The sequence below is a fragment of the Limanda limanda genome, chromosome 6, assembly GCF_963576545.1.
Source record: "Limanda limanda chromosome 6, fLimLim1.1, whole genome shotgun sequence".
Taxonomy (NCBI): Eukaryota; Metazoa; Chordata; class Actinopteri; order Pleuronectiformes; family Pleuronectidae; genus Limanda; species Limanda limanda.
In genome coordinates, this window is record NC_083641.1 from 7,521,047 (window position 1) to 7,652,451 (window position 131,405).

At 42.3% G+C, this 131,405-nt stretch overlaps 1 protein-coding gene across 1 annotated transcript; it reads left to right on the forward strand.

Moving 5' to 3' along the window:
* The first annotated feature begins 26,416 nt into the window (after positions 1-26,416).
* On the forward strand, positions 26,417-94,295 carry clmpb (CXADR like membrane protein b). Its single transcript, XM_061073796.1, has 7 exons — positions 26,417-26,479; positions 77,957-78,108; positions 85,068-85,272; positions 88,691-88,858; positions 90,817-90,939; positions 91,430-91,571; positions 93,956-94,295. The coding sequence occupies exons 1-7, from the start codon at positions 26,425-26,427 to the stop codon at positions 94,293-94,295; spliced, it is 1,185 nt and encodes a 394-aa protein (XP_060929779.1). The 5' UTR covers positions 26,417-26,424.
* The last annotated feature ends 37,110 nt before the right edge of the window (positions 94,296-131,405 follow it).

The window sequence follows — 131,405 nt, forward strand, 5'->3', positions numbered from 1 at the left end:
CGTGGTTCAACAGGACATAACTGCATGTGTCTAAGCATATAATGTAAATGAAATAGTGTATTCATAAAGACATGCCTCATCTCTAATGATGATGTCCCATGTTCTATACTCATCCATTAACAGGTCAGAGATCATTCCCTAGAGGAGAGAACTAACTAAAAATACAAGGAGGAATTACCGAGAATCTAAAGATGAGGGCTGCATGCTTAAACATGTGATTCTGGTTCATACTCAGGTTACAGGGATTTATATAGCTGAATTTACCACATGTCTTTTGACCTGCTGTGTTCACACGGATGGGTCAAAAGCTGAGGACACATTTCTGTGTCTGTGCATGTGTGTGGGACCAATAAAAGAATCTTGAATCATTTCCATTAAGGTACATTCTTCAGGGCAATGGACCCCCCTTCATTTGTCCTTTTAAAATCAAGGGGGTATAAAGAAAAAAATCAATGCTGCTTTACTGTGATGCCTTGAAGAAGGGTAGCATCCAGAGGAGGGGCCAGTGAGGATCTCAAGGGGAAATCAATAGATAGTAAGTAACAATACAAATAAAAAAGTCAGTAAAAGAAGTATAAAAGAAGATGATTTCTACTGCAATCTTTTGTTGAAAGCAGGTCCTATTGGTTTATCGAGAAGGAAAATGTTGAGCCGCCAAAAGAAAAGACGACTCTCTACAAGATGAAAACGATGAAGGTAATCACTTCTAGAGTGAAGAGAGGAGACGTGAAGTGGTTTGCTCCACACACTCAACCTCAAGGCCCTGTAAGATGGAGCAGTCCCAGTCAAAGCTCCATGGTGAAGTAAAATCAGCCTTATCCTTCCTCCCATCCTTTCCTCTGGAGGAGAATATTGTATGTTTCTATGGGTGGGAATTCAATGTCAGCTGTACAGAAAACGTTTATAGCAAATAGCTTTTCAATAATTGATGTATTTCTCTGCAGCAGGGTCTCCTGATCGAAGATGTGCTCACTCACTGGAACCTATCTGAATACTATATTTCAAAGTTAGTGCTGACATGACATTGGTCTCTGCATACTAGTGGCTTGAAACTGGAGCTTGAATGAATTGGGTTAGTCACTCATCAAGAGGTACAGCGCTGGGCAGTTACCTACTTTCCATCCACAACACTTACATTTTCCAGTGCCCAAGGACATCAGCTGCTCGCTTACAATCTCCATCTGTCCAGTCCCATCTGTTCAGAAACGTGGAATTGCTGTCTTCTTGCTCACAGGTGAACTTGACCAGTGATCAAGGTGAGCAACCACCTGCACCAGCATGTGTGACAGTTGGGCTGAGTAGATTTTCAAAGAAGAATCTGTGCTTCTCCTGAATGAGAATGGATTTAGAGAACCTCTGAAACTATATTGTTTCCTTCACCGAGGAGGTTATGTTTTCACCTCAGCCTCTTTGTTTGGTGGGTAGTTGATTTGTTTTTTTGATTACACAAAAACTACAGAACGGATTTCAATGAAACATGGTCAAGTAGGGAACACGGACAAAGAAATAACCCGTTTTTGCGCAGATCAGGATAAAAGAATGGATCAAGATTTGTTATTTTTGCACTTTCTTTAACCTTGATTTACTCTACCCATATGCTACGTACTATCTTTGTGGCTATGAGTTGCATGTTGATAATTTGGTAATTAGAATAAGCTAAGTAAAATAAAGAAGGAATCATATCCCATGACCTTCGCAGTCACTATCTCAAGAGAGAAACAAGATACAAGAATATCTCTGGGGTCAGATTTAAGGTTTATATTAATATTTTCTGTACTTTAGTTTTAATTTTGTGTTGATTTGTTCTTAAGTTTAGAAGACAAGTATTCAAACACATAAAAAATAACACGAACATCTTGTGTGCACGTAGTTCAGAAACAACATGAAACGTAACGTGGCAGGAACTGCCAGGACATCAGGATTAAAGTGACTGGAATGATCCGGATAAATAGCATAATATATATATATATATATATAGTATATTATTATTGTAATTTCTACGTGAAATATAATTAAATTGGACATAATGATGGTCATTACTCTGTAGTAAAAATGTCCTGAGAAGACAAAGTGCTGTTGGGCTTCTTTTTTGGTCTAATGTCAGCAACGTGTCTGGGTACAGTTCATCAAATATTCCTCCTAAAGTCATAGTTCCACTGAGTAAGCGTTATGACCTTTTATATTTGAGCTGACTAATCCAGCCGTGCCGCTTTGTTGTTCAGTATTTTTTCAATCCAGTGGGCACGGCTGAAACACGACAAGGCTGTGCAGGAAGAAACCATCTGGCCTTTGACTTAGTGCAATGATAAATTATTGAAAACATCCCAAACACAGCATTGTCTTAGTCCTAAGTTCCTGCCTCATGTCCCGTTAAACTGACACACAGCTGCAAAGCAGTCAGACCCTTTCAAACTTTATTTCTTCATCCATGTTCGTCCAATAACGATCAGCTAAGGGCTTAATTTGTGCAGGGAATCATGACATTTCTGTCAGTCTAAATGTCTTCTGTTGCCCAAAGTGCTTTGGATCCCGAGATCAAAGAATATGCATTCCTGTCCATGTGCATTACTTTATAAATTCTGAGCAAAAAATATCCCTGTTTGCTCCCTATTCTGTTTTTAGCTTTTAAGCTCTCAAGTGTGGATAGATCTCTGCTCCTTTGTTGTCACTTCCATTCCACTCTGAGCTGTAATTGTGCCTGTTAGACAGAGAAAGTCTTAAGAAGTTCAACACAGTTGCTGTCATGGGGTAAAAATGAGTGACTCATTTACAGTACATGTGCTGTGGATTAAAGAAGGGAACATGGCCCGCAGAGTTTTCACTCAAGAGCAATAATCATATTTATCTCATGAACTTCATTCGACAAGAGGTAACAAAGACTGCCCCTGAAACAGTTGCAGTAGCAGACAGTCAAATTCATGTGTTCAATGGAACAGAAAATATAAAATTGCCACATCAGAAAGTGGCACATGATCTAACATGCATTACATTCACAGCAGCAGATCAGAGATGCTCATGGGGCAGATTAAGAAACGTTTATAAATTCGGTTGTAAGTGAGTAGCCTACTGCTAACAGAGGCCAACTCCCAATGGTGATAATCCTGATATATGAGGGCAGCCTCATAAGATAAGACATTTTCAAATTCCAAAATTTACAGAGAACCCCTGTGTTATTGATTTTTTTAGATTACTTGTGATGTGCAAAGCTCACAGAGCATCATGTTGGTGGGTCTTCAGCTGATCAGGGGGAGGTTGTTTCAGCTGCAGCTCGCTCTCTGGAGGAATCATGCTTGGACTCATTGATGTATGGTTTTGGACTGGGTGCAGCCATCTTTGCGATGCATCGTTGTCATGATCAATGTCATCACTTATGTCCAAGAGTCCCAGCCCCCACTGCCAAAGGGAGCTGTCCACTTGCAGCATCTGCTGCACTTCCTTACGCCCCCGGAAACACACCTGTCAAGTCTGAAAGGAGAAGAACATTTTTTGAGATAGGCAAATTACCTACTTACATTCAGAGAGACAGAGATTCCTTACATTGAAGCAAGATGTACCATACTATATATATAATAGTCTTACAGTTAAGAACTTTATTTGTCTTCACGAGAGCCTTAAGTGATAATTAAACTCTATACTCATGATTGTACTATAATAAGATTAATGCAGTGCTTCAAAGATATATGTAGGTCCACACTCGAACAATGATCAGACAAGCAGGTTTGCCTCTGACTCTTGAAAGCGGGATGTGTTTGTCAGGAAGTGAAGTTTTAAGCCCCGCAGAGGACCAGACTGGAGCCTCTTGGCAGCTCTGCAAAAGGGAGCTTTATTTTTAGCAGTTGAACAACAGGAAGGAGAAAAGGAGGCCAATTCTACCTGGCAAGATATGTAGGAATGATGACATCGGCTCAGTGGAGTGTAAACGGAGCAGGGTGAGGTTGGTACAGTTTGATAGGTTGAACACCGTTGGAGGGGAGAGGGGACGAAAAGTGAGGCAAAGGGAGAAAATAGACAGCGGAGCAGGGACGGGGGTTCCACAGCTTTGGAGACAGGGTCAAAAAGGTTCTGCCATGATCAGCCACAGAAAGGACTCGTAGGATTAACAAACAAAGAAAGGAGCGATCAAGAAGTGCAGTTATAGTTCATGCAAACACTGGCTTAGTCACAGCCATATAAAGCTATTTATAGATATTTAAATAGCAAACACAATTGTCTCTGTAAACACTTGGGATATAAGCTATGACAAATATTACCGAGGACCAAAGAGTAAACAGCAAGATGTTTCGGTGCTGGATAATAATATGAGCATATTTTCAGTTTCTTATCATCCTTGATTTTATCATCAGAATATGACCTTTACTGCCCTTTACTTGGCATTCACAGAGCATTTCACAGAGTACAATTACATCTGGATATTCATTTACAGGAAGAAAACAATACAGTATAGTCAGTAGGCGACTTCTAGGGGGATGCTATCCCCTCAAAACCAAAGTGACCAATTCGGCCAACATCCTAGAGCAGAGGTCATCAACAGGGGGTCCGCTACCCCTAGGGGGTCCGCTGAGGTACTGCAGGGGGGTCCTAAAATCTTTGGTTGATTAGACAATTTTTAAAATTTTTTATTTATTTTCGAACCAATTTTTTCCCACAAATTGAAATGTCTTTAAATACACATTAACATGAGCTGAGCATCTGTTACAGTCAGATTGACCATCAGCTGCACCTCTGCAGGCAAGATTCACCCCCACCTCCGACTGATCAATTCCAAAAGTTAATCATCTGGAGAAACCCTTCCAAATAATACTCATACATTCATAATCGGTGCTCATCCCCCTTGGTAGAAATTAAAAAAATCACCTCTTTAATGCAGTAGTGTACAGTTTGTCATCATCAAATCCTTCAACATCACAAATCAGGAAAGCCTTACACCTTCTCATCATGTAGGACACATTTTCAACAAACTGAAAACCCAGATCTGTTTGCATTATGTTGCTACTGAACTATGACAATATAGGAACTTGCTGATCTTTAACATTTCAGATACTCAAGGCACCTGAATGTTTCACCAGCAATTATCGCTAACGTTTTAGTAAATGTAAAATTGAATAAATGAATATCAACTTAAATATTTTTTGTTCTAGTTATGCAACATCAACGTCTGTCTTTCGGTGTAAGATCTCTGTACACACATGAGTGTACTGTGCTGACAGCTCTCAGTGTAGGCACATGACCCGTATGCTGAAATCTCAAACTTGGCACAGTATGCGTCTGTTGATACTCCATCTTAGAGATACTGCACTTCTCAGAGTCTGCTGCTTTCACTGATTCATTCAGGTAACAGAAACCAGTGAATTCACTGCTCATATCTCATGACATGCTGCAGATGCATGTGCCTGCAGGCTTTTGTAGCTTTGTTGTTATAGTTTTGTTGTTTTGACCATCGGTGTATTGGTGCATGAGTAGACTTGAACTGCCAGCCACTGCGTCATATTCAGTTGCATGGAAAATACAGTGAACGCTACCAGGAAACTGTTTACACGTGGCTTTTCATCTGCCATCCAAGCTATCACAACAGTGTGGTTGGAGCAGAGGGCATCCAGGCTTTCAATTGGGTTGAGGTTTGTCAGATTGAGAGTGGAAAAATTTGGTTTGACATTCAGCAGCCCTCAATGAGAAGTTAAAAACACAGTTCACCATGCATGCCCGCGACCCTAAATGATCCCAGGAGACAAATGATCTCAGAAGACAAGTATCATCTTAGCCTACATGTCAACTTGTTGTGCTCCATGTAGACCACCCGTCCCCTGAACAAGACTCAGCCAGAACCACCACCACCCGCCCACCTCCTTGAAGTACTGCCAGCACTTTAAATGCAAATAACAGGACAAACTATCCAGCTGCCTGTTTAGGAGGCATTTTTCTTAGATGGAGATTAGTGAATAATTTAAGGGCAAATCCAATCTGCTAGTCACAGGGGTGTCATGCGTGTGTGTTAACTTGGTCTGCAAGGCAGTGCTGCAGGGGAAGGCCTTCTCTGCTTTTCATTACAGAGGGCAGATTGGGAAATGGATCAGGCTCTGCATTCATTAGTGAGCACACAGAGGCGTGATTACGGCACACAGACCTCCAATTCCTCACCTGTCAGGATTCTCTCACACCAAAGTATTTATCAAGGGGAAAATGAATGTTCCCCTCATAAACACCTTTTGATGTCAGCTTTCTCTGCGTATGACAACCATTAGCAGGTAAAAGGTATTAGGTGCAATTAAAAGAAATGATGGATAGGTAATCACTTGGTGCATGCCATCACCTCTATACTTGTGTCTAGAATATGCATAGAGAGAAGAAGAAGACGTTGGCACAGGACCAGGTTCCACCTCTAATTAAGGACAAACGCCCCCAATAATTCCCATGTCACGGAAACAGCTTGATGGTAAAACCTCAGGGGATGAAAGGTCAAGCCAACAAATCAAGATACTGTACTGACATGTCGGCTGAAACTATTACAAAAGACCCTGTAGCAGACTTTTCAGACTTTCCAATTACAATTCTTTGTGCGCCTTTAAAAGTTTTAAGAATTCCTTTCATCTTTTATGGAGATCCCTTGAATAATAGCCTGATGAATCGGAGCGCACAATGAGCTAATTAACACACATCTGATATCCCGCAATTCATCAGCCCCCTTGTGTGTTTTTCTTTTTTCCAAATGTTATCAATAAATAATGCTGGCATCGTGCAAGAGAGTGTGACTGAAATGTAAATGAGATTGGCTTTCTGACTCACATTGTTCCGCTGTTGGTGTCTGGTCTTTCAGGGAGTTACTTCTGAGCTTAATTTGGGTCACGACTGGCAAGGTGTTATTTTTAAACATCAGCCCCTTTAGCCAGTGTCTGAGCCACAATAACTTCAAGCATGCGTGATTTGCATTTTTAAAAGGACAGCTTGGAGATCTGGTCTACTTTGTTGATTCTGTTCCTTCACTGCAGGGGTGGGGGACCTTTTTCCTAGCAAGGGGCCTTATTCATTTTAAGAACATCCATCACAGACCATACTGAATTATTGAACACACATAATATACTTTGGTGCTTGATTTGGTGTCTTGGCTATTGTGTCTCATTTTTTTTTATTGTCATTTTAACTAGTGTTTGTGAATTTAACCTTCACCATTGTAAAAGTGTATTTTTTATTGATGCAAATCCTTTCATATATGCGAAATGTGCCATACAAACACACTTTACTTACTTACTCTTTTGAGAGGTTTGTGTGAACAATGGCTGGCAATGCACCAGATGGTAGAAATAGCCTTACATGCTGTGCAAAGACATTTCTCCTATGAATCAAACTCAGCATTGATTCCACGCACAAAAACCATAAGTGTTAGTTGTTTTGTCTGGTGTTTCATTACAGGCCAGAGGGAAAAACTGGAAAAATTCAGCCATTGTCCTTGAGTTGTTTATTTTATTATCTTGCGCCTGATCAATAAATATCACAAATTCAGCTTGTTAGCTATAAGCTCACTCTCCACAAAACTTGCCTGCATTAGATTGTCTCTGGCAGGAAGTGGTCTAGTGAAAGCACCCAAACTTAATCTGGGAACATTTGTCTTTATAACTCATCCAGTTAAGGTAAATTGTGTAATGATGCTCGAGATTGGACTTTTTCATTACTGCAAGTGTGTCTCAGTAATAAGGCAAACTGATAGGGCTAGATTCCACCATTTGTCTATTTTGTAAACTTTAAATAAAGATGGACGACATGACTGCTCCCCTAAAGTGAAGCCAAATCAAATCCATCCTCCTCCATGTTAACAATACAGAATCTTGAAGTCTCAAAGATGGTTTCTCTCATTTTGATTGAGATTGGGTCTGAACATCCTAACTCAGCATATTGAAATGAAAGTGGGATGCTCGCATGGCACTGGGTCTCACAGACGGGCGGTAATTAGACAATTCTCAGTGTCTATATTTGGACGTTGAAAGGCTTACTTCTCATATTTGTTCCAGGGTTTAACTCCGCCATTAAAGTTTGGCTCTGGTGACTGACCACATTTTGGCATGGGGGTAAATGATATGTGAAAAATGACTTCCCTGGCCACAGTAGGCGTGTGTCATTGATGGCTTTTCCACTTGACCCCTTTTCCATTACAGAATTTGACAGAGTTGGTATTTAATATTCTGCTACTATTCTGGGCCTTTCGCAGATCCAATTAGGCTCCTGAATTTACTGGATTATGACAAGACCATTCGGGATTTAAAAGGCTTCGGTTCTGTCTTTGTAGAGGAATTATCACAGATATTTTAGGGGGAGAAAAATTTAATTGGTTCTCTATTTGTGTGTGGAAACATGTGAACTTGTAATAAATACATAAATCTGCCCTCTGACGTGAACACAAATACAGACATTGTGTTTTTAACTCCAAATTTGCATTTTGTAAAAGTTAATTTATTGTAAATAAAAAATGAAAATAGAACTTAAATAAAGACTGTATTTACACTAGTTGCACTACTATATTGTAATTATTGGGGTTTTGAAGTATCCCATTTTTGTGTTTAAGCTTCAAAATGTCATATCCTGATATCAGAATCCTGGATAAACCCTATTTTACTAGCAGGATTACTCTGAAAGCAACCGGCAGACTACCAGACAACTGCTGACTACCTGCACAGGTGGGCTTCAGCCAATCAGTGTAGCATGAACACAACAATGGTGGCAAACTTCTGGAGGGAAATCTTACTGCTGTTTCCTACTGTCTCAGGAACCTTTCAACTGTGACACACAGCCTGTAAAACAATGCTTTACTTATTCAGATACATATTGTCTCCATTAGGTGTTACTGAACTCTATGATGACGACCGACCCCTGCGCCCCTGGTTAGGTTCGGTGGCCAATTCTGTCTATTATGCTGCTGCTAATGGTAATTCACACACAATAATATCATTCAGGTCTGTTTTCCATCTTGCTTCGAAGACTGCTATCAGACTTTTTATTTATTTATGGAAGCACTAGTAGCGTGACCCACATGTTGTTAACAGCAGCCGCTCTTACACTCTACATCCAATTTACACATTCGGATGCTTTATTTTGAAACATTATCACTTTTACATCTATTTTATGAGCAGCAAATTAGAAATCATATTGCAGACATCTGGCTGTATTTGTTTTCCGTTGCCTTGTGAGTTTCATCTGCCATGCTTGAATGATGGCCCCCGCCTCCGAGTGGCGCCGGAGCCCACACCATTTGTCTGGGCTCCTCTATTTTTTATATGCACAGGAGGTCTTGTCAGGTCTTTCTTCTTTTTTTTTCTGTCACATTTTGAGTAATTTGTTTGCTGAATCACACAAAAGCTACTCTCAGTTCACGAGCAGCCCCCAGGTTCGACCAGGAAGGGGAAAAAATGTGCTTCTTTAAGCACAGCTCTCATGTCCACGCGATGTCCTGATATCCTCCTCGGTTGTTTGGCGTGCCATGGGAAAACACACATTGTGTATTCACCAATCACAAACAGCAAGTGACAGAGGATATTCCGCCACACTGGCCAGATATGTAAAATTACTGGGAATGAGTTTCATGCTGCGCTGTGCCAGAGTGATCTGCAAGTCTAATAGTTTTGGCCTGCATGGGCTTATCCAAAGTGAGGGAAGTATTTAATGAATTTAAAATACCTATTTAGTACAACACCATTGTGGAGGGAAGCATCCATCATTTGTTGGACTATTCCCCTCACAGCCTTGTCTACCTGACCATGACATTGCCTCTGTAGCTGTAACGTGAAATTGATATAATGAGAGTCTTTGTGCTGCATGTTCACACAACTGAGTGAGCCAAGCATCTGAGGCTTTCTACCTAAATGTTGTCTTCTGAGACTACAGCCACACTGCTACGTTTTTAATTGAAAACTATGGATACGCCTGGTGATATGGAAGTTTTCTGGAAACTGGTGACAGGAGAAGTACTCAGGCAGCAGCTGATGTCTCATGCAGGAGGTTTTAATGTAGACTTGATGCATCAAGGAGACCAGAAGGTGAAACAAAATACGATATATATATATAAGATGTCTCCCCCATATATCTTCCTCTACGTGCGTCACCCATTCTAACGGCACATCCATGACTAGTTAGAATTGATGTTACATTTAGGTGTTCACATCCTATTGGATAGTTAAGTCTAAAGCATGCATAACTAAATCACATGTGTCATTACGTCTTGCCACTGGTGAAATACTCAATAGAGTTAAAGTCGGTGAGAGTCTGTCTGGAGCATCTGAGTTAGATATGAAAGTCCCTCAACCTAGACACTACAATGTACTGTTGGTTGGCCCTTCATCTAAAACCTGACCTTGGGTACTGCTTGGAGAGAGAAGGGAGTATATGTGGAATTTAGACAGGCACTGTTCTCCTGTACAAATATAACGTTATATACAATAAACATAGTATTTAGTGGCATATACAGTAATGTGTGAAGCTGGTCAAGAATTCCTCAACAGCTGCATTTTGATTAAAAACTCTGGCACTGCGTTTTAGTCTGGAATTGGCAGAAACAGAGATGTTTGGAAACTATAACATAGAAGCAACGGCATGCTGATTGGGGATTTTTCCAGCATGATGTAGCCTTCACTGATTTGTCAGACCTATTGTATTACATGACCCCCTTCTGGAAAACAACTAGTGTATTACACAACATGGATAATCAATTACAAGCGTGGCTGACACTTTTGTCGTTGCTAACAGCTGTTGTAAAGTTAAACTCTGCATTTTACAACGATACGACTGCTTACATGCGTTTAGGGCACAAGCTGTTATTCAGGAAATTCATGTTCGCACCAGCATGCGCATGTCGAGTGTACGTGAGTGGTCACATGATAGGTGTTTACATTAGTATGGATGGGATTTTAAACTGAGAAGGAGCCAAAGCACATAGACAGAGATCGTTCAAACCAAAGCATCGTAGTATGCAGTCTAGGTGTGATCTTCCTCAGCCTGGCTCAAGGTGAATTATCATGTGTGTGTGTGTGAGTGTGTTTAAAGGAATGTCTGGAAACAATTCTGGTTTTCTGTGGATACGCGAGCAATACACCACCATACCAACTTAGCTTTCCGCTCCCATTCCGTGTACTTCCTATCTGCCTGTTGGAGCTCATTAAACAGGGCTAAGGGACTGGGTGAAGTGAGCAGCATGTCCTGAGGAGGAAGCTTGTCTTCCAAAAGCATTACCATAACCTAGTGTATCTATCCTCCGGGCGTGCTGGTCTGCCATTCCCCACTCTGTTTGCAGTGGCCCGGAGCTATGTGTGTATATCTGCTATTATTAGGTGCAGAACTGCTGGAAGGTATGGAAAACTGCCAGGGAGGGCAGCTATTTTTAGCAGCTGGTGCTCGGCCCTGATCCTTCTCTTTCCCTACCTCTGTTTTTCCTTCATATTTGAACATGCCATGCTCTCTCTTGCACCGCTGCTCCACGTGCTGACTGGGCACTGGTGCATTGCCCCCTCTTTCAACTCCCAGTCCACCTCCATGCCCATGTGCTGATAGATCCAAAAAGCCCCTGCCGCCTCCTTTTATCTCCAAAACTGCACCGGATGAGAAGATGCGCAGAAGTTTTGCTTTAGAGGAAAAAGAAAATAGTAAGAAGTGCATTGTAGGGCTCGTATAGGGTCTATTTTTAGAAAGCTTATCTCACATCTTTTAATTTGACTCAGCCAGTAGTCAATTAATGAACTTCATGGCTGGGGCTTTTGAATCATTTCTTGCAGTAGCTATGCAGAAAATCCATTCATATAGTCAGTGATATACACTAGTCCTCACTGACATTGCGGTGCTAATGCAGGCAAGAGAACCCCCCCCCCACACACCACCACCACCACCAGCACCACCTCCACCTCCCTCCACTCTGCAAGCACCACAAGCTGAGAGCGGCCACAGACGCAGCTCTCCCCCTCTCTCCCCCTCTCTTCCTCTCTCTCTCCGTCTTCCTCTCTCACACGTGTGCTCGCTCACTCCCTCCTCAAACATTTGTCTTCTCGATTTTGTTTGACTATCATTTCCGTCTCTCACTCCTGAAACTACAAAACACTCTTTCCATTCAGTCAGTTTTTTTTCTTTCTTTCTTTGACCCTCAACTCTTTTTGTCCTGCCAGAGATAAAAACCTCCTCCCCCCCTCAAGCTGCATATCGACCACTTTAAAAAATCGTCAGATCTCAGATCTCTCATCTTGATTGCCTTGATCATATTGTTTCTGGGACACTTTTGAAAGGAGACAAAAGACATGAGAAGGATATGACCGTGTGATTATATCATCCTCCAAAAATATCTAATTTGTCAGCTGTCGTTCCAGAGCCAGAGAATGGCAGCATATTCAAACTGCTCCTCTATTCTACCTATGCATCGTTGAAAGAAAAAACAAACATAGTTCAGCTGTTCTCCATCCAGAGAGTTATTTCTGGTGTGGAACATGATGGCTATAATCATGAGAGCCATATGGCATTATCGTATCTGTGTTTTGACGGCAGCGCAGAGGTCGCTCAGCCGCCCATGTTCGACGCAGAAGTTAACAGTGTTGTCAAGGCTACCGCATGCATAATGTTAGCCTGACACATTATTTTCCTCCTCCATATTTAAAGCCACAACCACAGTCTATGTTCCATGCTTTAAAAGGATCTGTAGAAACAAATTGGTCAACTGGAATGGCACTGAGAGCATATTCCTCTGCCCAAGGCCCAGCAGTCCTTAAATCCAATCAAGCTCCACCAAATATCATACACTAGTAGCTATCGGTTCTCTAAATTTGCCTGATTTTTTATTTTTCTTCAAGATCCAGGAATTATTCCCCGGGGAGAATGCTTGGATCCACCGCCTGACCCGTACCAAAATTGTAGGGGATCTTCCCTGACCTATACTGCATCCTTCCACCAATGTTATCTTGATTACAACCAAACGTACAAACCAACCGAACAGAACAAATGGAGAGGGCTGAAAACCTAACCTCTTTGGATTTTCTATCATGGCTGCAGGCCTGTAGAATAAACATCAGCTATCAGACATGTTGTCACAGACAGAAGAAGAGCCGAGAAAGGATCATGAACAATAAAGCTTATGAAAGACTGTATAGGCAGAATGAGACAGGAAGTGACAGAATGAGAAGACCAAGAGGCTGGACGGCTGGCCCAGTGTGTTCATTTTGTGGGGCCACAAATCAATCAGTGTTTTGTGAGTCAGAATGGACAATTTGTGTTTGCAATGAAACAGCGGCAAGCGCGCACAGTGTTGGAGCTCGATCAAGATGGATTGCGAGTGAGCGCAGCCACCAGTGCGGACCTGGAACATATTTTGCTTTCTTAATTCACTCAAGTTCCTTGTGTAGCTTATTCAATGAAAACATGCATTAGAAGCATTAAACACAGCCTTTCTGTATCCACCTACAGCAAGCGGCTGACCCAACGTGCTGCAGACCAGTGCAGTCAAGAGTGTACATTCAGTAAAACTGACTTTCACCATTTTAGTATAGAAGAGAGGAGCATTATGCCTGACACTTCCTATACCAGGGTAATATATTGTTTGTGAACATCGTGAAGTGTATGTAAACACTATACATCCACTGCTACCAAATCCAAACAAACACATCCTTACATGCAAGCTGAATGTACTCCAGGATTTATCCTTCCATCGTGTGTAATACCTCTGGAATAGATTTCTTTTTCATGTGCAGCAGCCATAGCGCTCGGTACAGTAATGAGCTAGGTGATATTTAGTGGGTGGCCCCCTGACAAAAGCGAAGTGACAGCTGCATGCTAGGTTGTAATTTGTTTCTCATAAAACCCGAGTTCTGTGTCCAAGCTTGTTACATGTGAAAATGTGTCACACAAGCTGCATTTCACTGGTAAGCAAACAGCAGTTTCAAGCAGCACACAAAACCCCCTCATCTCAAGGGCTGACGCAAGATACCATCATATCTCTGCTTAGCCATGTTGTGTTTAATACGTCTGACACGGCTGCCATTTCCAGTGCAATGTGGTTTATTGTGTAAGAAATATTGCATTGGTTGTTGGCTCACAAGGAATTCAACAGAGGATTTTTTCATCCAGATTTATGTATCAGTCCGGACGATCCATTCGAAACTCCTTTCTTAGAGAAATATTTAGACAAACACCACTTGAGAACATGGAGCCTCTGTCCGGGGACACTTAATTCAGAGTGGATGAACTTGCACCAGTCTTTCATGAAGCTTGAAATCAGAGTTGTGAAATCGCTGAAATGTAAAAATCTGGGTCTGCTCCTCAGACACTCACGCTAGAATGTGCTATTGCTGAAATTATACAGGAATAACAGGAATAAACACAATTAGAACCCAGTTTGGGTGCATGCCAGTCGGCGCACATCTTAATCCAAAAATAAGAGACTCGAGAGATTTTCTGTTTGCTCATTTGGATAATGATGACTCTTTGGTGAGAAGAACTGTGATTGTGAGGTTTGGAAAGACTCCATTGGTTGTGCTTTAGATTTTTGCCGCTGAGCCCATGCTTAGTTCTTATTTTGGACCATCCTGTCCATCAATTAATTATGCCTCAAAACAAACAGACTGTATCTTATGAATTAATTAAGATATATTCTCCTATGATTAAGGGACAAGGGCATCTATCAGAAACAGATAAACAACGTGGGACATTTTTTTAAATACTCTCCAGTTAGGGGACATGAGGAGGACTGACATTCCCCTTGTTAGCAAAATGAGCCAGTGCCTTCAATAAGCACGAGCTGCCAACCAAGCAGCTCAATATGTCTGTTTAATTCCAGCCACCTACATTATTGATTTATAATTAACAAGTTGCAATTCCCTGTGTGTGTATATTCCACAACCACTAGCCTCCACTTCAAAACGTGCACTGATGATAGACAAACATGCCTCTGTCTGTATCAGTTACATCCCCATAGGCTCTATATCGCTGCGTACAGAAATGCACTGAACACATTTCCCTGCAATTTTTTCCAGAGGGACCACATGTGAGAACGCCTGTGAAAGAAAACACACAACCTCAGCAGCAGGATGGAAACTCCATGCTCTACCCAGGCGCCAGCCCTCACCTGAATGTTCAGGATATTTTCTTGATCTTGTGACCTTGTCTGACCCGGACACTCTCCTGCTGCATTCTTCAAATGTGAAAGGAAAACTTCCAGACCTGATATTTTGGGATTAGAGAAGACCAGCAGGGATAGTCTTCTTCAGTGTTTGACACACACTAGGAAATAACAGATTTTGAAAGACATTTAGAATTGCATTAATAGCCCAGATTGGACACATCCTCATTCGATGGACAAATATGGAAAACACCAATGTCAGAAAATGGACGATTGTGCAGTTTTTGATTGGCTTAATGAATGAACAGATTAATTAACTATCTTGAATAACCTTGCTTTTTTTTAAAAAAACAGAGGAATCTCTAAGACACATTGCAAACAGACATTAAAATGGGTAATGTTGTAAAAGTAACAATGTCATATGAGGAAAATGTGTTTATACCTTAGCTTCTCATGTAATTTTATTTCTATACCTGTGACCAAATGTGTTTTTAAAATCTAATCTGCTGTGAGCTTTTGGTGAATTGGTTTTTAGCTTATCTTTTGGAGGAAGCTCGCCTTTAGTTATTTATTTCATTTCTAATTGTTGAATCTTCTTTCAAATATCCCTTCACCTTTGTGTTACTCCCCTCTCATCCCATGAATTCTATTTTGGAAACCTAATTGTTCATGATCTAGGATATCATAGATTTGATCCATGTTTAGATTTTTGATCATCCTGTACACCAGTGGTCTCGTGTGTCTGGGCCCTGTCTTCTGTCCAGTCTCTGGCTGCTAGAGGTCACCAAACTGTGGGTCCTGTGGAAATTAGCCCCCTTGAACTATTACGAGAACTTTCTTTAGAAAAGTTCATTCATGTCAAATTCAACCGTTTCAGTTTTAGGCCTCTTTCAGCGATTTAATAAATGAAACTAGAACACTGTTAGACTATTTTCGTTGCGAGAGGTTGAGGCAATCTCTATTATAGAGTTGGCTGTGAGGCATCCCAGTGGACCCAGGACTTGTAGCTGCGTGTGATTGTGTTTCTTCTGTCCCTGTCTCTGGAGCGTTTGCATCTACTCGAGCGCAATAGTTTCCACAGAGAGTGCCACTTTACCTGACTCCAACATGATTGACGTAAGAGGCAGACTGAACCCCCATTATAATATTCATTACCTGTGCTATTGGGAGCCACATGTGCAGGGCTGAGCTTGCCACATCACACGCAGACGAGCCCTCCCTGGAGACAGGAGGTTGCTGGTGCTGCTTTTTGCTGGCTTTGTGTTAGTCTCATGTTGAGCTCCTCTCGTCATGACTCGTCCCATCCCAGCTGTGACTGGGGGTGCACATGTCGAGATCCCATCAAGACAAATGAGGCAGACCATGAATATACTTGTCTGTGAGGAAGGAGGCAGAAAATTGAGACAGACATTGGTGTAGCACCTCCGAGCATTAAACTGAAGTTATTAGATTTGGACGATATGGCTGGCCTGGATAAAACCAGAACGCTGGCGCGAACTGTTGTGCTTTCATCTGAAAAGAAGAAGGAGCGATCTACAGAGATTCTTTTTTTTTCTGACTTTGGTGATAAATGAAACCTGTACCCAGCCTGAAAGGTCACGACAGAGATGGAGGCTTGTGCTCTCAGCCGGAGTGGTGATAAATCGAAATGGTGATAACCAGAAATGAACTTTTTATCCGCATAGTCGGCTGCTTTGTTTTTCGATAATCTGCTGCTCTTACATCCCATCCATCAACGAAAACAGCTGTGATGTGAGTTGGTAGATGGTGTTAATCAGTCAAGCTGTTTGCTGACAGCGTCGTGAAAATGAAACCTGAAAAGCAAACTCATTTTCACCTGATGTCTCCGCCTTTTCTTTTCCCTATTTTCCCACTTTTCTGTGATCATGACTCACACAATCTGTTTTTATGAGTGCATGTGAAAAATGTCCATATTCAATGTAAGAATTACATCAAATCTGTGGAAACAGTTATAAGCTACCATGTTCAGGTCTGTGGACACCAATGTTCACTTTTGGGGACAGCGCTTCACCGCTTTACATTTTGCTTTCGTCGTTTCTACATGTATTTGCTGGCATTAATTTATTCAGAAGGTTGTTATCGCATATTTGTTGTTTAAATTGTGTAGGGGCTCAATTGATGTACAAAACTGACGGCAAGATTTAGAATAGACGCAGGTGCTCTCAAAAGATATTATTTTTATCAAATCAAAACACACATAACGCTCAGTTACACATGTGTGTGCTTTTTCAAATGTGTGTTTTAGGTCACAGGTCTATAAGTCAACAGTTTTGACACCTGATGAATGGACAGATCGATCGATTGATTCATTCAAGTGTGTAAATCCTGGTCGCCTGCAGATGGTCCTAAAATCTCCTCAGCATGATTAGTAGCTTCCTACTGAGAATGCTAAGTAACGAAAACATCACACAGAGCTCGGGCAGAGGGGGTCGAGTGTGTGTTTGTGTGTGTGTGTGTGTGTGTGTGTGTGTGTGTGTGTGTGTGTTGGGGTATGGCTTTGGTCTGCTAGCCCCCTTTGGCATTTCTCTAAGAGCCAATTCTTTTAAATGTTTTTATCAATGTGATGAGATGATGTCACTGCAGAGAGCAATGTGTTTCTCCTTTAACCTCTGAGAAGGAAAGATATTTATGGACTACTATATAGTACTATAGGATACTACTATATATACTGTACAGGAATACTGATATTTCATCAGACCAACCCAGACAGGGTGAGGCATAGTGAAGCCTCCTGATCGTCTGTATCAAAAAAAATCCCTGCGCTGTCAGGTGAGTGTGTGTGTGTTTGTTTGGTGTGTGTGTGCATCACATGGTCTGCGCTGCCCAATGAGGGTGTTGTTGCTTTGTGCTGAACTTTTCGTTTCTTGTCATTCTTCCTTGGTCGGGCCTGTCAAAAAAATGAATTTGCTTCACTGGTCACTGCATCAGTCACGCCTCAGCCCAGAGTTGCTCTAGAAAATTGCCTGGGCTTTAGAATAGTCCTTCGCTCAGAGCATGGGATTGTCCGTTACCAATATCAGGGTTTTTTTTCTTCTTCTTTATTTTCAATTCTGGGTGTATTCAGGCAGCCCCCAAAGCACGCACAACGTAATCCTACGTCATTTTTGTATGTCTGGTTGGAAAAAAAAAAAAAAATCCTACAGCTCATCTTTTATCCCTTGGCTCTTTGTGTCCTTTCTTTATTTAACTAACTTTTTCCAATTTCTCTCTCTGTGTTTTTTTTAACACGAGGCTGTCTTTGGCCATGTATGACTGGAGATCCCTTATCATTGTATTGTAGATATAAGTAGCCATAAGCACAAAGTCATGTACATGCACCAGTGCAATGTAGTTGCACTAGTGAGCTATTCATCCCCCAACAAAGGTAAACACTTAATGCTTCAATAATATAAGTATGACACAAATTAAACTTTATATTTATTGACAAATATATGATTATTAAGGAATTAAAAATGACCAAGAGTGGCTGTTTATGTGGACTGACATACAGACATCCAAATACAGGACTAGTATGAAATACACTTGTTTCCTTTGTGGAAACACACTGATTTCTCATTGTCATGATTCTGCCGCTGTGTCGGGCTAATTAGCTGCAACCAACATTTTGCAGATTTTACGAGTTGTCATTCTTACTTGAGTTTGCCTTCTCGTGAATATTCACAGTCTGTACCCAATTTTTCAGCTTATTCCGACACTACATAAACGCACAATTTGTCTTAATATCTGCTGTCTACACTAGAAGCCCCAAAGTAGAGGCTAGCTCATCATCAGACAATAGTTGCTGCTTTCCAATATTGCTGTACAGGATATATACAGTCAAGTTGCACAATATATGAGCACTATAAAGCAGAGGTGATCTGCAGGTTGTTGAAATAATTGTAATTGTCTCTTGCCTCGCTACTATCAATACGAAATATGCAGGAACAAGAAATTCATATTTCTACTTCTCTACTATTTACTTCTAGAAATTAGTATAATGAATAATAATTAACGAGTTTGATTACCTTCACCAGAGCATAACCATCCTTGTTCCCGTCTTTCTTTTTGTTCAAGACTTGACTCCATATCAGATGACTTCACATCCACAGATGGAAATAAAGTCCTTTTGGCCCAAGCCAAGTGATATATCGTTTGGTACAAATAACCCTTTCAAAAACGCAATCACACATTTGACCTTGCAGGCTCTGCCAGCTGAGAGAGCATGAGGGGATGGAGAGAGGCAACCCTCAGTCATTTAACAGACAAATGGAACAGGTTTGTTCAAAAGCCCCTTGACATCACTTAAGGGATCTTCACCTCTGAACACACACACACACACACACACACACACACACACACACACACACACAGGCAGTTAACACAGTTGCCCTTCACTATTGGATTTAGAAGCTGTTTTGTTTTTTTAGTGCTGAATTGTGCCGCAGTATTAATTGGGTGCAGATTTAGTTTCCACTCCTCAAGTAAATGGTTCTCCAGTGTATGAAACTGAGGGCGATTCTTAAAAATACCCGTCGGTGTTATACTTCCAAAGTGTTTACCAACAGCTCGGTTATTTCCTTGAGTGATGAATAGAGACATGTTGAAGATGGATGCCCCCCCAGCTACACCCACACCTGACATACAGTATGATGCAAAGCGTCTGCTGATTTACGCCGCCTCCTCGCCACCATATGGCTCCCATCACTCACTCCCCAGTGACCAGGATGGAGACCACTTCATCAAGGGAAGGGCAGCAGTTGTAGGGGTAGTCATGGTTATCGGAATTTCCAAATCAGCCAAATCAAACAAAAGCCTCAGGGCCCCACCTGCATCCCTCATCTCCCCCTCCTCGTACTCCTCAATCAGGCCGGACTTGTTTGTTTGCTAAACAATAACAGGCGCTGGCGCTCTCCATCCCGTGTCAATAAAAGCGATCAATGAGAAAGAAGGCATTCAATTTACGCTTAAATCCAAGGCTAATCAGCTAATTTGCTTGGTTCAATGTTGTATCTAATCTCCACACAAAAGGCTCCTCAAATGAGCACAAGGATTGTTTTTTTCTCATTTTACATAAGTCAGGCAATTGTAGTCAGAGGGATTGTGTTATACAATTGCCACTCTGTCTCGTGTATATGAGCTTATTTGTCAGAAACGTCATGCTTCCATGAAATAATAGCTATAAAAGAACAGAAATGTGCTTTCGGGAGCAAAGCCAGTCACAGCAGATTGAATATATAATCAGTTTTTATTCTTGTTGTATGTAATGATGCACTAATTAGTTTACAACCAGATAGTTTTACTAAAATAGGCTTTTTTGTCAGGACGAGGTTCAGGGAAGTGGTGTGAAGAAGGTCATAAATGTGATTAAGGTGCCGTTTTAAATTGGTACAAATGAAATGGACTCAAATGAAATGCCAGGATTCCAGCTCTCAGGTTACATCTCAACGGTGATGGTGTCATCTTTTATACCTTCTCGCTAATGGAAAATCATGTCTTGATAGACCCAACAACCTCCTCTAATTAAACATTTATGAGATTTTTTCTTTTCCTATGGTTTCTAGTGACAGGCAGGATGCAGCGATTTCCTGTCTCCGCCAGTGTGGAAAATGCCAGCGTTGAGGAAAACAAATTCTAATGCAGCGTGCAGTACGATGGAAATTATATGCAGATGTGATTGATCTGTTTATCCCGGATTGGAGCAGGCTACAATTTAGCATTATTACCATTTCCCAAAGTCAGTCATACGGTTTAAAATAAACAACCATCACTCTTTCGATTCATTTGTTTATTTATTATTTTCCATTTTTCCAAATGACACCCTCATGTGTGCTGTATAACTCTCACTCCGCTTGAGGAATTAATTCATTCACTCGTTCAGTCAATCATTCCCATTCAGCCCATTCCTTTTCCTCTGCACACTTACGGATGTGGAATAAAACTGTCTCTTTGCCCGTTGGGTTCCCGGATGCGATTTAGTCGTCTGCCTCGCCTTTAATTAGAGCATGATAACATGTTTTTAAGCTCCATCCTCCTCTGCTTCGCGTTCCACCAAGAAAGGCTTCATAAATAAATTGAGGAGGAACATCCACTTTTGAACTCACTGGGCTTTACAGTACAAGGAGACGAGTGTGCTCAGGAGTGCGGAAGTGGAAGTGGTGTGAAATGGGGAATGACGAGGACACACATTTTTTATTTTTAACTAGATCTTATCATACAAATACATCATGATTAAAGTGACGTGTGGAATATAACGATTAAGAAATAATCATATAAATTGGTTGCTGCTAATTTGTCTGTTGAATTATTAACTTGCATCTCAGTGAAAGTCATATTAAGCAAATAAAATTGAAAAATAAAACATTATAGGTTGTAAAGGCTCTTTATATCCATGCTTGTGGTATCTACACTGTACACCACTGTACTAGCCATCAGTATCTGCCCTATGTTTAAAGAGTGACTCAAATAATCAACATGAGTACATTTATTTTATTGGCGTAGGAAGAAGCTGATGATTTAAATGCTCCTGAGGTGGGGTCGGTCGGTGGCAGAGGGAAAGAGCTTTACTGGGGCATAAACAAACGTCCGATTTGGATCAATAATCCGAATGGCCAATGCCGCCTTAAGACGCGCACCATAAATCTCAGAGGGCCACCCCTCTCCCTCATTAAATTATAAAGGATCTGTGAGCCGTGAAACACTAACAGTGAAGTATCACATAGGTCGCTAAAAATAGAGCGGCCTAAACAAAGGAGTTTTTTTCCCCCTTCTTCTCCACATCCATATTGTTACTCAAGAAACCTTTTAACTACCCACTTCTCTCTTTCCCTGAGGGTCAAGAAGGAGAGGTGGCCAAAGCCCGGCATCCCGGCGCTCACATGTGTGTTTGCAGGGGTTTGTCGTCCATGCTTCCAACAAAACACAAACACATCCCTGTGATGTCATTATGTGGGGGATACAGCTGTTCCGGCGGATGGGAACACTCCCGCAGAAGTGCTCCGTCTCTGCCAGCAGGTCCGAGGTGCATCTAGTTGCTCCAATTTAAATTGCAAATCCACTTAAAGTACATAAGTCAAGAGTGCTCCCAGCTAAAATGCAAGCCGTGTTGAGTCTGGAAGATTTTTTAAAAAATCATGGACCTTGCACTTAGGAGAATTACATTTTCATGTGAGAAAAATGAAACGAGCGGAAAGGGGGAGGGGTCCCAACTCATCATCATCATCATCATCATTGTCACCTCAAAAAGGAGACCACCTATAATCTGAACATTTTCCTATTGTCTTTTTTGTTTTCCAGTGCAGTGAGAGATGGCCGTTAGGAGAGCGCTGTGCTCTGCTGATGTGAAACGTATCAGTGAGAAAGAGCAGTTTCCACACAAGTGACTTTTCAAGGCCCCACGGTATAAATATCAACCATCTGTGAGGCCATCTGCATTGTGGTGCTATATCATGCACCGAGGCCAAGCCACCACCAGGCGCAGACCGGTCGCCTCCTGTGGCATCCGTCACTGCAACATGAGACAAAGTGAGCTATCTCAAAAATCCCACCATCAACAATGCATGTGCCCTCGTTTCTCAAGTGGTGTTGCCATGCGTTTACCCATAAGTGAGGTCATCTTTTAAAGGAGCAGTCATGATAACCTCACTGTTGTGTAGTGTGTGGTGCCACCAGATCGCATCTTTCCTTCAAAGAGGAACATTTTGACACAGATGTAATATATGTTGACTATCAGGAGCATGTTTTTTTTGTATCTGGACTGTTGTGATTTCAGAGGCGGACATGACTGTTATTAGCAGCCATCCATCATCTTCTGTCAGCGGGTAATTCAACAGTTTAGAGCAGTTGTTGCATTTTGTGCTTTCTGTGTTGTAGCCGACTTCTGTGAATACCAGCTTACCAAACCACTTACATTACTCGTTACATGATTTTGTAGTCAAGTTTAACTTTTCACAGCGCATTATGCCATCTGACGGATTTTAACAGGTAGCGATTGCAACGCATCACTGCCTGGCTACAGCATAGACCTTTGAAAAATGAATAAATAATAATAACATTGGAAAATAGTTTTAAGAAGAAATAAACACGGTCTAATGACTTACATCCATCCTTTTAAACGTCAGGCTTCCCGACGCTGGCGGCAACCTAATTATTTGACAATTTAGTTTTAACCTAGCCTACGCTACTGAACGTAAAACTATGAGCGAAGTTGACTGGTCATCGGACTGGACACAAATACACAAGAATAATAGCAAAACATGGCTTAATGCCAAATAAGATCATTGTTTTAAACTGACAGTCATGGCAACTTATTAGCGAGATGTAAGCTATAGCTACCTTACAGGCTAGCCTATTGTAGGCTCTGATAAATGTTCCATTATCTGAATGATAAATTAATATACATATATACAATAAATAAATGTGTTTATTTTTCAGTTAAGGAACCCTGGTCTGTGAGTTTTCGGGAAGGGATGGGGCTGTCAGAGTGAATACAAATTTTTCTTTAGATGTACACATCACTGACCTGAACTTATAGTCCGTTAAGATATCTGACGGGGATTTAGCACACGTTACACTCATCTGCTGAAGGAAGTCGTGCTCGCGCAAGATACCGGAAGATGTTGTTCTCATAATGCGCCTGGCTAGAACGATTATTCATTAGGCTTGGATTTTTATTCGAATAAATTCTTAATGACGAATATTGGAATGTTCAAATATTTATTACCAACCCTAATGCCACCTGCTATTGTGTATAGAAGCCCGACCCCACCAGCTGAAAGACACCACTTCATCTGCCTCTCTCAACATCTGGATTCATCTGTCTCACCCACTGGTCACACTGAACATGTATGTGTTTGTGCGTCTGTGTTTGTGTTGGTGAAAGATGAAGAGAGACACAGGGAATGGATGTTTGCGCACACGCCTACTTCGGCACAAGAGACATTGTTTCGGGGCGATCTAGTTATTGGAACGGAATGGAATGGACCAGGGCTGGTGCTGAAGAGCAGGCCACTTGAGGGGGGAAAGAGAGAGAGCGGAGGGGCCAGGGGCGAGGGAGAACCCTTTTGTTATTTCTGTAGATTGTTGAGACACAGAGGAAAGGGGGTGTAGTAATGAAAGCCGCCATCCGCACAACAGCACTCCCCCCTGTTTGTTTACATAACTCATCATAAAATATCCTATAAGCAAAGCAAGTGATGGGTGGGGCAGTTATAAAAGATTGATAGAATATTCCATATTGAGAAGCAGAAGAACAGATGTTAAACTGTCTCTCAATCCAAGCATCATCAGAGCCTAGGAAATAAAAATAGCCCAGAAAATGTCTCCTGCTTTTTAAAATCAAAATCTTGTGAATTCATATCCAGTTCACATAACCTTCCAAATTCTGAAGACATAATAAAACACTTAATTATAAATAAATAAATGTAAATGTCTTCAGGGCTGTAAAAAAACAAGTGGAATCATCATTGATTAATCTGACTGCTCTTGATCTGTGCTCATCAGGAAATAGTGAAGAATTAGTACTTTACACTTATTGTGAGTGAAGCCCAAGGGGATGTCATCATGTTGCTTGTGTTGGTGCTACAATCCATATTCCAAAGATAGTCAGGTTTGATATAATACACAGAAAAGGATCAAATATTTGCATGTGGAATAAGAAAGGTTAATTTCCTGATCATTAATCTACTTATCAATTAATTTACTAAGTGACTAATTGTTGTAACCTTGACAAATATAGTTTATTGACATGATCCAAAAGGGATGCTTCAACCCTAACACAAAAATATTAATATTAGAATTAGATTTGAGTTTTAAAAATGCAATATTTCAGTTAAACGTATCGTCACGTCACAAAAATGTACTCACTGTGAACCCTATATAAAATGTTGTGATTTCTTCTGAACGTAATTTCCCCTCAAAGTTCTATTCCCATGTATATCAAAGAGATATTTGAAATTATAGAAAAAAAATGAAACCTAAAACATGGTCTTATGGTGTTTTTTAAAAGCTAATTTTCCTTTAAGACGTATTTAATTCCATTCGTACCTAGGGATGGGGGAAAAAATCGATTCAGTTACAAATCGCGATTCTTGTGAATGACGATTTTAAATCGATATGCTGCCTCACAAATCGATTTTTTAAAAATTAAAAAATTATAATTATTATTATTTTTTTTTTAAAACATATTTATTGGTTTATACGGGGGGATATATTGGGGGAGCAACATCACCTCAGAGCATGTTGACCAGCTCTTGTTTTTGCACAAGAATCTAAACATACCCAAGCACTAGCTTTGTATCCCCTACATGCAAACAACAAAAGTCTTCTTTTGTTTATTTCAAAGTTTATATTTTAAGTAAACTTTTATTCATTCTATTTAATTTACCTTTTATTTATTGTTTAAAAGTAGCCTAGGTGGCATACATTTCGTAATCTGTCAGTTTGTGTGCAGTTGACAGGGGCTATACAATAATAGGGCACATTTTTATTTATTTTCTCTATTGGCTGCCCGGCAGTCATTAAGTTAATGCTAATATTTGAAATAAAACTTGTAAATCTCTAAGTGAATTTGACTGTGTTGTATTTGAAGGTATGATTCAACATTTTTCCATGGTCCAGTACCTAAAAAAAAAAAATAACCAAAAGAAATCCCAGGAAATCGTAATATCAAATCGCAATACTTACAAAATCGCAATACACACAGAATCGCAATACACTTAAGTATCGTGATAGTATCGTATCGGGAGGTCCCTGCCGATTCCCGTCCCTATTCGTACCAAGGAGATAATCTTCCACCTCTCATGATGAGCCACACCAGCTCTTTAAACAGGATGCTGTGTCTGTGCAAGAGAAACTTCAGACTCTAGAGGTCTCCATCCTTCAGCATCCCCTCACCATCCACCTATCCCCACTCCTCCTCCTCCTCCTCCTCCTCCTCCTCCTCCTCCTCCTCCTCCCTCCTCCCTCCTCCTCCTCCTCCTCCTCCTCCTCCTCCTCCTCCTCCTCCTCCTCCTCCTCCTCCTCCTCCTCCTCCTCCTCCTCCCTGGCATTTTGTGCAGCGGAGGAGGAAAGGAGGAGAGAGGCTGCAGAGTGCAGGAGACGGAGGGACCCGGAGACAACACGTCCCACGCCGGAGCCAGACAGCCGGGGAACTTTGATTTGACGCCAAGTGGCAAAGCACCGCGACCCCCACGCCGGAGAGGGAGAGCCGGCCGCTTCGCACCGGGGGGCTTGGGACCATGTCGGGCTTGTGCAACACATATGATGCCCTTGGACTCGTGCGCTCAACGAAGAAGATTGATTTGTGCGTGATTTCGCGAATGCGTCTGAAGGCAGTCTGAGCGCATTGTTTCCACCTTCCGATGCGTATGGGATTTCCAGCCGCGATGTCTGCAATATTCGGCTCTTTGTTTCTGGGTAAGTCACTTCCCATTCGCTTCAAAGGGTTCGTTCATGGATGATTCTTTCTTTTTAAAAAGCAGTGGAGCGCATTTGTGTGTGTCATTTGTGTCTGAGGACGTGGACACTGCTGCGGTTGTTCTATTAGTATTCCTTATTTTCTTTCGGAGTCGTTTCATTGTCCTCCACAGCACATCTGGCTGATGTTTCCAGCCCAGATTCTAGATGATGTCAGACTATATTTATTTTTCCTTTATTTAACTCGGCATTTTACAACAAAAAAAGAATTGCTATATACATATATTTGAGAAATGGAAAGGGCTCAAGTTGACGCTGCTGTCCAACCCATAGGTTGCTCTACTTGCTCTCAACAAAGGTGGAGAAAAAAAGGAAAGAGGATAAAAGTTCATCTGACCCCTCCCTTATATTCTGCTCTTCACATGTATCCACCACCTATACATACATGTGCATGGAATGACAGCAGTTCTGCATAGGCAGGTCTGCTGCAGATAAATAAAATGCTGTTTGCAATTGTCTGGCACAGGCAAATCATTGGGAGGAGAGCATGTATATATATAACTATCCTGCAGGGTCAGATGTTTTCCATTCGCCTTATTGTTTGGCCAAGTTTAAAGGGCTCTGAATATAATGTTCAGATTTTCTGTGTGTTTTCAGTTTCAAATTGAGCTGTGAAATGTGATCATGAAGAAAAAAAAATAGATAACAAGCTTATTTTATTTATTTATTTTTTTTTACTTCATATACAGCAATAATAGTACTAACACAAACACTACTGTGACTAGTGAAGCCTGGAGGTTCCAGGTACAAAGTTAAATGGAGGCTTGTTTAATTCCTCTGTGGCTACACTGACTGGAAGTTGCTGTACTGCGAGACAGTGTGTAAAAAACGACTTCCAGTAAGAGGTTTCACACTCCCACCGTCCTCATCTGCAGTGAAAAAAAATCTCAAATTCCTCTAGTTGGGTGTAACTGGTTAAAAGGGAGTTTTTTTCAAAAAGGGAGTGTACACTCCGAAGTGTCTGTGGACGGGTCTGCTTAGTATGAAGAGTTGGACATAGGAGGGATAGTGCAACAAAGACCTGGCAGCTCGTCCCCACTGGATCGAGTCCAGAAGTCGTGCTCTAATCCGCTGGCTGTCCGTATCGCAGTGCAGAGGAGAATTCCAGACACAGGCAGTTCAGTTGTGTTTAATTTTCCATTTGATTAGTTTCGACACACAACTGATGTTACCCGCTCATGCTCCATGCGGCTTGTGAAGTAGACATGTGAACGTCTCCTCCACTCCCCATTATTCAGTTCCGTCCATATAGCGGTGACCTTTCCCCTGGCCCAGTGCTTTCTGCGAGAGGCTCCAGTCCCCTGTGACCCCTGAATAAGATAAGCAGTATAGAGGATGGAAAAATTGACCCATGCTGTGGACCTGCATACATTATGGTAGGGGTCACATTGGTCTGCCGGTGGATCCTGAGTACGTGCTTAGTCGTGACGGTCAATCATCCTCGGTTTAACTAAAGGGCTGAATCGGCACTGGACACTGCAATTTTTTTTTTTAGATTAGTTCATCAGTCTTCTTCAAGCTTAAGGGGCCGATTACTTAGACATCTGTGGATTACTGATAATGTTGAGGAAATTACAAGGAAAACAGTCAATTCCTATCTTTGTTGTGAAAATGGCACAATAGCAATTTATTCACTAAAATAAAGTATAATGATATTTTTCTTAAAATAACCATCGGCCTGTGCCAAGAGCATTGAATTACTTGTTGTTGCCATGGTGAGGCAGTTTCTTCTTCCCCCTTCATGTCACAAGATATGAATGTATAAAACGATTCATGCAGCTGCAAAATGATATCAAGCTGAGCGTCCAGTACAGCTGCAGCCTGGGTCATGCATCCCTCATGCGGGGAACCAAGTATCCGCCAGTCAGCTGAAAGAGAGCAAGGAAATATATGTAGCTTTTCAGGCTAGGCTGCTCTGCTGTGCCAGACTGGAGGACATTTTCCTAAAGTTATAGCCCGTATTAATTCAGGATCAACACCGAGGCCAAGTAAAGAGAGGAAGTGGCTATTTTATTACAAAAGAATCAATAGTCATTAATAGGGTCTCATTTCCTTTTTTTTCATTTGGCTTTGGCCTCTCAAGTCATGAGATATCCTTAATTTAATATCTACTGGAGATGTAATATCCACTGTTCATATTACAGATAAGTAGCACAATTAATTGCTACGGAGATTTTCACAGCCCCCATCGGTAACCCTGTCGATACAAAATAAGAAACGGAACAAGGTCGAATAAAAGCAACAGGGTAGCAGCGCAGTGCAGCGGGAGATTGGGCCAGGTGAAGGAGACCAGTGATGGATGGCCTATCTGTCCTTGTGCCAGGATTAAATGATTCTGAATGAGAGAATTTGAAAATGACTGCCCAAGAAGTAATAACATAGTGTAAGTCACTTGACAGGAATGTAATTGGAAAGAATGAGTGGCTCCTCTATGCGAGAGCTGCACCCTGCATTTGGTGGAGTCCTTTATGTGCGCTTGAGCATCATTGTGCAAGACAATGCCATGCGAGTGATCATGGGAATACAGTGGGCACGGGTCTGTGCATGTGTGTCTCCATGCTTTATGTGAGGAGATGGCAGTGCCCATGCATGATGCACACATGCTAGTGTTGGACGGAGATGAAGCGAGCAATGGCTCCAAACAGAAATTCTGTCCCCATTCTATATTTAGCATGTCTGCCGGGGAAGGCAGAGGATCTCTGAAATGTGAAGATGACAGGAGCCTCCTGAGCCAGAGGTTATGAAGTGACATCTTGATGCGTTTGCGCCTGAATCACACTCCCACACACACTCAGGACCAGACTTCTGACATTCCCCACAAACCCAGAGACATTCCGATATTTGACGTCTAGTTACCATATATTAAGGCTTTGTTTTGATCTCCTTTTGACTGGCATTATTCGTCAGCGTCATCACAGGGCGTCCCCCCCAATGCACATCCTGAAAATTTAGTATGTGATGAATTTGGCAGATTTCACTTCTGTGGGACCTGAATTTGCTGGATGTTTGAAGCATTTGTCACTTAGGTGCAGAGCACTGTGCACTGAAGTCAACCGTCATCTCAGATTTGAGAAGCATGAATTTTGAAATGACTTTCAATCTTACCTCAGTTGGCAAGTACGATTCATTTAACTTTATTTGATGAAAGTGATGCAGACTTCTCGGCACATTCTCACCCACAGACTGAGCAAAGGGGCGATGAAAAGCATCACAACACATATACAGGATGTTCTCAGGAACCAATATCAACTAGATACTGCATTCGAGCGGCAGGACACAGTACAGTATAGCTGCAGCTGAAGAGGGACTAGAGCAAGTGTATTGCTCCAGATAGTGAAGCGACTTCCCTTCCACCTGCAGTGTCAGCTTTTTGACATGAGGAACAAAGTGTAAACAGATTCCCATCAAGAGAGGATTCTATTACTCAAAGCAAGAGTGGCAAATCTGAAAGGATCAGCAAGGAGACGATGCTCTGGAATACAAAACCTCCAGCCAGGGTGACCGAGGAGGGGTACAGAGGAGCACAGAGGTCCAGCCGTCCTCAAAAACAATTGATCCATATCATTAACAAACACTGATTTGCCTTCCAAGCACTTTCCCTCACCCTATGGCCTTTGAATGACAGCATGCTTCCCAGAATAACAAGCCGTCCATCTTCGATACCTGAGGGGTTCTTCATGTTTCATTGATTGTGGTGCTTTTAGTCGAAGGGTCTTTCTCTTGTGTCGCAGCAGGCTGGATGCCATGTTTGAAATGAGAGTGTTTGTAGGTGAAAGTGTGCCTGCTTTGTGAAGTAAGTGCTTTCCTTCCTGATAGTATAGAGGGTGGAGGTCGGCTATGTTTTTATAGCTGCACAAGAGCTGCGAGGTAAGAATAAAGGTCAGAGTGTTGCAATGGATGTGGCCTTTCCCGGAATTCATCTCTTATTTCATCAAAATGTCTTTGTACGTCATTTTGTTTCATGATTTCCGACCTATCCACACATTATTATATGTGGGCCCTTTTGTCGCTTGCATCTTGTAAAACACAAGACACATGCCTAGACAGAGCTGGGTTTGTGTAGTGTTTCTGACCTATAAACCCTCCCCCTTTTTCATCCTTCACCAGGGAAATTACTGCCAGATTATTTTGGAACGTATGAACGGGAACTGCCTCTTTCACTTTACTGCTAATCTTTGACAGATGTTCCCGGAGAGTCTCACATTCACTTTAACTGGAGCCACATGCGCAGTCTACACATGACAGGAGAGCACACCAGTGGGTTTCATTTCTCTGTACAAACAGTTACAAACACGAACATTTTCAACAGATAAAGTATGGTTTATATTTGTGAGTTTCGCAACGGTGAAAGCAACAGCTGTTAGAGAGCTGTTCCAAATACCTCCAAGTTTCATTATATCCCAGACATAGGCCTCTCAATGCAATTGGATACACTTACAGCCAATCAGAGCAAGGAAACTTGTGACGTAGGTTATCAACAACACTGAGCCATTGTTTTTCTTATTTTGGAGAAAATACACTGCACTGTTTGTTTCATACTGTTGCAAGAGCGGATTTAACAGACCTCTCCAAATCAGAGGCAGCCATCTTGGTTGTTAATGAAAACACTTCAGGCCTACTCTGTAATTATATGAACCCCGCCTCCCTTTAGATAAATTGTTGTGATTTGCTAAACTTCAAATCAGTCTCAATGGGAGAAGGGACAGAGCCGGTCTGGAAGAGTAAATAAATATGAGCTTGCTGATTGGCCTTGTTTCCAGGCTAACTATTGATGCTGACTTCTGATTGATTAATAAGCTGTATGCCTCGCTGTGTGGAGGAGACTGGGTTAAGTAAGACCAATGTAACAAATAAATACATGTATGAATTTTCTCGAAAGTTATTACCTCCACCAAGTTTATGTTTTCAACAGCCTTTGTTTGTTTGTTAGCAGCACTACACAAAACCAAAGGACAGATTTCCAGAAAACATGTTGAAGGGATGTTTAGGGAACACTAAATGTTGGTGTGGATCTGGATCACAGTACTGATCCGGGAATTGTGTTCACATTCTTTTACATGGCGAGATTGGGCTGCTTTTCTTTGTTTTATTGTTTGACACTTTCACTGATGTCTCAGGGACCAAGTCAAAGATGTTGGTGAGAGAAATCAAGCACATTTAGAGGACTGATGTATGAGTGTGTGCAGCTTGATCTAATTGAATCAGACGGTTGGGCCTTGGTAGAGGTATTAATTATTCAAATTATTAAAGTGCACCAGCTGATACTACTCCTGCCGCCCTTCAGCCCAGCAGATATAACATATGACCATAGACCTTGTAGGCGAAGCAAGTTTTTCTTCTTCTTGTAACTGTCTTGGGACTGCATGATATTAGCTTGTTTTCTCCTGTTTCTATACTTATCATTTAAGAGTATGTCTGACTGTATGTGTTTTGTTACGTGAAATGCATCATAATACAAGGTATTGCAGGAAATAACCAAGACAGCAGATTAAGCATATTAAAATCACCTACCCTTAATCTACAAATCCTTTAACACCTTGGGTAGCGACTCTAAAAGGTTCCATTAGCTTAAATCCCCCTGGAATCGACACAGCCATGGCCATGTCCTCCAAAAGGGAGGAATAGTCGTGAAAGTCAATGAAGCAAGCACAATCCCAGCCATTTTCCTAGAAAATGTGAGGTGATGTGCTCCTTCTGAGCAAAAACATTGTAATGAAGGGATTTGATTGTTTTATGTCAGCAGCAAGGAGATCAAACAGTGAACAAAACGGTGAGATAAACGCTGATGCTGCTGGTGAGGTGGAGCATAGAATTGATTTCCCCTACTGAAGGTCTGTCCCAATATTAATCCTATGCACTTATTGACATTTGCAGTAAATGGGATTCCATCTATCACCAACACCAGCGCCGTTGCTACAGAAGCACAGGGGATCAACATTCTAGCATCTTGCAAAAATACCCTTTAAGATTATTTGTTTATCGGTGGTGATGGTGGTGGTGGTAGGGGGATAAGATACTATCATCTCTCGTCTCCCAGCACCGGTTATGGCGCTCTCAAGTGCTTTCTTCTTTACTGAAAACTGGTAGTGCAGAATAAAGCTGGCATGCTTGTCTTCTCTTAGCAGAACATGCTTTTGATCTATGTTCCCTGTCTCTGAAAGCAGGTATGTCCCTGTTTGCTGTGCAGCTGCTCGTCGCGGCTCTGCGGGAAAAATAAACAGCTCAAAAAGCTCAAATCCCTCTCTGCTGAGGTGTCTTTCACTTCCAAGCAGCTTAGCATAGTGCTTACATCAGTGACACAAAGGAGGAAAACGCAAACTATTGATGAAACATTTACACCCTGGGAGCAGCACGGTAGTGACATTGGCTGTGTTACAGTTGAGGTCAAGCCTTCACAGAGTCGCCTTGTCACCTGGAGTCCTGTTAACATGACTGTGAGCTCACTGATTGTCAAAGTCAAGATAATTTGAAATCGTTTGCTTTACTCTGCCGAGTGGGCCTCACTCGGGTGGTCAGGCGATTTCACTGCGGGCAAGTTACATTTTCGGTGAGTGTCCAAACCCTAGTAAACCATCTGCCAATAATTGATCATCTCTTACCAGTCGCTTAGCGCTTTAATTGGTCATGGGGTGCACCTGTCAGACTCCAACCTTAGCGCCGCTTCATCTCCCGCTGTGATTATTGATTAGCATGTCCAAATATGGACTTGGACACTCAAACAGCATCTTACTGCTGAAATGAGCATCAGCAAGAGAATGCAGCTCGCAGCCAGACCGTGACCACAGGGAGTCCTGCACATAACTCTTAAAACCAAAGGATGCTTCCTGCAGCCTGAAAGAATTTTTGAAATGTACATGCATTTGATTCATTCCAGTCTGGTGCGGATGCAGAAAAATATTGACTTTTCATCCATCATCTTTTCTTTCATTGTACATGGCATTCAGCTGTAAAGCAATTCCCTGAATTGATTGCAGATGAGTAAGAGAAACCAATTAATGGAGACCCAGGCAAGTTCCTTTTTCTTCCCCTTCAGGTTTTCCAATTGAGAGCCGACTGAATGAGCAGGAGGAAATGTTCCACGTCGCTCTATTTAGACGCCTGCTGTTCCTTTCAATTGGAAGCAGTCTATTAGCCCAGCAAGCAGGACACTCCATTAGAACCCGTGTGCTACATTGTCTCACTCCATTTCCTCTTTTGTTTGCCAGTCTTCCCCAAAGCGTTAGTGGCTTTAATCAGTAGAGGGCCCTCTGCCCTTCAGACATTTATCTTCAGCGGCTTTTGGTCGTCACCGGCCAGCCTGGAAAGACCTAAAGATGGATGGTGTTTGGAAGGGAGGGGATTTGGTGGCCATTGATTAGAGTGGTGGAAGACAAAGTGGTTACCTGCACAAGACCTGAACACCATCTGGCAGGTCCCCCCTCCACTGTCAGTGCCTGACAGCTGAAGTCAAGACCCAGCCATCTGACAAATATAGATCTATACTGAGTGATGGATAAAAGGGATCTTCTTGGTCTTGGTTGGAGACGAAAATAAGCTCAGATAATTGTGTAACTTTCAATTCTAGGCTTCATCTGTTTATTGGCTGCAATAAAACTTTGGCCTTTAAAGCTGTGCAAGATATGCAGTTCCACTAATTAATTCTTTATAGCGATGGCATCCTTGGTCATCAGAAACTCGCCTCGAGTCAGTAGGAACTGTAAAAAGCAATAACTTAGGGCCAACCTTGGGTTGCCAGTGCTGCTCTCTTCCAGTGGATGTTGTGTGATGGATGGTTTAATTATCCAACCACAATACCAGTCATTTGCTCTGTCATAGCACAGTGAGAACACTGTAAACCTAATAGCATTGATCAGTTGCTGAATCATCCACAAATTAAATAGGTAATGTCACTGATTGAACCACAGCTCTCCATCACGATTTCAGATTAAATAGCTTACAAGTCCAGAGAGGTTGAGAGGTTTGTTTTTCACAGGAGATAAATCATCATTGTGGAGCTCAGACTGTATGTGTGTATCACCAGAGCTGAAAAGAGCCTTTCCCCCTCATGTCCTCCCACTTTTCCCCTTTTCCAGCAAAGAGCTTCAGAACAGATGGCACCACCACCTTTGTTTTTTCCAACTCGTTAGACTTGACTTGTTGATGAAATGGAGCCTTTACGCTATGCTGCCGAGCAGATGTGAACTTGAGCATTTGTTAATGTAGCCCTGCAGTAAGCTAGGCTTCACCCACAGCCTGAAGAGCCTGAAACTTGGATGTTACATGTTTATGTGAAACCTTTTTTTACATCAGAATTAGCGGGTACAAGGAGGTTTTTGCATAAATCGCTAAAAAGATGTGATCGACTTCTTTCCCATTGTCATTGCGTGTTTTCCCCCCCCAGTGAATCATGTTCAATGTCACAAACGTGTCAGAAACTGAGAAGCTCCCCCACCTCATTGTCTTGCCAGTGTTGCATTTTGCCCCATATGAAGAAAATACATTCCTGTTGCATGTTGTTCCCACGATGTAAAATAACAGCAACTAAACATTCATGGCTATTTACACTTCAATGCCAGACAATTAAATGCTTATCATGACGAAAAAGTGTTGCGTCAGCATCTTGTCTGCCAAAGTTAAAATGAAGAGGAAATTAGCGCGTTTTTCCGGGCAGAGCTGGAGCCGATAAAAACCTCCGTCTACTGCAGAGTCATTTTGCCTGGGAGTGAATGCTGATTCTATCATTGCAGACAAAAGCCAGATGCAAAGTGAGTGTGAGTGAGTTTGACCAGTGGAAAGGGTTTGACAACAATCTATATAGTCCCTTTTTACATAGTCGTACTTTTTCTCTTCATGGTCAGTAAGGCTGCACTTGTTGTGCAGGGACATGATCGCAGTGTGTTAGTGCTTGTTACCGCCTGACAAACACACAACTCACTGCAGCTGGGCCTAGTGGTGCTCATGTGATTGTGTAAACTCACTGCAGTAATGTAGTGCACCTCAGAGAGTCACCAATTGATGCCAACAACTCTGCAATCATAACTCGCAGCTCAGCGGGGGAAAACAGCATGTTTCCTCCATTTATTTGTGACATTCTCTCTCCATTCTTGTTTAGTGCATGCTTGTGCAGCTCGGCCCATAACGCGGCTTGTCAGTCCCAACTCATAGAGCCCGACAATTCCTGTCGAGAAACAGACAGGGCCTTAGGACTGCGCTCAAGATGCCTGTCATGGTTTGGCATTCTTGTCCAAACTGTCACACGTACAACTGTCTTATTACTGGTTGAGGATAATGGTGTTCTCCATTTTTTGTGTAAACAATGCTGCAGTGTGTGAAAACTGTCCTGCACTTTTGGCGTTTGACGTCTCTCAAAATTATGAAACGTGAGGCTCACATTTTCTCTGAGCAGCAGACATCATTTCTACTTTGTGTGTCTATCTTCAAAAGGGAAATCAAGAGTGTTAGCATTTGGCTTGATTTTCTGTCTGGGGTCCAAAGATGCCGTGCAGGAGGAAATAGCAGAGTTTGCAAATTCAAGCTCTTAAAATAATTAAAGTTGGCATGATGACTCTGCTTTCTAGATGGGTCCAAGCCTAAAAAAGACAGCTTTGGGAGCTACCCCACAGCAACAGCAAGCTGTGTTTCACTCTGAAAGTAGAAATAATGTATGATATGTGCAGATATGAAAAATGAAATCAAATGCATAATTCTGTCACTGTGGAGGGAAATGAAGCTTTTGGCCCCCAACCCATCATAATGGAACGCAAACATGTTTTCCATTTAGGAGAGGGAGATGATGTTTACTCTATTAACCTTTCCTCTCGGTTGCACTCTTGACATTGAACAATGTGGAAGAGGCCGACTCCTTGCTGGCCCTTTTGCTAATGAGGCAATTAAGTCTATCCTGCCTTGGTTGAGCAAAGGGGCAGAGAGAGAGGAAGGCAAGTCATCTGCTGTCTCAGCAAACACCAAGTGTCTTTGCCGAGCCGCAGTCAGACTACATAACAAGCCCTGCTTTGTTGTAGTGGTTGCCCAGTCGCAGGTCTCCCTTGTCAGCGCGACCCTTAGCACAGCTGGAGATCACAGGCAGCATCAGGCCACATTTATCCGTGTGCACTGAATCACATCAAATGAAGGAAAAACACTGGAGAAAAATTATGTTTGCACTCTGTTCGTGAGGCCATGGTGGGAGGCATTTGGTGTAGCTTAGCAATTATTCGACATTATTTTTGTTAACACCAACAGCAGCTAGAGTAGTGTTTAGAAATCAAATAGTGGTGTTTCTTTTACTCACTGGATAACATCCCAGTTCAGAATAAATACATGCCTGATATTTCCCTCTCCCATTCTCCGCCGCCTAGGTATGTTTTCATCAATGTTTGTTATTTAGCAGGATTACACAAAAGCTACTGGACAGATTACCATTGGAAGAATGTAGTAGAGGTCAGGGAAGAATCTATTAAATTAGCTATAGATCCAGATCCGAGAGTTTCAATCAATCAAAATAGATTGTTTTGGTTGATTTCTCCATATAATCAATTGATTTAGAGCAAAGTAATTATGCATATTATCTATAATGTCATAACATCTATGAGTGTGTGCATTTGGTGAATATCCAAATAAAAATCTGGATCTTTTTACTTTAAAAGCGGTTCCAACTCAAAGAATATGTCTGAAATCATACTTTAGTAAAGAATTATAGTTATTGTATTCTTAATTCTACTTCAACCGTGAATGTACAGTATGCCAGTGCTGCCTACATTTACTACTATTGCTCAGCCTCTGTGGGTCCAGTTGACTTGAGTATTTACCTTGTTTCTTTTACGTTGTGAGTTATTCATGCAGCTAAAAGAGCTCTTGCTTGTAGACAGACTGAGAGGATGTTTGGCGACTGAAGGCCAGTGTCGGGAGGAGCAGTGCACACACACTCCATGGCTGGAGATTTAAGGGGGGGCAGAGTGAGGATGCCACTCTCATTGTATAGTCTCACAAGTTCTGTTTGGCTTTTTCACCCATGTACTGATGACTACAGGACCGGCGTTCTCTGTGTGGCATAAAGAAAGAGACAAATAGGAATATACAACTGTGTGAGTGCATAGGAGATTGAGTCTCTGTCAGTGAGTGTGTTCATGCCTGTTTTTATCATCAGATTCCTCTGACACATGTCGGAGGGATGGCGTAGAATTGCAATTGCCTCGAGTGCTCGCCGGGATCACGTTGATTGCTGTAAAATGTGCTAATACTCAGCATCCATTAAAGAAACACCCTTGTTACCCAATTAAATGACTTTGACAGCAATTAGCATGTCTTTTCCTTCTCAGCCCAGTGACTGGCTGCAATGAGGAGCTGCTGTGTCATACAAAAGGGAACTTGCATTAGGGCCCCGAGTTAATGTGTTTAAGGGATGCACAATTCGAACGTGTGATAAGGGAAGGCTTACGGCTGCTCAGAATGGATTAGGGGACATAGCTGTCTGTCTTAAAGCTCAGGCTTAACCATCACACTCCTTTTTTCTCCCCCCCCCCCCCCTCCCCCCCCTCCCCCCCCTCCATCTCTCTTCACTGGTAATGAATCACCGGTGTTTCCTGACACGAGGCACAAAGAAGAACGTCTCACTCGGCAGGGAAAGAAGATGACTGCTCATTAGCCGCGGAAAGGTGTACCGAACCAAAAAAGACAAGATGTCCAGACAGATTTGTTTGAAATCAGCCACTGTCTCCTGAAGCTTCCCTACTGCAGTTTTGCGGCTGCCACAACTTACCAGACAGGATTCGTAGGAGCTTATGTCGGCAGGCAAAAGGATGCTTAAGCCACACGGACAAATGTGGAAGAAGAAGGAGAGAGCGAGTACTCTGGCTCCTGCTGGTGTCACATTTTTAGCCCACTTGTGCAGGTTTCACTGTGCACTTTAACATATTTGCCTTTGCCGCGTGAGCCGATCAATAGTGAGAGAGTACCTCAGCTCGGTGTGAGACACGGATGCCACTGAAGTGGCAGCATCCGAGAGGACAGAACAGAGCTGTGGTTTTCAGTTACAGGACACAAGAGATGCACAGTGGCAAGGGCGCCAGTAAAAGTGCTTAGTGAGCAAAGGGCTGCAGCGGCGACGGGCCATGTGTATTTTTTGCAGCTGGCTATAATTACTGACACGGGCCAGGACATGTCACACGTCAGTACTGCAAAACATACAGAAAGCACCATGACTGCTCATATGCACATGCTTCATTATCCTCATTCCAGACATAATCCTGTCACATATACATGGCACAAAGCTTTCATGACGACGTTTCACCGAGAAATGATTTATTCCTTCTACATTCGGCTCACAGAACTGAGAAGCACAAGACAATGGAACGGCTCTGTCATTCTTTTGTCATTTTGTCTGTGCACCCATGAGTCACAGTCTGTTGCTACAGAACTAGGACTAGGGATGTCACGAGAACCGATACTTACGATACCTTTCGATACTAAGATAACAAAACACCGACGATGCCCATTTTTTTGAAGCGCCGTTGGCACCGTGAGCTTCGATGCCTGCAGCTTTTAGCAACTTAGCATTAGCATCGGTGCACATTAAACTACCGTATATGACATTAACAACATCCAAAGAATGCAATTTTGGAATCTTAAAAAAACCCTTTTTTTTTACCTTGGTATCAAAATTGGCATAGAGAATCGTGGTATTTTACTGGTATTGGCACCGAATACTGAATTTTTGGTATTGTGACATTCCTACCTAAGACAGATGATACGACTGCCCTTGGTCTTTGTGCATGTACCAATGTTCTCCTTTAGCTCGAGCTAACAGCCCTCTTGTTAGGATAAACAGACGTCAGCATCGTCACTCACCCGTGCCCCTGTGAAGTGCACTGGGAGACCCTCTCACTGACATGTAAGTTAGTACCATTTTGTCATCTGGTAACTGTACCACGTGAGGTCTGCAGGGAAATCATAATGAAACGGCGCCAGCACATTTTTTATATCATGAATAAAAGTTATTACGTTGATGCACGGCGCTCTCCTCTCCTCGCAGCCTCCAGAGCGACGCCCACCCTGGTGTCTCCTTTGTTTTCCACACTTGACTCTGTTGTCTTCTTCTATAACCAGACCAACTGCAAAGATGATCTGGTCGAAGAGAGAGAAGAGAGAGAGGTTGTTATAGGTGCAGAGAAGTGGAAAGTTGATGTATTGCCCAGATTACCATCTGAATACATTAGTATGGCCAGCAGAACATAGGCTGTGAAAGCCCTCATTGTTTTACATATCGATTTTTAACTTCACTTCACCTGTAGCTGAGCTCAAGTAATCCCGCTTATTGTTTATCTGTCACTGTGTAAAGTCATTTCGATTTGGAAAATATAACAACAAATAGATTTTTTTTCTATTTATTTAGAGCACAAATATTCCCCTGTATTGCTGTTGTTTGCCTGCATGGCGCAATAGAAGTATGAGTGATGCTTCCCGGGACTGACCAGTGCAGTCATTAATCCTAATATTTAGACTGGAGCCGCCATCCACTCCTGGCCGCCGCTTGACTACAAGTAATCATAGCCATACACCCGTGTGTATTGTGCTGCAGGAAAAACACTACAAGCACAGCGGCTTAGTCCATCAATCTAACAAGCCAGACATTTTTTTCTCCAACCCTTTGTTGAAGCATTTTACATGGCCATCTTGAGGGAGTATGTTTATGAGCCCTTCCTCTTCCTGCCCTGTCTCTTCTCATCCCTCTCTCCGTCCTATGAGAGGAGGGGTCTTGAGTGGACGGAGTGTGCCTGGCTCCCTGCCGCAGGGTCATGATAGATAACCACTCAGTTTATACGCAGCTCGCTCACCAGAGGCCGGCCATATTTCTCCTTCACTGCCCCGCTTATAGACCTGCATCTCACATGAGGACTGTCAGGCATGTTGGCTTTCTGTGAGCTCAGCAGGGGCCGAGGAGGAGTATTTGATTAGATGTAATGGAATAACTGTAAATATGCGGTAATCTGATCACAGATTCTTGTGATGCTTCAGAGTTATTGCATAGCTCAGTGTAAGTGTAGCATCTACACTGTGGAATTTGTTTCTTCTTTTTTTTGTAGAATTCTAGATCACATTGAGTCCTATCTAACTGAAGGCTATTAGACATAAATTTACATTTCCAGCAGCATCACTGCTCACAATTTCCTGCAGGTAATCAGCACTTTAAGTAATTACCTTTGGGTGTAATCCTCCTAACCCTCATAACTGGTGTTGCAGTGAATGGTGGGCTGGTTGCGATATGTTAGGGGGGGTTGGATGGATATGTTGAGATAGAATATTAGCAAAGAGATGACCCCAGGGCCTTATTGGAGGCTACTGCTCGGTCATAGAAGGAATAAACGCTGCAGGGCGCTCTGCATGGCAACGCGCTGCTGCTTTTGGGTCAGAGAAATGAGCGGCGAGAGGATCTGTCATTGATCCTGTGGCATTAGCCTGGGCTGCAGTCATAATGAAGGCAGTGCTGTGTGCTCTCTGTGTGTGTGTGTGTGTGTGTGTGTGTGTGTGTGTGTGTGTGTGTGTGTGTGTGTGTGTGTGTGCGTGTGTACTGTAACTCACAAGTATTCCAGTGATTAATTATAACTTGTGTGGACACAAATATATCACTCAAAGCGTGTGTTTGTGCACGTGTGTAACCCCAGATGGCCCTGAGTGAGATTATTTTTACGACTGTGTGTGTTCATTCTGTTTGTGCAGGTGTGTGTGTGTGTATTTCCACATGCTTTTGCGCGAACAAATTGCTGGGTATGCATTGTCATAGTGTGAGTGCACTATGTGTATGTACTCCCTTGACTCTTGAGTGCATGAGCTCGTGCACAGCGATGAAGCAGGAGCGGCTGCTTGGCGACTCATCCATCATTTCCCCCCCTGGCCCGCAGTGCCCTCAGAGGAGCGTTGCACTGTCACAGTGACATTGGGCTCGTTTTGGACAAGAAAAATGGTGCATCCGCCCCCAGTGTCGCCACCGCACGATGCCCCCCCCCCTCCAGCCAACCCGCCAACTTAGCCGCCGCAGAAACAATCCCTCTTACGGTCTCAGACTCATCCCCTCACCGTACACCGAATCGCCAGGGCTCTATTGAAGGACCCTCATTTGTCCACGGCCATTTAGTGTAGCTGCCTAAGTTGGGCCGTCACCTTCTCTGACCCTATCTGTCCCCAACCTCCTGCTGGATAACCTTGGAAAGGCTGGATGATGGGGGAGCAGATGGGGGAGAGAACAACGGGAGAGACCAGCCCAGTGTGTTATGAGTGTCCCGCGGTCTCTCTCTCTGCCCCCGTCCCTGCATCTCTCCCTCGCTGGTAATGTACAGGGTGAGTCAGCATGAGCAACTGCAGTGTAGCAGTCCAATCACTCTGTGTACGCTTGTCTCTGAAGAGACAATGCCAACGCAACCCGGCTAGGCCACTGCTGCTGCTGCTGTTTCATGATGGAGAGTGTGGTTATTCATGTGTGTGTGTGTGTGTGTGTGTGTGTGTGTGTGTGTGTGTGTGTGTGTGTGTGTGTGTGTGTGTGTGGACGTGACCTCCAACTGCTCACGGACAAGCAGTAGCACACGCAGGACCAACTTTCACTGCTGAGAGTGACGGTTTCACGGTCAGGGAAGTGGGGCAGATAGTGAGAAAATCGTCTGGCGTTAGGATGCAACACGGAGTCCCTGCTTCTCTCCCATCAAGCAGCAGAAAGTGTGTGTGTGTGTGCGTGCACGTGTTTGTGGTGCATGAATGTATGAATGTGCCTGCATGTGTGTTTTGTGTGTCACAACGAGTGCATGGGTTGTATTGCAGGTAGGTCTTCTCTGGGCAGGTGATTCTCTAAGAATAACCTACACATAAACAGTCGTCTAAAATTAGAAATTAGTTCATGCTCTTATAGCGCACACACACACACACATAACACACACAGACTGTCAGCGCAGACCCAGATAACCATGCAAACCCATGCAGACACAGCTCAACCACCAGCTCCACTTATGTAACTGCAGTCACCACATTTTAATATCATTCCTCCTAAAACGGCACCTTGTTGTCAGGGGTGGGCGGAGGGCTGGAATAGCTGAGGCAGACAGCGATGAAAAATGAACAGAGACAGACGAGAAGGGAAAGAGCAGAGGGACACAGGGAGAGAGAGACAGACGTGCCGGGCCGTTATCGTAGCAAATGTAAGGGGAGGGTTGTGTTACTGCACCTCAGTCCGTGTGTGTGTGTGTCTGTGTGTTACCAGTTTTGTTAATGTGTAGACAAACCTGTGAATGACTGCATAGATGTAAATGACATGTCATCAGTTACAGTCATCAGCTCCCTGCATAACTTCTGTTTCTCGCTCTTGGATCAAAGCACTTTAATATCTATAGAGACATTTACAGATTTTTCCACACACTTGCAGATTCCTTTACAAATCTGATCAGCAAACCACAGTTACTTATCTCTGCAACACATGGCCCCATATACAGTGAGAGGAATGTGAGCACTAGAGGAGGAGTTGCAGTATGTTTGCCTCACTGTCTCCTGTGTCTGCAGCTAGAGTTGCTTATCAGTCCTGCCACAGAGAAAAGCATGCATTCACTGTAAACGCATAGATCTCCTGACACACCGGCCGATGAATTCACACACATACACACACACACACACACACACACACACAGATTTCCCCTCAATAAGCCTCATGGATAGCCGCTCTGCAGCTGACAATAGCAACAATAGCATTAATCCTGATCCTAGCAACAACAGCAGCGATGGGCAGCTACGTCCTTTGCTGAAGTCACGTTGGGCATGGTCCGACTTTCATGTTTTTATTTGAAAAAGGAGAAGTTTTCCAGATAGTTAAGCCTCCTATCAGGAAAATGTCGGGTCCGGTGGCCGATCGATCAGCTCGTGGCGTCACTCAAGATCAATAGCCATCCTTCCTCCTCTATCGCAGATCTTGTTTCCTCCGTTTGCCTGCAGCAGCTTGCCCCGTGACCTCATACTCCCACCTGACTCCACCTCTCCCATAAGTCAGGCCAGAGGTCAACGTCCGATATTAATTTGCATGACCTTGTTGACTGTAATGTCCTATTGAGCGGAAGCGCCTGTATTGTCTTTCTTACATCCCTGAGAATAACTTCCTTCCTGTGCACGGATCAATACCGTAGTGCGAATGTAAGAAATAGTACGCCATTCCCCCGCTATAATGACAGGAATCATGGAAAATCATATGCAATAGGCAGCCTGGAATCAATAGCTCTAATGTAAATGTAAAAATCTTTGCTTTCTATTCCAGAGGCAGTCTTGTGGTTTGTTTATGTACATTTCTATACAGTAAAATCTGATTTCTATCTGAGAGAACGACACTGAAGGCATTTTTACTGTGCAGGATTACAAATATCACTCAGTTCTCTTTGGAGTATCACAGACAAGCATTATGATGCAGTGCTCCACGGCCTCTTATCGCAGCCTCTCACCATGAAGGAATGGTGTATAGCACATTTCAATCATTCTGTCATGAGAGAGCTATAATCTTTTTCGTCTGCGTGGCATATGTCCTTCCACTTCTAACTAATCCTTATTATGCCTCGGAAGCGAAGGTCATTGTCAAAGCCGAGGGGTGATTAAGTTAATCCACTTGTTTTCTGAATCCGATTTACCTCATTCTCCAAACTAGGGAACAATGTTCCGCTACAAAGACATCAAGATGATAACGTAGCACGCACTGAGGAGGAGGGCCCCATACACTGGAGAGGCTTCTATTATCTGTCTTAAACATCTGCATCCCATTCTGCTCCCCGGCTCTATCAGCGGATTTCTAATGACTCCACTCAAAGCTATCTCTGCCGTACGAAGAGTGAGAGCGAAAGTGAGAGGAGCGCACCCAAGTTTAAAAGCCGATGATCCCTCGGCTCTCTCTTATTCATGAAGCGATCTATGTGGCTGCAGCACGAGCAGAGCAGGGCACAGCGGAGAGAGAGGCACGGCGCCCTGTTGAGCAGGAACCCCGTGCTGCGGCCCGGCCAGCCTCAGTGAGTTACGCAGTGCAGTGGCATACAGTTGACTTCATTAGCAGGGCCCTCCCTCCCAGGGATGGGTTATTTACTACTGCACCAGGCACAGACAGATGCTCCACAGATATTATACTATAGAGGTTTGTGCAACTACAAAAAAGGCGTGTGTAAGCGGGTGAATGTGTGTGTGTGTGTGTGTTTCAGGGGCAAATGAAAATGATGCAAATGAAGCGATAAAAAAGAATGCACGTGTCAGTTTGTGAATATGTTTTCTGTTTTAACTGCAACTCTGCATGTACGCTCACGTTATGTCCGTGAGACATGCAATTCTGCATCTATGAATATTTGTTTATAGATTTATTAGCCCGCGTGCCTTCCAGTGCATTAGCGTAACCATTAGCTTCTCGCTGTCCGACCCAATCACTCTCCTCTGCCTCGTCATCCCGTGGCATGTGAGCTGCTGTTAGTCGCAGGGAGGAAGAGAAGCAGAGTCAGACGAGTGGAGCTGGCCACACAGCACACTCACATTTTCCAAATTATAGATACAGGTTGGCACTTAGACGTCAGTTTGATTCTGCAGAGGGCAGTCAGCACAGAGGAGCATGTAGAGTGTGTGTGAGGTGTCCCGATCAGCCCTGTGGTATGAGCTGATCTGCAGCTTAAATCAGAATGCAATGAGAGAGAGGAAGACTCAGTGTTGTGAGAGCTTATGTTTTCATGGGTTCATGGGCTTTAGTGGCATTACAGCAGACTGTGAGTTCCATCATTACCTCAGATTTGAATGTGCTCTACTGTGCAATTATGGAGAATCCGTGAATGATGGCTGTGAAGAATGTGATATTCAACACTTTTAAACTTCTCATGTAAAACAATAGAATCCTGGATAGGCCAGAAAATGAAGTCTTCTTTCTTCTTATTTTATTTGTATTTTTCTTCTTAATCTAGTTTTTATTCCACAATCTTTTACCACTCTTACCTTTATTTTAGCCATTTTATTATGTGGTGCTTATTTTTACTTTTCTATTTATTACGGGGTTTTTTAACTCCACTTTACTGGTCTCACGTTGTTTTTGATAGTTTTTATTGTTTTTTTTAAATAATCTCAACCTGCATGAAAGGTGTTGTATAATTAAAGTTTGATTGATTGATTGACTGACCAACAAAAATGTTTTAATCATCACTCACTTTGTAGTTTGGTAGTTTCTCTCTTTTTTGTTCATACAAAAGCTACAAGGAGACACTGGTTCCCTGTCCATCTTGTCTGTTTTGAATAATATATCATGATGCCTCATGGAATTTGTTAACCAATAGGGAAGTTCCCATTGTCTGTCAAACAATCCAAAAAACCCAGGCATATTGAATGTTTCATGAAACGTGTCTAGAGCTTTCAGGTAGTTGTGCATCTAGTAACCCTGGAGAGAACAGAGGGGAGGAACCGAGTGAATTCTGCTCCTGGTGAATCCAGCTCAAACAGCAGTCAAGGTTTACACTATAAGCATCTGGCCTGAGACAACATGATGAATAGTCTGGGTTTACTCAGCAGGAGGATATTGCTTCATATTCTGCTGCGGTTTCATCAGAAATTCTAATAAAAGTGAAGTAATCAATGCACGATTGACTCAGACCTGCAGAGTTTTATTCCAAGAAAATCTAATGGAGGGAGACAAATTAAATTTGACTGTATGCTGTATTTACTGCTGCACTGTCTCATTTAGATTCTAATCTCATACCTTCTATAGCCTGACTAACTTGCAGTTAGAGAGAGAGAAAAGTGAAAAACAGAAATATAATTTAACACAATGCAAGAGCAGTAAATATCTCCTCATAATTCCTATTTATTAAGTGTGTTTTTGTAAAAAAGTGGATCCATTCAGACATATGGTGTTTTCTGTGGCTGCAGTTACTTCTATGTTGTAGTCATGTTTCTGATACAGTTTTTCTTTAGAAGCTGAGGCAACAAACCCATCACATAATCTGCAGCTGAGCTGAAAATGACAGGATTCCTGTAAAGTGTGATGTGGGCCCCACCCTGCCCTTGACTTGCAGTGTGTGCACATTGAAACAAGCCCGACTCATGACTCTCTGGATCCGTCGAGCCTGTTGGGAGCTCGGGCTGGGCTGCACATTTCTATCGTATCGTGTATCACACAGGCATGATGCAAGAGAGGAGACAAAAAGGCAGAGGAGAAAGCGGCAGAGAGGGAGAAGCAGTGGCAGAGAGAGCGAGAGAAGGAACGCGAGTAAATGTGAGGCGGAAGAAAAACGAGGCTGGAGTGGAGAGTGAGTGCAGATGTTTAAGAGTGTTTAGCACATCCTGTTGTGAAGCCTTCAGTCACTCATAATAAACAGGACTAATGCACAATTAAAAGCACCTGGAGCCCCTCCATCACTTATTAAGTCAAGCCTATAATCATGAGGAGGTGGTCGCGGGGTGTGCTCCATTGTGTGTGTGTGTTAGTCCTTCATTCTCTGCCTGTCACTACCACAGAGTTTGCAAATGAAGGTGTGACGGAGCCATAACAGCCATTTGTGAACAAAGCCCCTGTTATTCTTCACTGGGACGTGGGTGTGCTGCATGGTTCCTCATGATCGTTCCTTCAGAAACACCCACAAGTTCCTGTCTCTTTATGTAAATGTTTTACTTTACACTCAACATCAATGGTTTTATAACGTTTAAAAAAAAAGGCTTGATTGTTTAGGTGAGGAAAAGCATTTGTATGAAGTAAATTTGGAGCAGATCACGGTCACCCGAGAAAAGATATTTTTCACTTTGGACTATTTTCAAGGATTTACCTTGAGAAGTTTCCAAAAGTCAACATCAGAGGCCGCTTGTATAATCCACTGGTGATATGATTTGTCTCTTTCAAAGCCATGAAACAATGAAAGATGCTTTGTTATGTCTTGAAATGGACGTCCAAGTTTGAAAATAAGATCTGAGCTGCTATAAGATGGGGATTTTAGTGGCTTTAAAGTGTACCCCTCAGAGTTGGCTGACGTGTTTTGGAGCACCGGTACAGCAGGTTACATGAGGTGTGTTTAAGTTGGACTCTTGCTAGAATGGCTCACAAAATAAAAAAGTGTTTTTTATCAGTTGTTCTCCAGCTCATATTCAGGACCAGAGAACCACATCTGTGCTTGCTTTTCACTTTCTGCTTGTTTACGTAGCTGCAGCCTCTGGAGCTAGTACAAACCACTGTCAGCAGAACTTTCAAGTATTCAGCTTTTTTCCGTGTTGCTGGATTTCTTTCTCCTTGGCGGCCCACCACCAAGGGTTTCTATGTGTCCGCTTCATTTGCCAAAGCGAGTCGGCCGTAACAAACCCTTTGATCTGGATGAGGCTCATTAAGACAAGGTAGAAGAGGGAATAACCAATCCTAACATGTGGGAGTCGCTCCAATGAAAATATTGTATCACCTTGGATTTAGGAAGACGAGAAGAGGGAACTTTGGCTGAACTCAAGTTACTGGAAAGTCCCATGACTCCATTCATCGTGATTGAAACTTAAATCAGTTACTAGGGAGTGTTTCATGAGAGGAAAGAAATAGGTAAATGCTAGGGGCGGCTTAATCGTAGCCCATTTCCTTGCTTTATTGTTTTCTGAATGAACGTTTGTGATGATGAGGCCAAGCTGGTAGTGGCCAGTGTGGGATCCGAGCCTTATCACCCGTGTTCTCATGGCTTGTGCCAGATGGAGCTCTTGGTGGCAGTTTCTGAGCCGCGGCACAGTCAAATACGAAGCGTTAAATCTTGTCTCCCCACTCGTCCTTATGGGCTATTGAAGTTAATGTTAATTATCTTGTTTAACAGCCCAGCTGACCTCTTTTGGTCTCTCCTCCATGCTCACTTTGAATCTCTCTGCCTCGAAATGATCACAGGTACTTTAATCAGAGATGAGTTTGATTTTTTTTTTTTTTTTTTAAGAACGCCTGTCATTAATAAACTAGACCCCTAGGATTTCTCTTCCTTGTTTGGTGGTTTTACAAAGGCTTTTGTTAACCCCTTTCCCTTCAAGTAAGTTCAAGTGCATCTGCTCAGGACCCTGGCTATCCAACTGAATCAGTGTCTGTTTTGAGACTCCGCCTGTCCCTACAAATTATCTCTTGGCTCAGATAGGGAAGCTGGAGCGCAATGATCCATTTGAGCAAGAGAGAACAATCCCCGATTACTCTCCGATTGAGATTGACACCTCACACCGGTCATAGCCAGGTCAGGGTTGGAACTCATTAGTGTTGTTTACCTTGAAGGAGTGTTAAAGCGCATTAATGGAATAATCGGGTACATTTCAGCAGCAGCACCTGCATCCTAATCAGAAAAGAAACATTTACAAGTACTTATTTCAGGAAGCCACTGCAAGCATGTCTTAGAAAATTAGCCAGGCAAATAGAGAGCGACGACAAAGCCCAAGACTGTGACATGACTTATTGTAAGATGGTTTAGTGAGTGGCAAGGGGTTCTGATGCACCAAGAGCCCCATTGAAGACAGGCCACAGAGGGTATCTGAGTGTGGTTAATGCTGTTTCATCCGTGCCTCTGATTAAGAGGAGGAACATGAGGAGTCTGCACAGCTAAAGGTGCTGCTGCTTACTAACGGTCCAGGGAAAGACCAGAACCAGAAACACGATTTCTTACTATAGCTGCTTTCAAACATGCACTGAACTCCTGATATTCCTCCTGAAATTTCCCAGAGGGCCTTTATGTGAGAACGCAAATGTCAGAGTCAGTTCTTTTGGACATTTTCCCGAGTCTTTCCTGTCAGACCCCAAGGAAAAACTTCAGATAATGTCAGAGTACGCCTATGTTAGATTACAGCTGGGTATTTCCTGGAGGTTTTACCTCAAGTGAGTGGGCAGGTTTCTAAAAACTCCAAAAGAATGTACATTTTTCAGGACGGGAAAAGGATGATGAACACATTGAAGATGCCAAAAAAACAAAAACACATGACTTTGCAGCAGAATGTATCCATCATGTCCACCTGAAGATATTTCCATGTCGTTGAGAACGAACAATCTCATTCTGCGCTCTTCATATACCAACAACTTATAACTCCTAACACCTCACTTTATTTCCTCTCTCTGTCTCTGTCTATTGTTCTTCAACCTGCATCTTTCACACTGTGCCAAACTATATATGAGCTTGTCAAATGTGATTTCTGCCGAGGCCCTGGAGGTGCAACAGATCAAGCTTTGCATATTTGACACACTTTCTAATTTCCTCCTCTGGTGGCTGCTGATTCTGGCACCTCGGCTCCTCTTCAGCTGCGTAGCTGCTAATTTACTAATCACAATAAAGCTGCTAACAATCCAGGAGAAAATGAGAATCTCTTGATAGCAGGTGTAAATCCTCTGGCATGCAATCAACATGTCTTTATTTGTACTTTTTTTAACTAAAGCTGCTTCCCCATCAGTGTTAATCACTTCCTCTTGGTAGAACTGTACTTCTGCTTTGCTTGAGTTATGTGTCGAATTAGCAATTCAGATGAAGTGAAACTTCTTTTAGAGCGTTCTAATTCTGCTCTGTGTTTTAAGTTGCAAATTAAAACAATGAAATGACTAGCAATTCTTTATGTAGTTCATTCCAGAGTTAAAGTCCTTTATAGTATGTTTTGCGCACAGTCCATTTTGTTAGAGAAGAAAGGTTTCAGTCGTTGCTTTGCTGGTACGTCAACATGGAAGAAGAAGAAGATGGGGAAGAAGTAGAAGAAACAAATGAGTGTGTAAATTCACAGAAGCCTGTGAAAGCCTGGTTGGACTCACTAAATGAGGGGCCAGGGGGAAGAAGGAATCTGCTTCTTTCCGTCAGTGACGAGCTGGGATACGTTGGATGGGTTTGGAGCCAGATGTTTGTGGACATGTGAGGAATATGGTGAGGCCCCGGCAGCGTGCTGCAAACTGTGAAAAAGCTTGGCACAGCTAAGGCAGCTCACTCCTTGGCACAGTAGGCTTGTGTGCAAACTAGTCTCAGCCTCAGCCCTTCATTTTCCCCGGCTTCAGCCCCAAACTGTTCACTTCTTTTTTTTCTTGCTATTTCTGCCCAACTCTCTGCTTTCTTTTCTCCTTTTCTAATGATGTGATTTATTCGAGAACGTCAAAGACATCTTTTTTATTTTTTCTAAAAAGTAACCAAAGCCACATGTATAGCTCCCCTTGAGGTATGCTATTATTTCATTACAATGGTATCACATTGTTCTGACATACTCTTAGTAGATAAACAACCTTATCTGGATTAAGGAAATGAGAGAGGGAAGCTAATCAAGAAAATTAGCCACCACTGTCTTGACTGCACTGTCTCACCTTGGCTGTATTGGCATCCGCTGCATCTTTTGCAATCATCTCAGCAGAGCTTCCTACATAATGCTGATTGGCTGCTCTGTCTCAATGTGGAGAATTAACCATATCAGGGGTTTAACCAAGAGCAGCTTAACTGCCAGCACATGATCAATTGAAGAAAATGGATAGAATGGAGGTACTGTACTGCACTGCCCACATCCCTCTTGCCACCTATGTCTGGTCTCAAGGCTGCAAGTTCTCTTGGCCTGTGGTTATTTCATCTTGGTTTATGGTGACGTATCTTTGCAACCTTATCACTACTGTGCCCAAGGGGTCAATCGGAGGGCTTGATCGGTGACCTTGCAAGCCTGTAAAACTGTGCTTCATCCACCCCTGCAGCGACCGCTCCGATGAGGGATGGCCTGTTAGCGTCACAGGGAGTGCCCATGCGTCCCTGAAGCTGATTAAAACACAGGTTGATGGGCGTTATTTACTGCACGGCCCCTGAGTGTTTGTGTGTGTGTGTGTGTGGGTTCTGTTTACGTGTGCATGTGTCTCAAGGACTCTGGCCCCTGCAGGCTCCATGCCTCATAACCCCACCTCCAGCCATGCAAGGGGGAGGCCAAGATGGCTGTCATTCCCTTCTACTGGATGTGACACCTCTTTAGCCTTGGTGAATCGCTTGTTGAAGGTTGAAGGCTGCTGACATACGCTCAGACCATGACATGCCAGAAAGTGCCGTGTTTGTGTGTGTGTGCGTCTGGCCATTCGTTTCATGTGGCTTATTAGCACCTACTCCATGCGTTTGTGCGTGTGCGTGTGCATGTGCGCACCTCAGACGACATTGCAGCTGATGGCTTGTCACTGACGGTGGCCTCACCATGAAATGAAGGTCACGGCACTCCCTGGGTTTCATCTGGCCCTCTCATAGGAGTGCCGCTGTAGCTGTCAGCTAATGAGACAGTGGAGGGGAGCGAGGGAAACAGAGGCTAGATAAAAGCCCTGAGAGAGAGAGAGAAAGAGAGATGGTGTGTTAATGAGAGGGTAGAGAGGAGTGGAAGAGATGGGTAGAAGAGAGCAGAGAGGGAAGCAGGGGGGAAATCTAGGGAGGCAAAAATACAGAGTCAGTAGGTGGACAAAGCAAAAAAAAAAGAAAAGGTGGGGGAAACTGGAATGAGCACAAAGAAAAGAAAAACAAGGAAGCAAGAAATGAACTGAAACAGCAGAAAAGGCGCACATCAGATAGACACTGTGTTGTGCTCATGGGAAAACAGCAGTGAGGGCAAGTGGGGTAACAAAAGCAAAGAAAGGTCGAAGGAAATAGAAAACAAAATTCTGCTTCAACTCCAGCAAGCCATGAAATGCAATACCACAGAGAGCCTATGGGAGTGGCCCCCCCGCCGTCTACCGAGAACCGCACCTTCCTACTGAGACCTTCCCGTCCTGTTCTCCCTTACATCCTCTCTGACTTCTTGTCTTTCTGTCTCTAACCCTCTGTCTTTCTTTTTCGCTCCCCTTTTGACTTCTCCTCTTTTCATTCCCCCTCATTCCTTTAGAGAGAGCTCCCAGACTGTGCCCCGAGGCCACCGTACTCGGGGATGATGGATCGGGGTGGAGGGTGCTTGGAAGCGGAGGGGGGTTGTGGAGCACTGCGGTGTAGCATGACTGATGGGAACATGTATTATTTTCCAGGCGGGCTCAGCCAGCGAGGGCCAGAATGTATTGCCGGCGAATGCTAATAGGACCCGCGTTTTAAAGAAAGGACCAATTTTTTGAACGGTCATTTTCCAACCCTGAATCAGGACCTGCTATTGCTATCATTGCGCATCAGCTCGCGGGGACAGAGGAGGATATTTTCAGATGTTAAATATTTGCTCTTTGATGGTCTACTAACCTAGCCTGGGTGCCAGACGAACTTAGCCCCGCCCACAACATTTTCGGTCGGGAAGTTCGGTCTGGAGTCGCTCCGTTGGGGAGAAATTATCTCCGAACAGAAGCTGTTCAGACCAATCACATTGTCAGGGCGGGCTTTATACGATGATGGACAGATGATCAACAGTTACATAACCAACTACGTCATCAAAGAGCGCTTGGGTTCACTTTGTTTTCGCGATCAAGGCATTTGTAGATCAAAAATATGTTTTTGCCGTCCTTCCTATGGGATTCGGAATTCGGATTTAACATACGTCACATACTACGTTGCTCTGATTGGTTGTCGGTTTATCCAATTGAGCGAAGAGGCATTTTTTTTCCTGGTTCGGTTGGAACACGCCCCATAATCACTGCCCAATGGAGCGGTCTCAGACTCATATTCTGACTAGAATTATGAGTATGACAGCATCAGGCTACTACTAACCAACCCTGGTTCTCCTCCACAGACCTCAGAGCAGTTAGTGTGTCCTTAAACAAGGCTGCTAGGCTTAGACACTATCCAGTGACTCACCTCCACCGCTGGACATCATCCCACACCCACTTGCCTCATTGTCATACATCATACATGAGTATTATTTCGACCACCACCTCCCTCAGACTCTCCCCATTTTGTTTTCCTCCTCCAGGGTGAGCTCACAAGGTGGAGTCACATGCAAAATGTCCATTAACATCAACCCAGCTGCTCCCGCAAAGCTTTTAAGTCATTCCATAATGTTTTAACTTAAAATCAATATTCTGGTCTGTGAATTCCCTGCAACTTGGTAAAAAAACATTTGTAAATGCCCCGTCCATTACACTGTGCCTGTCGTGCTGTGCATATGTACTGTAGCCTCGGCTCGCCTCATTCATTTATAATGACTCGGTTATGACTCCCCTGAGTCATGCTGGAGACTAAAGTCTTCTACTGTTCAGTCAACCAGAACCTCCTGTTGGAGCGGGAAAGGCAGAACTGTGCCACCGTACTGCGTCGGCAACGCAGGAGTGGAGAAACGCTGCTGTGTTATTAGCATCTTGTGAATATGGAAGATACAAATTACAGATCTATTTAGCACACAGTGTTTGGTTAGAATCTGAAATGTGTCATCACGGAGCAGAAAGTCATAAAAAAACAAAACTCCAGCTGTGGTGTTTTTCAAGTGTCTATTTGAAGGGAAGCTCAATATGACCCATTTGAGGAAATTTCATGAAGCCTGGATCTGAAAAACTTCCAAAAGAAAATAAAAATGAAAAAAGCCGAGGTTGTCAAAGTGGGACTTTGCTTTTTTTATATCAAAGACACGATATTCAAAAATGAACTGTGCATGTGCGCGGTCGTCACTTATTTTCTTTCAACACACACATTAATGACACCATTTCCTTAATCCACTTGCCTATAGATAATAGATGTACACATCAAACCTCCTTTCCCTCCGTGCAGTTTAATATCTTCTTAGTTTTATGTCCAAGTCATTATAGTATAAATTCATAATAAGTACGAGCCACTAAAGGAAGCTCACAGCTCTCTTGTCCTGCTCAACCACAGAAAAGGAGCAGAATTTCGTTATGATCATTGGATCTAATACATGACTTGAATTGTACTGTTGAATTTATGCTGCTTGATTCATGTAACATGCAGAGCTGTCAGTTATAATGACCTCTGTGCTTCCTCACATTTTTCCTTCAGTCACATACTTATGGTTGTACTGCAGCGAACTACCAGAGGTCTTTGGCTTCACCTTTGGGAGTCGTCACATGGAAGTCGTCACATTCTTTAAATAAGTCCATGGTGTACGCTAGAAAGGAGCAGATATGCTCCATTGCAACTCATGATCCAACACTTTCCTTCTATTGCACAATACAATGTTACTCCTCTCTGTCTTAAGAATATTTCACAAAAGAGGGCTGAGCTAAAATATCATAATTTAGCTTTTTGGTTAGTATTTATAACAATATTTATTTGAGGAAATTTCTATCTGATTTGCATTTCTTTGGTGGGCCATTTCAAATCTAACTTTACGAATTTAAAAAAATTAAAATAAACTCTGTTCCATAGAAGACCTCAACATAAAAAATGATTGTTCCCATAAAAGTGTTGTCACTCAGCAGATGTTATACATTTGAATTTTTGTTATGGTATCAGCAGAGAGATCAGTGCAAAAATATCCATGTATTATTTATCTATATCCATGTAGTAATATGTATCAATACACATCAAGGTTTATTTGGTTTTAGCTGCACTGAGAGCCCAGTTTATATGCCCTGGTGACCATACATCCATTCACCCATCCGCCCATCACATGCTTGTGAACATTATATCTCCAGAACGCCTTGGGGATGTCTTTAAAGCTGGTATAAACGTTCAGTTAGACTCACAGATGAACTGATTCTATTTTGGTGGTCAAAGTTAAAAGTCACAGTTGCCTCACAAAACATGTTTTGGGCCAATCGAGCACGATATCTATCTAAAGGAATTTCTTCACAATTTGACGAGTCTCCACTTGGACTCAAAGATTAACTGATTAAGTTTCAGTGGACAAAATAAGCCAAAGACATATATATATATATATTAACTGCCCTGTTTGGAAGATGCACAGGGTTGTATAGTTCTGTTTCTTACACCCCCAAAATTCTGGACTTATGTCTCAGCTTCTGTCAAAGACACAATGACTTTGTTCAGCTGCAAAGAAAGGTGTCTGCACTTATATTCCAAACTTCAAAGCCCAGGATTACACATGGCCAACATCTTTCTAAGATAAACCTACTACTTCGATCCAGTCTATTTTACAGTATATTTTACTCTGACTGGTTTCATACTGGTTCATTTTGTTCTGTGAGATCAGTTTGAGGGCGACGTGTTTATCCGTCTGCTTAAAAGCTCTCATTATTTTGGATTCACTTGAGCTAGCGCATTACATTCTCAGTTATGCTCTGTTGGGTTCAATGTCACTCATATGTCCTCCACTATCGTCTTCTATTTTGTTCCTGTGATGTAGCTCGGATGCATTTGGCAAATTGTTTGATTAAGTTCAAGGTTTCTTCAGTAATTATTTTAACAATGTGTCAGATTGTCAAGTCTCATCGTTGCTCCCTCTAAAACCAAAAACCAATGTGTGTGAAATTCCTCTGTAGTACGCTGCATTATCCTGTGCCTTATCCAATTAGTTCTATACCCAAAACAAGCGCCGGCCCATTTTATGTTACCTGTCAGCAGACAGCGCTCATCTGTAAAAGGATAACTCCATATTTATGCTGAAGACAGGACTTAGTGTGAATTAACTTTAGCTGTTGAGAAGCTGAAGGCACATGCTGCTCCGCACTCTGCAGTCACAGTCCAGCCATCTCTCTAACCCGTCTTGTGGGACTCTCTCAGGTGTTTTGGAGTCTGGGAACTTGAGGCTTTGCAAGGAGACGCCTCAGCTGCCAAGTGACTAAAACTTAAACACTGTGAGAGCACGGTTCATCCCCTCTGTCTCCTGCCTCGTTCCTCTCCGTTCTTTCATCCATCCCCTGCCTCTGTCTCTGCTCTCTTTCTATCAGATTACGCCCCCCCCCCTCTCTTTTCCACATCCCTCTCTCACCTTCTCCCCCACTCTCTGGGCCTCTGTTCTTTCCATATTTACTCTACCTCTGCTTTTTTGTATCTGTTTCTCCATCTTTCACTCCCTATATCCTTCCCTCCCTTCTCTCCTGCTGTGAACTAGTCAGGCTGCAGAGAACACAGAGCCTGAGGACAGAATGTCAGGAAGTCAGCTCCCATGAAAGGCAATGGGTCGCCACCATGCCTGTATAAGGCCAGATGACTGGCAAGTGTTTGTTAGTGTGTATGTGTGTGTGTGTGGTCGTGTGTGTCTGTATTGGTGTTTGAGTAAATCTACTTACTGCTGTGTGGTGTCCAAGAGTTTCGGGATTTCAATGTTGTATCGGTGGGAGCACTCACTTTAGTATATATCATGCCATTGTGTGTGTTGTGTGTGGGTTGTGTGTGACTACAGCCTAGCAGCAGGCTGACGTGTGCCGTGCAGCCACAGGGACCAAAAGGGTTCTGCTCTCTCTCAACTAATCAAAACAAAACTGAGGCTGAGCCGGAATGAGGAAGGTCTGCACTGTTGGTCATAGACGAAACGGTCAACCTGGATGAGTGTGTGTGTGTGTGTGTCTGTGTGTGTGTGGGTTTAACTGAATGCAGCTCAGTATTCTCTCTGTGCACTTGAGAGTGGAAGCGCTGTGTTAACTTCCAGGAGCCTATTGGTAGGCAGGCTATTCCTATCTCCAGACTTACCTGATTGCCATGTATAGTCACAAGAAGAGGATAAATTCACCATTTGCTGGAACATTTCAGTCTGCCACACAATCATACACAAGGGAGTTTCAAAAAAACACATCCATGAGTCATAGACACACACACACACGAACACACACACATAAACAAGGGCACCTACGCCACTGCAACACTTTTATTCCTCCCAGTATCTCTGTGATGTTTTTCTTCATGTGTTTATCCACCTTCTACTTGTGTTTATCTGAGTCTAAATGCTTCCTCCCAGACACCAGGCGCTGTACACGACAACAACAACAACTCATCTTATTTGCAAAAAGTAGAAACCTCATATGCAACATTTCCACCACACATTCCCATTCGCCTCCTTCCTCAGATTCCTGTTGAATTTCAGAACTCTAACCAGCGACAGTGGATCTGCAATTTTTCCTCTGGGGGAGTGGTGCAATACAGTTGAGGTTTGGAAACGTAACTGTTTGCCTGAGCCAGAGGGATCATTAGTCGCTTGTCATCCACGGGGATGAGATGAGAACACATGAGGTTTGCATTCACAGACAACTCGCTCTGACAATCACAGAGAGGAGCTTCTTTCTCCGAACACTGCTCCTGAAGCTCCTGAAACCTCCTCAGCAGGAGTCCAGCCGGTACATCTGTGCAAACGTGATGACACAATGAAACGTTTGCATAATACCCGCTTAACAGCTAGTCTGGCACGCCCCTCTAACAAAGGTACTTTAGAGTGAATATGAGCATAATATGTCTCCTCTAATGTATACACCAACATACAAACTCGGCTCAGACACAGCCCAGCTGGAAGATCTGGAGGGAGCGGAAACACTAGACTGAACTATGATCTGCAAACACTCTTTTAGCCACTTGTCTCTGAAGGATTGCCATGAATGTGAGCAAACAATAGGAACTCTACTTTACTCCAGTGCAGCTGAAGCACTGCTACGGTCAAGAGGCTAGTGTCGGGCCACTAGTCTGGCACGAGCCACCCATCACACACAATGGTGTCACTGTGGTCAAATGGGAGAAAGAGGTTGGCAAGAAGTTTGGTATGTGATGTCCAGTGATGTGATATGTGTGTGGGTGTGTGTGTGTGTATGTGTGTGTGTGTGTGTGTGTGTGTGTGTGTGTGTGTGTGCGTGTGCGCACACAATGAGAGGCGAGAATGGCAGCACAATGAAAGAGAAAGAATAAATGTGTCCTCTTGATCCATTTAGAAATATTTGGATATTTGTAGATGTTTCATTGATTAATTCAGTCACAGTGGAAATATGGTGCTGGATACTGTAGATCTCTCATCAAGCCTAATATGTCCGATTCCATTTTTCGCCCTTTTGTGTTTGTGTGTCTGTGTGTGTGTGTGAGAGAGAGAGAGAGAGAGAGAGAGAGAGAGAGAGAGAGAGAGAGAGAGAGACAGACAGAGAGAGAGAGCGAGCGAGCAGTCTGATGTGTCCCTGAAGCCCATTGGTCATGGACTTTAGAGCAGCTGTAACTGGTTTGACCTCTGACCTTTGACTATTTTACTCCCAGGGTATTTCTTCTGCAGAGTGATATTTTCTCTTGAGTGCCTGACTGATTGAAAGCATAATACGCATTATGATCTGTACATTATTTGTATTGCAGCACAACAGTGCAACTACTTTCCTTAGCATGAAGCTTTGCAGTGCATCTGAGGTACTGCAGTAAATGTTGCAGTATGTGTGGGGTATAATAAACATTTCCTGGCAGCGAAACCTAAACTTTTACCTCCCTTGCAGTTTCTCTCACACTTCATCGTGTTGAATTCCTGGGAGTAATGAAACAATGCAGCGGTGGAGCAGTCCATTTACAGTCGGGTTTGGTCCATTTGCAATGGCACATGTTCAAACACTTACTGTTTGGCATGGCCGTGGCTCTGGTGCACTGTAGCGTAGCCTGGTCCCAACAGTGGAACTAGTTAGAATACAATGAAAGCTGCCGATGCTTTATGTAACCCCCCCCCTCCCCCCCCTCCCTCCCTTCCGTCTGTAGCTCCCAGCCACGAGTAACACTGCCATTTTCACAAGCAGGCCAATTAAAAGCCAGTGACATTCAGGTGTTGGAGACAGAGTGACATTAAAACGAATTCCTGCTAAAAACCCAGTGACATTACAACAACCGACAGCCAGCGAGAGCACAGGCGTCCACTGACCATCTTTAACCGACTGCGTTCTTTAGCAAAACATATAGTGCTGTGAGGAGGATCTTGCCAGAGGCGACTCTGTAGTGAACGAACAGCCCTTCAAATGTCATTAGGCATTTTCCTCAGTGCTTTTAGCAGCTGAGATGATCCACATATACTGTACCGAGGAGCCGGGGGATTGAGGAGCAGGGACGCGGCCTCCTTGGAACCGTGATCAGAATCTAAATCACCTTCATCACTGAGGACATTAACATGTGAGATGCATTTCTGATGCATCACTTTCTGCATACAGAATAAAACATGCTTATGTTAAAGACCTGCGTGGTGTGCATGAGGGAAGAGAATTGCACATTGTTAGCGTAGTGAGGAGAATACATTAGCTATTCAGACTGCGTGTGCTACGGAGAAGGAGAGTCCCCCCCTCCAACCATTCTGCTTTTATAGCCCGGCTCTCTTACTCATGCAGATGTTAGTCCCACCCCCCATCCCTTTGCATTAGGGGCAGGATATAGGAGCCAGGCGGTAATAAAGGACATCTCAGGGACGGAGGACGTTGGAGCTTGAAGGTCGTACGATGGAGGCGCTAGCACATTGCTTAGGCCAGCACTACTCTCTCACACTCAAGTGTGCGTGCGCGTGTATGTTTACAAATCTGCAAGGTATGCACAATGTGAGAAGTGTCCCACACCTGTGCATGTGCACGCACAAATGCGTCATTAGGTATGCAGGCTGTATGTAGTGAGAATATGTGAAGAGATGATTCTGGATGTGTGTTTGCACCCAAAGACCTTGCTTGGGGCTAAACTCCTCTGCTCATTAAACCACACAGGAGTCTTCTTCTTCGTCTGTCACTCTGGAACACAGCGCTGATCGCACTGCTCACACACCCAGTGAACAACTGCATTAAGTCCAGCAGATTTTACTCTCATTAATGCATTCTTATGAAGTGCACTGATGCACACACACACACACACACACACACACACACACACACTATGTATGTACGCGCACAGACGAGCAGTGATGACAGAGCTCAGGTGGAACAAAGTCCTCTGTCTCTCTGACCTCCTCCTCTATCCCCCTATTAGCCTGGCTTCTCGTGCAGAGCCACAAGTGTCACATCACATCACTGGAAGGCACCACTAATAGAAATATTAATATGAGGAGGATCAGAGAGAAAAGCTTTTCTTTTTTTTTTTGCCCCCTCTCTCTCGTTTTCCCCTCAGCAAACAGATTAGTACCTAATCCACCAGGGATAAGGGGAGATAAATTGTCCCTGATTGGCTACATTGGGATAAATAAACACATGTCTGCTACAAATGGATATGCGCTGCAGCGGGCAATTTTTATCAAGTCATTTTCATCTCATTTTCAGCCTTAAAAATCGTACTTACTCTGAGATAATTGAATTCCGCCGGCGGGATATAGCTCCACTTGTTTTCCGAAGCAGCTTCATTTAATTCTTGGGTTTCCCCGATATATCTTGAGATGAAAGTGCAATGAAATAGATTGGGCTCAGACTTAAGAAAACTTGTTTCATTTAAACCAGAAATTACATTTCCATAACCTGTAAAACATGAAATCACTTTGAATGTGGATGTATACCTCTTTGGTTGAGCATCTTTTTCTAGTTTGAGGTCATTAGTTCAGACAGCTTTGGTTGATCCTCTTTGACTTTTCTCACTGGATATGGTGTGTTGTTGTGTTTTCGCACCGTCATCCCGAGCCCAGCCGTGGTGCTTCTACCTCTTCAGACTGAATTAGTGGTTAGGGGTGTAACAGGCCAGCATGTGGCACGTAGGAGCAAAGCTGAGATGTCTGAACAGTTTCTTCTTCCGGACTCAGGGGAGAACATTGTCATCGTGCTGGCGTTGGTCCAGCCATGCATGGCACAGGCATTATGTACTCTCGGCTGAGCAGGCGCCATAGAGGGGCTGGAAGTGTGCTTTTACGGCACCGACTGTTGGTGTGTGTGTGTGTGTGTGTGTGTTCCCTGTGAGTTTTGATGTACAGCAAGGCTGAGAGATAAGAGCGACGTAAGATAGATGATGATGCTGATGATGGGGGATGGGGCAGCGGAGCCGGTGGTGGCGAGAACCTCTCCCTTCAGGCTCCCCCAGCCTCCGTCATGTCCCACGTGAGTGTTGATGCACAGTGGGTGGAGAGAGGGTCCTGAGAAGCCTGCACAGTGTAACTCACAGCAGAGACCAGTCTGAGAAGATGCTGTGTGGCCAGTGGCACATTTCCCTCTGGAGCAGGGCATCACACACAGCAGGAGAAGTTGTCTCTTTTTTGTCACACTCTTGCTCAAAGTCCTAAGTAAAGCCGGAGGTATTGACACGTTTCATTTCACTTTAATCATGTATGAAGGCTCTGTTCTAATCTTGAACACTGTCAAGTAACACTTGATGTCCACAGCTTCCTCTTTTAGCACCACCATGAAATAATTTGTCACAATTAATCTCAGGCATGACCTAGTGTTGCATTTGAACTGTTCGACCTGTATAGATAAGGCTGAGAGTTGATCTCAAACATCTTTATTAGAGAAGCGTTTGAGGATGTAGAGACACAGAATCTCCTCTCCAGCAGGCCACTTGTCCTCAGTTAGTAAATTGAGAAATTCAGAGTGACTTAATAAATGATCAGTCTGTAAATCACCTGACATTATCCAGACAGACAGAATGTGAACTTTAATTTCATCCTGGCTCTTTGAATTGCTCCTGGCGATAGAATCAGCGTATTGTAAAGACAGATCTTGGGGCCATAAAGGGACTTTTATGGAAATTAACAATGTCTGATTCAATAAGGTGCACTTGTTAGTCATTCTTTGTTTACTGTTTACTTTATAGCTTTTGAGAAATAATTTTATTTATTTTGAAAATTGTTCCATGTTCAAGCACATCGTGTTCTTTAAAAAAAGCTTATAAAATAAAATGTCTTAACAAATTGCCATATTTATTGTATATACATAGTAGTATAAATATATCAATGTCAGCATGTTGGAATATGCAACACACAGACACACAAGCACACAACCTGTACATACCATTGGAAATGTGGGCTAATGGTTTCCAATATGATCAAAATATTCAGCACATAAGAGACTAAGGCAATTGTGAGGTGAGGAAATAGTTTGAAATAAAGCTGTACTTTACTTTATTTATTAGTTGTGTTGGTGAAAGCCTAAGATGAAAGAATTGCCTCCCCGTGTGAGCAGAACACTTTCAGTGGCGTCGCAGCATAAACCTTTCAGTGGTCCGAGGCTGTTTTTATCTTTTTCGTGGGATCCCAAACGCCAAGGAGCCAAACGTCTTTCATTAATCTCGAGACAAAAGCTCCTGCATCAGCACAACCTGCAGAGTGAGAATCATACCCCTAACTTTGAGAGAGAAAAAAAGAAAAGACAAAAATGACTCGCCCCTGCTACAGCCCAATGCTGAACACCGTTTTCCTCAGCACCTTGTTCTTCTTCTAATTAGGAGGGAAATACTGCCCAAAAACAGATGCATAAGGGACAAAGCACTTAGCGTGTCTGGCCCTAACTAAGATTCTACATTCTGGTTCCTAAAATAAATCCATTTATTGCTGCCTCCTGGGTATGCTTCCTCATGCCTAAAAGGAGCACGATGTTGATTATAGCTGGAGCTGCCACACTCTGTAGACTACCCTAGCTTAAGCTGTGTGGCCAACTTTAAATGAAAGTACTGTGGGACATGAATTTACATAATATACAAATGGAGAAAACGAGGGAGCTGGAAGGTAAAGACTAAGATGAAGTGACTTTTCGGAAGCAGAAAAAATGAAACACCCCTTGCTCCCCTACACACCAGACATACATGTTGGATATCCAGCAGCACCATGCAGATGCTACAATGTGTTAAATTACGACCTCAACTTAACTACATATCCTCAGATACACCTCATACACATTCATCCTAATGTTTAATTCACTTGAAAGTTGAGCACGGGGCATGTTTCCCCTCCTCCCCACTCCCTCTTTTCCTCCGTCTCCCCGTGGCGATGTCACAGGGGATTAAGTCACCGAGGCCAAGGGACTTGTTTATGATTCATCTGGAAGGAGGCTGAAGCCAGCAGTGGTACTCACAGGGCGGAAAGCTAACAGGCTACGTTCTCCGGCTCCCTGGCTTTTCCTGTTTATGCTAACGCAGGACACGGAACACGGAGTCCCTCCTGGAGATGACGTAGAGGGAGAATTCTCGGTAAAGTCAGGTTACGCGTGTTGCGATGACGTAAACCTTTCTGACGTGAATACTGCGTCGTGATGCACGCTATGAATGAGTGCATAATGCATTTTCTTTTGCTTAATAATTGATTGCATAGTGGCGTCATCTTTTTATCACTGCACGATGAGGAAGGTTGAAAGTTTAATTATAGCAGTTTCACATCTCATCAGAGGCTCAACTTTAGGATTTACTTTGACAAAATTGTTGTGCTATATTGTTGTTTAAAACACATTCTGCATTCGAATCAGTTTGATTAATTGTTCAAAGATAAATCGGTAAAAATAAAAGGGACAGATTATCCATATATCCATCCAAATTATCCTTGGAGGGTTCCAGGGGGGCTGAAGCCTCTGAGGGTACACCTTGGACAGGACGCCAACATGCACAGACAAATAACAATTAACATTCACAATAACATCTACGGGTGAGTCTCCAATTAACCCATTAAGACCTAAGGCGCCTAATAAGAGCACACTCTAAAACCTAAGCGTCATTTGAAAACAACCAGCTTGAATTCTTGCCATCTCCGTTCATCCTCCCCCTTCTCAATCGACTTAGCTTTGGTCAGTTGGACAGCAGGAACATTATTTTGGTCTGAATCTTCTTTATTGTTATTTTCATTGTTTCATCAATGTAAACTTGCTGTTCTCTGCTCTCTCTTTTCGCTTGGATTGCCAGCCATTGTCTGGAACGCTAATTTAAAAACTTTTTTGCAGGCTCAGAGCACTAACAAACAAACATTTCCCATAATGCATTCCACCTTTTTCTGTGAGTATTTCAGCAAATCACAATGTATTTCATCTGTCATATGTCGTATATGGCTCTAAAGGGAGAAGCACACAGATGTCACACCCTGTCTTAAAGAGGTACACACACATATGTCCTACAGCTTTTTTTCATTATAGAAATTATCTATAAAAAAACATTGTAATCAAAATGATAAGCGTGTTTTTACTGTAGCATCTCATCCTGATTCGTCTTGCCCTTATTGATGGCATTTAATGTAAGTCTCCTCCAGGTTACTCTCAACTTATTGCAAGTCAACCTGTGGGAGTCGATTAACTTCCCTAATGAGTGTGTGTTGTGGCGAAGAGTGTTTTTAATAAGGCTGCTCACAGTAGGTAAACCACAACCAAGTGCTGAAGGTTAGTTGGAAGCACATGTTCAACCACAGAACAAGCTAATCTACTGCCACGCTTCACTAGCACTATCATTCCGCTGCTACTAGTCCCCTTGTTTTGTAATGAAAAGTGGTTTGTTATTACTGACAGACCACAGTATGGAATTCAACATCATCGCGCTGGTGTGAAGGTTAAGCGTGGACTTACTGTCTTCTTTTAATTGCTCTTTTAATTAACTTGTGTCTAGCCTTGGTCTTGTCAGAGGATGCCCGAGCATGCCATTTAGCACGAGGTAATGAGATTAACCTCTCGTTGTCCAAGCGACTGTAGATTACACATTACGGCCAAATAAATGAGCTGGTCTTTGTTTACTCCTGTGTCGAGTCAGGCGGCAGGCAGGCGAGCCACAACTCTCTCAGCGGTAACATAGCTTTAATGTCAAGGGGAATGGAAGGGAGTGCGTTTGGCACCGGGTCGAGAGTGTGGCCGACCAGCTGCACAGGGAGTGAGAGAGGGGGCGGCCGACACTGAGGGGGGGGGGGGGGGGGGGGGACGACAAAAAATGTTCCCCTCTGCCATCGCCATCTCAGACAGTCGACTAAATCAAGCTGCTAATCACTCACACTCACACAAGTGTTAGGCTCCACTCACAAACACACAAACACCTCCATCTCTTTCTCCACGCTCCGCATGTATAACCAGAAAGAATGCAAACGAGAACCTCTCTCCTCATTTACACACACACATACACACACACTAACACACACACACACATGCATACAACGACATGACCTCCAGTGTAAAGACACGCTCAGTGTTTGTGTGTGTGTGCACACACTAACTGGTGGAGACAGGAGGAAACAAACACGTGGCATGTTTGGCTGTTTTTCTCTTTCCTCCTTCCAAGTGAATTGTGGTTGAAACTTTGAAACGTTGCTCAACACTGACTCTAATGTCTGTGGACACAAACATGAATATTTGCCTCAGAGATCTTGAAAACAGTCATATCCTCTCAGTATTTCTCAGGATTTATTCTTAACATGCACACTACGCCTTAAAAAGTGCAATGGTTTTTGTACGAAACTTTATAAGACCCCCAGAAACAAGACATTCTATAGGACTATATTCTAAAATGTTTCTTGGCACCAAAACAGGTCCCACTATTATACTACAAAACGAAAAAGGTATATTAATATTTGCATTATTCCAACATGGATTTATAAATAAAATGTCTCTGCGTTTCACTTCAGCTTTTTGTTTTTAATACACAGTATCTGTTTCTGTATGTCATTTGCCTCTAGCATGTCATCACTATGTCCTACTTTACACATCCTCAGACCCTGTACTCCCCTTAAAAACACACACACGATGGAAGGTGACTGATCAAATTCAGTCAAAATCATTTCTAAATGACGACTGGATTTTTCTTTTATCAGTGTAACTTTGGAGACGGTTCTGCTCCCCTGGAAACCCCTCCTGGGAAAGTGTGAGCCAGTTGCCTAGACATTAGTTGGTGACCTTCGCCCCGGTTCCTTGTCGCCCGCGTGTTGTCTCAGCAAGCGAATGTCCTTCTCCGAGGCGGAAGAAGCCGCCTTGGCCCAGCTAGTGCTGTACCTCGGTTTTTAATCAGGCTTTGGGGAGTGAAATATGGGCCTGGCGAAGCAGCCTGTACCCGAGCTCCATTCATCTGGTTTCAATCTTCCCTCCGCCTTCGGATGTGGCCGAGTGGGCATTCCTTTTTTTCCAGACGCTGGGGAGGGGGGGTGGAGGAAAGTGGGCTGAGCGGAAACAAGGGGCAGCAGTATTTGTTTGAAGGAGCGTGTGTGTGTGTGTGTGTGTGTGTGTGTTTGTGTTAAGAATATGGGGCTTGCTGAAAGGGCCTTACTGGTTATTTTAAGAAAAGCTGCAAAGTAATAGCTTTAAAATGTTGATCCTCTTCAGAAAATTGAACCACCATCTAGAACAACAATGTTCAGAGTTTTTTGTTGATCCACATTACGCACTGTTTACTCTCGGAGTAGACGCACGACAACAAAACGCCTAAAGCTCAACGGTCCCAAATGAGGCTGTACGTCACGCAAAAGGTTTTCAGGACTGGGACGTAGACAGCAAATGTTGGGAAATAATTCTATGTTAAGGGAGGGACCAGACAAATTGAATCTACAGTGAGGCTGAGGGGTAGAGTGGTCGTCCTCCAACCTGAAGGTCGGCAGTTCGATCCCCAGTCTGACCCATCTGCATGCCGAAGTGTCCTTGGGCAAGATGCTGAACCCCGAAAGGCCCCCCATAGAATAACTAAGTGCTGTGAATAGATGCACTGTATGAATGTGTGTGTGAATGGGTGAATATAGAACTGTACTGTAAAGAGCTTTGAGTGGTCATCAGGACTAGAAAAGCGCTATATAAATACAAAACCATTTACCACTTACAATTGAAAACAGAGGGACGCACACCAGGCTGTAGTATTTTATTGCTGGGAAACTGTCGCAGTTGAGTTAGGTAACATTTATTGCGTGATTTTGTTATGTATGTTCAATTTTAACTACCAATTCTCCCTTGTAATAAAATAAACTGTTCAAATCATTGATTGTCGTTTTGTGATCAGATCTGGCATTGTTTAGGAAAGTATCGATTTGGTACCTTTATCGGAAAAAAACGACTACTAATAGTATCCTATGGATATCCAGTATCCAGTTGTGATTTGTGTGTGTTGATTAAAGTTGGCATACTACACGAAGCTGTGTAGCTAGGTGGTAGGTGGCTCCATTAGCTCTCTTGAATGAGCCTAAGCGAGGCCATTCCTGGAAGCCCCAGCACCCCCCCGTTGACCTCCCCGGCCATCGCTCCGACACCACTCTGCCTCTGTCAGCTGCACCACCCATCAACACCTCTCAGCATACAGCTGCCAAAACAGACGTGGCATCTGCTCACCTCTGGGGAAATGGCGAGCCTTGACGTGTCCTTCCCAGTCACAGGCTCGGATGTATAGATTCTCCCTCTTTGTCCTTTAGAGCAGCAGCGGCAGCAGCGACAGTGTGAGCGGCTGCATGTATGGGGCGTCCCCTGCTTTGTTATTTTCCACTCGACTGATCGAGTAAAATGATACGTCAGATGCATACCATGAGACCGGCGACAGCACTAATATGTCAGCGACGCAGTCCTGGGCGGATGGAGAGAGGGAGTTAGCGTCCCGTCTGTTTTCAATTAACTGATGAAATGTACAACATGGGAGCGGCTCTGCTGTGTTCGGTTTCTAGTTTTTTCCACGGAACTAAATGATCTGATTTTCTGAGAAAGACGTTGACTTTAGACAGTGATGAATATTTGCAGTGACGTAAATAATGCAATTGACTGTGTGTATGCAGAGAGGTGAGGCTGGGGTTAGGGTTAGCGTCCAGAATCTCCTCACACAAACGCCCTGTGAGCTCCCAAGATCGGGTGTTTAAACATCCAGACTTGGGCCTATCTCGGAGCGCTTCTAAAGCCAAACTGTACCGCTACTCCAAATAAAGCAGCGTAGCTCTAGGCTCACTTCCCTCTGATTCCGCTTGTTCGTCACACGCCGACGAACCTAACCACATAGCCTGCTGCGGCTTTTATTGTCTTCCCACAAGTTGTTAAATGCTTCTTTGAAACACCAATGGGGTATTGAATTGCATTTAATAAAAGTCGGGGGTGTAGTACTTTATAGCACATGAGGTGGATAGTATTTGAAGTTTTCATTGGTCTCACACTATTGCGAAGCATCCATCATCGGGGGGGAGCTGAGGCGACCGCGATGCATTCCACTTCCTGTGGTCATACACCTAGTCAGCTCTATTTTCAAACTAATGGACATAAAAAATTGCAGATCGCAGCAGAATGGACTTGGCAGCGCCGAGGCTTATTAAGTATTGATCCGGCTGAGGTCAGTGCCCATGTTCAGCCACTCCAACAATGTGAGAGGAGTTCATTCACACGTTCACCAGCCACAAATTGAGATCAGACCACATAAATAACTGGGGAAATTGAGGATTTTTTGTATCTCGGGGAGCAGAAAAGCCGTGCCCATGGTTTTGCGAGAAAAAGCTGAGCGAGCAGAAAAAGCTGTGTGTCCACTGTGGGCTTTTAAAAGTGTTCATACCATCGTTTGCCCATCTGTCCGGACTCCAGCAGTGCCTTGCTGATATGATATCATGCCACACCAACGCCCACCAGGAACACTTTAAGTTGATCAGCAGCAGGCGAACCTGTCTTCCACGGTGTTTTAATGAATACGGCTCATCTAGTTTTTCAAAGCACCATCTGCCAGCCGTGCAGGGTCAAACAGAGCTGGAGCTCAGTGAAGAAACTGCTTTCCACTGTGTTTCCTACACTGGTGTATCTGTACATACACTGGAGAGCTCCGCCATGAATATTTTCCACTTTCACTCACAAAGTCAGGCCAACAAAATAAAAAATACCTTAATGCCACGCAGGACGAGAATAATCTCATCCCTGGGACAAGAGCTTCTTGAAAATAAAGGGATACGAAAATAAAGTTTAGTGCCTGCAATGGAAGGAAAGTTTTGTGAGAGAAGATTTGATTTTTGTAGAGGCAAATATCATTCTTTCTTCCTACATTTGGAGTTGTTGAAAGACAATACCGCTGACTTACCGCTTTGAAACCGAGCAATTGTTTTGTCTCCAGTGCTTTACACAAGCAAGTGAATGAGTTTCAGCACAATGCTCTAGAAGAACTACGCGTTAATATGTCAAAATGACTCACTCTCCTCTATCCTCCATCATTCCTCAGTGGGGGGACAGCAGGTTTATTCAGGGCTGTGTGCATGAGCTGCAGGGATGATGTGCCCTTTACTGCACATGCACTTACCCCCACACAGCGTCAGTGATAAGTTTCTCCGAGATGTAAACTCTCTCTCTCTCCTCTGCGCCCCATGCTCCTCTCCATATAGTCTCGGATCCGGAGACGCTCATGCAGAACAAAGTGAATGTGCACACACGCTGGTTTGTTTAGGCTTTGCCAGATGTTGGGAGGATCCTTTGCAGCAGTGAAATAGAGAGGTCACTGTCCAAGGCCCATTTAACTGAAGCGTGTTATCTGGTGCAAAACAGACCGCTTGACATTTGGACCCTGTTCATTCTCAACACATTAAGGGAGGAAAAATGTCTCAAATTTTTTCTTCTTCTTCTTTTTCAGCTGAACGTAACTCTGGAAACAGTTTTAACGCCACACGCGCTTCTGGAGATTATTCTGCAAGTCAGGATGGAGTCTGAAAGATGCATTGCTGTAATTAACATTTTAAATGGGACCATCATTTACAGAAATGATGAATTGGTTTTTAATTAAAAAGAAGAAAACGAAAAGAAGAAAAACTTCCAGCCAATGACAAGCACTGTATTCTCTGTGCGAGGGACTGGAGTTCGTCTAACTCTTCTTCTGCCTGTCACTCTTTCCATTCGGTCACGTGTTTAAACTGTGGTTTTTACAAAGGCCACATCGAGATGGAAAGAATGACATGGCAGACTTCTTACACCGTTGTACAGTGTCTGAGAGTGCTCTTTCTTTTTTAGTTTGCAGTTAATGCGTATGGTGCTTATTTTGGGAGAACTGAAATCCAGATTAGTTCCATAGGATGGTAGAAGAAAACATCATTCGTGGTGTAGTTGGTGGAAGTGTTGCATCACATAGAAAGACCAAAGTTTAACCCTTCACCAGGAGCTCTTGGCTTTTAAGGACCGTTTCAGGCTAAACCCAGAAGATTAATGGAACAGCCGCAGCATCTTGGACAGCAACACCCATGAGTGTGGGTGACGAAACCAGATGCAGTGTTGATAAGATGTGTATAGCACTGTAAGCAGGTTTCACTGACTCTCCCTCCCCCGGGGCATGGTGTAATTAGCTTTTCTCCCCATCTCCTCCCAACTTGCTTATTTTGCTGAAGGAAAAAAAAAGGGAGAATACTTTGGGGGAATTAAAAGTGCTTGTCGCGAAACTAATTTCGGATCTATTTTGGTGATCTGTCGGTGGGATGGCGCTCGACATAACAACAGTGGCAAAGCCATGAAAGGGATGCTAATGAAGGCAATAAGAGCACCTCGAGGTGAACATTTAGCACAGGGCCTTACATTATTCAGACCTCGGTGGTATTTCATCTCTCTCTTCCCATTCCCACTGGTCCTCCCTCTCGTTTTCCCATTTGCCTCCCCCCTCCAGGTCCAAGGGATTATTGTGGGAATGATTCCATTCCTCCGTCTTCCCCTTCAAACCCACCCATTACTGCTCCAACCAGAGTTCTTAGAAACCTCTCATCAAAGATGAACATGAAGAGGATTTTAGAAGTTTTCCTCTCAAGTAAACTATGGCCGTTGCGGCCCTCACAGTGTTGAGACTAATAGAACCATGGTGAAACTTGGAGGCTGAATATCATATAACCAATAATGTATCATTACTACTATAGTGTGCTGATTTTTTCTCTGCGTTCAAGTCAAGTGTTACATGACGGTCAGTTTTTGTTATTAATTCACCTTTATGCCATTATTTCTTTACACCTCTGCCAAGAATGCTGTGCTTATAGGCGTTTGCTACTTGGGTGGATTAAGCAGAAATCACTGGACAGATTAACACAAAGTTTGATGGAAGGATGTAGCTGGGGTCAGGAGAGACTTTTTTTCTTTTCACTTTCACAACATTGAGAGATTTTTCAACATTTTCCTTGATTTCTCAGAGACTTATTCATGGATCTTGTTTAAAAAAAATCAGGGATGTTATGGGGAGTGATATTTCTAAGTTTGTGCAATTTGGCACAGATCCAAATAAAGATGCAGTTCTAGTGAATATAGATAATGGAACTGTTGAGATATTCACTTTACTAAGCTTAGCTTATTGCGTAATAGGTAGTTGGCCACTGGCTGTGTTAGCTGTGAATGGAGGTAATTTGATCTAAATATTTTTTTAAAATTGCTCTGTCTGGTAAGCTGTTTTTTCAGTAGAATGTGATATCTCCATGAAGGGACACAAAAAATTGCTACTTCTGTTGAAATAATAATGAAATGAATAATAACAATGATAAAAATAACTTGAGTTTATATTGCGCCTTTCAAGAGACCCAAAGACACTTTACATGTGTCACTTGGGACAAAAGTAAAGAGAAAAGGAAATAAATAAAATAATTCTTGCATCAATTATTACCGTGAGGGCGTGAAAATAGCAATAATTAAAGAGGAACCAGGACAGAGTTATCCAGGAACTAGGAGTAAGATATTGCTAATTAGCAATTATATCTGTGTCGTCTCTCACTCTTTACACTGTAATGACTCTATGCACCTACTATACTGTAAAGTACTACTGACAAAAGCTCAGTGTCAGCAGAAAGGAGCATCGGTCGCTGTGTGCGAGGGGAGGAGGATTATTGGATTTTATCCCTTCAAAGAGCCAGCCTCCAGTCAGGGAGCGGGGAAAAAAACAGCCCCTTTGATTTTCACAGGAGCAATATATTCATGAGTTGGACCTTGAAACTACAAGGAGACTAGTGTAGTGTGCCATATGCAAAAACATGTTTTAATGGAGCATGATAACTGGTTACATTAAAAGAGACTAACCCCCGTTAGAAGCTGTAATTAAAAATGGAGTTGTGGCTGTGAGAATAAAGGACTCTTGCCGAGTGTGCATAGGGGGTCGGGTCTGCACTAACAACTGGAGGTGGCCTCTTGTCAAATTTCGTGGCATTTCATGGCTCTTCAAAGATGTTGGGAGAGAGTAAAGGGCAGGATGTAACGCCCTATCTGTGATTCCCCGTGCAACGTTGGTGGTATTTAGAATATATATGTTTGGCATTAGAATTGGCCAATTCAGGTCACGCAAGAACGCTGCACTGGTGGTGGAAGCAGCACACTGAGCTGTGAGCATTTCACTATTGTCTCAGCCTTATGTGCTCTTCTCAGCATGTCCCCAAATCAGCCAAAAAACTAGCTTTATGTCAGCAGTAAGAAGGGATGAGTTGTATTTTATTCGCAATGTCAGATATGTTTGTTATATACATGAATTCCACTATTTTACAGAATTTATACAAAGCCTCTGGAAAATGTCTCCCTCTCCCAAATTTAATCCTGCTGTGATGACAGAAAATAAAACAGTTCCACAGATTGGCAGAGAGGTGGGAGATGATTGTTACCTTTGCCTGCTGCACGGAGGCTATGCACGTTACTAAAATATGTCTGGAGTCGGTGGGCCTGCATGAAAGCAAATCACAGGTTTGTGTGCCGAGCCGCTGATTTACAGTCGGCAAAAGATAGTCCCCTCTCGCTCTGTAAAGCAGACAGGCGGCGGCGGAAGTGTGTTTGTGACAGAGCATGTGTTCCCATAAAGCACACAGTGCATCACACAATCCAGCAGTCACGCATGTGCATAAAATGAAGATGTTCTCTATGGAGGGAAAAGCAGCAGTGAAGACACACAATTGTCGCAACATCTCTGATCCTTTTCTACTTTAATGCATCTGCTTACCTGTGTCTAAAACCACCTTTGTGACAGTTTAATCCTTCCTCAACACCATTGCATTGCACCATCCCTCCCTCCACCCATTTCCCTGCGTTCTTCCACTCCCCACATCTCTCTGTCTCTGACCCTGTCCCTCACCCGCCCCACTCCCTTGTGTAGTGCTGTGTTTGAGTACCAGAGGTCATAAGCTTTAGACGTGGCAAAGGCTCCATGCAGCCCGGCCTATGTGCTGACTGAGGGGATATATGGAGCTTGACTTTGGGCAGTGTGAAAGATCCAGGCCTGCCTTGTTTGTCTGTCTGTCCATCTCACTGGCCACACTATAATAAGATTGCAGGGCCCTGTAAGGCGGATTTACTGGAGCACAACTCCCCCTAGGGTCTTTTCATAGAAATTGGTTCCTCCATATTTCACCCTCGCCTCTCACTCTCTCTCTTTGAGGGATATGTCTGTGTTCCTAACTCTCACTCTCTCTCTTTCTAAACCTCTGGTGTTTGCTCCCGCTTTCTTTTGTTAATTATAATAGGCTTCTTTTCCTTTTTCTTTCTGCGGGGTTAACACTGAGCTGAGCAGCAAGAGGCTGAGCCAAACAGAGCTGAGGAAAACAGAGGGATGGAGGACGTGGCCTGGTCCCTGTATCACAAGTCCTCTCTATCTCTCGCTCAAGAAGGCCATGTCTATTTAAATGGTCTTCCCGTGTCCTTACGGAATCTCATGAACACATGTGAATGCTTACAAAGCACCTTGAACCAGGATTACGCCAGGAATCGTATCTATGTTTCAGCTAGTATGCTAAACAGGTTGTATTGTTTGTGGGTCACCTCACAGCTAAACCGACGAAGTCAAGGTCGAGAACCCAAACACGACCAAACAAAAAAAATTTCCATACTCTGTCTGCATGGCGGCCTAGCAGAGATTAATTCTGTTGTGTCTCATAGTCGATGTTGACACAAGTGATGGGGTCTCTCGCAGTCCAAACCGTCCCGGCTGTGCACACGGTGAATGAGGCCAATCCAAATGTGTGCATAAACTCACATCCAGGCGAGCTTATTTTGGGAGCACTGTGTCATCCATTCCCGAGCACATAAGCCCCCTCTGCAGGACTAAAAATAAGTGGGGAAGTGGGGAGCAGCAATTGAAAACTAACCCAAAAAAAGGCCCCCCCTTGGATTTTTCTGCCAACTCTTTCTGGCAAAGATAAGAAACCATTTTATACACTTCATATTTCCCACTTTGTATTTTTTTCTCTGAGAAAATACAAAGAATTTATGACATTCAAAGCCTCATTGTTCGGCAATGAATCCCACCAGCAATTCTGTGCTTGTGAGCCGACCCCAATATTTGTTTGAATGTCAATTTAAAGTCAGTTAGTGGAAAGTCAAGTATTTTTCTGTGGAAAAAAGATTGCCTTTGCCAAATCCAATTGGCATCGGCCATAGCAACCATGGTAGTAATGGAGGCCCCCTAAAAGCTGCTTTCAGACATGGACTGGACTCTGCAGTCCGAGTGAGGGGCTCTGTAGTATTCGCTGACTTTCTCCACCTGACCTCCTAGTTAACAAAAGGAAAACTAAAATCTCCCGAGGTGACACACGCGTAGAAGTCACAGGCGGAGATGTTGAGAGAGTTCCCGGTGATAAGAGCTGACAGCGGTGTGGTGGTGCTGTAAACGTGATCACGTGATCTACGCAGTGGAGTTAGTACTTCCTGCGTCTGCCTGCTGCACCCGGCTGCACCCGGCTGCCTGAATAATGTGGAGGATTTGATGCTGTTGTGAACCCACTGGGTTGTGTCTGTGTGAAAGCCAGATTCTGGGTAAACTCCATAGCCAATTCTCTGGGTTTTACCCGGAGGTCATGTCTGAAAACGGGTTACGGTAAAGACAGACAGTGTCTGGTGGAGATGGTAAAGAGCCATGATGAAATAGAAAGTGTCTTATGCCTCAGGTTCATTAGTTACACAACTCTTCTCTTAAGCTGCCCTCAGGCAGGCACTCAACGTGTCAAGTCATTTGACATTTCACCAAAATGTTCCTGCCAGCACACTGGTGAAGTGTAACCAAAAATGTCCCAAGTTAGCCCATATGAGAATACACCATTTAATTCAAAGTGAGTGGGCGTGTTGATGAACACACGATTGATGCTAAACTGAAAGTAAACAAATAGCCAACCACTGTCATTGTTTGAAGGTCTATTTAAAGGTCTTTCTAGTGAAAAGTCAAGTATTTTGTGTGGGAAAATAAGTTTTCAACGCTGGGCATTCTTCGGTCACCCTGGCCCTATCTATCTTTCACATAAACCCCTCCATTTACTGAGTCTATACAGTCGAAGCAATGGGCAGTTAAGGGTGATGGGAGGTGAGAATAGAAGCAGGGATTTCTTATCAGGCCTGTTACACACTGCCGGGTTCAGCCCCGGGCTGCTGATGGGTGTGGGAGCGCTGATTGCAGAGGCTAGCCTGAGGAGACCTGAGGAGAGGTGGTGGACAAAGGTCTCCCAGCAGAGCCCTGTACCATCAAGCATTAGTTTGCACCATTAGGTCCAACACACACACACACACACACACACACACACACGAACACACACGCGGCCTAACCATTCCACCTCTTCAATACACTTTACTGCAAAGGTCTCTCTCTCTTCACTGACGTCCAAACTAATGTCAGCAGGGAGCCTCAAGATAAATGACCCTGCAAATTCTACATTAAAAAATCATAAATAGTTCCCTGATACCTTTAGGTTCCAGGAGCTCCAGTGTGGAGAGGGTGCCTCTTATTTTGTTTGCTGACTAATCCTTTTAACCAAGCATGTGGTCCAACAGAGCAGACGGACCTCGGCAATTCGGCCTGTCAATCTAGGACTTCCAGCAGGGCGCACAAACACTCTGGCAGCCGTGAAGTGCTCCCTTTCTGTCCAACTGGTTAATGCCAACTGGAAACGTCAACCTCTGACTGACAATGAGTGGCCCGGAGCTCTGGTTTTATCGTCCAAGGCTCACAAAGTATAAACACAGGGGGGTTAAACAAAACTTGAAGAAACTGCTGAGATCCCCCACATGAAGTCATCTGTGCTGCTGAAGTTCTGGTAGAAGACAAAGATTTTCTGCCATTCTCTTCTCTTTCTTCCCCTCCTGTGCCCTGTGTCAGCACTGACTCATTGCTTTCACGGCACAGAGCTGACATTTTCGGTGGCCCCAAAGATCACTTATGGGACAGGGTGTCGGCTCCTGCGAGGCTGGGCCACAGAACAAGTGGACAGGCGCCCAGCGAGCGCTGATGCATTTCACAGGACACAGTTGGCCTCCTGTGGAACAACTGACAGCCTGCCGATTGTGTTTGCAGGGCACTGAGGCATTCTTTCAATGACTCGCCCTGGGTTGAGTCACTCCGCCACAGAGAGAACACCTGGGATTGCAAATAGTAGTCGGTAAAATAATTGTCCTACTCCATATTGTGTATTTATTTAGTGCAAAAACAGGAGGAAATATTGAATATCTGGGCACCTTTATGTTCTTAATGACACTGAAAAGTAGAAGGTAACAATTATTCACACTGCACTGTACATTCCCGCTTCATTCCAAATGAGCATCTGCTGGGCTGGATAACTTTATTTTAGGCGCTCAGATTCCCCAGGAGTTATCAGCTCATTCAGCAATTAAATTATAGGCACAGGTAGTTAAGTTAAATGTTGTGGAGCCAAAAATATCTGTCACATCTGAGCGTGTAAGCTGAACAGAGCTCTGCAGCATTCTGCAAGGTTTCTCTGTGGTGGAGGGAGTCAAATATCTCAGCAGTGCTCACACAGTCCATAGCTGGAGCTTCCAGCAAACCCCTGTGACGCCTCTGGCTAATTCACCTCAAGGCCACAGGGCTGTCCAGCACCCTCCAATAAATTAGCCCTGCTGCTCCCCCACTGAGACACAGGCCCTGGCAGTCTGGCCGGTGCTCAAAGTCACTCATTTGTGTGCACACATAATTATTCCTACTTTTTTTCTTTTAACTGCACTGCAAGCTTGTCACTAAGTAGATGCAAGTTTGTTTTTTGGGCATTTGTGTCGTAATGGTTGCGTGACTCATTTGCAGTAGCTGTTCTGGCTCCTAAATGGTGGAAAGATCTCCCCATCGACATACGGACATCAGAAAGTTTAAACATCTTCCGCCGCAAATTAAAAACACACCTCTTTAGACTATACCTTGAATAAAAAATTAAAATATAAAAAAATAAAATAAAATAAAAATTACTAACAATTTTGAAACTAACAATTTAGTAGCAATTAAATGGCACTTACTTATAGCATTTTGTAGTTTTGCTTTATTTTTGAAGAATTTGTACTGTCTTGATTCTTGTTGTTCTTGGTTTATACCCTCGGGGTGGAATGCACTTATTGTAAGTCGCTTTGGATAAAAGCGTCAGCTAAATGAAATGTAATGTAATGTAATAATGTAATGTGGGAGATGTCTGATCTCTCCTGTTTCAAGTTAGTCTTCCTTTGGTAAGAGAAAAGTGTTCATGTGTAGTCTGACAATAGTCAATAATTGTTATTGTCTTCATCATACAGCAGAATTGTCCATGTGTGCAAATTCTCAGTCGTCAAAAGCTCTGTACCTTCCTGTGACAGGCCACAGCTCCCGAAGCTGCTGCTGTGAATAAGAATGTGTTCTATGACTTGCCCTTGTCAAAAGGGGTCAAAGCAAGATCACAATAATTCTCCTCTCTCACTGACCTCTTATACCAAACTCTATTTTCCTGTAATAAGCAAAATCCCCATACTGTCACTCTTCAATGTCCGCGTGTGACAGATCTCAGCATCTGTCAAGACAGCTATTGGGATTCTGGGTCATATCTCTGGCTGCGTCTCCGTTTCCTCTGTTGGCGTGGGTTGTTTTCTTCCTATCTGCAGCATCCGCCTCTTGTCTCAAGTTGAGATCAAGTTATTGTCCCCATCTGACATCGGTCTCTCTTCCTCTCCTTCAGCTCTATTCAGCCTGCTGTTGGTCGGTGCCCAGACGGACATGAAGAAGGTCGTCGGGGACAACGCCACCTTACCATGCCACTACCAGTTCCCGTCGTCCAACTCTCTCGACATCGAGTGGCTCCTGCAGAAACCAAACTCCAAACAGAGAGTGGTGAGAGGAGATTCCTTTTGTTTTCCATTTTATTCCACTTTTCCATCATCAGACAATCAGTCGACACATTCATGTCACTGTTACTGTTATTACTTGCTGCTCCTTGGCTTTTTCGACATTCTAACACTGTGAAGCAATTTTCTTCAAATAAGCCTATTGTCTTTTATTAGGAGTATTTTCCTCCATTTAGGATGAGTCTCCAATTGGCAGTGGCCATAGCAACCAAAGTTATAGTGTCTGGTGGAGGTGGTAAAAAGACATGATAAACCAGCCAGGGTCTTGGGGCTCAGGGTCATTAGTTACATAAGCCTTCTCTTAAGCTGCTTTCAGACATGCACTGGACTCCAGACACTTTCTGGAAATGATCCTGAGGGGCTGTATCGTAGAAAGCAAACGTCCAAGTCAGTTGCTCCGGATTTTTTCCAGAAGTTTTCCGGCCAGCCCATATAGTTAAATCTCAGAGTGAGCCCCTATCCCTTTCATAAGAGGACTGGGTCATCGGTAGATTAGATTAGATTCAACAGTACAGTATGCCTGCATGTGTGCTCTAGTTAAGGTTTGTACTCCTTATCACTTCTCTCCACGATGCATCAAGCTTCAATAAATCGATTTAAATTATCTGAGATCTGCTGAAAACTTCCTCATTCAATTCCCAGGATTTCCTTCTCATAAGCGTCTGATTATTAAAGTAAAACAATCGGCTGTTTTCAATCCAATGTAAACATTTTCATGACTGAATGTTTTGAAAATTGGAACAGAAAGCTGCTGCTATTTTATTTTTACCCACCTTACATATTTCTTTTCCTTTCTCTCTCACACACACTTTTCTTTTACATTCCTTCTCTCTTCCCTATTTGGGTCATGCTGATTGATTTCCGACGGGAGCCATAATAGTCGCACATTAACTCGATGCCTAAAGTTACTGTGGCAGTACAAGTTTTAAGTGCCTTCCCACAAAGGAACAATCACGTCGCAGAATGTTCCCTGACTAATTCTGTAGTCGTAACCTTGGACCCTTCACTCTCGACTTTATCTAGAGCATAAAAGAGATAAACACTAGAGCAACTTAACATCTTGTGTCAATACATGTTCTGCTATGTCCAAAAAATACTCCACTAACGGCCCTTGGCTGGAAGTAAGAAACTATATAACATGAAAATAGTGGATGGCCGCCGACGAGATTTTATCATAACTTCCATCCTGAAACAGCACTACTGTTCTGTTCTATAATTAAGCATCACCTAGTTGAAAATCCTTAAATGCCCTTCAGTTGGTTTTGTGGTCTCACAGCCTCAAAAGACGTTTTGGTATCGTTTCACCGGGTTTGAGTCATTGCCTTTCTTCTCCCAAACTGAGCTTAGTATCTGATAACAGACAGAGCATTCAAATTGAACCAGCTTTCTGTCGGAAGAAAACGATTTCCTTTCTTTTTTGGAAGCCGTTCATTCGTGCGCTGATGTGTTGGTTAGCGCACAGACATGTAGCGCTGTGAGAAAGAGAAGAAAAGGAGGGTACGGCGGAAACATGGGGGCTAGGAATGAAAGAAAAGGGAAAACAAGTGTCTCACGCTTTGATGATTCAGAGGGGGGCTGCCACATTGCGATGAATATTTAACAGGAAGATAACATTGAAGGCGCCATTAATTAAAATCAAAACGTCTGAAAATTTGATTAGAAAAGAGACTGTGCCTGTAGCTGAATGAATAAGTTATTCTTTTGTTCTGCTGGAAGGCCGTGTTGAGAGGGAGAGAGCATCATGTCAACATTTAAACTCTGTTAGCAAATGTAAAGACGACATGTGTTGAGGACACACAGGGGCAGGAGACAAGGCGTCCTTGTAGATGACCAAAATTCATGGAACGTTTTAATTTAACATCATCATGGACACCAACAGCTAAATGTCTGCAATGTTGTGCTGTACCATAGTATGAAAATAAGGTAGGTGTGAATACATATTTTTGGTCAGGCGAGAGAGTTCACATTCTGATACTGAAAACATCTTCTCCCTCTCGTTTCCAACAAACATTTATTCAAATCAATACCTTTTATTATTCAATCAATTTGAAACATGTTTCGAGTCATCTACACACATCCATTCAGAAATGGCAGGTTTACTCCATATCTGCATAAAGTAATTTAACTTTTTACCGAATAAACAAACCACCTCATTTTAATTGCAAACTACTGCCAACAACCGCAGGTCATGTTCCTAAATTATTCTTAAACTCCTCACAGTCACACTCTCATATGTTCGGGAGACATCCAGTCATAACCAGCACAGATAGTATAGTTCATACACACAAACAACAAGTGAGTAATAAACAGTTGGCGTGGGCAGTGGACGTGCAGCCGCAGGCGGACGCTTTTCAAGTATGTCCCACTTTGTGTAGGTGCCAGGCCACTGTGGCTTTGTGCCTGCAGCCGTGGCACAGTAATGTATGTCTGTTTGTGTCCATGGTGTGTTTCCACTCCACATGTTGGAGCTGGTTTATGTGTGTAGGCCTGTGCACGTGTGCGTTAGTGTAAATGGCCAGTCGTCACCTGTAATCACAGCAGGTGCCCCTGTTTCCGAGGCGCTGATGCACTGTGGCACCGGCATTTAGCAGGCCCCATCTGCAGGCTCTCACATGCCCTGAGTAATAGGCCACCGTGACAGCTGTGTTTGTTTGTGTTTGTATGTGTGTGTGTGCGTGTGTGTGGATGTGTGGATGGAGAGAGGGGGAGAGAAAGAGCAAGAGAGAAGAAAGGAGGTGTTGGGGGGCAAAGAGAAGAAGACACAACAGGCAGGGAAGAGAAAATGTCTTCGGTGAAGTTTCAGATCAGGAGATTTTTTCTTTGAAGACTCAGCCACTGCAAACATCAATGAACCTTGTGCTAAAAATAAAAATGGAAAATAGATTGTGTCAATCACAAACGGTAACACGACGCCTGCTTCTGCTCTGACCCAATTTTACTCTTTGTTTCAAACTTTTAATCCCATGGTTGTTTCTTTTATGGTTTATATTATTTATTTTGTGTACCCAGATTATAAATGTATATTACATATCACTTCCCAATGTAGGTTCCCGGTTTGAATCCCACTTTTGGCAGGGTGCTTGTGTGGGTTTTCCCCAGGTTCTCCGGCTTCCTCCAACATGCAGATTAGGATTAGATTAACTCGAGACTGTAAATTGACCATAGGAGTGAATGAGTGTGAATGGCTGTTTGTCTGCCTGTCAGCAACTTGTCCAGGCTGTGCCCTGCCTCTCACCCAATGTCAGCTGGGATTGGCTCCAGCTTCGACCCTCAGGGATAAGCGGTATAGATACCGGATGTTGCTGGGATGGATGGATGTGTACATATACAATACAAACATATGTACACACACAGTAGACATACAAACATGTTGTTCATAAAACTTCATTCATGTAGCACCTTTTATACAGGTTAGTGCACTTGAAAGTGCTTCACAAATTAAGGATAAGAATATAAATATATTTACTAATAATACGCAGATGCACATACATACATACTTATTAACATGTTCCCCGCAGTAACGCCTCAATTCAAAGTATTCATGTACCTTAAAAGATACTTAATTTGCTCATTGCATCACTATGTGTGATATTTCTGGGAAACAAAACTTATTCTGAGGCATTAATATCAACACAACAGCCATTATACGTTCTGGCATCTTTGTTGCTAAGGTGCAGTTGCTAAATAACAAACAAGAGGAAACTGAGTGAAATCAAACATGACCTGATTTTGCCAGAGGTAAACAGAGCAAAGTAGAATAAAATGTGTTTACTGGCTGAATATAAAGTAGCCTTATAGTTTAGTGCGAACTTTAAATCTAAAATAAATGTTGGTTTTCCCACTTGAGATGTTCCCATACCAATACCAGGACTGACAGGTATGCAAATCTATTTACTAATCAGATACCAGGTCTTTTCTGTTCTTTTCTCTGAATCCGGAGTCAAGGTGGTATGGAGGCCCATTTCCGCCACTGTGATTAAGAAAATAAAAATCCTGTATCTCATAATTATGACTTACTATCTCATTATTATGAGATACTGACTGCTAATACTGACTGCTACTCTGACCGCAGCAGAGCAGGGAGCCCATGGTTGAGAGACAGCGGTCAAGCCAGCCGACTGTCATGTTTGTATTGTCAAAACAGCCGACTGTTGTTTATCACGTTCGCAATTGATTGAACATTTACGGTAATCATTGCGACGCCGCTCTGAGGTTTCAAGGAACAGTTTTTTCCTCAAAGTACTGACACTGTGTAGTTTTTGAGTAATCCTGTGTCAAAGTCCCCTCCACAACACAATAATGAACTTATTCTGCTACATTTGATAAAGGATAAAAACTTTTTTACCATAATTTCATGAAACTGATATTGTTGGAGTACTAGTTAGACTACTGCCCCAAATACTATGAAGTATTAAAAATGTATAATGTCAATTGAATGGTCAAAAGGACAAAGCCTATCCTATCAAAAGATAACACTTAGATTCCTGACATTGGTGAATGCCAGGGTCTGTCTATTTATTAATCGTCTGCTCTGATCCTGGAGCAGCGCTGGTTATAATTTTGCAGCAGCAGCACATTGCTAAGACATGAAAACATGAATCGATTATGTTATGTTTCTGAATCGATGCATAGTCACCCACATCTGCTAGACAGGCAGCTGTCTCGACCACAGTCTCTCAACCACGGCTTCCCTGCTCTGCTGCACCCGCCCACAGTCAGTATCTCATAATAATGAGATAATAAGTCATAATTTTGAGATACCAAGTCATAATTCCATACAATGGCTAGTGCTGTTCTTAGAGATTTTCAGTAATCTGGCATAAACCAAACCTAGCTAAAATGTTAGCACTGAGGTGTGCCACAAGGAAAACGGTGACGCCCCGAATGCAACACTTCCCTTTTGTGAGGTGATATTTGTGTTTTACCGTTTTTGTCAACTTGGATGCTGAACACTATTGTAGATTATCCATAGACATAGAAGAAGACATTTTAATCAGGCCAGTCCACAGACTAAAAGGGATAGTTCACACAAAAATGAAAATTCACTCATTATCTACTCATCACTATGCCGATGGAGCGGTGCATCACTCAGACTCCAAAAGGGTTTTGTTGACTCAAACACTCGTTATCTATTGAACGAGGGGTGTTGCAGCCAAAGCCAATACAATTAAAGTAAAACAAGTAAAACACTCCCACACTGCTCCTGTGGTGTCATCCAAGTGTCCACATGCGCCGACATTTAAATCCGACTTGAAACTGCTTCATTCACACCATGTTTTTAGCCTTAATGTCGTCTCTTATCTTCCTCTGGAGCCTCATTCACAGTGGACAACTTCAGTGATCCAAAGGAGGACAATTCATTTGCAGCTTACCCTGTTCATGATCACACAAACAACATTCAATATGAAACATGTCAAAAAGCACAGGTCAACAAACTAGGAGAAGGACATCAAGATTGAGATTAAGGAGGTAAAATAAATAGCAATAAAAAGACAATAATGAGATAATAATAATAATAAACACTCAGACTGAAGTTTGTGGAATGAGTAGGTAGATGTACTTGTTTTTCAAAAGGTTAGAACTGAGCAACCATCTCTTAAATACAGTGTTAGTAGCGTAGAGCCGTGAAAATATGTTAAATTGGGGTATTTCTGGTACCAGATATGTAAAATCTTGATATTGGAATTGGTATCTGAAAGGGAACAATGGTATCGCAACATTTTCAGTTCTATGTGCTGCCATCACATCAGTGCCACTGTGGGGACATTAATCTTTTATCTAAGCCCCTGAATAGAATATTTTTTGGTCAATATGAGAGCTCAGCTTGTAGAAGGAGCGTGAGGAGAGATAACAGCGCTCACAGACAATCAGCTAAATGAACGCTGGCAGGATACTGGCATTCAGGCAAATGCATTCATTTGTAAAATATTATTTCCCGAGTGTTAATTAATTAAAAAGTGATTGTTAGCAGTGTTACCCAAGAGTGCTGGTGTTCCGTTTCCCTCCAAACAGTTCGCCCAGTGAGCGACTGCATGGAAGTGTCTGAGCTGAACATGCTCCCTCATCAGAGTTATGTCCATGTTAATGGAAGGAAACCAGTTGATAATATCAAGAGTGTTGCTGTTGGGACATAGACATGACGTCAAACAACAGGTTCTTAATGTGACATGAAAGCTTTTATTGTTTGTTGGTTGCAATAATTACGTGAGCCAATTAAAATGTAGGTTTACATTATCACATCCATGTGAATACCTCCGCCATGGAGGTTGTGTTTTATCTGGATTTTTTTGTTATTCTTTGTAGGGTTGCACAAAAATGGATTACCACAAAGGTTGATGGAAGGGTGTGGTATGGGTCAGGGAAGAACCCATTAAATGTTGATGGAGGGTGTCAGAACTTTTTCTTAACATTGCGAGATGTTTTATGACATTTTGACTTCTCAGCGAATAATTCATGATTCTTTATGGGAAAAAAAAAAACAGCCACATTTTTAAGATACATTTTATTATCCCACACAAATGCACAGACATGCACAGGCACACTCATGCAAGGGGAAATTTAACCTCTGCTTTTAACCCATCTGGTGCCAGACACACAGAGCAGTGGGCAGCCGTGTACAGCGCCCAGGGAGCAGATGTTGGGGGAGTAAGGTGCCTTGCTCAGGGGAACTAGACAGGGTAGGGAGAATCCTCTTGGATTTTTGGACAGATCAATCCAGGTTCGTCTTTTTGTTGTTTCTCCGTGGAGTCGAACCAGAAACCTTTTCTGCCCATAGTCCAAGTTTCTGCCACTAGTCCATCGCCTCTCCCAAATTTAAGGAACTGATATCTACGAGTGTTGGACATTGTCTGAGGGGACTGTTGGGCCTTGGTGGAGGTATGCAATAAACTGTGTGCCAGTTTAGTTAAAAAAACATTTAATGATTTTCTTCTTCTCTGTGTTCAGATCATTACCTTCTTCGGGGGCCAGGTTTACACCAATGAGGCGACAGGCAGCGAGGCCAGCCGTCTGTCCTTTCCCGGGGAGTACCTGGCCGGGGACGCCTCCCTGATGATCAGTGACTTGCTGCTGTCCGACTCTGGTGAATACTATTGTAAAGTCAAGACCGGGGGCAAGTACCACTGGAGCCAGGTCAACCTCATTGTGCTGGGTGAGTGTTCACATCGTCCTCCACACACACACATGTTACTGATAGATATGCATACATATGTGCACATTCCATCAGGTTAGGAAGAGACCTGCACCCATTTGTGTATGGAAAATGGACACAGACTCTCTCTCTCTCACACACACACACACACACACTAAGAGCTAATCACTGGATCATTAGCCTGGCACATTTCCTCCGTCATGCTGACTGATCTAATGATTCAATTTGATTCAGACAGTGTGATTTGATTTCGCTCATGCTGTTTGGGTTCGTTGGGATTGGTTTGTCGATGAGGTGAGACCAGAAACAGGCGACTGGGCCTGGAAGAGCACAGAACTGATTGATTGAGTTAGGGACCGAGTTCCACGGACGTTGAGCATCAAGTTAAATGCATTTCTGTCCTCTGTAAGATCTATGAGGGAACAGGCAGCAACAGACTCTTCTCCGAGTTCCAACTTTGAGGTACATTTTCTAATGAAATTTTGGAGTTGAAAATGACATTGGAAAAAAGCAAATGTCATCAATCTCGCCGCTGATAAGCTACTTAGGAAAATTACTTGTAGGAGTCACGTCTTAGCTCTTAGCAACAAAAGAAAATCCTGTTTTGGCCTCATAAGCCACACTATTGTACATTTTATCCGCTTCTTTCTCTATTTCGTTTTGTTTCGCTCATATGCCCAACATACAGATGGTTATAAATGGCTTAGTTTAAGAGCTAGCGCCGTGGTAATGTGCGTCTCCGCCTGCATATCTTAGAAAGCTAAACAACTTTGAAGGACAGACAGCCAGGAGGGGGAAGTGCTGCGGCACAAAAGCCGACCATAAAGTCCGGCGGGAGGAGCAAGATCATTCTCAATGTCAGAAAAGCGGGAGATTTATTAAAACATCATGGGAGATTAGTCCAACCCGCAGTTATTGGTTTTCTAATGGAACAGTCTGTTAATCCTCTCGCTCTCGCTCTCCTCTCCCTTCCATGAAGACATTTCAGTGAGTTAGTGCCTCGATTTTTACAAATTGCCCTCAGCTTTGCGGTGGCACTTTCGATCTTGAGAGAGCCGAACATTTGCATTTTTCTCTCTCCCCACGCTAAGATAATAGCTTGGCAGCCGAGCCGGTAGCTGGCTTGGCATGAGGCCGTCTGCGAGTGTATGTATTTGTGTGTGTGCCAGGGGTCTCTCCCCATGCCTCAACTTGTTTTGTATGTGCAGCTTCATGCCCGGATGCCTTAGCTGCTTTTGTTAAATGTGAATTTGCATTTGCAGATTTTTAAACCCAATTTGTTTAAGTGAATGTGCTGCATTTTTTATGTGTGTGTACTGGCAAATAGTTTGTGCATGAGGTTGCGCGTTCCTGCTCCTGCTGCAGTTGGGCCTAACTGACCCTGACAGAGCTGCGAGATCCACAGTTGAAGCGTCGGCGCTCGCCCGCTCGGCTCGTCTCATTATATTGCTTACTGAGAGAGAAACAAGGAGAGAGAGAACTCCGCCTCCGAGACCCGGGGGTTGGAGAAGACGAACAAAGAGAGAGATGCACGTAAGCTGTCTGGCTTTGTGTAGCGGCTATCGCTAAGTCACTACATCTCAGCATTACTCAGGAGTTCCTTTGCTGACAATCTGCGGCGTCTTATTTCAAAAGTTGCCTAATAGACAGCACAGCCAAAATACAAAATAGACGTTATAAATTTAGCTCACCCCTGATCTAAAAATATACCTTGGGCGAGAGAAAAAAAGGATTGTGCTGCTTTTTTCCCTGCGTTTATAGCGGTGCCTCTCGGCGTGTTTCTAAACAGAGCAGCTGTACAGCGCTCAGTAGGCTCCAGCTATACAGCACTCTGCCTCCAGCTACTGGACCATGACCAAAACCTTTGACCTGTGGAGAACATATCACCACAAGCGTTCACAGCCCGCATCGGGGTCACATTGATCTATTCCCTGTTTTTTTTCCCCCTGTGTGTGTCACCAGCTCTGAGGAATGACTGAAAGTTACATTCACTTATCCCTCATTAAAAATGGATTGGACACCAGTAATAGATTTAAGGAAAAATGTAACTTTGTTCAAATGACTTAACCATTGTGTTACTGTTACCTCACTACAGCAATTGCTCTTCATTTTATGTTTTGTTGTATCCTTAGGACATATGCACTGTTTCACTTGACTTTGCATTATGGAATAAATCGAGCTTCCGTAAATGTTAGTTAATTATAATGGTAAATGGTAATGGTTTTGTATTTATATAGCGCTTTTCTAGTCTTGATGACCACTCAAAGCTCTTTACAGTACAGTTTCACATTCACCCATTCACACACACACACATTCATACAGTGCATCTATTAGCAGCACTTTGTTGTTCTATGGGGGGTTCGGCATACAGATGGGTCAGACTGGGGATCGAACTGCCTACCTTCAGGTTGGAGGACGACCGCTCTACCCCTCAGCCACAGCCACCATAACCAAACAAATGTGATTACGATTTTTTTTCTAAAAAATGCAATAAAAACAAAACATAAATAACATTGTTACCATTGAGGGTGGATTACGTGATTGGGAAACAATGTTAAATGATCCGCGAAGCCACAACTTCCTTTCATTTCAACTGTGTTTAGAGAAAAATGCTTTTTATCCGCAACGAGGAAGAGAAACTAAACCACAATCATCAGGGGCAGTAGCAACGTCTCTGATTGGTGAAGGTCACTGTTACCATGGAAATGTTTCAACCACCTCAAAAATCATGTTGGTTACAATAGAATTGTTCAGCGCTACGTTGAATTTAACACAGAGCAAACATGATTTACCTCTCTAACATTCAGCGGTTTATTTAGAGAAGAGGAAAAGAATGTTTGATGATCATATTCATCTTACAGCTGGTCAGCCTGGATCCAGGCTTCAAACTCTTTTCTACAGGTCACAAATACAAGCAACTGAAATTACTTTTCTCTGTCGGGCTCAGCCTCAGTGATCCGGTGAGGACTACAGATATTTCTGGAGTGAGCTCACATTAGAACCACTGCTGCTTCATGTTGAAAGGCAACAGTGTAGGTGGTTTGGGCATTTGGTCAGGATTCCTCCCGGGCGCCTTCTGTCCAATCTGGCCTGGGAACGCCTTGGGATCCCCCAGGAAGAGCTGGAAATCGTGGCTAGGAGGGATTCCCTTCTTGGCCAACTTTCTCTGCTACCAGAGCCCTGATAATCATAAGACAATTGATGGATGCATATATATTAATCTAGGAATAATACATAGACTGTAAATCTTTTTTCTTTAAATTTGGATTAAGATATTTGCTATCACGTGAGAAAATCCAAAGGCTTAAAATCTGATGCAAAACTCAAAACTGTAAATATATCTGAACTAATATGATAAAGAACACGTGTGATTTGTAATTTGCCCTAAACACTTTCTCATTCCCATGTCTTCCTACAGTCAAGCCTTCCAAGCCGAGCTGCTGGGTTGACGGCAAATTCCTGGAGGGCACTGATGTCAAGCTGAGCTGCAAGTCCAGCGATGGGTCAGAACCCATCAACTACAAGTGGGAGCGAGTGCTGGACAAAGGCAAGAGCCTGGGCAAGCTGCCAAACCTGGCACTGATAGGTGAGGAAAAATAACTGGCACAACAGTGACGTGCTGAGTCACCATCCAGCGCTCAGCAGAGAAACACCACGAGCATTCCCTTTTTTAAATTAGTGGTTTTTATAGGCTGCATTCGTCCAATGCAGTGTTTTGCTAAGCACACCGGGATTCCCTCACCTCCCTCCCGTCTTCACACGTTTGCAAACACTCACACATAAATCTGCCCGGTATACCACTACACTCTTCTAACACTTGTCCCTTTAGCTGCTTCACTGGAGTAATTAACAGTTTAAGTGTTTTGCTCAAGGGCGCTTAGATGGGCTGGGATTGTGTATGCCACTGATTCTGCATGCACGGCACGATAGCACAACACGGCCATGTGCTTTGTCAATGTGCTCTGCTGGGATGAGTTCTATAAACACAAGGTTCCAGACTGATACTGATGAAGGCACCTGTGATGTTGAAATGTCAGTGTGGCCCAAGTGAATTATACCTGTATAAGGTCAGTGTGGAGTGAGCGTTTTCTTGGGTTGTGTGTGCATAGTTGAGAAAATCTATTATAATAGACAGAACTGTCAGCCGACCAAAAACAAAAAAACATGGCTCAGTAAGAGCACTGAGACCCATGCAGTGTGGATTCCTGAATAACTCTTGGATCACAACCAAAAATGTCAACCTCCACAAAGTACCTGACACAGTTTAAAGCAGAAAAGAAAAGCGAGTGTTTGGGCAGCTCTCCTCATCTTGAACTCTTTAAACCAGAATAAACACCCCAGGGTGCCAACCTCTCTCTCTTACTTTTCCCTCCACGGTTCAACTGGTGTCGGCGTTGGCACGTGCCCAGACAGAAAGCTTCAAATTAATGACCTCCACCACACAACACCTGTTCAGTCTAATTAGTTTTCATTGGACGATAACACACTGTGTCGGCGGCCATTATTTATGGCTCTGGTGAAAGGCGTTATCACATGGTTGTCATTGGTTGAGATGACTAAATATCCCATGGGGCTGTGGGGCTTCTCTCATGCTCACATTCCTGTTGCTTTCTTCAGGTCTTCTTCTGTGTGGTGGTCCTCAGTCTTAAATAAACTCTCATAAGGGACTGTGCTTACCTGGATACCAATATTCCAAATATTGACCTTATTCTAAACAAGAAATTACTTGGATTGTGGTGTTTACACAAGTCGGTAATAGAATATTCCTGTTAACATGTTACAGAGCAGAGTCTTATTGTAGCTCACTTCATTATGTCCACTTCCGTTTGGTAGATATAAAAACATCCCTGAGGACGACAGGTTGAATGAATTGTGCGAATAAAGAGAGGTTGAGAATAAATCAGGTTTCTCCTCTATTGCCCTTATTATGATGATTTAAATCTCTTTATAATACAAGAAATGTGCTGAAATGTTCTGGTGCACCGATGTTGACAGAATGCAATAGTTCTTTAATTTTAATTCTAAACCTTTGGAAAACAAACGTCAGGATGGTTTATTTGTCTCGTATTGTTATTGTTATTTTTGTTCTTTTTCTAAACAATGCTGTCTTGTAAGTCTTTTTTAGGGTGGGCCCATAATATGCATGACACATCAATCATCATCTTCTACGCCATTACGTCTGACGTTACTGCGGTAGTTGTAGATCCTAAATCATAAATAATAAGATGGGGCTGTTTACCACTTTGGGTGTTGTCATTCCATCTCCTTTTTTATTTTTCCTTCTTGTTTACACCCAGGAAATATGTCATCACTCCGTTATTGAATGAATTATTCAGGTTAAAGTAATCAGAAAATGTTGTTTACACTTTTGGCTTAATCTGGTTCATATCGCAATATTGTTATAATAATCTAAACGTATTCAGTGTCTCTCTTTTTTAGGTCATGATATTTATTTATTCTTGCGTCGTACAAATGAGGATGGTGGAGATGCAGGAAGATTTGAACAACATTTGTAAACAAATAAAAACTGTCTTATTCCCCCAGATCTGAAGAACCCGGAGATGGTAACCCTGAGGAATCTCACCATGGACAACACAGGGTTCTACAGGTGCACAGCCAACAACGACGTGGGGGAGGAGAACTGCACCATCGAGGTCCCGATGCAGCGTGAGTTTGAGGAGGGAAGGGAGTTGACCCCTCGGTGTTCGCCTCGCACCGAACTGTCACGCTGATTGATGGTTATTGTTTCAAACTGCGGCTGGAAATACATTTGTACCTCTTCTCCGCCTTTCCACATACCTCCCTCCTCGCTCACACTTTCCATTCTCACCCCCAGTGCTCCAGCACCAGGTACTGCACTAAACGTATACTGGTGGCTACTGGTCACCACCTCTGCTGCAACAGTTATGTTTCACTGTCACTCTAATACATTTGCCGAGAGGCCCAGCACGGCCGGGGTCATATGTCGAGAAAATGATTACACGTCTAGCACCACAGCAGGAGCAGTTTGGGAGCCTTGGTGCTAAATTGTATTTTGCCAATTTGGCCCAGACAAAGGGAACTTCCCATTAATGAGCAGGAACCATACGAATGATTGATTTTAAGTTCAAGAATAACGACTGGATGTGACCTCTTATTGTATCCTCTCTGTCCACAGGTCCGAGTAACGTTGGTTGGGCGGCGGGTATGGCGGCGGGAATATCCCTCAGTATCCTCATTGTCATATTAATCATCTGGCTCGTCTTCCGGAAGAAAGAGAAGAAGAAGTACGAGGAGGAGGAGACTCCAAACGAGATCAGGTTTGGTCATCGCCCTTTCTTCTCTGGTTCTTTCACATTCTTGTCATTTCGAACTAATTTAACTGCAATGTTTGCTAAAATCCTAGAATTGTGCGACAATATGTGTTTAAGTGTGTTTGTCTGTGTCTTTCTGCTCCTATGTCCTTGTGGGCTGTTGTGTTAGTTTAGCTGCACTGTACACTTTCAGACTTTTAAATTAAGTGAAAAACTGCTTTAGTGTTATTTCAAGTAAGAGCCTAATGTAATATTGCATGTATTAAAAATATGTGATATCTGCCATAACTTGGTTTCGTGAGATACATTTTTCTCTTTATCAGGAACATTCATTTACATATCTCGTGAAAAAAGACAAACAGAAGTATATGGGGTATGTGGTGCCCAAGGTTCTATAATCTTCCCATAGACCCACAGGTTGTTTATTCACCTTAAACCAGAGTAAAGCAGTTAAATAATACAGACAAATCAAATGTAGATGTAACAGTTAAACAAAACCACTATCTAAGTCACTTTCTTTTGATGTTGGAGGTAGGACCTGCTGGGCACTAATAGGCCTGGATGAAGACAATGTCTTGATGCAGGCTTCCAGATCAAAGTCGGCTTAAATGCTTTTATTGGCCTTAAACGATTCCTTGAAATAAAAATGTGGAGAGAAAGAATTCATAGTTTTAAATATTTTACTGCAGGGCACAGTTTAAGAATTAGATAATGCAGTTTCCTATAACATGATGTAGTTAATTAATAATTAATGTTCAATTCAGGAACTGAACACAGTGTAAATGTTAAAATGCATATTATCCTATGGAACAGTGTTTTCTGACTGCATGTCAGAAACATGTGTTTTGATGGACCATTCATTGAGTTTGTTGCACATTCGATTTAACTACAGTCCTGTTTAGCTTTGGTTTGATGGAGCAATGATGGTGATGTAAGCAGGTGGCTGTGTGACCTGCGTGTGGCCTCACACACCAGTCCAGCTGAAAGGAGCACAGCTAAGCAGATCACATGCTAAGTGACACAGCAACAGTCCCTTAACGCATGAATGTGTTTGCTGTCTACCTGTCTCTCTCTTCCTGTGTGTGTGTGTGTGTGTTTGTGTTTGTGTGGGTGTGTGTTTGCCCTCCACAAATGTAATGTTTTCGTGTATTGTTTATTAGTTAGCAGCCCATGCAAAAAAAACAAGTTGATTACAACAAAACTTCCGGGGCTAGCTAACCCTAACCCTTACAAATCAGGGATGTTTAGGAGACTGATATTTATCAGTGTGTGCAGTGTGGTGCAGATCCAAAAAGATAAATGTCAAATTTGAATGTGGTTCCATAATGGGACTGTTGGCCTTGGCAGCGGGAAGCCCTCGCTTCTAGTTTTAGGCTTTAGGATTGATGACATTTTAGCCTTTCCTCAATTTCTGAAGCACTTTCATGGAATGTTCTTGGGTAGAGACATGGTTTTAGTGCTATGGGATTCGATTTTGCTCAGGGTTAAGGTTGGAACTGTGACATTATATTGTAAGAGATAAGAGGGAATGCGTTATCAGTGATTGTCCTCATAAAGACAGGAGCGCAAATGTCTGTGTGCAAGTGTGTGTGTGTGTGTGTGTGTGTATGTGTGTCTGTGTCTGAGTGTCTGTGTCTGTGAGAGAGAGAGTGTAAAAATAAAAGTACAAGGTCAAGAGCTCATCGATTATGTTTTTATGAGTCTGTTCACCCCACCCATACTTTCATGTTTGAATTTCTTGATTGTGCGTGTGTGTGTGTGTGTGTGTGTGTGTGTGTGTGTGTGTGTGTGTGTGTGTGTGTGTGGCGACAATAGAGTGAGAGAGCACACTAGTGTTTATTCCTCATTTTAAAGTCATGTTTACAGCGTGCATCGTTAATGAATGTAAAGGTAACAACATGTTTTCGTGACTTGTTATTATGGATATGTACTGATGTAACAATGAATAATGCAGCATGGTTGAGGGACAACTTCCAGTAAATAAAATGTGTTACCTTGTACATATGTAATACAATCCTTCCCCCTCATCTGCTTGACCCAAACACAGCAGCACAGTAGTGACACACATGTTCACACACACCAATTTTACTGCAAAAAACATTTTCAGCAAAACATTTTTTTTTCCCTTCCACAATTCCATCTGGTGATTTCCACACATTTCATTATTCCATGCAAATATGTTTTCACAAAACTCGGGAGCTGCGGGGTATCTCATGAATTATTCACTTGTCCCATGTGAATAAGGCCCCGGAAAAGTGTGAGAGATCAGTACTGTGTTGTTTTGCTGTTCGCTGTGTGTATGTGTGCTTGCCTCTTTCCTATTTTTAGAGGTACAGTTCATGTAAAATAAAAGAACCATCGTTTTTCTTTGTGTGTGTTTCCAACCACAGGGAGGATGCGGAGGCTCCCAAGGCCAAGCTGGTGAAGCCCAACTCCCTGTCCTCGTCCCGCTCCGGCAGCTCGCGCTCCGGAGCCTCCTCCACCCAGTCCATGGTGCACAACAGCGCCCAGCGTGGTCACCGCCCCCGCCCGCCTGCTGTAGCAGCTCTCAAGAATGAGAATGGACAGCCTCCAGGCTTCCCCCAGTCCCCACCTGCCTACACTACAGTTGTGCCCCCCAAGAACCCTGAGACCCCTACCACTCCCAAATTCAACTCCAGGAACATGTCGGGGCCTACACCCCCAACCCTCATGGTCCCCGCCCAGACCAAGGCCTTTCAGACTGTGTAGAACTGAGAGCCGACCCCTTCCTGCAGCCATGTGAGACCCCTTCCCCATCCCTGCCCAAGTCCCCCTCACCCCTTCCTAAAGACTCTTCCATAAACACAGAAATGAAACTAGTAAAAAGGATGTAATTAAAGGAATCAATACTATAAAGTCCAAAAGAACTTTTAATGAATGCATACTTAAAAAGGGAAAATACGACATGCTTGCCCCCTACTGAATTACATAAAACAACAAAACAGAAGAAAAAAGACAGTCCTGAGATGCAACTGTTTGTATCTCTATGGCTGAAGGCAGAACTTATTTTCTAAGTTCTTTCTTTTGGCTGTGGGAGGCACAGGGAAGCACCGTGTGCAGAGAGGTGGAAGAAGCCCCCTCGTAGAGCTTTTATTTATTTATCGAATCAAAGGGTGAGGCCTACAGCGGAGAAGAAGAAAGAAGGAGAGAAGGCTGGGTAATAAAGGAGATCCAAACTCTGAGCCAATGGAGTCATACAGCATGTTGAGCTTCACTCGTCAACAAATGCGAGATGGATACGAAAAAACGGAGAGGAGGAAAACGAACATCGGACATCCACAGATTGATGTCCTCTGTGGAAGGAGGGGGCTGGGGGGAGGCGTGCGGGCGATTCTGTGGTTCATGTCAGCCCGCACCTCCGACTCACTGCTCCCAGCACCTGCTCCGAAACCACAAACCTCTCCGCCTCCCATGGGCCAGGCCGATTGTGCCCATCCATGTGGACAGACACAGTGCGTGGCATGTGCATCATCTGCCTCGGTGCTCTCGGTCTTTTTCGTGCGCTCATACAGAACCTGCCAGATACCACAGCGGCCCTGAGTCTGACTCAGCCGGCTCGCGAACAGCTCATCTGCTTTACCAATCAGCAGGGGGAACCTTCAGGTACACGGATGTAGCCCTGGCAGTGGAGTCAAAGTCCGATGGAGTTTGTTAGCCCCTCCCACATCCTGTCTACATCAATGGACGTCCTTTTTCTGGTACTGAATATACTCCCTGAATTATTATATAGTATATATTAGGCCTATAGCGAGTCATTTAAATATAGGGGATAAGCATCTAGTAGCCCAGCTGGACTTGTTTTTCTTCTTTCTTTCGGGTTTTCCTGTGTCTCTTCTCGTTGAACAGGTTGTAAAGGGTGACAGACAGCCGTGTGTCCATTCGTCCATATGAAGAAGTGCCACCAATCCCTAGGATGGGTTATTATCGTTGCTTTATTTTTTATTTTTACTCTTACGACATTTCTGAAGTGAAACCAAAATCTGTTACCATGAATGTGTGATATATAATGATATTGGATCCCATTACATTCAGCCTCCGATAAGATACTGAATCAATATTCGAGCTAAGGCACAAAGAATTGACCTTGACATTCAATTTCACAAAGTCTGAATGAATGGAACGCTGAGTATGATTCTGGAGACTTTAATTGTGTCGGGTGTGTATGGTATCATAGTCAGAACTCTCCCTGGATCCATAACAATGGAGTGGCACTCGATTGCTGTCTCGCTGAATCACGGGGCCCTGCTTGGTTATTGGTTGAGCCGCACTATTGGCCAATCCCCCCTTTGTCATATCCTCCGACAGACCCAGTGCAGTTTGATTGAAAGTAGCTGAAAAAAAGGGCAAGTAGCCTATCTAGTGTGCCTTTGCAATCCCTCTTCCTTTTGATGGTTTCTTTCTTCGTCCTTATCTTCAGCACACCAGTGGTAAAGTCTCTGGTCACATCCAGCTTCGAGGGTCAACAGCAGCGAGTAGCAAAAGATACAACTTCACAAACTCGCCCCAGTAATAAACAGACGCAGCCTCGGCAGCACAAGCAGAGTGAATTATATCCGTGGTGAGAAAGCAATCCCGTGTCACGGGACAATGTAATGTATATTCTGTAATCAGTCTTGTTTTATATTGTACATACGGATAGATATATGCACATGATGTCATTTAATTTAACAAATTAGGGTATTAGCGGAGAGATGTAGCCCTTACAAATGAGTCAAATGGGAAACCCAAAAGTGAATTTAAACCATGTACTTTTACAGATGTTGTATTCTGAGGGAGTTCATGTGAAACAAACATTATCACATGTATGGAAGGTGCAGGAAGGTGCTGAAAGAAAGGCATCTGGCTCAGTCCAAAGGAAGACACTCTGTCTTTACAACTACACACCAAATTCTGGTGAGATGTTCTATGGATGTTATTGATCCTGTGGGAACTATTTCATTTGATTAAAGTGACCCGGTGACCTTTCCTGAGGCATCGCCGCTGGGTTAAGAATTTCCCTTGACCAGCACTTTGGTCAATAACGACTTATCTTGAAAAAGTCACTTCCAGATGACCACAGAATCTGCTGTGAGTATTTATAGACGACACATGATGAATATTGTTTGGTGTAACCCTGACCTTTAACCTTGTATTCCATCCAGCTAAAATTTATGCACAAGATATATCAAACCCATTAGGCAGATTGCCATGAAATGAAGTGAGCATGTTAATATTATCAAAAATAAAGTGTTTTTAATGTTAATGGTTCTATGACCTTTCCTCTCAGGACAAACTTGACAACTTATCTTCACGACTGGTTCTAATAATCAGTATGTCTAACACTTTAATATTATATCCTGTTATTAATGTTTCAGTGATTTAACCTTTGTTCCACTTTACAAATCTGAAAAATGTATAACCATACGATGAGAAGTGCTGAAAACCAACATCTGTCTGAAAGCACATGTGGTTTGACTTTGACCCGTGGAATTTCACGTGACTTAACTGTAAGGGACGTTTTCTGGGGGAAAAAATGCCTTTTATATACAACTAGAGGTAGAAGCTCATATTTGACCAGGGAAGCTACTGGATGAGTGGGTCTGTGCGTGCGTGCTTGCGTGCATGCATGCATGTCTGTGAATGTGTGTGAGTGTGTGTGTGTGGGTGTGTGCATGTAAATTCAGTATAAGCCCTTGGGCCACACCCACACATTCTCATGTTAGCCATTCAGTGAGTGAGAAGGATCCAGTCAGGCAAAGTAACCTCTATCTAAATTGATATGACTGCAGACTGGCAGTGTTTACTTTCATTTTCATTGACTTACATGCCTACTGAACCTGGCGTCACAGGCAGCAGTCGTGTTTTTGCTTGTGGGGGTGGCATCTTGAGACAAATCACGTCCATAATTCATAACCGTCGTCAGCTCTGGAGGCTACATGTACGCTCCGTCTCTTCTCTAGCCGTCTCTCAACGTATAATGCACTCCCTGGGTGTAATGATGGCATCTCAAGGCTCACGCACATCCACACACATAGACACACAAAACAAACAGGTACCCATGTACACAGGTGCACATGGAAACACAGGTGTGTTCTCCATGTACACTCACAGATGCACATGGGCACAAACACATGCACACACACACACATAAAAGCCCAAACTGCAATCCTTGTCATTTCTGCTCCTTCAGAATCGATATGATGGATTGAATGTCCGGTGGTATTACGACTGACTGATGGAACCAGGATACCAAATGCAGCAGAGAAAGGGAAAACACTGCACACACACACTAACACACACACACATATAACACACACGTGCATGCCGACACACATGCATTCATGGACAGACACTGCTATGCATCTTAACAATCTGGGTTGCATGTGATTCAAGACTTTTTGTTGGGAATCAGAAGAGTTAAAACAGGACTGATATTGAGCCAGGCTTGTGGGCTCCTGCCATTGAATTTCCCCCCCCCACCACAAATGAAAGTAGCAGTGGAGGTGGAGGATGGTATGCAAGTCTTCCAGCTGTTAAATTCCTCCAAGCTTTTTTTTAATATTTGCTTTCCAGCATCAGCAAGTCTCAGGTGGCAGATTCCCCCGGTTTATGAGCCCTCGTGTTGCATCCCTCAATTCTCTGAAAAACCTGCGCTGGCTCCGACAAATTCATTTTAAGTAGCTTTGGTCAGTTCAGTCGAGGTTGGAGGAGGAAAGTCTTAACACACGACGAGGGTCAGCAGCACATCCAAAATCATTCTCGAAAACTATATCCATCAGCACGATACAATGTCTTATTATCGACACACAACGGTGCAGTAAACATGAAATCGTTAAAGGTTATCCTGCAGATACGATAGGAGCACGGATCTCATGTAGCCACAGGGTTTTATGTTCTATTAAGCAGTTTTATTTCTGATTGAAGCTGTTGAGTGGGACAAAGCCATGCTCAGACTTTGTGGTTTAGCCTTGTGTCTCGATATAAGGGAATGTGATGTATCATTACTTTTAAGGGAGGAGAGTCAACCCAGAGGAAGAAAGCAAAGGTAACTGCATGTCATAGAAGATTGAGCAGATGAACGGGAATGCTTTGCTTTGATGTAACATAACAGTATTAGGCTAAAAAGACAAAAAAAAGAAAATCTACAATTGTAAATATACTCACAACAATTTTTATGAAGCTTTATTTTTGTCTTCATTTGTTTGATAATTTTTTTTTCATCCATGTACTTTGTACTTTTTTGTGTGCTATACACTCATCACTGGCCTGTGTGGGCTGCGTGTGATTGGCTGTTTCTCTTGACCGCATTGTTTTGATGTCAGGGGCAGACACGCTCAGGGCGGCGATACTGAAGGGAAATATAAGACACCTTTGTTTTTCTGTACACTCATCTGTTTTTTCTGCCGTGGCTTCTCTTTTGGTTTTGTAAAAAAAAACAGTACAGGTTTTTTTGGGGTTTGTTGGTTTGATGAAAAACAATCCATGTAAATATCACAAGTAAAAAATGTATATTTTTACGACTTCTGAGTTATTACTCTTTCATTTGCAAATAAAATATTCAATGACAACTTAACTGGTTGCATGGTATCTTGATTTAGATTTTGTTTGGCCCTGATGTGAATATATTATCACTGCCCGATCTCCTCTGTTTGTGATTTGTATATATAAAAAAAAAATGCTGCATTAGCTGTCTGATTAACAAGCTACTCACACAGTTTATTATAATTACCCCCCAGGTAACATTTTAGACACAGGCTCTTGTAAAACATTCCCTGGGAGGTAAAAAAAAAAGATCTGTGTCTCATGGTGTGCGGACATTTCGTCTTTTCGGTTTTCATCACTTCTGTCCTGCACCCATGATTGATAACCTTCCCAGAAAACTTAGAGGTGGAACAGGAAAAAAAGCCAGCAGCAACATTATCAATGTTTTTTAGCATTAGCACCATTTAAAAATCAACTCACAAGAAGCAATTCAAAACTAAGTAGGACATTCTTTGCATTGAACAGAAGGATAGATTTGATAATAGTCTTTAAATTCTCACAGTTGCATTTAAACATGATTAGTTGTGATGGTAGTGTAGCAATGGTGAAGCACTGAATGTTCAACATAAAGGATGAGCTATCCAGAGTGAGTTTCAAGACTCAGCAAGTTGACCACAATGTCGAACATCAATCTATAACCTGCGCCTGAGGAATGATTACAGTGTATATATGCAGTATATATATATATATATATATATATATGAACAGCTTGAACTTTATATATACAACTGGTGATCAGCTTCCACAGGAATTAATCTTAGAACATCCCTAGCTTAGACATAAAGGGACACTGGTGTGGTTCTAAAGTATTCTATTACAAATATGGGTGTCACATTCTGCACAGTTGTCCTAACTATAAGTCCAGGACGGGCTGAAGATGACACATGGGGCCGGGGGGGACAGAGTTCTCTTCCTCTTCCTCTCTCTTGATCTCTAGCCCCTCAACGTGACACTCAGGCACGAGGCAACATGTCAGCAATATCTATTGACCTGTCAGCCACTTATTGACTGCCATTCATCTCTTCCCTCTGTAAAGTTCTTATGTTGACGATCTATTGAACTGCCCAGATGGAGTGTGTGTGGCACCCCTGGTTAAAGAGACAGGGCGTGACTTTATCTGCGAGCTTCAAGGATCCGCACGAAAGGTGCAACAAAGAAAAGGTCCCAAAAGCAGCGTCCATGCACGAGGAGATAACGCCCCAGAGTAAAGGCACATGAACGAGCCATGGGGGATAATGCAATCACCAGAGTGTTCTCTGACATCTGTTTGTTGAGGAGCTGGCTGCAGACTGCTGTGCTAAATTTACATCTTTTCAAAACAAGGCCTCCATATCCAGCAAGATCACATTTTCGAGGCCAGACCACATTTCTCCACTCCCTGTTCCATGCCGCCGTGCCCATTGTTCCACATGATCGGCCATGTATGATGACACTGTCCTAAACCCATCGCACTGGCAGGCCCACGCACACACACGCACCTATAAATAAATGCATTTGGTGTGTTACATTTGATTATGGCTCAGAACATCAGAAAGCTGACGATGATGGTTCGTAGTGTAACGGATGACCTGTTTTTATTTATCTATCTGTTTTTATTTTTAATCTACAACTGGCTTTTTACAGCCTATTTGCGCTGTTGCAAATCATCTAATAGCATGATGTGTCGCAATTACGAAAAGGAACCCCACACTTTAAGTAGCCCAGATACAATAAATGTCATCACACAGATAAGGAGTCTTTTGGCTCTGAGCTGGCTTTGTAGCCTAATTAATAGGAAATCGTATTTTGCCCTCCGTCTCTCTCTGTAATCTGCAAAGTAAATACTTTTAGATTGCCACTTAAGGCCTTTGTAATTGAGGTTGCTTATATAATAGCATCCCCTGGTGTTGATCGGGGATAGTTCTCATGTTATCTGTTTTGCCGAGAGGCTCCTAATGGGATAAGAGAGAAATCATAATTCACACATCACCAGTCGAGATTAGCTAATTAGAAATCTCAAGTGTGACCTACAACGTATGAATGAAAACAGGTGCTGCCGGCAACTTCTGGAATATGACGGTCTGTTTCACTCGTGTTTGTGTCACTCTTTTTCAAACTCAGCTTTCTTTTTTTTATGTCTGTGAGGCCTGGACAGTATTTTCTTCTTTCTTGGAAATTGACCTTACCACTAATCACCAGATCTAATTCCCTGTGTCTCTGCAGATAACTAATCTAATCCCACCACAAACAAAAAAAATCAAAGTACTGATTGCACTGTGCACTGTTGTCCTATATGGTTAATTGTAGGAACATAGCACTAATACTGTTAGTGGTATTCCACAGAGTCCAGGTACTATACATGAGTGGCTTTGCTTAAAGCTCCCTCTGGTGGAACCTGATAGGTGCACCAAGGGCAACACAGATGAGTGGGAGAGGTGTAGATGGATAGTAGATCAGTAGGCTATGATAATCATGAATTGACACTGCTTCCTGGTAAAGATATGCAGTTTATTTTGAGTTTGGATCAAATAAAATAAGACTTTCTATAATAACTGTATTCCATTCAAACCCGATACGGACTATAAATAAAGATGGCCTCATTATTCATCATTTTAGACCAGAGGCTGCGTCTATCAGGAGATTGAGTCATGGTATCAGGGTCCCGCTGGTGCGTGCACTCCACCTTTTGCTTCAGCTGTTTTTATAGCATCAAATGAGAAATTAAAACCAAACGTTCTCCATTGAAAACTTCAACACATCAGAACTACCGAAAAGGGCAGAGGGACTATAAAAGTCACTTTTGGGGGGGCTTCATGTTGTCAATATTTATATACAGTTTATGATCTAGAAGCTTATCCTCACTTAATACAAAATTATTATTGAAAATCTATGAATATCACTGTGGACCTTTTTCTAGTGCTTGGTGAGTCTTTGCACTGATTATGCTCCGGTGATGAAAATTACACTGCGACCCACATTTCATTTATATTCAACTCTCTGGCAACTGCACTAATTATAGTGCTGACATATATTTATATCGAGAAGTTAATAGCATGCTATTTTTCAGCACTTGTTCCCTGCTGATGATTCCACTTTAAAAACATAGAGTATGGCTGAACTCTGTTATAAATTATCCATTTGTCAGGGGCAAAATTGCAAACTAACCATCTGATACTCTTCTATCTGACAGCGAAAATTATGATTAATGCACGTCTGACATTCCTGATAAATGTAAGCATCAATTTACATTGTGATCCTCTGATCTTCATAGATGAGCTTTGAAGTAAGCGCTGCGTGAGATGTGTCACCTTCTTTGGTGCAAAACTGCCTGCACACTCAGTGTTCACAGGAAAGCTATTAGTGCATCTAATTGAAAAATGAATCAATTAATGATAGAGCTCTTTTTAAATGGAGCAAGCAAGTGAAATTAACTGGGGGCTAAATTAGTTATAAAAGATCCATATATCTATAGAACCACTCAGTTGAGGATTTCTCCTTCAGGCTCTGATACCTTGTACAACACACGTCCTTCTATTGACTCACAGGATGTTCGTCTAAAATGTTGATCAAAATATGCTATACAATACAATTTTACAAGATTTCCATTCTTTCAGCAATCACGAATCTAATCTGGACACAGCAAACAGAAGTGAATGTCTACGAGTTTGAAACTAAACACTGAGAGACAGAATATCAATTCAGGAAGGAATCTGAAGAAAAAAAAAAAAATTCAAGTTTAGGATTTCAATTGAGATGGTTGAAGTAAATAAAATCAAGAGGCCTAAGGCGAAGGGATTCAATTTGATGTGTCAGGAAATGCAGCTGAAGTCTAGCCCTCCATTTGAATGTAACAAACCACAGTAGGCTAATCCACTCGTATAGAGCCAGCCATGTTGTGTCTTCACAGATATCCCAGCACAGAGGCCGTGAGATAAACCGACAGTTAGCTACCTGCCTCCTGCCCAAGCTAGCAGCGTTAGCAGCTATCAGCTAAACACACAGGTACTTAGCAGGCTAAACACTAATAGCCTACAGTTTATTTTCTTTGTCAATACATAGCACGGAGCTAAAACATCTAACATGCGCCTTAAACACGATTTTACAACTGTAACGTTTAAAGCTAGTTTAAATAATCCGTAGACAGTTTTCTTTAAGTACAATATAAGGAGAATGGTTAGCACCTGTTGATAAACTGTGCTAGAATATTTCAAAAAAAAAGTTTAAGTCATAGTTAAACTTGTTAACTCCCGCTGGAAATTACGATTAATTATTACAGTCGCTCTCAGTGAAAACAAGACAAGCTTATTCTATTCGATACATTTTTGTTCCCTTGACACAACAAAGGTACTCCTTATTGTAATTTTTTTTTTTACTTAACAAATTACAAAAATAGTTTAAAGCAACAAATATAAATAAAAGTGTATTAACAACACCAGGGGATATAAACAAAGTTTCACATAAAATACAAAACTGTCATAAAGTAAACAGATTTAATTAAGAAAATTTTGTGTGAGTGTATAAAATGTAAAAGCATCACAAGTTTAGTCCAAACCAAAGCTTTTTGTACTTTATATATATATGTAAACTTTATTAATGAGCCAATTAGCAAAAAAAATGAATGAATTAATTCTTGCAATAAACAGTACTTCCTGTTATATTTAGCAAATGTTTACTTGCCTGACTGATAAATGTCAAAATAGTGCACGGTCAAGATGAGTAGATGTTGTGTATTGAGTATGTATATTTACATACAGTTAGGAACTGGGTCGGTATTTATTTTCATAGTGAATTGTGTGTTGTTGGTGTAATTTTATTTTGAGTAAGAAGTCAGTGGAAAGTCTAGTAAATCCTGAGGTATATTTTGAGGTTTAACTGTGCTGTGTTACAACACGACTGACTGTGGTACGAGACGTTGCTGTGAAACTGCAGACATCTCTGCCCGTTGCTGCCTGTTGCTACGGGAGCCGTCACCTGGGACAATAAGGATCTAATTGGGGCTTTGGCTAATAAGAAGAAGAACCCTGTTAGCGGCCACGGTGGTGTGGTGATTAGGCATCCATCCCCTCTGCTGAACACTTATCAGCCCCTGCAATGTCATGAATCTATCTTGTGATGGTAGAGGTGATGCATGCCAACTGTGTCAGAGCCAGATTACACAGCTCAGTGATAGTGTGAGAGCACTAAGGGGCATCTGTCTAATGATGCGGCTTCTGAAGAGATCTTTTGGGGTTCGGAAACTTTGTTCTGCGCACTGATCGGATTAAAACAAAAGTGTGAAATATGCCAAACTTCTCATGACATTCCCTCACTCTGGGCAAGAATTCACAAGGGTTCATTCTGGCCTAAGGAACTGCTTTGCTGTTTCTGCTTTTATCACATAGGAACCATGTTATCATGGAAAAAAAGTGTGAGTGTGTTTGTGTGTGTGTGCGTGCGTGTGTGTGTGTGTGTCTGACTGTTGCCAGAGGTAAAACTAGTGCTATTTGTTCTGGTCAAAACAATCATCATGCTTAATTCGCTGTTAACTTTTAGTCTTCTGAACATAGCATCAATAAAACATTCACACTTGCACCGCATATTAGCATCAGGATGCATTTTAATGTGGATGAACATGTAAATGTTCTCCACCAGCATGTCTTTAAAACTCCCCTGCAGAAAAAGAATGGGTGATCGGTTATCTGTGAATCCAGGAGTTAAAGGACCTCTGAACGTCAGGTGTCCGAGCTCGCCTTGTGTGGACGGAATTTGAGGATGTGCTGCCAGCTCCTCTGTCTGTGTGACAGTAAAAACACTGTAAAAATGTCACTGCTCTCCTGACAGTTTTTGTGCCACATTGCTGTCGTTGCTTTGCTGCGGGCTCGTTATAAATCTGTGACATTATTCATCACTGAGTCATGTTTTTTGCCATGCCTGCAATTTGCAAATAAGTTTGCTTTCATTCACCAAATTATGGGTTTATCCATCAAACGATGATGTGACAGTTTAAAAACTTCATGTTATGTAACCGTGTGTTAATGCAACTTCTTGTTTTCCTAATTCAGAAAACCCACTAAACTTGTGCAGAGCTCTTTTTTGGTGCATACTGTACATGTTCAGTCAGCGGGATTTTTTATTGCCAGTTGATTAAATTGCTCTTAGGGAAGCACTAATAAAGAATTCATCTGGTCCAGCCCATAACACTTCTCCAAGCGTGGCAACTTTCCAAATGGATGAGTATAGATGCTTTTGTTACTTCACCATTTCCAATCAGCAAAATTAACAGCCACTGCTGCCAACCATGGTGTCATTCTGTTCCTGTTTAGGATACTGAGGAAAGGGAAGTAAAGACATGAATCGAACAACAGCTAAAAGAACTAATGTTTTTCTAAAATATGATACGGTATATAATAAAAAAAATGCTTTTACATTCAGCACTGCTGCCTTTTAGGGTTTATTTTTTTCCAGCAATACTTTCATTGAAAATATGCTGATGTGTTAATTATATATTGAAAATGTGTGATTTCCAATAAGATAACAGGTAACAGGCCTTTTCACATCTGTAAGGCTGAAGCAAGGTCCAAACCAAGGCTTATCTCTTTGTTACATTCCATCCATAAGCCGGGACTAGTTATCAAATTATTCCCACACTGCAAAGGAACTGCACTATGGTAAAGTTTGATACGGACATTCGGCCTAAACTGAAAAGTCCAAAGGTCCGGATCAAACGTATGAAATCCCCATTGTCTAAATTGTAGTATTTTAGGAATGTTTCTTTCGTCTGAGCTTCTGTAACCAGCAGTAGACAGGGAGCTAGTCTGCAATGATACCTTGTGGTTAGAAATATTGCTCGTCTCTAACGCCAGCAGCTCCTTTACTGAACTTGTTAGAGCTCGTTCAGAACTTGGAGTCACAAGTAAACTCAGTCCAGCTCACAGGTAACGCAGGACTTATGCTAATGGAGAGGACTTGGCTGATGCGAGGTGACACAGAGGATGTACCCGACAAGGTCAGCATGTTTCCCATATTTTCAGCAACTTTCTGCTTCCATTTTCATACTGAAACAAATGTGTCCGGTCTGGTGAGAGCAGATGAGGATCTGCTGAGACCTGGCCCAGAAAGAGTTTTTCTCCAGTGTCGCGAGTCAAACCAAATGTTGTGGGTGGGGATTGGATAGCCACTGACACACACACACAATGAGTGGTTGCAGAAAGGGCAAAGTGACACTGCCTGATACGAATGCAGCAAAAGAAATGCATGAAGGAGCTCGTGGGGCTTTGCTCTGACCCTGCTTGTGAAGTGGAAGATTGTAAATTCATGATTAGACGCTGTGTGATATGGCGTCTGAGTGGTTTAAATTATTGAACTGTGTCAGTTTGTGCTCTGCAGCTGATTCCGATGCACTTACTTCCATGTCGCAACATCCTAGTTGGCCGCTGTGACAGTGGATCTAGAGAGTCTCAGGGTTCTAATGAGGACTCAGTCCAAGCTGGGACTGGCAAATGAGGCAGATCCAAGCCTTGGTCGAGGAATTGATCTTGGCTTTTATCTCTGTGAGATCCCATGCAGCAGCTCCCTCTCAAAATCCACCAACACAGCTAAGATCCAAGCCATGGAGGAGTTTAAATCTGGGTGGAAACAGGCCTTCCCCTTCCTCGTCTATTTTGGAAAGCAAAACTATTAACTGGTTGTTGACAGCAGAGAGAGAGAAAGAACACTGGCGGCTTGCCCATATTCTCATTAAAATGTTTTGCTTGAGTGAAAATATGCGGCAAAGCAGTTTTTTTTCACCAAAGTTGTCGCACAGTTCTACCACAGCACATTTGGGCTAGCACATGTGTTTATTAGAGGAGGTCTGTGATACTGAGATCACTGGTGCTCATTTAAATGTGACAGCGCTGCGTCAGGCCTCAAGTCTTTTTCTACAGTTTCCTGTGAAACCTGCTGGGAAGCTTGGGAAAAGACTTCATTTTAAATTTCAAACTCCACTTCGCAGTGAGAGCCTTACAGACTTTTCAAAAAAGTTTTTTTATGACCACAGATATTTGATCATTTCAATGATGAGTCAGCAGTTTTCAGTATTAAACATTGGTAGTTTTCAGTTATGGCAATTAGTCCATCTGGCAGACTTGACTGTTTTAACACAAGATTTTCTGCTGCAAATAATTAACTGATAATTCAAATGCAGATACTATTGGTAAAAGGCTGCATTCAATAGTAATAGTGCTTTACGATGTATTGGTCTAAGCCTGTGATTCTTTCATTTCAACCAGATAGTTGTGGAGATTTTTTTTAATATGATAATAAAATTATTAAAGTAATTAAAATAATGATTATAAGACGCAACTTGAGGGGATGAGAATGACGGATCTATGCATTTGGTATTTGTTCTCAGTATCTTGTTCATGAGCTCTTCGACATGTGAACAGATGGGGCTGGGCGACCCAGGGTTCCTGGACAAGCTGCGCTTCCTGAGCCAAGGTTTCTTTAGTTTTAGGTCTTTAGGCTTTGATTTTAGATTAAAGGCTATTTCACAAATGTATTTTTACATAGAGCTAGCCTTTTTTTTAGCTCACTGGGATGATTAGGTTAACAACAGACATGAGTTCTCTAGCTACTCCAGCTTCCTTCCACAGTCTGAAGACACACAAGTTGCTCCCTACCTCATGCCCAATGTCACCTGGGATTGGCTCCACCCACCCAGCCACCAGCTCATCCCCCGTGGATAAGCAGTATATATATATATATATATATATGATTTTAGTAAATCTTCAGAATTGTAATATTGGAATATATTGGAAGGTAGAAGTTATTTGTTTTAAACCTTTTTGGATAATATTCAGTGTGAAAGTGTGATTAAATACCCACCCATCTCAAAATTGTTACTATTCTTTTTCTATGCCAAGACACTTATATCAGCTGACTATGAGTTATATAGCTGATGGTTTTGCTTTGTTAGCCAATATGGTAATACATTTCAGAATGGATTTTTCTCAGTTCAATCGATTCAGTTCCTGATCAGTTGCTTAAATCAGATAAATTGTCCTTGGGTAAAATGTATTACATTCAACAGGAGAACTACTCTGTTATGTCCTCGAACATAAAATTTGATGAAGTGCACATTGTCAGATCCTCTTTAAAACATTTCCGGGTTATAAACATTTACTCTATCTCTTTCTTTTTTCTTCCTTTTTTTTCTTAAACTGCAAAATTACTAAAGCATGACACAGCAATATATTTAAGCAGATGAAAAAATCTCAACCACTTAAAATGGCTTCTTAACTATTCATGTTTTAAAAAGTAAATGCTGTCTCAAACAGCTCCACATGGAGTCAGTAGCAGATGCTTCAGCTAAGTACAGACATCAACTTTAATGATCACTTTGAGCACAGACAGAGCAGAAAGTGAAAGTTTGCTCACTTATTCATCTGTGCTGTTCAACTACACTTTGTGTTGACGAGACATGGGCCTGATGTCTGCCAGCAGCTGGTAACTAGAGTCAGCTCCTCAGCAGGGAAACACTGAATAAAGAAGAATCCACACACTGTTTGTGGCCAGAGATAAGATCTCTCAGAGCTCAGATCAGTGTCCAGAGTGCTTTATATTTTTTTTATTTGTCCATCTGATAGACTCTGGAATTGAGACACCCAAAGTCAACTAACCACCATCAAGACAGTCTTGTAGTTGCATCAGATTTTCATTCACATTATAATGACAAACAAAAAATGTTACACATCATGCAGCATTCACTGAAAATGTACACTCAGCACTGCAGACTGAGAAAAGTAGAAAATGCAAAAATCGGACTTGTGTATTTAAAGAATTGATATGGTTTCATTCAAATGCTGTCATTATCGCAATCAATCTGAGAGCCAATTATTTATATTAAGGCCAATTTGTTAGCATGTTTAAAATGTGTCTCTGAAATAACAAACAATGTTAGCCTAGAAAAATTGAAATTAAATGGGGGAAAGATCAGTGGACAAAAGATCTACATTTGCGTAAGACTCTTCTGTCAAACCTGACTTTTAATGTTTCCTGTAAAGAAGTTTGAAACAAAACATCTCACTTGATCCATGTTTTTCTCTCTTCATATCTTGTTTGAATGTTTGGAAAGGTTTGTTATGTGTCAATTGTCGAAACTTAAACCAAACCCATGCTATGTGAATCAAAATATATTATTAACAAAGTATGAGAATGCTGTATAAATCTTTGATTTTGCAGCTCCATTCATATATCTATGTAGAAATTGATCTTGGTTTATAGTTAAGAAGAAAGTTTTTAAGTGTAAAATAGTGTTCCTGAATTGTAGCTGAGGTACAGTAATGGATGATGAGTCTCTACAGACCCAAAGCAGAAGCAAAGTATGCCCAGCAGGGGGCATGTCTTTTTGTAAGTTTTATTCCAAGTGTGCTGAAGAGATTTTGTATAGTTTCATGACATCATTCATGCTTGACGCTTCAGTGCAAAAACTTGAGACTCAGTCCAATCGGTCGTCATGCCACAGTAGTGTTTACAACGGTTCAATTTCCATAATATATACTATGTCCTCACCTATTGAGTGACCATCTGCCTGCCCTTTGAGCTTTGAGAACATTTACCACACCTTTTCTGCCCTCAAGACATAAACAGAACATCCCCCATCTCCATATATAATGCAACTTCTACAGACTTCCTTAAACATGAGTCAGAGAGCAAACGTCAGACTCTTCGCAGCATAATGGTCAAAATAAACACTGAAGAACCTAGAAATATTAACACATTTATGTCCATCAGACGGCTGTATCCTTGTACATTCACAGCCATGAATCCAATTTGGTGTGTGGAGTTTAATTTAAAATGTAAAATAAAATAATTTCTGTAAAATAAGCTTTTTTAAGATCATCTGTTTGGTCTCTAAATAATCAATTTTTCCAGCATTAAGCTGCAGCGAAGTAATCAGGCCAGTAGACCTTGGAGTCAGTTAAGCTCATCTGCAAGGTAATTAGATTCAGTTTATCCAAACAACAAAAGCTGTAATCTTGCTGAAATTCACTGAATGCTGTTGGTGTTGAACTGGCAGACCTGTTAACAATCTGCGGCCAGAGAGATTATAAAGCTGAGCTGTTCATTGGATCACAAGGCACAAGTTTACCCACATTAATGTTGTGCCATATGTCATGGTGTGAACTGGATAAATGCCTCAAAGTCACATGGCTATGCTCAAAGGTTTTGTGTTTCCAGGCATCAGGAGAATCCTGCAGTCCAACGAATGCAGCAAGGGCCAGATGGTCAAATGCTACATGTTTTTTTGTAATGTGAGCTGAATAGGCAATTTCCCAAAAAAGGATACCCCTAATTTTGAATATTTGATGAAGGTTTATTTCACCCATAGAACCTAAAATAAATCATTAAGTTTTACACCTTAAGATTAACTGTTTGGATAATTGTTTAGTAATCTAATTTAATCAGTTAATTTATTTAAAGATGATCATGGCTGTAATCAATGAGGGTCTGCTGTGCTACAGATTACCATATTCAAGGTTTGTATAAAGGTTAATGGTATTAATCAGACTATATAAAGATGGATGACTTGACTCCTCTCCCAAAGTGAAGCCAGTATGTCTCAATCGCCACCTGGTGGCTGGATGCAGTGTGATTATAAACCCTGCCTCCAGGCTCATGGATCATGGACATGGAATAATGTACAAGTCTTAATACATTTAAAATGTGTTTCTTCTCACAAATGAGCACTCTCATTTGATGTTTGTTTTAAGTGCAAATCTCTTAAGTAATGTTTTAATTAGTTATTTGATGCTATATAAATAGGGTGAAACATCCGGTTTGACAGCTGAGACTGACTTGTGATTGGTCAAGAGTGTGTATCGGCAAGATAGAATGCTGCCTCTCCACATGGCGATCACTGCTGTGCAGACTCTTCCTCCAAATAATGTCACAACTTTTCATAACTGCTTGGCTGAACAATTCCATTACCATAATATGATATTTACCAAAGCCCTTAACGACAAATGGTAAACAAATTAATCAAAGTGAATAAGCAAATAGACAATGAAAGGATGAAGACTTTCATATTTGTTGTGTTTTCAGATGTTATTATGGTATAGTTTTGTATCACATGCATTACAGCAGTTCAGTTCTGAATAAAGCATTGTGTCTGTTATTAATGTGTGTATACATCTCCTAGCCCAATGAACTTCACCCTAAGTGACTCGGCTTTGTTTCTCCAAGGGCATCAGCACAGAGCCTGGTGCACCCGAGGGTTCCAGCTAATGAGCCAGCACAGGAAAATTGATTTAGACTCCACCAAGCCAAAGATAACGCAGGGTGAGTCCCTGGGGTCATGGTTCAGTAAAGCCCTCCAAAGTCATTTCCTTTTCACTGACTAAGGAGCCAGATTAATTAAAGATCAATAAAACCAGGATCAGGTCTGATTTATTGAATATATGCAATCCTGCACTGTTAGAATGCACCTTAATGGTTCTAATGATGCACCAGCTCTCTAAAGTAATGCAGGCTGCTGTAATTGAATTAATCTTGTATGACAAACTTAAAAAAGCGTTTCAACATGCAAAGCTCTTTTTCCTGAGGTGCTGCTGTGTAGGCATGTAGTAAAGTGCCTTGCTGCTGATCTTCATTAAACACCTTCAAATCTTTATTGTCCCTTTGTTACACCATCAGTAGTAAAGGTAAAATAATTCAGTGCGCAAAATCGTTATCAAATGAAAATAACCCATGGTGATAGTCTTAAAGGTCTTTCCAGGCCACTGGACTCCACCATGTGTTCCCTGGGCCCTGACCAGAGCTAGACTTATACAGATTTTCGGGGATCAGAGGCAGAGCCGATATATAAATATATTTATATACCCATATAAAAAAAAGCTGATACAAATTTATTGGCATATTAATACAAATAGGGAAAAGATGCTTATAAATAAAAAACAAACTTTCTACATTGTCAACTCTGCAAAATAAAAGTTTACTTACAACTAGAGTAGATCCATAGATGTAAGGCAAAGGGCCGGATCAGTGTATCCAATCAGAGCTGAAACTATCCTGCCCATTGATGTCTGTAACAACCACCTGCTGTGCAGCATATTGAAGATCACCTATAATAACACTTCAGCACAGTTGCTGATCATTCTTCCAGCAACTCATCAAAGTTGAATTTTATATGTGAGGCTTTAAAAATATATATAATCGCCACTCTAAAAGTAGTCATAATCTATTGTCACAATTATTTTACTTTGCACATCTTCACTGTGGTGTCGGTTACTGTCCACAAGGTGGCATAATAGCCTCACCCATACTGAGCATTAATGAACAGACAGTTAGAAAGTTCCAATGAAAGGGTTTTGCTTATTACATTTCAAAGTTTGTTCATGTTACGCTTCAGGTTCTCCTCAAAACATGATAAACAAAAATAACTACGTCAGGTCAAAGCTCTGCTAAGACATCTCCCACAAATGGAGTTTGATTACTGACATCTCAGATTCTACTGGAGCACAACCATAGTGATTCACACACTCACACAGTACAGACTTTTCCATAGACTCGCTCTGAGTCTGAAGGTAAACTACAGTCTGGGAGATGGTCTGAAAGTTGCCTTTTAACAGCAGTCAGGGGAGACATGTCAGGCAGTGTGAGAGGCGAGATTCACTCTGTGTGCCTCTTGGTTGTTTTGGATTATTAATGGGAATGAAGAAAGAACTTCATCTGTGCTGTAGCAGCTGTGCAACGAGCTGACAGCAGTTAACACCTTTGCACCAAATGAGCCTACAGTTTTAGCAAAGACAAAAGAGACTATCACTCATATGCACATTCAAGACATACTCACATTGCATTTACATTTCTCTGAATCAACAAAGATATAAATGTGCTCCAATAGCATTTAAGATTGATGAGATATTATAATGCCCCTTGTTCTTCTTGCAGCTGTGGCTTTTGGCTATTATACCACAAAAGCAAAACTCTGGCAACTAATCCTGCAAATGGTAAGAAATAAAATCATACTGCTGGGCATTATAATTTTTAAGGCAGGTCTGTTATATGGCAACTAAACAATGCCTTTGTTCTATAGCCGTGAATTGCACTGCTTTGTTTTTAGAGGAACAAGATAAAAGATGAAACAAATCAAACCAACAATCCCTCTATTCAAACACTGCACATTTCACAAAGACAAAAGATAAAACACACACATAAAGTAAGATACATGAGTATATCAAATGGGATGAACTTGCTTTCGAAATGTCAGGAGCATTTTGTTTAATGTTGAGCTAGATGCATACATGTATTAGATATCACTCTCAGTTTTCTCCAGCAGCAAGTTTAATCTGGAGAGATTTACAGAAAAACAAATTAGAATCATATTACATTTATTGTAAACAAGAAGAAAAGACTTTGGTTCGTAGACCTCAAGAAGTTCTATAAATGAGGTGCTTTGTACACGAATGAGCCTAGTCCCTTGTGGTGGTGATGAGGAATGGAGCATACAGTTTGGACGTCTCTTTCTGATCCACAGTGGTGGTGGTGCATTGGAAGTGGGTCACTCATTGATCGCAGTACTGAACTGCAAGCTGGATCCCAGGAGGGAGAGAGAAAAAAATGTATGTGACAGCTTACAGGTGATTGGCTCATGTTAAAGTGACCTCTAAATGTCACTATAAACACATGATATCTCATTGACTTCACCAAGGAGGTTTTGCTTTTTCAGTTTGGTTGTTGCTTAGCAGGTGTACAAAAAAACTATTGGATAGATAACCATGAAACTTATGCCAGAATGTTATATTGGTCGGTATGCACTCTCATATCGCCCTTATAGCACCCTTATAGTACCCTTATAGTTTAATATGTTGTTTACTCAGGGGAATAAAAACATTAGCATGTTCTCAAAACTGTTCCTTTTATCTGTCCAAGGGTTAATTTATTCCATGGATGGATAGATGGACGGGCAGACAGAGTGACAGACACACATAACAAGAACCATGATGGCTTTAAATAAAGATGTAAATTATTTACCAAAAGTCCTAAAAACATACACAAATACACAAAAAACAATTTCTTTTTGTTGTTAATACAAAAACACGTTTGCGAACAGAATTTAATTTACCGTACAGCGGAGCCAAGCATATTAACGATACAGCCGGCTTCCTACTGAAGCTCCGGGGCACCTATTATTTAGCTCATGTACTTAAGCCTGATAATGGCTCCTCTGTAATCACACCCTATTCATCCACCACACGATGAATCAGCCTGTTCTGTCCCTGATTATACCTGTGTTAACACCAAATACCACTTTGTGTCATATAATACAGTGCAGCACCTCCACACAGCTGTGCCATTAATATCAAGCATATAATTCTAACAGTGCACATGTATAATTTGTCAAATGTATAATTTTATAATATATAAAAGTTAATGTTTTTTCTCTCTATCAGACAGACTAGAAGAGAGGGAGTCTTTAAGTGTCACAATATCATCCTCTGTCACAAGGGTTTTATCTTCTTTCCATCCCTTCTGTAATTATAGTCTATAAAACTGTCTCTCTTTCATTGCCGTGGAGAGGTTATATACCGGTAGTTCTATTCTATCATTGAAGAAAAATATCGGCTTATTCATTTAAAGCAACAACCAGACGCTCATGTTTCTAAAGAAATAGAAGTGGGGATTGCTTTGAAAAAGCTTTGACAGAAATATCAGCCAAGTGCTTGATAAAAGCCAGAGACATGAAGAAAGTAATAAACTAATCTGAATCTGCAACTGTATTAGTGCTTTTACTGAGTGACTGTGGTTGGATAGTCTTTTCTGTTCAGGTAATAAAAGTAACTGCCTGAAATGACCCAGAAGTATTTTAGTGGCAGCCATGATAAGAGCTATTTAAATTCTAAATGCTTAGGACACTTTACGAAAATACGGAAATATTTCATCCCACAGTTCCTAGTGGAAGCAACATTTATAGATCTAGTATTGATGTTTTGTTTTAGGTTAAAGAAGAGTGCAGGTTAGGAAAGGACATAGAAGCTAATCTTTCCACTATTTGATAGCAGCCATGGATACAGCTGAGTGACGAGTCTCAAATAAAGCGTACCAGTCATAGAGAGTTTCTCTGATTGTTTTTACTGGGACTCCTGGAAAGTAACTGCCATCTCCATAAGCAGAGCGACATTTAAATGGAGTTTCACTAATGAATTGGAGGGACAGGTTAAGTGCCAGAAAAGTGAGCGAAATAATATTCTATTAATATTTATGGGGCTTAGAAAAAAATGAAGTGGGGTTGTATTTGTATTTGATTTCCTATAAAAGCAGAGAGGACTGACCATCCTTTATTGTCTTGTCACCAAAGTAATAACAATTATTCTGTCTGTATGTGGCTTGCATATCTCGAGAACTGTTCATTTTACCCACTAAAATATATTTATTGCCAAAGGTCCAAGATAGTGTAGCGTTGTAATTGGTGCTATTTGGATACGTGATTCATTCTATATAAATAAAGTTTGAATAAACAGCACTCTCAAGTAGCAGCGGCTGGGACTCATCAATATAGGTGATCAATGAACAACCGTGTTCACGACAATGACAACTCATTGCAGTTGAAGGTTCTGCTTCAGATAGTTGCTGACTGTCTGTTTGCTCTTTGGGACAGTGAAGGTAGTCAACAGTTAATTTATCACATCTGTTGTTGGAGAGTGGTAGGGCAAAAACTGAGTAAATGTGTGGGCCTGTATAGCTCAAACGCTAAACTTACAACAACAATAAAGTTTTGGGTTATAATTCTGTGTGTGGGTTTGTACGTGTGGACCATAAACTGTATATACAAGAAGTGTGGACACCTACATGTTCTAAGCGATGAGCCAAAACTTTTTGGACCACATGATATTGATTACCTTTGAACAACGGCCTTTGACAAGGTCTCAGAAAGTTTTGACTGCAAGTTCTTGTAGTCAGTGTGTTGGATGTAGGAGAAATGGTCTACTCTCCTGAGAATACCTAATAATGATGGCAGACAACAGGATCAGAGCATCTTTGAAACAGTAATGGTGTAAACCTGAGGTGGTCAGAGGAAGGACACTGGTCCACAGGGACAAACCATAAACTGCAACATCATTAATGTGCAAGGTCAAACTTCACATCATGTCGTCTGAAACAGATGGGTACTGTGGAACAAGTGGCACAACGTTTTAATGATGTTAAAAGGAGGATTGTATCACACCACACATTGCATCACTTCTGCATATGGTCTGGTCAGATTGTCCATGCAGGCCGTGATGTTTTGGCTCATCAGTGTAAAATATTCAATAATGCAGTTTTAAATATCTACCCTTTATTATAACCAGCAGGACGTCCCCGCTGAGGAGCTAAGCACAAATCAACAGACAGTATGATATCTGCCCTTTTTCTGTATTCCGGATAAAATAGGCTTCTGATTTGATTAAATCATGCTGATAGCTATTTTATGACTTCTACCCATAAAAGAGCATCTTAACATTGGATTAAGGTCTGTGTAGCTGAACTGCAAAATTGAGAGTTTAACAAACTGTAAAAAGCATATTTAAAAAACTCATGTCAGACACCAAAATGAGGAGCAGGGATCAATCTTTTGAATGGGCTGAAGACAGGACATTTACTTGGGAAAAAAAATGCCAGCGGAGCCAACATGTACCTTTAATGGAAGAGTCACTACTCTAAAACAATATATATGTAATGGTCCCCTTGTACATTAGATCTTTGACATATCTGGATTTAAATAATCTGTTGTTACAACTATCATTAATTAATTATATTGTAATAACAAAATTTAATACATTTAAAGCCCTTGGGTATCCCACAGAGGAAGAGAAAAGCCATCTGCTGACAGTATACCCATAGTCCCAGCTGGATGGGACTCACTCCCATAAAGTACCAATTACTGATCACTATCTGACCAGATGTTTTGCCTCAAAATATACCAGCAAGTGCTTGATCTTCTATAAATGACCAATATGATTTGTATTGTATAACTATACTAAATATGAGGATATTTACAATTTACTGCCAATAGTGATTATAGAAGATGCATAAATGTAACATGCAGGAAATAGAAGTAGAGTTTGGTGTATATGTAGCATCGGCAGCTGTTCTGCTTCAGGAAGCAGGGGATCATTGGTAATATCCGCCGTTCAATTGTGTTTTAGTTCAGGTCGGAGCTCCAGTCAAGATCAATATGCTTTGTTTGTTTCTTTTTACGAAAAAACAACAGAATGAGTCAACATCTGTTGCTCCAGAGGGCGCTGGTGCTTAGTCAAAGCTACATAATGTTGCTTTAACGAGCAGAAGGGGTGCTGTAAAAGTATGTAATGTGGAGCAGGTTATCGTTGGAATCTGGACACAGTCATGAGGATGACATGAGAGACATTTCATCAGAGGCTTCAGGCTGTAATGCGCGCATGTGCAAGTCGAGGCAGAGGATACCAATCAAAACAAAAAGGGCTTTACCGAATAGTTTAACTTTGGAAATTCATTAAATCAGTTAAAGCCTTGTGGATACACATGATGGGATAAAGAAATAGACTTGCCTCATTCATCTCAAATGTCTTTTGTTAAAGGGCACCTATTATGAAAATGCCGCTTTTGTAGTGCTTCTACACGTTATTTTGGGTATCTGGCATGTCTACCGGCCCAAAAACTCTGGAAAAAAACAACCCCCGCGATTTGTTGTGTTTCCTCTATGTCAGAAGCTATGTGCGAGAGTGCGTCCAATAGGATTATTGGTCTGATGTACGTCACACTCGCCCAAAACCCACTCCCCCATAGATCTATCCCACCAATAGATGGAACCACCAAAGATTTAAGAACCACCCACTTTATTCCATGGTGTCCGGCCAGCCGCCATTGCATCCTTGCGAGCCTTATAAACACTTGGATAAGCAAACTAGCAGCATGAAACGAATTCGACCACTGAGATGCTCAGGGCTGGGCTGCACAAATCCTCACAAAGCTGTTCATGTGACTCCAGCTGGGTGAGAGGCGGAGGAAACAGAGCCTGCGGTTGGGGTGAGTTACCTGCCACAGCTCTCAGCTCGGGCTCCGGCTGATGCTCCGTGATCGCGGAGCAGGCTCCCTCTTCCGCGATCGCGGAGCCGGGGCTCCTGCTCCGCGGCTCCTGCTCCGTGATAACGGAGGAGGCTGCCGGGGCAGAAGCCGCGATCTCACGATCAGCTGGGTGAGAGGCGGAGGAAACAGAGCCTGCGGTCGGGGTGATTTACCTGCCACAGCTCCCTCCTCAGCCCGGGCTCGCACGGGGGCTGCTGGGTCCATGTCAGCTGCTCGCTTCTGGTGGATGTGTTTGTTTACGCTGGGGAGCTCCGCCGGCCGGAGCTCCGACCGGACCTCCGCTCCGCGCTCCGGCTCGCACTATCTGTCTCCACTAGCTGCCTCCACTAGCTGCCTCGCACCACCGTAGCCCGTAGCCATCGCGTAGCCCGGAGCAGCCACCACCGGAGCCCGGGAGCCGCAAGCCGGCAGCGCGAACCCGGAGCCGGGAGACACCGCGAGCTGTTGGTGTTTTTTCCAGGTAGGAGCTGCGGAGCTTCGGAGCTGTGTTGATGCTGTGGACTATGTGCCTCTGCTACCTCAGCTGGCTGTGACTTGTTGGTGTCAGTGTGTGTTTACGGGTAGCAGCAGCAGCTAACGCTGGCTTCTGTGTGTGTGTGTTTTGCCCCGGTAGAAGCAGCATGAATAAATAGAAACAGCTGTTTGTCGGGAGCTAACGCTAGTCCGGGGACGTCCCGGTGTTGGGGACCGTGTCTCTGCCTCTGTGGCCACTTAGATGCTTTACGTGTATCAGCAGGGAGCTAACGGTAGCTAGCTGCTAGTTTGTGTTTAGAGCTCCAGCACTTTCTGGAATGGTTGCTTGTGAACGTATTTACAGCAGTATTGCATGTGGCCCCCCACCCCGGAAGCATCGCACTGGGAGGTGGGGGGAGAGATCCCAGGGTCCGGAGTGGAGGAGCAATGCTCTCGGAGTCTAGCTTGTGTGTGTGTGTGTGTGTGTGGCGTCCCGGGCATGCAGCACGTTTACATAGAAAACAATGCACTCGGAGGCTAACCCGACTCGTAGCTTCTGTGTGTGTCTGTCTTTGTTAGAAACTAGCACCGGAACGTGTTCAAGGACCCCCCCCGGTCTCCGGTTGCATTGTACCGGTGCCGGGGGCTCGCTCAGCGCCCGGGTGGCGAAGCGGAGGAGGAGGAGGGGGGGAGAGAGCTGTGCCTTATAACTTTTGTGGCTCTTACAGATTTGCTCCACGCACCCCGAGCTGCACGAACCGGTGCCGGTCACCAGCAGCTCGCTGCCGCCTCCGTCGCTCGCTTTATAATAGACTCATACCCGGGGTTTTAAGTGCATTTTGCCGCAAAAGTTGCAGCTGTGTTAGCTTCCAAAGCTTCTGTGTGTGTGTCTGTGTGTGTGCGTGTGTCTGTGTATATATGCCCTGTATGAATAAATATACACATACAATTAAATACTGTATACACACATATCTAATGCATGTATTTAAATAAATGTACATCCTTATCAGAAGGTGTTGTAGTTTTAAAATTGTAGCTTCAATGAAGAAACACAACAAACAAATACAGAAATATATGTGTAGGACAGTGACTTAAAATTATTTTAACAACCTTAAATATGCTAAGGAGAGATTTAAGACGTGAAAGTGGATGTGTGTGTGTGATTGACAGGGGGGCGGGGTGGTGAGAGGGGGGCGGGGCGAGGAGAGGGGGGGGGGCGGGGGGACTCAAAACAGGTCAATCTGAAGAGGGCTGTTTTAGACAGGGTAAAAAGGCTGCTGTTTTAAATGATCCTTGTGGTATTTTGACCAAAAAATGTTACAGACATTTCATTAAGACCCCAAGGAACCATATCAACTTGTGGTAAAATGGGCATAATAGGTCTCCTTTAACACTATTTATTTTGGTGACTTTTTAAAATATTAGCATAGCTGATGATAGGAGATAGATGGTACTAAAGAACTAAACTTGTGAAGCAGTGTACTTGAAACATGCAGATCGTTAGAAGGGCTTGGCTCAAACTGACTTTTGTTTCATGGTCAGGTTATCTTGATACCGTGATGTCTTTTCTTCTAAACTGAGGTAAGGGCCTAGGCAGAGACAACTTGAGGGTTTCCTGCTGAAAAAATTATACTTAAGAACGAAACAGAGGGCAGGGTCATTATTCTAGGTACATGGTTGATACCAACACCGATATCAGCCTGACCTCTCAACCAGCTCAATTTCAAGCTGTGATCTATATCCTGTGCTTGGCTAACATTGTATCAATTCATTTTAATGAAGCCTAAAATATATAGAAAGACACAGGGGTTATAGCATGAAACACATTTTCATTAAGTCTGAGTTAACACGGCACAGCGTCTTAGTAGCTCAGTGTGTGACAATCTGCACTCAGCTCTCTTTAATAACGTGAACACCTGCTATCAAGCATCATTTATTTTTACACTAATAACATCACCATAGCAACTAAGTTAGTATTGCCATAAGGAGTTAGTTTAATGGTTGCAAATTCCGTGGCAAGTCTGATATTTTAGAGCTGGGTTTGGAGAGCCTATCGGAAAATCACTACATCACTTTTATTATTAATGTGTCAAGGAAACTGACAAAATATTAAAGCAATAGTTCATCCAAAAATGAAAATTTACTCATTATCTACCATCTACTATGCTGATGATGGGTGGGTGAAGTGTTTCAGTCCATACAACACTTCTGGAGTCTCAGGGGTAAACTTTGTTAGAGCAGAATCCAATACAATTGCAGTCGATGGTGACTCCTTCTCCAGGCGTAATAAAACAACAGAAAAACCATAAGGCCTCCATACTGCTCCTGTGGTGTAGTCTAAGTGTCCGCAACCCCAGACGTTCCTATTAAACTCTAAATGATCTCATTTAGAGTTTAACAGTACACTGTTTACCCCTGAAACTTCAAAAGTGTTGTGTGGACTCAAACACTTCATCCACCCCCAATCAGCATAAGAGTGAGTAAATAATGATTGAACTTTCATTTCTGGGTGAACTATTCCTCTAAAGCTTCTGCTTCCTCCTCACTCCCCCTCTGACCTGCTCTCACTTTACACTTAAACAATAAACACCAGCACTGATCACAAGTTATTCGGACATGTACAGGACTGACGTGTTTGTTTGCTTCCTAGAGTTTATGAGACATGTATGTTTAAACCTGCTTCACAACACGAGACGTAACGCAAACATGATCAGCTTGTATGTGGAGATTGTTTAAACTTCTTTGTTGCAGAAGATGTGACGCCCTGTTTATCCAGGAAAATAAATAGGAATTCAGAAGCTTTTTATAAAGATCAGTTGAGTGTGAGTGATGAGAAAAGAGCAAAGGAGCAGATTGACTTGTGATCAGCGGAGTTTCCCACCCAAAGGCTCTCTTCTCCACAATAAACAAACTCCTTAAACCCAGGGACAACACCTCCAAACAAATGCAGCTCCTTCCTTTCTTTTTTCCAAATAAAATTGAGACCATTTACAGCAACCTTAAGACCTCCCTCTCCACTGCTCCACCTGCACCCCTGTCCTCTATCCCTCAGGCCCTTTCTCAGTTCTCTCCTGTGTCCCCCATGGAGCTGTTCAACTTCATGGTAGGAATGAGACGCACCACCTGCATCCTGGACCCCATCCCATCCAATCTTGTCCAAGACTGTCTCCCAGACATCTCCCCACTCATCACAGAAATCATGAATTCTTCATTCAGCTCCGGTTCTGTCCCTGATCCATTAAAACTGTTTGCTGTCACCCCATCCTGAAAAAATCTGGACTTGACCCTGACACCATGAGAAACTTCCGGCCCATCTCCAATCTTCCCTTTCTGTCCAAAATACTTGAACTTGTTGTCGCCTCACAACTCAAAGCTAACCTCATCTCCAACGATCACAACACAGCCCAGGAACAGCCCTCCTAAAGGTCACACACGACCTCCTCCTCTCCTCAGACTCTGGTCACCTCAACATCCTCATTCTCCTCGACCTCACTGCAACTTTCGAAACCATCAACCACAAAATGATTCTTGTTCTCCTCAATCCTCCTCCTCACCGGTACTGCTCTCTCCTGGATTAATTCATATCTCACAAAACCAACAACAGTTCATCAGCATTAACAACTGCACCTCCCCCACTGCTCCTCTGTTCCAAGGTATCCCCCAGGGTTCAGTGCGTGGTTCCTTTCCTGTTCATGCTTTATTTACTCCCTCTAGGTAAACCTGTGACAAATCGGCCTTACCATGTTGTAAAGCGCTCTATAAATAAAATGTATAAAAAATAAAAAATGTGCAGAAAATTATTTTATGTTTATTTGATTTATATTGCGATAAATATCGATATCAGCTGATATGAAAAAAATATTGTATAATGTTTATTTCCATATCTCCCAGCTCTACCTTCGGGTAATGTAAAAAATGCCAGAGGTCGTCCAGATAGCCGACGTTTAACATGTAAATTCTGGGCTAAGAGATCGGCAGTGCAGCATGGTGTCACTCTAAGGTAAGGAAAATACAATAATTCTAGTTACATGTCATTTCAGATAAATAATATTATTTTCCATTTCTGCTGATATATCCCCTTAATTCAGACTGGACCTTGGTGGTAATTACATGGCAGTTCACTGACAAAATGTGCTTGCAAGAACTGGATAGGGGAAGTATTTGTGTATTTGTGTATTTTTTTCAGATTGTGTATGCAAGCATATGTGGGGGTTATGTCTGTACATGTGTTTCCTTGTAGATTACTGTGCCCTTCACACATAGAACGTTCCCGTCATAACGCTCATGACATCAAACAGGTAGTGAAATATTAAAATCTGTAGGTCATTAGTCATAGACAGTTTTTACACAGCTGACTTGACTTTCCTTCACCTGCAAAAACTCTGTGAAGAAGCATCGGTAAAAAGGTCATAATTATACCTTTGACACATCCTAAGACCTATTTCAAATCAAGTTTGAGGTTTTCTAAAGGTACCGGCTAAATGCAGTTGCCATAACAACGTGCACCTATATGTGGACTAACATCAATAATAACAAATAAACCATCTTTAAATAGCAGTATTTGGCCATTTACGGGATGATCTACTCAATGTTCAATACACATTGTTTTTCTCATGTTCTAATTGTATAATTGCTACTGCGACTCTTTTCAAGCCCTGTCAAGAATGTTCCGTTTTAACTTTTGACCCGCCTTTCAAAAACTCTGCCTGCTCTAATTGGTCATTTGGTCGACTCTTTTGGGATTTGTTAACTGCTTAGAGTGGGCATCGTAAATGGTGTGTCCTTTACAGAAAGGCTTCCTGATCGGCTGTAAACACCTCTGTCACCAAGGAAACAATGTCGTTGGTCCTACTAATCCAATTAAAAAAACAAACTAGCCAGCATAGTTGGGAATGTAACATGTGACTTTGTAAGATGTTTAATCCTTTAAGTGCACAAACTAGAATAGAGTATATATACCTTTATCACATTCTAAAGCCCAACAATCCCCTTAAGTAAAATCAAGCTTTATAGCTAAGACCACATTATGTGATATCAGTTACACATTGGTGGTAGTTCCAGATTTCTTGCTCTATGTTACCATATGGCAGCTCAAAAAAGCCAACTCCCCTATGAACCAACATTTAAATCCGCTAATTCCAGGTCCTTATTTGTTTTTGCACCACATTGCACACATTAGATATCAGCCTCTTAAATGTACCTGACTTTTTTAATCAAGATTCATGTATAATTTCCTGGGAAATCAGTAAAAATGTCAAATTAGGAAGGAAATAAAATCCAACGATCTCGCAATTGGTCCAGATCCACATCAAAATATAATGGGTTCTCTCTACACCTACGGCTCATCCTTCCACCAGGTTCTGCAGATATAATTTCTGAATATTTTTCATTCAGAAGTGAACAAATATCCTCCTTGGTGGAGGTAAGCAGGTTTATGGAACAGGAAAAGGGAAAATCCTGAAAAGCATGATATGGACTTGACTATAATTAAATTCCTGAGGGATTGGTTACCAAGCCTACTGTTGCAGCTACCTGACATGATGTCGGCTGCTGGTTTCCCCAGCACCTGCTACTGGCTCAGGTCACTCCAGCACTATTTATATCTCACCACACATCTCCGTCCTTCCTTCCCTCCTACTGTTTTCCCCTTGATGCTTGGAGATTTTTACCGTGGAGGGAAGGGTGGGTGGGTGGGTGTAGTTTTTAGGGGAGATTCTCATAATAGTGCCCCGCAGCCTTTTCTTCTGTTGTGCAAAACGGCTGAAGGCTCAAAATAGAACATCTCTCTAGAGCATCCAATCGGGGCGGTGGTGGCTGTATGCACACAGGCACACACTCACATAAACACACACATACATACATTGTGGCCCATTTTCCCCCCATGTTATCATGGGGAAATAGGATTTGCGAAGTGAGATGTGTACTGTACAATGACTCACCCTCAAAGTCGTATTTTATTCATTTTCTCAATTTTAGTATTACAGCCGAGGCTTCCAACATCGTTTCTGAATCCCTCCACAACGGTTTCCCCTGCTTTATGCAAACAAAGGTTGAACCTAATATCCAGTTTAATGGCAGCGGAAATAGGAACCAAATGTTTGTCATAGACTAAAGAGCTTCCATTTTCTATTTTCTGACCCTGAGACTGTGGTATGTTTGAGAACAGTAGCAATATAACACATAAGTCACCAAATATGTGGAGAAATACTGTTTGAGGAGGGAAGAAGCTGTCGGAGTTTGTGTGTGTTTGTCTGTGTGATTTGCATATGTTTGTGTGTACAGTGTGTGTGTGTGTGTGTGTGTATGTGTGTGTGTCTCTGTGGCTGTCTGAGCCACAGTGGGCAGGAATGCATGCCAGAGTGAGTGAGCGAGCAAGTGTACCCGTGGAGCAGGATCAGGAAGGCGAGAGAAAGAGAGCAGAGGAGACAGAAGAAGAGCGAGAGAAGGAGGAGTGGGGGCTTTGTGCAGTGGCAGATAGTGCGGGAGCAAGTCGCTATTCCCCAGGAAAAGGGAGCTGCGTCTTTCCATCTTCTCACGAGGAATTTAAACTGGCTTCAGATTGCCTCCAGTCTCAAGAAGGATTCCCCTGCTCGTGCAGGACGACTCCCTCCTCTCATGTAGCACTGGACTTTGTTGTGAGGCGTAAGAGAGAGAGACAGTGAGGCGCACCGGCAGAAGGGACACTTGCTTGTATACTTCCCTCTTGTAGCCCGCCTGCTTGACAGATGGCTCTGGCAGAATGATCTTTGACTCTCACCCAGCGACCCGTCCTCGCTCCAGTCGCTGAGGTAACGTATGTCAGCTCCTCTCTGCTTGTAGCCCCAAAAAAAGGAAAAAAGCGGTGTGCCGGTACGTGCTGTTCTGCTGAGCTGTGTGCTGTGAATGGATGTGCAAAACGAATATGACAGCTCGGTGTGCATGCGAGTATGTCTGAAATGTTTGTTCACTGGAAGTGCCGAGAGGGAAGAGAGAACAGGAAGTTCAAGAGCTCAGTGACCACCCCATCAGCACCTTGTCAGAGTCGACTCGCTGTATTTTGGATTAGTTGGTGGAAAGCGTTTATCAAGGTGTTTTTTTTCCAGTGGCGTTTTTTTTTGTGTTCTTTCTTGTGATAGAGGTGTACTGTGACTGATCTTCATATGCCACACGCCAGGGTAACCTGAGGTTTAAATGAGTGGTCATGGCAAGCTGAACCCCAGCTTCCTGCTGCCAGCACTTTTTCTCCTGAGTCTGCACCCACCTGCACTTTATTTTTATTTTAACACGTCCTCTGTAAATAAAACTGAGGTTGCTGTTCTCTGCACCTGGAATCCCTGTAGCGGACTAACAAATCATGGTGGCACAAGTTCCAACAGAAGCAGGTGTCGTGCTAGAAATAGTGGGCAGCGTCCCATGAGCGTTGTTAGGTTTAGAAAAGTGCTGTGATGCTCAGAGAGTTTGGGATTGGTGTGGATCTTGATGCAGAAATGAACTCGCTAGTACCTATATATTATTATAACACTTAACAAAGTCATAAAGAACTGTTTGAACTATATACATGTGTAAACTGGAAAAAATATAAAATTAATATTAACATTTGACACTTTAGCAAATAGTGTTTGCACAGTTTAAAAATAACTGGCTTAAAAGATAATTGAAAACATGTCAACATCTCAAAGTACTTACAACAGAGATATTGTGATTTTGCTCTATACTTTCTAACTCAGGATTAACATCAGGTCACTCGCTGGCCACTCACCGGCCTTTATTCTTTTAAAAGCCATGCTCTCCACACAATGTGCTAGCTTCTCTCTCGAGCAGCCAACACTGCTGGACATGTATTGTTTAATTTCCTTAGAAAAATAGATGAAAGTCTGTAATATTTAGTGAAAACCTGAGATTTTTCAATGTAGGGAAGTCGGCATCCGAAACAATAGCTGACTAACCCTGCTCTGTTTCTGAATAATAATTCACTCACCTTCGCTTTCAGCAGCCCTCTCTGTCACACAGTCACACACAAACACACTCTTGTCTATTCTTGTCTAACTCCTGCAGTCAGCATGAGGTTGATATTCAGAGTGAGAAGTGAAATGAAGCCTGTATGGTCATCCCCATGGCAGCTTTAACTCCCTACCACAGTTGCTTTGGCTACACAGTCACTTACTCTATTCAAGAATCACTCTAAATCTCTATCTTAGGTAATATTTGATGAAAAAATGTAACACATGAAAGTTTTTCTGTATATTTTAGGGATGAATGTTTTGTGATACACTGAGTATCCTGTTTTATTGATTGTGATTGATAAATCCCCATATTTGAAATGATTACATGAAATGTTCGATGAAAGTGCTGTGAGAATCCTAACAGGTTGTCTCATACAGTGTTTACTGTCAAATAATGAAAATGGGTTTCTGTTTTTATTTTTTAGTATTTGATAAAATACAATAATAATTTGATAACAAATCAACTTTAATGTAAATCATTTTTCAACCCCAATGTATTATTTACTTGACACAGAAAATTATGAAAATAAGTCAATTAAACTCTACTCAGTTATTTAAATGTAAAAAAGGTCAACAAGCAATTTAAACTCAGTGTATCAGCCACATAAGTGCAGACGTTAGTTGATGTTGATTATTTCAAACCAGCGATAATTAATCATCAATCATTGTGTTCAGAAAGTTTAAATGAGAATGTTAAAATCTACTTTAGAATTAAAGAGATACAATTATATTGACTTGAATTCAATATTGACTTAAAACCCTAAAGTAAAATAAAAAAGATTCAAAAAAGTAACTTGTCCTTTTGAGATGAGATGAAACAGGTTGACAAATCCTGCAGCTTCTTCCTCACAAGGGGATTTTAATTACATGACTACAGAGATAAAATCGCATTAATGAAGAGTTAAATTGTTCTTATGTATTTTTCATATTTTGAATAAATCACAGATTTGTATCTTAACATTCAGTAGTCCTATCTTGCAAAGGATATTTTCCCTTCTCACTGACTTCTAATATATAACAAAAACATGGAACATATAATACAGTTATATTATAATGGCATTAAATTGTAAGGCCAAAAACTGTAATTTGCAAGTGTTTGCACATCCCTGATACAAACCAGAATAGATGCGGAGCCATGTGAGTCATACAGTGAGACCCTATGTGTGCATGTTTACCTGACATACTATACTTTCAGCTAATTAAATATTTAGCAGACTTTACGACCTCCTTGACCTTGACTCAGAATATAGGCTCACCTCCTCCACACTTCAGAGGGGTCTGCAGGTGCCTGTCAGTTGCATGGGTATATTTCTAGTGTCCATTGACCCTGCTCAGGATGAAGATTGATGTTGGATTCCCTCCCACTGTATTCCCAGGGTGGCTCCCCTGCCCTTTAGTGTCCATGCTGAAACCCGCAGCATTATCTATTGATTAGGGATGCGTAGCTTCCCGTCCCCCAGACAAAGCAGGTGATTTGAATTCCCTGAAGCTTCGCAGGTCAACTCATTCCTGCCTAATTGACAGATCTGTGAGAATGTTGCTGTGAGATAAATGAATCCGCTCAATGAGAGCAGAGATTTGGCGTTTGTTCTGGGATTGGAACTGGACCATAAGGCTCCGCCGAACCCATCAAAAATGACAATAATGTGATGAAACATTAGCTTTGAATTTCTTTATTTCTGAGGTAACACCATGTTTATGTGTAGTTATAGACTATTTCTGCCACTACATTATGTTTTTAAATTTCATATTTTATACTGGTGCAGTGCCTGTTCCAAACCTGCCTTTTTGGAATGGTTTATTTGCTTGGCCTATTGTCATTATGCTCCGGTGCCACTTCAGAATTTGTATATTTGTCCTCACCATATATTGAATTTGCTTTATTACTGTTCAAGTGTGTGCAATATGTGTACATTTGTTTTACTGAACTTCTCTTATTTTTTGAAGACTTCAGACCGAAGTTCACAACTTTTCCAAATAAAAATGTTTTAATTCAGCTAAAAAAAACAATGCAGCAACCAAACATACCTTGTGATTTTACTTTGGAAATAAATTGTCAAAGTGGATGGATTTTTTCCCGTGGTTTGACCCAGTTACTGACCTCTGTGGACACAGAAGAAGTCATGTTCAACTCAGTTCACATGACTTGTCTGGTCATTTCAATGCTTTTAACTTAACACAGAGGTTAACAGGGGAAACCCATCATGTTTGCATGTTGCTCACTCTGTAGAACCTGGTTGAGGTTCTCTTGTATTTTCATCTTATCTCACAGAGGTTATTTAATGTTGAACTGCAATACTCACACTTTTTATTCAAGCCACTAAATGATCTCTTTTTGTCCTCACTCATCAGCTCCTTTCTGTAAGCAGCGGCATCGTCATTACCTTGGCATACATTTTATTCTTTATGTGCGATACTTACCGGTTTCAATGTTTATATTAAGGTCAAACACATCATGTTTCTGTGGAATCGAACGTTATTATCTATAGGAGCTTAGCATCAGAGTATGTTTCCTTCACAGCAGGTGATTAGTGCATAAATATAAAACAAACACTAAAAACACTTGGTCGGTGGCCTGTGTTGAAACTGTATCCAGTGGTGTATAAAGTACTTGAAAGCCATACTTGAGTGTTTTAAATCTGTTTGTTTTGTTTACGTGGACTTGTAAGACTAAGCAGACACGGCCAACCAATGATAGTCTATTTGACAACAGTTTTTGATGAAACCAACTACTTCCAATATTTGCTTTAAGTTAAGTTAACCACTTGCTGCTTCGAGCTATGTATTCATGTGCAGATGTTGATACGAAGCAGGAAAGGGAAAATTAATGTGAATCGAAAAGAAATACCTTCAAAAAATCATGTAAAGTCACCTTGTAACATTAATAAAAACCTTATAAAAACAAGAATTAAAACAAGAATTGCTCAACCCTGGAAAGTACCAACCATAAAATACAATTTCTAAATTTTCTAGGACTGCAAAGCAGCACTGGGCGGGCCCGAGCACATGCATTTTGAAGCGTTGCATGCGTTTTGCCTGAAAAAAAATAAATAATGACTGAGGAAATATTGACACATACAGCTGTTCAGTCTTGGAATCTGATCATGAGACAGAAGTTTGGTGGTGATAGGACAATGCACTGTGGAGTTATGACAACATTTTCTCTTTTGGCGAAGGATGAACCTTCGCCGTACCTCAATGTTAACACGGTTTGAGGAAATGTCCCAATTCTGAGAGAAAGAGAGACGTCACCTTTGCGAGACATAAATATTCCTTTGATCTTTGACCACAGGAATGGAGTTGTTTGTTTACGGCTCAGCATCAAAGGATACATGGTCCATGTATGTCCGGGTTGGCGTCCAACCTCTGCTGCTCAAGTTACAAGCCAGTTTTGAGAATGTAAGAAGTAGAAAGTACAGATATGTGTGCTCAAATGTAGCGAGCAAAAGTAAAAAGTCGTTAGGAAAATAAATACTCAAGTTATGTACAGATATGTGAAAAATCTACTTAAGTACAGTAACCAAGTATTTCTACTTCGTTACTTCCCACCACTGACTGTATCCCTGTGTAATCCCTGTTCTCTGTAGCACTCTTTATAAACATTCCCTGACTAATCACCTGCTCACTTCCTAATAAACTTCAAAAGCTCAGAGGGTTAGCATAGTTGGCATGTTTGACTGGTATTAACGGCTGCTGCCATAAGCCAGCCATGCTGAGTTTTATATGGTCCACTATTTATTTAGTACATGCTCCTTTCACACAATGAATAAAGATTTATCGACTTAGTGTATAAATGATTTACTGTGTCTGTTTTAGGGTTTATTTATTTCATACAGCAGTGTAATTAAAATTTAAATGGATGACTCTGACTGACATTTCTGCTTTGACTCATTAATGGGTAGAACTTCTTTTTAAAGTTGTTTGGATGCTGTACATCACAGATACATCTGGGCATTAATAATACATCAGGTTTCTCTGTGGTGACAACAAATGCTGGCAATTTTGTTTATTCTCTGTGTCAAGACATCTTTATTAGATGCAGTCAATTTGCTGCATTAGTATTTGTCACTGTAGTGAAGTCATCATTGAGAGCACCCATGTTTGCCATGGCTCAAATCTCATGAGTGAAGTTATAACAGAGAGAATTGTATTTCACATTGTCAAGTTGTGATTGGAAGCACTGGACCATATTTTATGTACATTTGGTTTCTTACATTAAAGACATCTGGATGTTCTAGATAAAAGAACATTACTAATACAGCTCCCCTTGTAAGTAAATATATTGAACGTATCTTTTGCTAAGTGCACAAAAAATTTAGAAAATATTGCATCCTTTAATTATACCCCCAAAAAAGGGTTAGGGTCATATCCGACATCCAGGAAATTGTGTTTCTCTCTGGCTGTTTACGTTTTACAAGTTCTGAAGCAGATAAAACATGGAAAAGGGAACCTCTGCATCCCATCATAGCTTACCTGCTTAGTTTTGCTTGTTATTTTCATATGTTATTTTATTCCATAGACACTAAATAATTGAGCAAAGATAGATTAAAGCTGCTGTTTGACAAAAATTTTGTCTACACCACAATATAAAACATCTATTATGTTTGTGACTCATGCGGCAGTCAAATTCTTCAGAAACTACAGTATTGACTGTATCTTTAACAAAGACTTACTTAAGTAATGTTTGTTTGTACTTCCACTTTACTGAGCCTCTCTCAGGAGGCCCTCTGGGGATTCCCGACTCCCATCTTAAAACCTCCATCTCACACCATTACCATTACAACGACTTGAACAGTTTTTCATCAGTGTTCAGGATATTGTA

What these genes read in the sequence shown, in the direction of transcription:
- clmpb (XM_061073796.1), top strand. Translation starts at nt 26,425, where the DNA reads ATGCGTATGGGATTTCCAGCCGCGATGTCTGCAATATTCGGCTCTTTG. An exon ending in ATTCGGCTCTTTGTTTCTGG is followed by an intron (nt 26,480 to 77,956) that starts GTAAGTCACTTC and finishes CCTCTCCTTCAG; the next exon opens with CTCTATTCAGCCTGCTGTTG. An exon ending in GCCAAACCTGGCACTGATAG is followed by an intron (nt 88,859 to 90,816) that starts GTGAGGAAAAAT and finishes TTATTCCCCCAG; the next exon opens with ATCTGAAGAACCCGGAGATG.